The sequence below is a fragment of the Pteronotus mesoamericanus genome, unplaced genomic scaffold, assembly GCF_021234165.1.
Source record: "Pteronotus mesoamericanus isolate MK-2021 breed Mesoamerican mustached bat unplaced genomic scaffold, CSHL_Meso_final scaffold_167, whole genome shotgun sequence".
NCBI lineage: Eukaryota > Metazoa > Chordata > Mammalia > Chiroptera > Mormoopidae > Pteronotus > Pteronotus mesoamericanus.
The window spans coordinates 1,134,653-1,256,548 of NW_026555308.1; the positions used below are offsets into that span (position 1 = coordinate 1,134,653).

The 121,896-nt window shown below is 55.0% G+C and overlaps 4 protein-coding genes and 1 pseudogene across 13 annotated transcripts; 3 read left to right on the forward strand and 2 right to left on the reverse strand.

Moving 5' to 3' along the window:
• The first annotated feature begins 15,811 nt into the window (after positions 1-15,811).
• Positions 15,812-26,267, forward strand: NHERF2 (NHERF family PDZ scaffold protein 2). 3 transcript variants are annotated; one of them, XM_054589402.1, is made up of 7 exons: positions 15,812-16,131; positions 18,402-18,602; positions 24,005-24,184; positions 24,480-24,633; positions 24,712-24,755; positions 25,331-25,393; positions 25,638-26,267. In XM_054589402.1, exons 1-7 carry the CDS (start codon positions 15,919-15,921, stop codon positions 25,794-25,796), a joined length of 1,014 nt encoding a protein of 337 aa, XP_054445377.1. In that variant the 5' UTR covers positions 15,812-15,918; the 3' UTR covers positions 25,797-26,267. The 3 variants fall into 3 exon arrangements, with proteins under 3 accessions (XP_054445377.1, XP_054445378.1, XP_054445379.1); XM_054589403.1 differs by lacking the exon at positions 25,331-25,393; XM_054589404.1 differs by lacking the exons at positions 15,812-16,131; positions 18,402-18,602 and adding an exon at positions 21,296-21,428.
• A 1,271-nt stretch (positions 26,268-27,538) lies between these two features.
• Positions 27,539-33,565, reverse strand: NTHL1 (nth like DNA glycosylase 1). 2 transcript variants are annotated; one of them, XM_054589197.1, is made up of 6 exons: positions 33,430-33,565; positions 31,842-32,080; positions 30,955-31,125; positions 29,868-30,027; positions 27,798-27,903; positions 27,539-27,717 (listed from the first exon to the last, which is right to left on the reverse strand). In XM_054589197.1, the coding sequence occupies exons 1-6, from the start codon at positions 33,563-33,565 to the stop codon at positions 27,594-27,596; spliced, it is 936 nt and encodes a 311-aa protein (XP_054445172.1). In that variant the 3' UTR covers positions 27,539-27,593. The 2 variants fall into 2 exon arrangements, with proteins under 2 accessions (XP_054445172.1, XP_054445171.1); XM_054589196.1 differs by having other exon boundaries at positions 31,842-32,104; positions 33,430-33,555.
• A 128-nt stretch (positions 33,566-33,693) lies between these two features.
• On the forward strand, positions 33,694-70,402 carry TSC2 (TSC complex subunit 2). 6 transcript variants are annotated; one of them, XM_054589410.1, is made up of 41 exons: positions 33,694-33,776; positions 34,325-34,491; positions 36,273-36,359; positions 38,402-38,512; positions 39,430-39,574; positions 40,603-40,720; positions 41,394-41,442; positions 41,842-41,967; positions 42,348-42,421; positions 43,553-43,679; positions 44,498-44,641; positions 45,608-45,745; positions 46,578-46,681; positions 47,157-47,238; positions 48,373-48,528; positions 49,217-49,333; positions 50,143-50,265; positions 51,148-51,254; positions 51,463-51,613; positions 52,930-53,052; positions 53,562-53,696; positions 55,039-55,228; positions 56,135-56,228; positions 56,332-56,434; positions 56,731-56,825; positions 58,050-58,178; positions 59,610-59,774; positions 60,022-60,174; positions 60,316-60,428; positions 60,962-61,177; positions 62,467-62,670; positions 64,649-64,779; positions 65,391-65,884; positions 66,145-66,220; positions 66,481-66,567; positions 67,562-67,748; positions 68,070-68,209; positions 69,499-69,577; positions 69,647-69,738; positions 69,825-69,923; positions 70,068-70,402. In XM_054589410.1, the coding sequence occupies exons 2-41, from the start codon at positions 34,354-34,356 to the stop codon at positions 70,236-70,238; spliced, it is 5,373 nt and encodes a 1,790-aa protein (XP_054445385.1). In that variant the 5' UTR covers positions 33,694-33,776; positions 34,325-34,353; the 3' UTR covers positions 70,239-70,402. The 6 variants fall into 6 exon arrangements, with proteins under 6 accessions (XP_054445385.1, XP_054445381.1, XP_054445382.1 ...); XM_054589406.1 differs by having other exon boundaries at positions 33,696-33,776; positions 61,001-61,177; XM_054589407.1 differs by having other exon boundaries at positions 33,696-33,776; positions 61,016-61,177.
• Positions 70,403-70,503: 101 nt separating this feature from the next.
• PKD1 (polycystin 1, transient receptor potential channel interacting) lies at positions 70,504-116,839 on the reverse strand. 2 transcript variants are annotated; one of them, XM_054589412.1, is made up of 46 exons: positions 116,431-116,839; positions 102,223-102,294; positions 102,031-102,102; positions 101,595-101,764; positions 100,652-101,323; positions 100,347-100,530; positions 99,342-99,562; positions 98,898-99,013; positions 98,330-98,456; positions 97,738-97,985; positions 96,392-97,147; positions 95,398-95,529; positions 95,037-95,212; positions 94,630-94,763; positions 90,433-94,049; positions 90,070-90,219; positions 88,795-88,938; positions 88,384-88,663; positions 88,089-88,302; positions 87,838-88,009; positions 86,889-87,041; positions 86,056-86,200; positions 85,260-85,883; positions 84,938-85,094; positions 84,396-84,648; positions 84,097-84,292; positions 82,418-82,588; positions 82,192-82,335; positions 81,892-82,102; positions 81,665-81,791; positions 80,593-80,709; positions 80,450-80,499; positions 80,028-80,212; positions 79,833-79,926; positions 75,952-76,070; positions 75,666-75,868; positions 75,396-75,590; positions 74,820-74,959; positions 74,292-74,404; positions 73,881-74,016; positions 73,642-73,767; positions 73,167-73,341; positions 72,735-73,025; positions 72,517-72,651; positions 72,141-72,443; positions 70,504-72,045 (listed from the first exon to the last, which is right to left on the reverse strand). In XM_054589412.1, exons 1-46 carry the CDS (start codon positions 116,634-116,636, stop codon positions 71,578-71,580), a joined length of 12,894 nt encoding a protein of 4,297 aa, XP_054445387.1. In that variant the 5' UTR covers positions 116,637-116,839; the 3' UTR covers positions 70,504-71,577. The 2 variants fall into 2 exon arrangements, with proteins under 2 accessions (XP_054445387.1, XP_054445386.1); XM_054589411.1 differs by having other exon boundaries at positions 73,881-74,028.
• LOC129083771 (synaptonemal complex central element protein 2-like) lies at positions 76,564-77,609 on the forward strand (annotated as a pseudogene).
• Positions 116,840-121,896: the final 5,057 nt, after the last annotated feature.

Consider the following 121,896-nt stretch of genomic DNA (forward strand, 5'->3'; position numbering starts at 1 on the left):
AAAAGTGGACAGATGACGACTTTTTTGTTGAAGCAAATAGTGAGGCACTCTGCTTAATGTGTAGGGAATTTGTGCAAGTTTTTGAAGACTATAATTTGAAAAGGTATTATATGCAAAAACATGCTGCCAAATTCAATGCATGTGAAGGATTGTGTTGTAAGGACAAAATAGCGAAACTGAAAAAAAGTCAGTTTTTTCAAAAAGTTACAATTAGTGCAGATTCCATTGTAAGAGCTAGTTATGTGGTAGGTAGCATATTTATTTTTCTCTTTTTAAAAAGATTTTACATATTTATTTTTAGAGAGAAAGAGGGAGAGAAACATTGATGTACAAGAGATATATCGATCAGTTGCCTCTCACACCCTTCCCAGCTGGAATCGAACCAGCAACCTTTTGGTTCCTCAGCCACACTCAGTCCACTGAGCCACACCAGCCAGGGCTGTAGTAGCATATTTAATAGCAAAAAAATCAAAACCGTTTACTGATGGTGAGTTTATTAAGCAACATGAAGAAAGTGTGGCAGATATAATTTGCCCTGGAAAAAAAGGAGAGGGGGAATATTTCTAAAATCAGTTTGTCTCACCAGACTATAGCCAGGCAAATTGAAGAAACTGGAAAATTTATCAAATGAAGTTTGGAGATTAAAGCTGCTAATTTTAAATTTTATGCTTTGGTGATGGATGATAGCACTGATGCTTACAGATACAGCTCAACTTGCCATTTTTATTGGAGGTATTGATGACAAATATAATGTAACTGACTTTGTAAAATTAATATCAAACAATGTAATTGCTGCCTAAAACTCATGTTTGATGGAGTATTATTGCATAGTACATCAAGAAATGAGTTTCTCAAATACAATGTCATACATCCCACTAGTTTTATGTTGCCCTCTTTTCTTTTACAATAAAGAAAATTTTAAAAAAATCAAGGACGTTTTATTACCTAGATATGTACATTTTCTATATTAGTGATCACAAACTTGGGACCTGCTCAACAATTTTAGAAGATAATCAAAAGGTCTGCTGTGTGATTAGGCTTATTATGTAAGGACTTTTTTGCTTATCTGTGGTGGCAGATACCACAAAAATTATGCATGGACCTTTTTTTTGCTCATCAGTTTTCGTTAGTGTTTGTGTATTAATGTGTGGCCCAAGACGACAACTCTTCGTCCAGTGTGGCCCAGAGATGCCAAAAGGTTGGACACTCCTGTTTTAACTCTATATGTTTGTTAATGGGCTGAACAGAGACCTTCCCCTTTTAGTTGAAAGGACCAGGATGGAGTGGGAAACCAAGTCTGCTTTAGATTTGGTCAATTTAGCAAATAAGCTTGCTTGCTTCGTAGATGAGCCACCTAGCAGTAAGACTGCTAGGAATTTTGATTTTCAGCTTCGACTAATGAAGGCCCTGGTACAAAAGCAAAAGCCTCTTAGATTCTGCTGTTGCAAAGAACCAGGACATTGCAAAAGGATTGTTGCAGATTTTGATGCTTCTGCCTTCGCAAAGTCATAATCACCAGTGATGGGGCTCTGAGAAGCTATAGGTGTTCTTCCCAATCATCCCACTTTATCAGCTTGGATTGGCCATGAATCTGTTCTGAGCTCAACCCGCTGCTATAAAGCAGCCCTACTTCAGAGTAATAAAACAGTTCTAATTATTGGATCTTAAACCTCAGTAGGTTTCTGAACCTATTCCTTTTGTTAGGTCCTTTTAGAGATACACACCCTTTTCTCCTTTGTATCTCTGTCCTTATTCATTTATTATTCTGAGACTAATTAGGGACATATCCTACCAGAATTTCTCCCAGAAGGGAAAAGTAATCCTAGAATTTGACAGTAGCTATCAAAATAGTCAATTAGGTGAACTAAATGACCCTTAACATAGTTGATTTCTTCCATTTCTGACCATACTATACCTGAAAAGAACTCTGATCACTTGTTCCTATCGGATTGGCTGCCATCCTCTTCATGGGTAAAATTTTCTGTTGATATTGGTAGAATCCACACCTGTTAAGATTCAAATAGGTTAATCAAACACCCCTCCCAGAATTAATACCCAATAAGTAATAAAGCCCTTCAAGGTATAAAGCCCATAATAGAAGATTGCAAGACTTGGGGCCTCATTGTCATTTGAACTAGTCCCCAACATTGTTTTCCCTCAGTACCCTATTTCTAATTCCCCATACACTACATTTATTTATTTACTTTTAGAGAGAGAGAAAGGAGGGAGAAAGGGAGAGAAACATCAATGTGTGAGAGAAACATCGACTGGTTGCCTCTTGCACATCCCCAATTGGAGACCTGACCTGCAACTTTCCTGGGCATGGGCTCTGACTGAGAATTGAACCAGCCACCTTCTGGTTAACAGTCTGATGCCCAATCCACTGAGTGACACCAGCCAGGGCTGGAAGTAAATTCTTGAGGATAACTTATTTATATGGTGCATTTTTTAGTTGATGAAGCTAGCCAATGTCTTTCTGCTTTCATTTGGGAAGGAAAACAATTTACCTGGAAAGGAATGCCTCTGGTTTTACTGAAAACCCTTCTCTTTCTCACAAATCCTGAAGGCTGATTTGGGTACTAAAACTTTCCCTAAAGGTTCTACCTTGTTGCAATATATGGATGACTGACTGCTTTGCTCTTCCTCCAAGGTCTACTCACAGGAAGATAGCATCCACCTGTTAGAACTTTTGGGCTTAAAGGGACACAAAGTCTAAATAAAAATTAGAATTTGTCCAAACTCAAGTTTGATATTTGGGGCATCTGGTATCAGAATAAGGACTATGCCTGGATCCAGGTAGGTTTTATGGTGCCCTAAGTTTTCCAAGACCCAAAAGTAAGCATCAGTTGTGAGGTTTTCTTGGGCAAGTCAGCAGTTGTTGAAACTGGATCCCAAATCTCTTACGAAAAAACCTCCCTATGTTTTACTAAATAATGACAGTCCTGACCAATTTTATGGAAAGAATGAGACAATATAGCCTTTAAAGCCTTAAAAGAGAATTTAATGAATCCACCAGCTCTTGGGCATCCCAACAATCAGATTCCCTTTTTCCTTTCTGTACATGAAAAGGAAAGGAATGCTCTTGCGGTACTCACCCCAAAACACGGAGCTACTGTAGATACCCGTGGATGCTATGGTCAGCAGTTGGATCCTGTGACTAAGGGATAGCCCCCTTGCCTTAGGGCCTTTTCTACTAGTACTCTCCTCTTGGTTAAGGCCACAGAGGAAATTGTGGGATCCCCTTTAACCATATTTGTATCCTATGCAGTAGAAGCTCTCCTGAATTCTCATTGCACTCAGCATGTTTTATTTAGTTACCTCACATGACTTTCATGTAATAACTTTAATCCAGCTACTCTTCCCTCCAGTACTGGTGAAGCTCCTTATGACTGCCTGGTACTGACGGATCACCAGAGGCTTCTCTGGGTAATGCCGATTTTTCATGGTTTACAGACAGCTTATATTTAAAGAATGAAAATTGTTAAGTACTGTACTGGGTATGTTTTGAAGTTGTCAAGGCAGTATTTTTACCTAGGCTATTTCATGGCAGGCTGAATTATATGATCGTACTCGGGCTTGTATTCCAGCCAAGGGTAAAGCTGCCAACATTTATATTGACAGTGGATATGTCTTCAGAGTAGCTAATGATTTTGGAATGTTATGGAAGCAACATGGCTTCCTTACTTCCAGAGGAAGTAAAATTAGAAGTGGCCCTATGTTCAGAAATTATTGGATCTTTTACTTCCTGCTTTACCTATTAAGATCCCAGGGCATTCTAAACGACTCTCTGGAAGCTAAATGAAATCCCCTTGCTGACCTTTCCACAGCCCTTAGGGAACCAGCAGCAGTCAAACCTCTGTCATGGTCCAAAAGGATATTTCCCCAGCTGATAATGTAGAAAAAGTGGCCAGAGACACCCAAGAGATAGCTCCAGAAAAGGAAAAACAAGTTTGGAAATCTAACAGTTGTTGGTTTGAAAAAGAGAAGGCTATAGTTTGGACCCAGTTCTACCAGATACTCTGGCAGGGGTGTCCAACCTGTGACCTGTGGGCCACATGCAACCCAGGATGGCTATGAATGTGGCCCAACATAAAATCGTAAATTTACTTAAAACAGTATGAGGGTTTTTTTGTGATTACATGTTGCAATGTATTTAATGTGTGGCCCAAGGCAACTCTTCCACTGTGGCCCAGGGACACCAAAAGGTTGGACACCCATGCTCTAAAGTTTCCGCTCCTAGCTATTAGACATGCATTAATACCATTGGTCTGTTGATAAAGTGATACTATTTATGAATCAATATTGGTGGGGAAATACTAAGGTCATGAAAAGTTCCTTTTTCTGCCTGCCCAAAATATAATCCAGGAAAGCCTGTTCACACTGCTCCTGGACATTTTAAACTGCCTAATGGATCATTCAAGTTTTGGCATATAGATTTCTTTTTCTTTTTTAAGATTATATTTATTTTTATTTTTAGAGAGAGAGGACAGGAGGGAAAAAGAGGGAGAGAAACATGATGTGTGAGCAAAACAACGACTGATTACCCTTCTCACACCCCCAACTGGGGGCCTGGTCTGAAACCCAGGCATGTGCCCTGACTGAGAATGAAACCAGCGACCTGTTGGTCCACAGACCAGCGCTCAATGCACTGAGCCACACCGGCCAGGGCAGCATATAGATTTCATATAGCTTCCCGTCTCATGGGTGTGAATGTTTAAGTCATGACCTGTATGTTTTCTCACTAAACTGAAGCTTTCCCTTCTAGACAAGCTACTGCCTCTTCTGCAGCTAAAGTTCTGGTGGAGTAGGACACTTCCAGATACAATCTATTTTGGGAGTACTGAGTCAAACTGGGCATTTCAAGCCCAGCTGTGTGGCTCACCCCACTCTATCCCCTACCCCCCGACCCCCTCACCCCCTGTTACTGAGACTGTTACTTTTCATCTGCTGAGTGGAGATAGTACTCAGACCTGCTCATGAGAGGGGAAGGCAGAACCACTGAGGTCTCCTCAGAGTGCATGGTGGGTGGGGATAAAAAGGCCCTCCTTACCAGTTCCAACTGGGGGGCTCACTCAGCTCCCTAGTGAAAGGGGGAAATTCTGACTCTGTCCAGACCTGGAAGCCCTGGAGGGGTCAGAGGGCACCAGTGAGCTTTGCCAGCTCCGTAGCTACAATGCCAGCTGCTGGCTGGGAGCACCTAGCTGGGCTCCCCTGATTTGCTGCGCTTTGAGATCCATTTGCTTCCAGCGTTGTGAAATTTCCCTGGTTGGTTCATGGAAAGCTTGGGCCGGTGACATCTGCCAGGGAATGTGACTTTTCTCTTCCTAGAAGATGTTGAGGAATAGGTTTCTTCTTTTTTCTTTTTTAAAGTAGACATTGATGTGAAAGGAGCCAAGTGGATTCTGTGACCCATGAGCGCTCTGTGGGCACCTACTTTGTGCCCCATCAGAAAGACACTTGGGTGCCATGGCTGGTGTGGCTCAGTGGTTTGAGTGCCGGCCTGTGAACCAAAAGGTCCCAGTTCAATTCCCAGTTAGGGCACATGCCTGGGTTGCCGGCCAGGCCCCTGGTTGGGGGTGTGTGAGAGGCAACCAACTGATGTTTTTCTCACACATCGATGTTTCTGTCCCTCTCTTCCTCCCTCCCTTCCCCTCTCCTTGAAAATAAATAAATAAAATCTTTTTAAAAAATAGTTTATCATCTAAGTCAGTGGTTCTCAGTTGGCGGGAATTTTGTCTCCAAGGAGACATTTTTAGTTGTTATAGTGGGGAGGGAGTGTTACTGGTGTCTACTGGTACTTTAGTGTGCTGTGGCTGCTGTAAAATACCACACACTTAGTAGCCTAAAACAATACAAATTTATACAGTTTGGGACTTTAGAAGTTCAAAGTGGATCTCTGGTAAAAATCAAGGAGCAGGTGGACCGCCTTCCTTCTGAAGGCTTGGGGGAGAATCCAGAACTTGCCTTTTCCAGCTCCTAGAGGTTTCTGCATTTTGTGGTTCATGGCCCCTCCATCTGCAAGGTGCTTTCCTCTAACCTTTGGTTCCCTTGTCACCTCTCTGACTGCCTCCCTCCAAACTGAAGAACCCTTGTGATTACATTGGGCCCTCCTGGATAATTGAGGATTAATCTGCTTATGTGAAGGTCAGCTAACTAGCATCCTTAATTTCATCTGCAATTTTAATTCCCCCTTACCATGTAAAGTGAATATTCACAGGTTAGGGTGTAGACATCTTTGGGGGAGGGGTTATTCTACTTACACAAATGAGTGAAGGCCAGGGATGCTGCTCTACATCCTACAGTGCACAGGACAGCCCCACAAATGTCAACTGTGCTAAGATGATAGATGGGGCTTCTGGCTAGGAGAGGGCAACAGGAATGCCCACTGGGGAGCTGAAATCTACCTTGATCTAGGCTGTAGACACAAGTGTACACATATGTAACAAACATTGAAATGCACACACTTTACTCCAGGTATACGAGTGTTGAAACTCCTTTAAAAGACCACCAATGTTTACAGTAACAGGTAAGTTTATAGTTTCAAAGTGAGAAGTACCAAGAAGTGCTAAATAAGTACTAAAAGAAACAGCCAAAGGAGTTGGAAGCAGTTGCCCCTGGAGAGCAGGACTGCCATGTGAAAGGGTGGCACGGGCACAACTTTATTTGTTTTTCTCTTATGTTAGAATCTGATGTAAACTTTTAGAAATGACAAAAGAGAGACTCATTCACTGTGTCATTAGGATGGAGTTCATGTTGGGAACCGGGCTCTGTGCCTGTAGTTGGGGCCATGAGTACATAGCAGACGTGGTCTCAGCCAGTGGAGGGCTTGGTGGGGTGTGGGGGCATAAAGCAGTGTGCAAATAGTCTGAAACCATGATCAGTTGCTGTCCAGAAGGGGCTGTTGTGTGCCTGCAAGGAGAGGTGATCCCTAGGAAGGAGAGTTCGCTTTCATGGGCTATTAGGATCATTGCCTCCTACCATGGAGGTTTGGCTCCAGACCTCTGGTGGTGGGAAAGATGGCAGAGGCCTTGTCATTGGGCCCGCGGGCTCAGGGTTGGATAGGTCACTGAGCCCTTCCTTTGCACCCTAGATTAGGAGTCCCCAGGAACCATCAATTTTTCTGCCCTTTCCCCCCAACCCAGTCCTGGGCTCCCTCTCCCACATGACTTCTGCACACCTCCACCTGACAGGCACCTCCCAATCCTCTGTCCCAATGTGCCCTTTATCCTTCTGCACCTTGACATTTTCATTTTTTTAAGAAAAATAGGTGTTCTCTTTATTTTTTAAAAAATTTTATTTATTTTTAGAGAGAGGGAAAGGGAGAGAGACATCAATATGTGGTTGCCTCTCACACGCCCCCTACTGGGGACCTGGCCTGCAACCCAGGCATGTGCCCTGGACTGGGACTCTAACCCGCAACCCTTTTGTTCGCAGACTGGCACTCAATCCACTGAGCCACACCAGCCAAAGTGGTATTCTCTTTATTTTTAAAATCCTTGCCTGAGGATATCCTTATTGATTTTAGAGAGAGAGAAAGGGGGAGAGAGAGACAGAAACATCAATGTGAGGGAGTCACATTGATGTGAGAAACATTGATCCGTTGCCTCCCGTGTGCACCTTGACCAGGGTTTGAACCCTCAACCTAAGTATGTGCCTTGATGGAGGATCGAACCCACAACTTTTTGTTGCACAGGACAACACTCCAACCAACTGAACCACCTGGCCACACCTGCACCCTGACATTTTTGACTCCCTTGGGTCCACAGCCATAAACAAGCTAGAGAGATTGCTGGTATTTAAACTTCAGACACTGAACATAGCCTTGTGCAGGCTATTTCTTTGATCAATATTGCATTTTTGAGATTTATCCCTGCTGCTAGCTCTCTTAAATTTTGTGACTGCCACAGAGACCGTAACAGCATAGACCACAATAGATCACTTTTCATGTTGATGACTTTCTCCCTGCAGAAGCTCCCCAGACTGGGCTGCAGCCTCCTCAGGTTCCACAAGTCTTCATGGCCCCTTAAGAGGGAGTGGCAGCGCCAGGGGACCCTGGGCATCCCATAGTGCGCAGCCTGCCCACCCACCCGCAGTGCACTCTAGGCCAAGGGGCTTCAGGGGAGCATTGCAGGGACAGATTTCTATCCTCCAAGTATGCAGGCAGCTCCCTCTGCACCCTCTACCCCACTCCCATTCATGCACCTTCACTCCTCCATCACAGTGTTTTCACTCTCCGGTTAGAGGGGATGGGCAGCCTTTAGAACAGGAACAGCAGTAGATGGTAGCCATAACCATTTATTGAGCTCCTATAATATGCCAGGCATGGGTACGGAAACCCATGCCTACAGTATTCATGATCACAGCAATCTGATGAGGTGGCTACTACCATTATCCACAGTTTACAAATGAGGGAACTGAGACAAGAGGGGTTGAGGCACTTACCCCTCCCCCCACACCCACCGCCAAGTTTAGGGAGCTGGGCTCCAAGGCTCCTGAAGGAAGGGCTGCTGCTGCTGCTGTTTCTAAACCTCCCAGGTGATCGCCAGAACCTAGCAGGGCCCTTCATGCCTCAGAAGCAGATAGCATCCTTTACACATGAGCATGCGCACACACACATACCTTCTTAACATAGAAACCTGAGGACAGGTGCAGACTATTCCCCCTAGTCCCAGAATCACCTTCCTTTTTACTGAAGAAACAGGCAGAGAGCAAGGGGAAGTTTCCCTGGAGAATTGCAGATGGGGTCCCCAAATTGGAACTCTTGCGCTGGGAGTCTAGGTTGGATCCCACTCCCCACACTGCTTACCCAGTAGGGGATCCAGAAAAAGTCAATTTCCTCATTGGTAAATAGAATCAATCATTTTCCCACTTTGTGGCATTGTTTAGAGGTCAAAATAAGGTGTTTCAAGATCCCTGGTATTTGAGATCTAGAAGGTACTCCAGGAGTGGTGTTGCCAGGAGATCCAATTGTTTTGAGGGCTGCAGCCTCATCTTCCATGGTCTGGGGTTCAGGCAAGAATGGGTCAGGCTCTGGCCCTTTTGAAGAAGGCTGTTAAGCCCAGACAGGCACAGAGGAATACTCTGGGAAACTATTTACATGAGGGTTATTTAAGCAGAATCTTGTAGGATTAGTAGGAGTTTGCCAGGTTGAAAAGGGAGGCAAGGATGTTCCAGGCACAGAAACACAGAAGATGGTACAATCATGGGTTACTGGATAAGGCAAAAAAAAAAAAAAAAATTGAGAGTGGCTCAAGAAATGGTCTTAGGAGGAACACGACCAGAGAGAATGCTGGAGGTTGCCAAGGCATTATTCTGCCCAGGCCAGGGCTGAGGTATGAGGAGGGGCTGATTCTTTATTCTGGAAGACTTGGGGAACCACTGGTCACTTAGGAAGGGTTTGATGTGGCCAAACTTGTGGTTTCAAGCATCTATTTCGCTGCAGCTAGGAAATGGGTTTGTGGGGAGAAGCTAGGGGTGGGAGAGGAGAAGAAAGTGTGTGGGAATAGATTTGAGAGCTGTGTTAGGTAAAGACAAGGGATAGCCACTGGAGAGGAGATACACAGAAGATTCCTAAATGGTGTGGAGGGCCCTCACCAATCCAGCTCTGCTTTACCCACCCTGGGCTCTAGCAGCCTCCCTGTCTTTGTTCTGCCGGTGTCCCACCTACAAGAGCTCTATCAGGGGTGTCCAATCTGTGGCCTGCGGGCTGCATGTGGCCCAGGATGGCTATGAATACGGCCCAACACAAAATCATAAATTTACTGAAAACCTTTTTTTTTTACTCATCAGTTTTCGTTAGTGTTTGCGTATTTAATATGTGGCCCAAGACAACTCTTCTTCCAGTGTGGCCCAGAGAAGCCAAAAGGTTGGACGCCCCTGCCTCTAGCTAAAGGGCATCTCTTTGCTCCTGTCCCCCCTTCCCTGTGCCCTGGCGGTTAGTTACTCTCCTTGGAGGGGAGGAGGGGCACCCTCAAGGGAGCATCAAGATGAGTTCTAGCTAAAGGTGTACTCAGCTAGGGTGCTCCCGTGACCCACGTCCCTCATGCAGCAGCCTGGGCTCCTTTTCTCCCTGCATCCCTCACACTACCCTCAGCAGGGGCGTGGCCACAGATGGTCCACATCCTGCTGAGGGTAGGTGGACCACCTCCTGACCTATAGCTTCCTGCACTCAGGCTGCCAGAAGCCCTAATTGCACTGCTCCCAGATCCCGCTGAGCCAGCTCCTGGTCTACCCTACCTGGCGGATAACCATGTGAACACCCTGGTGAGGGGCATGGGAGTGCAAAGCCCTGGGCTGGGGAACCCTGTTAGCAGGCTGCTGTTCGAATTGCTGCCGCTGCTGCCGCTGCCCTCAGGTACCTGATGTAAGCACCTGGTGAATCCTGGCTACCACATGGCAGGCCATGCTCCTCACATTGCGTGTGGCACAGCGTGACACTGCCGGGCCCTTTGCTTGGACACCTTCGGCCTGAACTTGTACACCCAGCGACCATCTCCCAGAGATACCCAGTACACCAGGCTGCAGCCACCCAAGCTCTCCTGCCTCCCTCCAGGGTTCAGGAACCATGGGATGCCTGACTCATAGCCCTGTCTTCAATCCAGGGCTGTCCTGAGGCTCAGCCCCTATCCTTGGCACCCTGGAGTCTGACTCAGGCATAGTAGCTTTGGCCAATAAAACCTGCCTGATTCCTGCACCTCATGTGACCCTTTTCCTCTGCAACATGTAAATACAGCGCAAACAGCTGCGCCCAGATCCTGCAAATACCAGGAGCTGTCTAGCTGTCCAACACCTCTCCTCCCTTATGCCTTCATCTGTCCAAAAACAGCAGAAGAGGACAGAGGCAGAAACACTGCCTGAGCCTTGGTTCCCTTCTCCTTTCTCTGCCAATGTTACCCTTCCTGTTTTGGGGGTGGGGGTCATCAGACCAGGTCCCAGGGTCCCCCAGGAGGGAAGGATTCTCCTCCAGAGGAGGGGTAAGTCAGACCCTGGGTCCTGCTGTCATCCACCAAGGTGTAGAGGAAAGCAGGAACTCATACCTTACCAACTGAGCCAAAGTGTCCACATCAACCTCCTGGAAGCCCTGCAGGGTGCCCCTTCACTACACCCCCTGGCCGGATTGGGGAGATTATCATCCTCAAGCGGGTGGAACCTGCAGACCTGGCAGCCCACCCAACATTTCCCTCATCTCCCAGGGATCTCCTAGGAACCCCTTTCTCCCCTAAGCTTCTGGAGAATAAGGGGGAACCCTTGCCCCCTTCTTCACAGCCATGCTCTCCCCCTGGGTATGAAGAGCCCCTCCATCTGAGTCCCCTTGCCTCCTTGTCTGGGAGACCCTGTAAGCAGATCACTGCTCAAATTACTGCTGCTGCTGTTGCTGCCCACAGGCACCTGGTATAAGCACCTGGTGAATCCCGGCTACCGCACAGTGGGCCACGCTGCTCACACTGCATGTGGCGCAGTGCAACACTGCCAGGCCCCTTGCTTGGACACCCTCCACCTCTTGTCCCCCTCTGCACTTCCAGTTACTGGCTCCAGTGCTGACTCCCACCCCCATGTAATGTGCTGTGCCCACCTTGCACCTGGGCCCCTGTGCAGCTCCTGTCTTACAAGTATTTGGGCCCTTCCACCCTCCTGCTTCCTCTTCAACTCTTTTCAGTATGGGCTCAGACTCCCACAACTGTCCTGGACCCTCCTAGTGCCTGGGTACTGTGCTCTGATGCTGTCTGCTCTTGTAGTCTTTCCTTGGTTATGTGGCAAGGTTTCCCCTAAGGACACCCAGCAAGGACTGGAGGAGGGGTGGTCCCATGTCTGTCTGCTTTGGGATGTCCATGTGGAACCAGTCCTTACACTGCCCCCATACACTGCTCTAGAAGCCCTCATCTCTCCTCACTGGCAATTGCTTCTCCTGGATTCATCCTCTGCACATGGTCCCCTAATGTGGGTGCTCATTTTTACTCTGCTCTCTCAGTTCTTACCCTGAATTTATTTACCCTGATTCCACCCAGCTTTTTTCCCCCCCAGGATCTGCACTCGCAGAAGGGGTGGTCCCAGACCCTTTGGGTCCTCTTTCTAACCCCCCGAGCTCACTCCTACCCTCATGCCTCCTCAAACTTGACCTTTCAAATCATAGGTTTCCTGACTTTGTTTCACCCAATACATATTAAAATGGCTCCTGACCATTGGTGGGACGAATCCCATCTCTGGGTCTGGCCACAGGGCTGGACCTGTCTCTCACTCTCAGTGCTTCTTTCCCTCCTCACACAGCTTGCATACTCTGGGCAGGTTCCAGCACTATGGCCCACCCTGAAGGACCCATGGGCTCCAGGTGGGATTAAATGTCCTTCCTTGAGGCTGCCCAAACCTGGGCTTGCCAAGTTACAGAAATCCTTGTTTCCATGGGTCTCAGAGATGTTTCCCCGGTCCTCACCAGCATTTCACACCAAGTGGCTAGCAAATATTTGGTCACAAGTCCTGTGAGCAAATATTTGGAACACTTGATGAAGGGCCAGATTTCATGTTGCCTAAGGTACCCCAGTCCAGGGAGGTTGGTGCTAGATCCAAGCTGAGAAAGCATAGCTGATTAGGGGCTCGGCTTCTTTGCCTACCGCCCTCATAACACCCTTATCTCCTGTATTGCAAGCGGCCCTAGTGCGCCGACCTCACTCCTATCCTCGCTTGGTAGGGCTGGACAGAGCCAGAGCCAGAGCCAGAGCCAGAACCAGAGCCAGAGGGGTGGGACCTAGGGCTGCCCTTCGGGCGATGCAATCCCACCCAGAGCCAGCAGGTGGCACTGCGGCGCCGCGCCTCCGGGCTGCCGCCCCGCTCCGCGCCTCCGGCAATGGGAGGGACTGGGGTGGGTCGTGGGCGGGGCCAGAGCAGGGTGGGCGGAGCACGGGCGCCCTCGGGGGGTTTCCTGAATCTTCTCTCTCTTTGGCACTCAGAGGTCCTCCTCTCTCCCTCTCTCCCCTGGGTCTCGTTCCGATGTCTTCCCGTCACCGGGGTCCCGCCTGCTCCAATTTCGGGCTCAGAAGAGAGGCCTGGTGTCGTCGGAGGAAGGAGTCGTAAGCCTGAGGTCCTGGTTATCCCACGGGGCCATTAGAGCCTATTAGGGAGGGAGGCGGCGCCGGCCGAGGAAGCTCTCTGCCATTACCCGGGCGTCGGACAAATGGCTTCACCCCACACACGGGCAAGAACCCATCCTCAGAATCCAGGCTTCTGCCCACTGCTACTCCCTAAGTCTCCTCCCAGGCCCAGGCTCCGCCCATCGCTCGGATATTGCAGCAGGGAGCTGGGCTCAGAGCTCAGAGGAAAGCCCCCCCTTACCCAAGGTGAACCCTCTGCCCAGGTTAGGAGAGCCCGAAAGGTCTCCACGCCCTCTGTCGCAAGACCTGCCTAGCTAGATGGCAGGAGTGGGTGAGGGCGTGGGGTTGGGGATCGCCCAGACCACCTCCGACAATACTTCCTGCCTGCTGCCGGCCTCAGCGCCCACCTCCTCTACCCCTTCGCCAGCGACCACAAACAGTTCACAGTCCCTGGACGCCTTTCAGTCCACATTTCTGGCCCTCAACCTTTGCCTCTTTTTCTGCGTCTCACCTCCATTACAGCTCTGGAGCCCGGAGGCTGGAGGAAGCGCGAGGGAGAGTTTGCCCAGGAAAGCTGCTGGTCGCTCTTCCTCACGGCTGTTACTTCAGGCTCTACACACTGACCCTGCTCCCACTCACTCATGCCTGTTCCCCCTTTGGAATTTTTACCTGCAGTTCTTTCCTGGGCCTTTATTTATTTGTTGTTGTTACCCACCCCATTTTGTTATTCTGTTACCTTCCCTAGTATTTCCCGGACTTTGTGGCCTCCTTTGTTATTCTGAGATGCAGTGTTTGTGCTTGGTTCTTGGCTGTGACCACAAGCCCTGTTACCCCTCCCTCCAACTGTGTTGTTCCCATCAGTCTTTGCTCACAGGCTGAGTCCTTTGCTGTGGAAGGCAAAAGGGCCCAAGGCAGATAGGGAGGGTCGGGGAGGGAGTCTGCAAGCATTCTGACCCAGGGAACCCGGGGCTGCTACTTTGTCTGGTGGTCTCCCATTCGGCCACCTCCCTCAACTCTGGGTGACGCCAAAACTACAGACTGGCAGGCCTTGGGTGGTCCTTGTTGCTCTGGGGTTACCCCTTGGGGTGGTATATGGTGGATCTCACTGCCCACGCCCATTCTCGCAGCCCTGTTGAGTCCAGGGAAGCCAGTCACACGCCAGGCAGGCAGCCTCTGGACAGGCAAACAGACAGATGGAGGTGGTCATCCAGATGGCAGCCTATGGCAGCATCAGCCAGGAACTCAGAAGTGGGGGTGGTGACTAGCTGTGCAGCTTTGGCCTAAGTGGTTTTTAGGGGCAGCAGCTGGGGTGTGGACACCCAAGGGGCTTCTGCCCTGGGCGGGGCCTGAGCTTGGGTGAGGGCTGGGAGTCCAGGCTGAGTGCACTGGAGAGAGAAGTAGCAGCAAGGACTGGGCCTGAACAGAGCCTGCCCCTGCCCTCATGGGGAATTGTTTGGGTTGGCTGTGCCTGACTCCTGGGGACCAGGTATGTGCTGGGTGGGGATGGGTACATTGAGGGGGAGCCTGCAACCAGCTCTTTTTTTGTATCTGAGGCTGTGACAAGTGTGGACTTGGAATCTCACAGTCCTGGGCCCAATAGGAGCCGGAGAGCCTGGCCTGGGTCCCTTCCTTCTCCACACTAAGTGTCCTGATCAGTAAAATGGCCTGAGTCTCAAGGGTATACTACAAGGGTCTCAAGGGTATATTATAAAGGTATAATGCAGTCGGAGGCACGACAAAGCATAAATGATTCTCCATTGTGATTATTATTGTTTGGTTAGGGGAAGGGGACACTCTTGCTTCCAGGAGGTAGAGGAGAGGGGAGTGGGGAGGGAGGGGAGGGCTGAAGGCAGAGGAGGGTAGATACCCTGGTTCCTGCTCATGGAAACAGGTCCTGTGAGTGCTGACCACAGGCCAGCACTCAGAGGCCAAAGACCACAGCACATTTCATCCCAAGTCAGGATTGTTGGGAGGGAGGACCAAGACCTTCTCATCCCAGCCAGAGAAGCATATTTTCTTACTTCACCCTTCCATCATTTCAGTCTCTGACAACGGGTCGGGTCATGAGTGAGGGGCCCTGGCACAGGGAAGGGATGATGGGGGAATGTTTAATGGACACAGAGCGCAGATTAGGGCAAACACTCCTGGGGAGGGCCAGGGAGTCACTTGGTCACTGGCCTTCAGTAGATGGGGAGGGGCTGCTGTCATGTCACTTTCAAACCCCTCTTTTTTGCCCCCTGGACTATTCTGGGACTCTGAGCTGGGCCAGGGCACCTGTTTGTGCAGGAGAGATCCAGACACATGAACAGTGGTGCTGGTGGTGCTTCCCAAGGAGGGTGGCAGAGCTCGCGGCCCTTGTTACCCTCTGATCCTTGAATGGGACTCCTCAGCCCTAGGACCCTTCCTCCATTCCTCCCTCCCACCTCAAGAACCTGTCTTTGTGCAGTACCCTGCTTGCAATAGGTGCTCAATAAATGTGCCTGGAACAGGAAGCAAAGGCGTTGACGCCGAGGAGGCTGCCCAAAGTGGCGGCAAACACGGGGTCCCAGTGATTCTGAACCCTCCGTTCCTGCTGCCTTCCCCCAGGCTCCCGTGAGCTGGCGGGGTGCCGACACAGGGGCGAGGCCGGGAGGGCTTGGACACAGCGCGGGGCGGAGGGGGCGGGGAAGGGGCGGTGCGGGGGCGGTGTCGCAGCCGGAGCTCCAGCCCAAGCCCGAGGCGACGGGAGCCGAGCCAGAGCCGCGGAAGCCGCCGCTGGGTCTCCAGCGTCACCCCGCGCCCCTGCTTGCTGGCGGCGGCTGTGAGTGCCGTGGCCGGCCAGTGGGTAGCCGGCGCCATGGCCACTCCAGAGCCGCTGCGGCCGCGCCTATGCTGCCTGGTGCGTGGCGAGCACGGCTACGGCTTCCACCTGCACGGCGAGAAGGGCCGTCGCGGGCAGTTCATTCGCCGCGTGGAGCCAGGCTCCCCGGCCGAGGCGGCCGAGCTGCGCGCTGGAGACCGCCTGGTCGAGGTCAACGGCGTCAACGTGGAGGGCGAAACGCATCACCAGGTGGGTGCCTGCGCCCCGGCCCAGTGCTGCCTGTGCCCAGGCCTCAGCTCTTTGCTGCGGGCCAGGAGGGGGTCTCACCAGGGCCTGCGTGCCCCCCGCTCCGGGAGATGGGGGACGTAGCCACGGAGGCAGCGGCCGCTGGCCTCCTTCCTAGTACCCTCCCACCTAGCTCGATCCTGCACGGCGGAGGGAAATCCTGGCAGGGAGGAGCCCGCACTGCGGCTCCTCGGCTAATCTCTCTTTAGGCTTACTCTGGCCCCAGTGTACCAAGTATAGAGATGTGGGGCACGCTGGGGAGGTCTCCGTGCAAAGGAGTGCCCTGGGTGCTTTTCTATGTGTGTATACATGCACGTGTACACAACCGCGTATGTATGTGAGTGTCCAGGTCCCTCTGAGGGTCACCCATGTGCGCACTATGTGTCACTGTAAGGGCACATTTTTGTGTGCCTGCATCAGTAAGTGTGGGCTGGACTGTGCATGTGAATATACAAGTCTGCACCCTAGGTGTGTGTGTATGTGTGTGGACAGATCTGTACTCCTGGATGTGAGTGAGAGCTGCACTGTGTGTGTGTGTCGAGGCTTGTGTGTTGACCCGCCTGTTTGTGTGTAGTTGTCCATGTGTGTTGGCAGCCAGTGTTGTTGTGGGACTCCTGGCTGATGGTGTCTGGGCCCCAGTGGGAATCACTGGTGGTGGCAGTATCTTCCTCTCCTTGGAGGCTGCCTGGCCCTGCAGGGGTCACCAGGCCGAAGTCCCTGCCTCCTGCAGCTGGAGATAAAGGCCAGAGGGAGGGCAGAGTGTCTGGTCTCTGCAGGTTCTGACCCCCGGGGGGCTGTCCATCTCTCACTGGCTGGTGATTCACCTGGTTTGGGTACAGCCACTCCTGCTCAGGTTCCCCTGTGTCTCCACAGCATCCGCGTGTCCATGACCCGTTCGGGTGTTCAGTCCAGGGGCCTAGAGATTAATATATTGGTCCTTGGCTGGCCCGTGAACAGAGCTGCTTGGCCCTTGTCGATCCACCTGTCTGCTGTCCAGTCGTCCACCCAGAATGTCAACCTGATAAGGCTGTTTACTGGTGGGCGTCAGGGCCAGAGGGCTTGACCTCACAGGGCACAGGAAGGGGCTCGCAAACCTGGCACCTAGCCACTGTTTAACAGTCACTGCCACTTTTTCCCCTGCTTGTCCCAGGCCTCTGGGTGCTGGTCTAAGAACTCCATACTCAGGACCCCATGGGACCCTCCCACTGCCCCAGAGGGGAGGATGTACAGTTACAGCTCCCATCTTACAGATGAAAAAACTGATGCTTGGAGATATTGAGTGACTCCTTTGGGTACCACAGTTGGGAAGCAGTAGGGTGCTGGGGTCCTGCTGCACAGGGAGTAAAGAGGGGCAGAGGAGGGCCGAGGAAAACGCGGGTCTGGTTTCTCCCTTCTGTTGACAAATTCTGCCAGGCAGCTGATGGGGGCCTCTTGTTTGCCTTCCCCAAGGCCTTGGAATGGGAATGAGGATGTTACCCTTCCTACCCCAGTGCCAAGTGGGCAGTTGCTCCTCCTCTCTGGAAGGCACACCACCCTGGCATGCATGCCCCATGGCCACCCATTTGCTCTAGGCACTTCATAGGCACCTGCATAAACGTGCAGGTGGTCACATGCCACACTTGTCCCGCAGATGATCCTGCCCCTCCCCGCCTCCGCCTTCTGGGTTTAAATCCTGTTCCTGTTCCATGTATGATTCTTGAGTAGGTGCCTTGCCAAGAACCCAGGCTTTCTCCTTCTGCAGGTCCAGCAGGAATGGGTCTGTGATCATGGTTTGGAACAAACGGACAGCCTAGATGCAGGGTTTTAGACTTCCATGCTGTCCCACTGAGAAAGACAGAAATGGGCATAGGCACACCCAGACTGACACCCAGGAGACACTCTCTCTCTCAAACCCAGACTGAGAGACAGACCCTGGAACAGAGAGGTGCATACCTGCACAGCTGCCTCACCCAGCTTCCTGTCTCTTCTTGGAGAAGAGCCTGGGCTGAGGCAAGGCCCTGGGACCACACTGCAGCACTTGCAGCCTGGGCCCTAGTGTCAGGAGCACCAGCAGAGGAGGGAGGGACTGCTGGAGCCTGGGAGTAGGGGGTGGAGCTGACAGGCTTCTTGGTCCAGCCACCCACCCCTAGTAGGCCAGCCGCCTGCCCACGAGACGTGCCAGCCTTAAGCGGCGCCACCATCCGTGTACTGCCCAGAGAGCTGGCTGCTGACCCACTCCCACCTGCGTGTCCCAGGTGGTGCAGAGGATCAAGGCTGTGGAAGGGCAGACCCGGCTGCTGGTGGTAGACAAGGAGACGGATGAGGAGCTGCGCCGACGACAGCTGACCTGCACTGAGGAGATGGCCCAGCAAGGTCTTCCGCCTGCCCACGACTTCTGGGAGCCAAAGCTGGTCTGGACACATGCAGGCAGCCTTGGCTCCAAGGATGGCCAGAAGGTATTGCAGATTCTGCCCACAGGGACCACCCTGGCTTCTTCCGGAACCACCTTGGCCTCTTGATAACAGTCTCTGTTTCTGGTCACCTCCAGAAGTCTCTGTCTCAGACTCTTCCACCGCTCAGGGCCCTTCTTTGCCCCTGGTGACTACCCGCTTGGCTACACTCTTTCTGCCCTCAGACTGTTTTAAGCTGGTTAGGATCAGGGCAGCCTGGTCCTTGGCCCCTGGCCCTCTTCCAGAATGCTTGGAGACACCTGATCTAGGGAGGGGCCGCTCTGACAAGGCCCCCTCCCTGGTCTAGGGGGTAAGGAACTCAACCCAGGGAGGGGCCGCTGGGATGTCCAGCTCTTTGCCTGTGTCTGGTGTCTGTCTGTGGCTCTGCCCTTGTGTCTGCTTGTTCTGTGAAGGCCTTGAGGGATAGGGGCTGGCCATTCTCTGTGGGTATTGTATGGTTGGGGGCAGCTGAGGAGGCTCTCTAAGCTGAGTCCTCATCTGATGGTCTGGTGGCACGTCCCCTATCTCATCCCCAAGACTGGAGAGCTGGAAAAGAATTCATGGGGTAGGAGGCTGTTCCAGGGCTGTGGTCCCCAACCTTTTTGGCACCAGGGATGAATTTCGTGTAAGACAATTTTTCTCTGGGGGGTGGAGCGGACAGGAAGTGGAGCTAAGGTAATGAAAGCGAACTTTGCTTGCTTGCCCACCGCTCACCTCCTGCCGTTCGGTAGGTTCCTAACAGGCCACGGACCAGGACAGGTATGAGGCCCGGGGCTTGGGGACCACTGGCTTAAGGGATATCCCTTGGGGGAGGTGACCCTACCTGGGAAGCTCCTGGAGGCCGGGAGGAAGAGCCTGGGGCTGCTTGTTCCTCCCTCCTGAAAATCCCATGTTATTGTCTCTCCTGTCCTTTTTCACTTTTTTATTTTTAAAAGATTTTATTTATTTTTAGAGAGAGGGGAATGCGGGGAGAAAGAGAGGGAGAGAAGTGTCAATGCATGAGAGAAACGATTGGTTGCCTCTCGCACATAGGGGACAGAACCTGCAACCCAGGCATGCGCCCTGACCAGGGATCGAACCTGGACCCTTCATTTTATGGGATGACACCCAAGCACGCCTGAGCCACATCTGTCTTGGCTCTCTTTTTTATTTTTAAAGAAAAATAAATCCCTTCAGGGGGTTCAAGCCCAGGGGTTCCCCAGATCCCACTTTAAAAACCCAGTGGAGGTGTGAGATCTGATGTTTCTGGATGTGCAGGGGATCACAACATCTGCCTTGTCCTATGCCTGTGACCTGGAGCACAGGCCTGAGCTGTTTGTTCTAAAAGGAGGAGGGGGCATTGTCTCAGGACCTTGGTGCTAGGCCTGGTAGTTTGCATTTTGCCCTGGGGCCACTGAAGGCTGGAATAGAGGGTCTGAGGTTCAGATTCATGATCTCAGGAGGGTCCTGGGATGTTGTACTGGCTGGGCCCCTCCCAGGCCTGAGCGTTGGGGTCTCCCTCCTTCCTGGGCATCCCACACCCCTCCCAGGATGCGCCCCTCCCCCCAGGCGTTTATCCATTGATTTAGACACAAATGGTATGTTCACCTTCCTGTGGAAAACTTCACCCTCAGGCCTTATCTTCAGGATGGGGTGACCCACCTTGTCCTTGGGTGGAGCCTTCCCCCTCTGCTATTTCAGGCTCTGGGGCCGCAGGAAGACCTGGGAGGGGGCTTCCTGTGGGTGTATTTTTAGAGAAACAGAGGGAGGCCTGACTGGCAGGTTCTTCTGTGGTTGGGGCTGGCCTGGGACCCCAGAAGGTCAGGGGGGGCCCAGAGGAGAGAAACCCCCAGTTTTGTTTGAGTTCAGAGCATCAGAAGGAGGCACTGGGCCTCGATGGGGGACGAGGCTCGCATGGCTGTGCTCTAAGGGGATAGGAGAAACCAGGCAGGATGTGTGTGCTTTGCTTTCTTGCAGGGTGAAGGGCCCATCCCTGGTGCCACTGGGAGGCAGGGGCTGAGGTGGGCCACTTATGCCCTCTGAGACTCAGTTACGTCCTGTCCTGGGGCCAAGAGTAGAGAGGTAGGGCAGGGAAGGACATTGATGTGGCCGGACCCTCTCTTTGAGGACTGTCAGGGCCTCATAGGTGTGACTCAGCCCCTGGTCAGACAGGGGCTGATAGTGATGATAGGGGACAACCCCCAAATAGAGCCAGGGCAGCTAGCAACTAGCAGTGCCAGATGGGGGCGCTGATAGGCCCTGGGCCCTTTTTTTTTTCCTCACAAGAATCCTGTGCTTCCATCCTCTGGTTCTGGGGATCCTTGGGGGTTGAGAGTGAGTGAGGTAACAGAGTCCTGCAGGGGGTGACAACTTGGCATAGGACCTTGCTCTCCAAGGCGGCTTCCAGGGCTCTTCGCTCCTGCCTCCACCCTGTGATCTCCAGCAGAACTATCTTCCCTTGCTTCCATGTTTCCCCAGCCCTGAGTCCTGGGAGCAGGGCAGGGCCTTGCAGCAATTTCCTTCCCTTCTTGGGACGGAAACCTCGCCAGTGGGAAGGGGGGGGTGGGGCGCCGGGCTGGAGCCTCCGTAAGGGGGGGGGTTGCTCAGCCACCACCCTGTTCCCCAGAGTGACTCAGCCCCATGTCCCCACCTGTCCCTGGGGAGCCTGAGTCTCAGTGGGAGGTGGATAAATGGAGTGGCAGCCTGGGCCGGGCAGAGAGCTCAGGCCACTCCAGGTGGATGCTCACTGTCTGCCACTTCTGTCCTGCCTCCATGGCCCACTCCTGGAATTCCACACCACCTGCCCGGGTCCCAGGAGCCCCTCCACGGAGCCCATCCCTAGGGCTTGCGCAGGTTAGGTGGGGTGGGGGCAGGGTGGGCAGTGAGAACCCTAGCAGTCAGGTTAGCCTGTGTACCCCAAGGTTAGGAGAGGGGACCCTGGTGTGAGCAAGCTGGACCCTGAATGACAATGGGGCCTTTCTCTGACAAGGCTGGTGAGTCACCATCGTGGGGGGGTGCAGCCTGGCTCCTGGGGTACCCCCATGCCAGCCTCTTTGTCTGGTTAAAGGCACAGCTGGGAGGACAGGGCTTGTCCCGTCCTGGGGCGGCCCTGCCGGGAGCCGTGGGAGCCTGAGGGCCTGGCTGGGAGATGGCAGGAAGTGCGCTGAGCCAGGGCAGGGAGTGAGGAATGCGAGCAATGCGCTGGCCTGCCTGCGCCCCCTCCAAACCCACTGTTGCTTGCTCTCCCTCAGGGCCGCCCTGCTGGGTCACTGCATTGCAGCCCCTCAACTTGAGGGTCTAGTGCGAGGGTTGGTGCTCCACAGAACCTGGGCTCTTGTAAGAAGAGGGATTTAGGCTAAACATTAGGAGAAACATCATGGCTTGTGTAATGAGAGGCAGCTGTGCTGGGTTGCGGCCAGTGTGGTCCGGATGTGACTTCAGCCTGGCCTCACGGCCCTGGATGCCCCCTAAGTCGCTGTCCCCCCAAATCCTTTTCCCGTTTGGGACCTTGACAGACCCTGCCCTGGAGGTTACCGTGGAGAGCGTGGGAAGAGGCCACAGGGCCGGTACCATGGGGCTGTCCTCTCACAGGTGTGGGCTACCTTGTGTGTCCTGTAGCATGTTTGTGAGCCTATGTTCAGATGTCTGGTCTCTTTGGCTGTAGGTCGTGCCTCTGTTACCTGGGCCTGTGTCCACATTGCAGGTGTGGTCATGTCACACTTCCAAGTTCCATGCATGGCCCTGGCCCTGGATCTGCTCTGTCCCAGAGTCAGCTTTAGGGGCCCACACTCTGACAGCCTGTGCCCGAGGTGCCTCTGGGGGGGTGTAGGTCCTCCTCAAAGCTGTGCACCGGTACCTCCAGGTTTGTCTGGGAGAGGACATGAATCTGTGTAGTGGGGCTGTGGAGAATTTGGAGTCTCACACCTCCGCCAGTGAGGACCATGTTGCTCAGCCCAGCCCCCAGGGAACTGAAGAGCAGCAGCTCTGTCCCTGGAGTTTTGGGGATTATGGGGCCAGATGGTAGCCTGCAGTGGGGGTCTCCAGGGAGTTCTGAGCAGGCTTTGGGGGTTAGAGAAAAGGTCTTGGAGGAGGGGCACAGGCTGGACAGGAAGAGGGTTTTCCCAACAGGTAGGAAAGCCCCGACCCTGGAGCAAGGAACCCACCCTGTGAGGAAAGACGCTCTTGGTCCCACAGCTGGGTGGCCACCAACTGGCAGGCCAGAACATTGACAGTCAGATTTGGGGTTTGGAAGCAGTTTGCAGGTCTGGAGGCTGGAGTGGTCCAGGGGGTAGCTTGGGTCACACTGGGGGGCAAGTGCCCGGGGCCTGGAGACCTTCTCTGAGGGCTGAGAGGCCCTTCCTTCAGTGCCACCCCCAGTCTGGCCTAAGGTCCCTCTATCACCGTGAGGGAGGGACCTGGTGAGCACTCCCACCCCGAACACTCACCTGCACATGCACCTGAGCCCCGAGCGTCCCGGGAAACCTGAGCTGCTGCCTGCCTGCTCACTCCGGCCACCGCCATGTTTAATTGAGCACCGGTAGCCGCTGGCCACTCAGTACCGCGGTCACTGACTGCCCCAGGCCCCTGCTGGGTGGGGGTCCTGGGGCCTAGCGCCTGCTGGCACAGCTCCCTGGCCCAGAACCCTACTGCAGGATGCCAGAGGTAAAGCGTGGCAGGGCCCTGGGATGTTGATGGGGGACCTTCAGAACACCATAGGCCTCTGTGTCCTAAAGGGGAGGGCAGGCCCCACCCTCAGCCCTCTGGGTTCCTGCCGCAGCCCCAAGCAGCCCCAGCCCGCAGCCCCAGCCCGGCATCCCTCTGTCTCTGGTGGGGGTTGGGGTGGAGATGGGGGTGGCTCCAGCTTGCTCTGGAATGTGAAAGCAAACACAGTAGCACTGCTTCCAGCCCTATGGGAGAGAAAACAAAGCTGCCCAAGCCTAGGACTCTGCGAGCCCCACACTCACAGAGGGAGGGGGGCGGCCGGGGCTTGCAGGCAGGGCCCATGAGAACAGCCATCCAGGGCATCAAGATGAGCGGCAGCTGCTGGTCTCGCCTGGCCTCTCTTAGGACCCTGGCCTGTGCTAAGCACTGTTGATCCTTGAGCCTGTTGATTCTCCCAACATCCCTAACGCCCCTGGCCCCATCAAAAGTCATTTTGGGGATTAGAAACTAAGGCTTTGCCCAAGATATCACAGCTGGAACTCAGCCACAGGCAGCTTAATGGGGCCCCCGGGCGTGGGTGCAGAGTGTTTGTCCCAGCCCCTGGGCAGGGGCTGATGCCCAGTGAGGGGTTGTGCTCAGTGGTAGCCCCTGCCCACAGCCACTGCTGTGCCCACACACTGGGGGCCAGAGGCCTTGGGGTGGTGTCGGTGGCCTCTGGGGGTGAGAGATCAGAGCTGGAGCCTGACGCTTAGTCCCATGTTCTGCAGGATGTCAATGGGCCTGCAAGGGAGCTTCGCCCCAGGCTCTGCCACCTGCTAAAAGGACCCCAGGGCTATGGGTTCAACTTGCACAGTGACAAGTCCCGGCCAGGACAGTACATTCGCTCGGTGGACCCGGGCTCGCCCGCCGCCCACTCTGGCCTCCGTGCTCAGGATCGACTCATCGAGGTACCCATCACCGAGGCTCCGGGGTGTCAGGTGCCCCATGTGCATTGCCCCCTGTGTACATATCTGTGCTTGTGTCCCCCATATGCATGTCTGTGCCTGTGTCCCCCGTTTGTGTCTGGGCCCCAGGTCCTCCCTGGGAGGAGGGGAGTTTCTGGGAACTTGAGCTGGCATTCCTCTTGCTGCCGCGGCTGGTGACAACATTGATGAATATTTGATGCCACACCTGGCCAGGCAGCTTGGGGGGCTGGTGGGGGCCTGCCCTCAGGCAGTGCTGTCCCCATGCTGCTGGTGGCAGGTGAATGGGCAGAATGTGGAGGGGCTGCGCCACGCAGAGGTGGTCGCCAGCATCAAGGCACGGGAGGATGAGGCCCGGCTACTGGTAGTGGACCCTGAAACAGACGAACACTTCAAGAGGCTGCGGGTCACACCCACCGAGGAGCATGTGGAAGGTGGGCTGCTGCCCTGGGGGCCTGGGGTGGGGTGGAATGAGGGGGCGCCGGGCAGCCATTGACACACTGTCTCCACAGGTCCACTGCCGTCACCAGTCACCAATGGGACCAGCCCTGCCCAGGTGAGAGGGTGGGTGGAGGTGGACAGGGTGGGTTCAGGAGACCACAGGAGCACCTTCGGGGGTCCCAGGCCTGACAGAGCCCTCCATCTCTCTGTATTTTCGAGGTTGTGACATGTAATCTGGCCCCGACACTCCCAGCTTTAATGCACCCTGTGGTTCCTGTCCTGAGTCAGCCACACCCCGGCCCCACATGGCAGGGAGGCACCTCCAGCCAAAGGGCTGCCGCCCTTGCTGTTCTCTCTGTTCAGCACTGCCTGGCTACCTGGAGTCTCAGTCTCTCCTCAGGAAGCTTTCCCTGGCTTTGCCCCAGGGGATGCTCATGTGGGTGATTTGGGCATTAAAACTGTCCCTCCCTGAGTGAGTCGGCCAGGGCCGGGCCACCTGCCTATTCACTGTTTAGTGTCCAGAGTCCTGCCTACCATGGGCCTGGAGCATAGTAGAGGCTTAGTACCCACTGCCGAATGGAGGAATAAATGCCACTCTAATGTGTGCATGTGTATGTGCATGTACGTGTGTGTATACCAGTGACTCCTGGGCAGGGCCCCTGAAGCTACACCTTGCCCTTGGTTTCCCAGCTCAATGGTGGCTCAGCGTGTTCATCCCGAAGCGATCTACCTGGCTTAGACAAGGATAATGAGGTAGCGAATGTCCACCCACCTCCTCTGCTGTGCTTACACTCTTGGGGGCGGGCCAGAAAGGCCTTTAGGGTGGGTACTTGTGGAACTTTCAGCTTGGGCAGTGGGGTCACTGCCTCCAGGAAGCCCTCCTGGGCCTGCTACCTCAGCCCCACCAGGTGGTCTTTTTGGTGTGAGCTCCCTGGGAAGGATCACAAGTTTGGGGGCTTGGGTTCAGGGCTCACTCTAGCCATCTGCCTGCCCCCAGGACGGCAGCACCTGGAAGCACGACCCTTTTCAGGAGAGTGGCCTTCACCTGAGCCCCACGGCAGCTGAGGCCAAAGAGAAGGCGAGAGCCACCCGGGTCAACAAACGGGCGCCACAGATGGACTGGAATCGGAAGCGAGAGATCTTCAGCAACTTCTGAGCCCCTCCCTTCCCACTTGCTGGACCTGGGCCTCCTCCCTGCATGGACTTTGGGTCTCGCCCCTTGGGTCCAGACCAGAGCTCCCCAAGCCTCAGTGGACTGGAAGAGGCGCGTCCTCACCCGCAGAAGCCATGGTGGTACCACCACCACCCAAGAACCAACCCATGTCTCAGTGAGTCCCTGTCTGAGCCCTCTGCCGTGGGGGCTGAGGGAATGTGGCAGCAAGATTGGGGAGAGGGAGCCCCCAGTATATGAGAGAGACATTGAGAAAGGCAGGGCCAGCGGTGTGACCCTAGGGGCCAGGCCCTTGCTGCTCTGCCCGGGCCCGCTGACTTAGAGGAATTTGTGGTTTTGCTTTTTTTCCAAAAAGAGCTCCAGCTCCACATATGTTTCCACTTAATACCAGAGCCCCCACCCCCACCAGGACGTGCTCTCTAAATAATTGCAATAAAACAAACCTTTCTCTACAAATCATTTCCTCCCCCACCTCCTCCTTGGCAGCAACCGTCCTGGGTGGGAACACCTGGGACCAAGAGGGGGTAAGCAAGCTGTTTGAAGGAGCTTCAGGTGAGGCTGGGATGGCCCGATGTGGCTGTAAGAGCTTTTCTTCAGCTCCATCTTTGCCTTCTGTGGCGTGGAGGTTCACTAGTTGAGGCCCTCTATGTCCCCACACCAGGGGTCTGGGGCACAGGGCCTGCGTTCTCCATGGGGCCCAAGGATGGAGGCCTCCTGCCCCTAAGAGGGCAGCTTCTGGATAGGCCCCTTGTTCCTGCGCCACAGCCCCCACGCTTGGGGAGTGTGGCTGTGCTAGAGGCTACCCCAGGAATGACTCCCAGCTGAGCTCAGCCCCTGCCTGAAGCCTTCCCCCAGGACCTGCCATGACTGCCCTGAAACCCAGCATTGCTGTCTGCCCTGTAAGCCATAGCGCATCTGCGCCCTTAGAATAAACAGGCCTTCCTCGGACCCTTGGCTGCCTCTGTCCTTCCTGAGCCCTCGGGGTGGGGGATGGTGGTCCAGGCAGGAAGACAGCAGCCTGGCCTCCCCCTCTCCAAGTCTCAGCTGCTGGAAACTGGGTCTTGTTCTTAAACCTCCCCTCTCTGAATCCATCCACCTGGTAGCCAAGCCTCAACTCCTTTCTGTTCCTCCTCCCTCTTCCCTCTGCCCCGGCCCGCGTGGGAGTCCTGCCCTCCTCTCACCCTCTGGGGCCCTGAGGCCTTTGCCCACCTCCTCTGCCCGCTGAGGCCTCGCTCCCTTGCGGGCACCTCCCGTGAAGCTTTCTGGGCCCCTGACACCCCTGGTACAGCACCCCTCTCCCAGCAGGTTCACAAAGGTCAGGCCTCTTGCCCTGTGGCACACAGCCTGGGCCTCCCAATATTCTTCTGGAGACCAGGTGGCTCTGTAAGCACTGGGGGTGGGGCCTCCTGGTGGAGGCCAGGCTTTCAGGGGGTACAAGTTCAGGAGAGGGGGTGTTTCTGGGCCCCCAGCCAGCTGCCGAGAAAGGGAGGAAGCCTAGGCCTCCGGCGTCCCCAGCAGGCTTCTCAGCAGCAGGCTACAGCTGGCTCCCATGATCTGTCTCTTCAGTTTGGGCCCCTGCACCCTCCACCCCCAATGTACACAGCCCAGATTGTCACGTCCACATCCTGGCCCCCCAGGCAACCCCATTCCAGACATGTAACGGAACATGAAGCTCACATACCCGACCAAAGGCAGGAGTCGGATCCCAACTGTTGCAAACCCCCAAACTTTATTTTGAATAGGCGACAGCTCCCCAGTGAAGTCACAGAACAGACACGGCCTTCAGAGTCCCCGTGCAGCTGGGCACAGGGCCTGGTTGAGGCAACCTTGGCATCGTGGTCGGACAGGCAGGCAGATCTGCTGGCCAAAGCCCACCAACAGTCCGTTAATCTCTCTCCACAGGTCCCTGTGGGGGTGGGAATGAGTTAATGCAGAGGGAGGGAGGGATGGAAGGAGGGGAGCCCCCTCCTGCCCCTGCCATAGCACCTGGGCAGCCACTCCTCCAGGGCGGCACGGGTCTCCTCTGGGGACTTGGTTGCCTTCTTAGTCCACCCAAGTCGGTTGGCGATTCTGTGCACGTGTGTGTCCACTGCTGCTTGGAGACAGGACGGGGTGAACATGGGACACGCTAGGAGACCAGCTCATTCCTGCCCGTGGCCCTACCCTCAACCCAGGCTGGTGGGCAGCCCGGAGTCTCCCTGGCCTTCCACATGGAGCTTCTAAGGAGGGTCGAGAACTGCACAGTACTGGCCACAGACATGAGAGCGGGTCATCAGGCCACCCCCACTACTGGGCAGGGCCTGTAGCCAGAACCCACAGGGCTTGGGCCCGCATTTGGGGCACAGAGGGCAGTGCCTCTTGGCCCAGCTACTGGCTGTGGGTGCCAGCATGAGGCCATTGCCTACAGAGGCAGCACCTGTAAAGGGCAAAGCGCGAAGTGCAGCCAGGCCTGCTGGGGCTCTCATCTCCCTGGACCGCAGCCCCTGCTCCCCTTCGCAGGTCACCCCAGGGCTCGGCCCGGGCCCCTGATCGCCCAGCTCCTGTAGTCCCTGCCTCCCCCTCCGCCTGTTTGTCAAAGAGAAAGCCAGTCCTGCGTCAGCATCCGCCCCTGCTGCTAACAAGCCGTGGTTCCCCCAGGTTCAGTTTCCTCTTCCCCAACATGCTCCCTGTCGCCCAGAGGCCCAGCCTAGGGCCACGCCACACACCTCCTGTGGGCCGGTCCAGGTCAACTGCTTTCCCTGCTTTTTGGCCATAAGTTAGAGAGGCCAAGTGTCTTGCCCAAGGTCACCCAGGTGGGGTGGCAGAGCTGGGATCCGCTTTTTTATTGAGGGGGCTTCTGGGGAAGCCCCTGGGAGGCAAGTCCTACACTCCCTAGGGTCTCCCTACAGGTGACAGGGCCCATAGACAACCAGGAAGGATGACATTCTGATGCTCCTGCCTGCTGTGTGCTATTCCAAGCCCTGTCCTGTCAGGGTAGTAGGCAGGGGGCCCTTCACCACAGACCTGCCAGACCACTCCTGGAAAAGAGCAGCTAAGGACAGCCACCCAGATAAGCTCAAGTATCTGCTGAGAGGCTGGCATATTCAGGAGCCCTGGTCGGGGGAGGCTCTGCCCTAGCCCCTCCTTGACCTGGTTCTGGCTTTCTGGGGCTGCCATCCCTAGCTGCCTTCCTATTCATGGGCAGTGCTAGAAACAGGCCCCCACCCCAGGGGGCAGGCTTCACAAGCTGCAGAAGCTGGGGGCATACCCACCCCCTCCCAGCTTCCCCTGCACGAAACCCTGAGAGGCAAAGGGCTGGGGAGCACAGAGGTCATAGGTCACGCCTTGGTTTCTGGGTTGGCTGGGCCTGCTGCTAGGGCCTCAGAAGCCCCAACTCTCTGGACAAAGCCTTAGAAAACAGCCAGTGCACCTGACCCAGGGTCTGTCTCCGCACAGCAATCCTCTGAAGACAGGATGTCAGGCCTGGACCCAGGAAAAGGATTCCAGGAAGGGGCTCCTCCCCTCGACCCCATTCCCCTAGCCTATCCCTCCTCTCCCTGGGCCCCCTGCCTTCACAGCGCCACCCCAATCTCCCCACGTTCATTCCAGAGCCTCCTGCTTCTGGCCTTCTCCCACCTGGTGACTTTGCAGATGCTGCTCTTCTGCCTGGAACACATTTCATCCTCTTGCCCCACCCCTCACCCTTCAGTTCTTGGCTGAGTTATCACTTCCTCAGGAAGTCTTTCCAGATGTACACCCGCATCATGGTTCTACTCTGCCAGTAAGGACTGTGCAATGTCTCTCTCCCTTAGGTAGCACATACCCTGAGTCCATCCCCGAGTCCATCACCAGAGCCCAGCACAAAATAGCTCAGCAAATGGGAGCTCCTCCTGCTGGTACCCATTTCTGGGTGAGACAGGCCTTGCTCAGTGCTGGGAACATCTTTCTGACCCTTTGGGCTGAGCTGTGGATGAGGAGACCTGAGTTGGGATCACAGGTCACAGGATGTGGGGAACCCTGACAGTGGTCAGCAAGCTCAGAGCTGGCCCCGCCCTCCTCAGGGGGCATGCCACTCACCGATGCCTGACACAGTACCCCAGGCCACAGCCATGGCCAAGTGTGCCATTTTGGGCCCAACACCTGGCAGTGCCACCAGCTCTGCCACAGAGGCTGGGATGTCCCCACCATAGTGCTGCTGCAGGATGGCACTGGTCTGCTTGATGTATTTGACCTTGTTCTGTAAGATGGGGAGAAGGGGGGGGGTCAGTCCTGGAGGTAGGACATAGGGTCCAACCTGGAAGGACAAGGCCCAAGGGAGAACCACAGGTGCCCAAAGCTGCTTGTCACCTGCCCAGGACATACTCAGAAGCAACCTGCTTGCTCCTGTCTCCCCACGAAGTAAGAATGAACCAAGGGCAGCAGGCAGCCTGAAGACGGCTCAATGCAGGCATGGACCCCTCTCTCCCACCTGTCTGGGCCAATGACATGTCTGTGGGGTCCAGCTTGGGTTCCTCCCGACCCCATTATTACCCCTAGAGGACGGGCAGGCTAAGCAAGGCCAGCCATGCCAGGAGCTGGGTTCAGCAGCACCTGGGCTTTCAGGAAGGAAGGCTGGAGCCTGGGGTTCCCTGCTAGCCGCCAGGCCAGCTGGGTGGTTCCCATCCTGTGCCTGAGCAGACAGGGCTATTTAAAACCCATCTGACACACTGCAACCCACACCACTGCCTAAGGGAAGCAGCCACGCCCGCCTGGCTACTTTCACCAGATCTGCCCACCCAAAATCCTGTGCTGTGGCCTCTTGAGATTCTGTAAGGGAAGGGGTGACACACTCCGGGGAGGCTTAGAGTAAACAAAGGGAAAGGTGGGTGGGCAGCCTCAGTGAGGAAGGGAAGGGCCAGGCAGCAGGGCGGGGAGGTGGAGGAAGGAAGGGGTGGGCTGCAAACAGGAAAAGCCAAGGAGCTCCAGGGCCTACTCTCACCCGCCTGCCTGGCCCACTGAGGACTGCTCAGAGGGGCGGGGGGCTCCAGTGAGAACTCACATCCAGGCGCCTGCGGCCACAAACGTCCTATCTGGTCTCCTGCACCCCCAGAGCCCCCCTTAGGCACCTGATGTCTCCTCCAGACCAGTAGCAGCCCCGGCCATGGTCACCTCAGGGTGGGCTCACCCTCCAGAAGCCCACAGGGTAGATGAGTCTGCCCAGCGTGATGTCGTCTGTCTGCAGGATGCTGTCCACTGTTAGGCCCCGGGCCTGCAGCCGCTTCATGGCACCCGCTGTCACCTGATCTTTGGTCTGGCTGGAGAGCATCAGTGACAGAAGCACCTGGTATCTCTGCACCTGCTCTTAGTGACAGGGACCAGAATGGTGGTGGGTCCTGGGTGCTTACTATGGGCCAGGCCCTAGCCAAGCCCTTTACCCACCTGGGAACATATGGGATGTCAGCCTCCTACGCACCCCGGCCAATGCGGGGAGGTGTGTGGAGTCTGACCTGGGCCTGTTTTTCATCTATAACATGGGGAAAATAATAGCACCTGCTTCTCAGAATCACTGTGAGGCTTAAATGAATTGTTACTGCACTTAGACTTGTATCTAGCACAATGTCAGTACAGCAACCACTGGCTGTTATTGTTATTACTATGTAAATGAGGCTACCACCCATTTTACAAACAAGCAAACTGAGGCCCAAAGAGGCATGTACCCAATCAGCTGGTGGCAGAGCTGGGATTAGAATCATGTTGGTCAAAGGACCAGGCTCTGGGCGAGGGAAGTGCAAAAAATTCTTTCTCTATCAGCAAACTTACTGAATGTCCCTTATAATCTAGCAGAGTGCTGGCAGAAGACAGAGCATGAGACCCCAAGCCACAGGTGACCTACTGAGTGGCCATGATAAAGCAAATGATACTGGCCAGTGCTCTGGGCCTCAGGTGTGCATCTTCTCAGGGTGGTGCCAGCCAAGAGCTGTCAGATGTCAGGCTGTGCCCTGCCACAGGCCTGAAAGGAAACAAGCATCTTATTCAGAAGGGGGTCACCAGGCAGATGGGCCCCCTGCCTACCTTTGGGGGCACTCTGGGATCATAGCAGTGCTCAACTCCCAGCTGGTCCACAGGTGCATCCTTCCCACTCCTCATGGTGCGGATGTTTGCCAGCTGCTGCTGCCAGTCTTGAGGCTCCCAGCTTGGCACCTTGAGTGGTTTGGTCCCCTCTGCTTTCTCACCATCTGAGGCCTCGTAGGCCACATTCAGGCTTTGTGCTTTCCGCTGACGCTTAACAGGGTGGTAGCTTTTCCTTCCTTCTGCAAGATAATGCCACTTGGTCCCTTCAGTGGAGGCACAGATAAGGATAAAATGTTGCGCTACCTGCTCTCTCAGCTCTCACTATTCTTTCCTTCAATAAGCGTCCATCACCTGCTACACCTAGGGGTGCTCTGTCCTCTGTAGCGTACACTCCAGGGCAGGTCAGCCTTCCTTGAGCCACTTCCCCGGCCACTCCAGGGCCAAGTTAACACACAAAAACTCTGGTAACAGCCTCCACCATTATGTCCCCTAATCTACTCTCCACATTGTCAGAGAACTTTGTAAGATCAAAATCGGATTGCGTCACCTCCTGTTTAAAAGTCTGCATTGGGCCCTGGCTGGTGTGGCTCAGTGGATTGAGTGCCAGCCTACAAACCAAAGGGTTGCCAGTTCAATTCCCAGTCAGGGCACTTGCCTGGGTTGCAGGACAGGTCCCTGGTTGGGGTGTGTGAGAGGCAACCACACATTGATGTTTCTCTTCCTCTCTTTCTCCTTCCCTTTCCCTCCCTCTAAAAGTAAATAAATAAAATCTTTCAAAAAAAAAAGTCTTCATTGGTTTTTCCTTGTACTTATAATGAACTCCAAACTCTAACCTGGTATCAAAGCTCCTGCCTACCTGGCTGGACTTGTCACCTGCCTATTCCCTCCAGCCCCAGTTCCTCTCATCCCGCTTCTGTCCTAGAGGCTCTTCTTTTCTGTACTATGCCTGGAGTCCTTGGGTGCCTACGGGAATCCTCCTCTGGCCATTCTTGCAGAAATCACGGTAGGACAAGTTGCTGAGACCCTGTCAGTCTCCTTCCCGCTCAGGCCCTGGTAGGTAAGGTACCTAGTAAGTCCTTAATGACTACAGGATAGACATAATGAAGGTCATACTGCTTCCTCTTTTCTCTCAGAGGTACCCTCTAGCAAGAGGACTTCTGGCTAGGGGTATCCTTGGCACCCGTCTTCTCTGAGAGGTAAGCAGCAATGAGAACAGGGCCAGTCTGCCCCACAGATAGCTTGGCACAAGTGGAACATCCCAGGGCAGGCTAGTGGGACGGGGAAACTGTCCTTGTTCAGAAGCAGTGTGGGAGGAGGTGTGAGTGCCTGGGACCAACCCCTGTGGTCACCTGCTCCTGCCTCTTGGGAACAGGGCGCTAGGTGGGAACCCAACTGCACGTGGGGACGAAGGATTGACTCGCTGCTGCCGGGTCCGCTGCATTTGCCTCCGGGTCCCAGCACCAGCGGCGCGGAGCCCTCGTGGGCACCCGGGACCCCGGCCCCCAGCCCCCAGCCCCCAGCTCCCAGCCCCCAGCCCCTTGCCGTCCCTCCCTGCTCTTTCCTTTCCCCAGCCCGGTCGTGGCGCTACCTGCAGACGCCTCTCCCCTTTGGATCGGCGCGGCCGCCTCCCCACTCCCTAGCGGCCCAGACCCCGGTCCCCGGCTCTGGCTGCGGGTCATCATCCTCATGCCCGCGTAGTTCATGCTGAACTGCGGACTACACATCCCGGCGGCTTTCGCGGCCCTGTCATGTGACTCGACACTCAATGGGTCTTTCTGCTGAGGGAAGCTCAGAACTACGACTTCCAGCAGTCCGTGCGGTGGCCCTGGGTCATCTGCGACGGAAGTGCGTGCTTCCGGCGGCAGCTCGTAGCCCGGGGGGTGTGCTCCCTGCTCTGCGCCTGGACGGCCCGGCGCGCAGTAGCCGCCGTTCGAAGTGAGTGGCCTGAGGAGCCCTGACCGCTGGTGCTGGCCCACACCGCGGCGGGTGCGACCCCTGCAGGGCTGAGGGGAGGCAGCTACGCCGGGCCTACTCGGTGATGAGGCGGCGGGGGCGAACCCCACAGTGGCCCGGGTCCGGGTCTAGGCCGCGCCCACCTTAGCCTGGCCCTGGAGCTCCAAGCCCTCCTTGGTTATAAGTCACGGCGGGTGAAAGGGGGTCCCTGCTTCCGGCGCCCCTCCGAGAGTCCTCATTCATAAATGTAGGAGAAAAATGGCTAATGTCAAGGCTTCCTGGGCCCCGCCGCTACTCTATACTTCGCCCCCAATTCCCCTCCCTCATCCCATGCACTTAGTCAGGGGCGGCGGCCAGGCGTTTCCCAGCTTTATTTTTGGCCTGGACAACGTGGCTGCGGTTGAGTTTTCCCCAAGGGTCGTGGGAGGAAAGGTGCTCATCAGAGAGCTAGGGTTCCCTGATGGCTATAGGTTCACAGGGGCAGGTGTGTGGAGTTCTTTCTGAGACCTCTGTGCCTCTTCTCCGCGCAGAGGAGTCCCCGGGTGCGCCTCTGCCCACCATGGCCAAGCCAACAAGCAAAGATTCAGGCTTGAAGGAGAAGTTCAAGATTCTTCTGGGACTGGGAACTCCAAGACCAAATCCCAAGTCTGCAGAGGGCAAACAGACGGAGTTTGTCATCACAGCGGAGATCCTGAAAGTGAGTGAGCTGCCTGTGTTTTCCCTGCTGGCCTCAGGGGAAGTGCAAGGAAGGTTGGGTTTCATTTGTCAACAGGTTCTGTGGGAGATGCGTTGCTGGAACAGTCTGCATGGAGCTGCTGTCCCCAGTACCACAGAAGCTTACATATATTTTGTGGAGATTCAGGAAGTCCGGATCTTGGTGACTTGGTTTTGCACATGAATTAGTATTCAGATGCTGATGCAAGAAAACCTATTTTAGGTATGGGACCTGAATTCCATGGTCTCCACAGGTGATGATTAGGTTTATGGCCAGGTTTTTACCAATAACTTGTGAGTCCCTATGAGAAGCCTTTATGTTTTTGTCTTTGTTTGAATTTCCTTACCCCGTTCCTGACACCATGCTTTGCCTATAAATAAATGCTGAATTTTTGCACTTTTAAAGTGTCCCATTCAGAAACACCCAAAATACACGTTCATCAGCTCGTGGGTTCCCCCTTGAGTAACACAGATTTGAACTGCACAGGTCCACTTAAACTCAGTTTATTTTTATTTTTATTTTTTAATTGAATTCATTGGGGTGACATTGGATAATAACATATAGGTTTCAGGTGTACAATTCTGTAATACATTATCTGTATATTGTTTTGTGCGTTCACCAAGTCAAGTGTCCTTAAATGCAGGTTTTTAACATCCCTTTGTAAGTGGATCCTCAGTTCAAATCTGCGTTATTCAAGGGTCAGCTATAAACAAAATGTGATGCATCAATATAAAAGACTATTACTTGTCAAGAAAAGAAATGAAGCACTGATACATGTTGCAACATGTATCATTACTTAGCATGAAAACATGCTAGGAGCCCTGGCTGGTGTGGCTCTGTGGATTGAGCACTGACCCGAGAACCAAAGGGTTGCTGGTTCGATTTCTAGTCAGGGCACATGGCTAGGTTGCGGGCCAGGTCCCCAGTTGGGGGCATGCGAGAAGCAACCACACATTAGTGTTTCTCCATCTCTTTCTTCCTCCTTTCCCCTTTCTCTAAAAATAAATAAAATCTTAAGAGAAAAAAAACCCTCGATAGAAAACATGCTAAGAGAAAGAAACCAATCACAAAGGCCTACATAATGCATGATTTCATTTATATGAAACATTAAGAATAGGAAAACCCATAGAGACAGAAAGCATTTGCCAGGACCTGGGTGGAGAAAGGAATGAGGAGTGACTGCTACAGGGTGTGAGGTTTCCTCTTTTTTTTTTTTTTTTTTTTTAAAGATTTTACTTATTTACTTTTAGAGAGAGGTGAAGGGAGGGAGAAAGTGAGAGAGTGAAACATCAGTCGGTTGCCTTTTGTATACCCCCAACCAGGAGACCTGGCCTGCAACCCAGGCATGTGCCCTGACTGGAAATCAAACTGGCGACCTTTTGGTTTGCAGGTCGGTGCTCAATCCACTGAGCCACACCTGCTAGGGTGAGGCTTCCTTCTGAGGTAATGAAAATGTGCTGTAATTATGGAGGTGGTTACTAGCGTTGTAAATATACTAAAAAATGAATTATATGGTTTAAAGTGGTGAGTTTCATGTGATGTGAATGTTATCGCAAAAATAAAGTGTAGTGATGGAAAAGAAAAGTCTGTTCTCACTCAGTGGAGATGGGGTAGTAAACTGGTAATGCCCGGTTTCAGAAAGGTCTGCTGCAAGTCTCCAGAGTAGGAAATACAAGTACATTTCTTAGGGTGGTCAGTGATTGGCAGTTAAGGAGACCTGTTGTCTGAGCACAGGCCCCTTTTCCTTCTTTTACTTTCTCCAGGAACTGAGTGTTGAATGTGGCCTCAACAATCGCATTCGGGTGATAGGGCAGATCTCTGAAGTTGCAAAAACGAAGAAATTTGAAGAGGTAAGCCTGTGTTGGTTGGGCTACTGGAGGAATGCACGTGAGCTGTTCAGAAGCCTGATTTAGCTCTTTCTAGGAGGAGGGTTGATAGCTAACTTTGCTAATGAACTAAAACACCACTTTAGGGATTTAATTTTTATCTTAGCTATGGAGAAACTTCTTAAAATGCCCTGAACACAACCCTGAGGAACTAATCACATGTGGAGGTAGGGAACAGAGATTAAGCCTTTTCTAGGAGATCTGAGAAAAGGTTTATAGTGGTTTACAGGAACGCATGCTTAAAAAAACAAAGAGAAATGCATTCTTACTTGTCCTTTTATTACAGATTCAGGGGAAGAAAAAAATAGAGGAGTGTCGGGGAAAAGTATGGTTTCACAGAGAACAATTCCAGGCACACCTGTCTGTCTCAGTGTCGTTTTGGGAGAGGTGGTCAGTGGTTTCAAGTGGCCTTACAGATATAGGCATATTTGTTTCAGCCAAGTGTTTCCGGGCTCTCTCCTGACGTCCTGTGGACAGAGTGGGAAGTTATCATTAGCGCACTTCTCTGCTCCAGCCTCTCACAGCATTTGTGTGAATGACTGGGGGTGGCGGGGGAGATACGGACCTCACACGTAACAGATTCAGATCTGCTAACAGGGAGAGTGACCGCTGCATCCTCAGCAGCTCATCTGAAGCATGCAAGCTGCACATCACCAAGGAGGAATGTGAACATAGGCATCTCTGTGTTCATAAAGTTGCCTCTGTAGGTACAGAAAGGTGAGATGGGGCTGAGCTGCTGGTCATGTGAATAGATAGATGGGCCTTAGAGGCTGGGATAGCCTACAAGTTTGGTATCTGTTTTGTTGTGGCTTTGGTTGCATCAATATGAGTATTGTAAATAGGACAAAGGAAGTGCAAGTTTTAGCGTATCTTGAGTTGGTCAGAATATTGGTCAGACATCTGAAAGACATTTTAATCCTGCTCCTAAGAGTGAGCGAGCTCAGAAAGGGTGAGTAGTCTGAAAACGCTGGTTGAAGGGAGTCTGGGATGGTTAATGTGGAGAAGGGAAGGTGATAAGAGAGACTGATTTTGAGTAGCTGTAGGGGACAGGAGCCAGGTCTCCCATGGGCTAGGTAGACTTAGAGGAGGCAAATTCCAGAAGCTTACATAGAGTTCTTGGCAGGTCATGCAGGGCAGCAGAGGTGGGGCAGGGGTGTGGTACTGAGTGGCCCGTGGCTGGGCTGGTGTGTTTAATATATATTTTTATTTTTTATTATATTTTATTTTCAAAAATATTTATTTATTTTTTAGAGAGAGGAGAAGGGGGAGAGAAACATTGATGTGAGCAAGAAACATCGATTGGTTGCCTCTCAAATGCACCCTGACCAGGGACCGAACCCGCAACCTAGGCATGTGCCTTGACTGGGAATTGAACTGGCAACCTTTCACTCTGCAGGATGATGCTGGTTACACCGGTCAGGGCTACTATATATATTTTTTAATTTTGAGAGAAAGAGAGAAAGAAACATCAATTTGTTGTTCTACTTATTTATGCATTTATTGGTTCCTTCTTGTATGTGTTCTGACTGGGGTTTGAACTTGCAGCCTTGGCATATCAGGATGATTCTCTAACCAGCTGAGCTACCCAGCCAGGGCTGGGCCAGTGTCTTTATGAGAGGGAAGCCAGACGATGGATTTCTGAGTCACTCTGCAGGCCAAGGGACCACTGCGGTGCTTCTGGTTGTGAGACTCTTCTAGTGATTTTTCCCACCAGAGTGAGGAAGCTGTGAGGGGGACTCCATGTGATTTCTTGAGGCATCCAGGACAGCTGCTCTCTCCTGCATGCCTTCCTCCCTCCTCTAGCCTGTGGCCTGGTGAGGGTTTTGAAGTAGCTTGGAGCTATTTTATCAGGTTCATGGTCACTGTGGGCTGTGACAGGTACTCGGGATGTGGGCTTTAGTGGCACAAGATCTAAGTCAAAAGACCCTGTTGCTCTGCCCTGCCCTTTGCTCTGGAGTTGAGGGGTCAACACACCGTGATCGCTCTCCCCTCTTTGCTGGTGGCAGCATGCAGTGGAAGCACTCTGGAAGGCTGTCGCAGACCTGCTGCAGCCGGAACGGCCACCAGAGGCCCGGCATGCAGTGCTAGCTCTCCTGAAGGCCATCGTGCAAGGACAGGTAAGAGGTGTTGGGCCTCTGCCCAGGCGGAGCTGGGATGGGTGCGTGGGACGATGTTGAGCCACTCACTGACTACTACTGGTCCCACTTGGACTGTTGTCTTTGGTGAGGGCACCAGGCACGGGTCTGTGGTTCTCAGGGGCTCTGCAACTAGATGGCCCGAGAGGGCTTCCTGGAATCGTCTCTTGTATCAGTGTGGCCCCTGGCAAGTCACTGGAACTCCCTGAGCCTCCACCTCCTCGCCTATAAAGGGATGCTCATGGCTCCTTCCTTCTCCGGGATGTTTTGGGGAGTAAATGAGGCAATTTATGCAAAATGATGAGAACAGTGCCTGGCATGAGTGAGCCACTGACTGTGCCGTTGTTAATGCTGACCTCGTTCCCCTCTCTCTGGGCCACTGCCTGTGCTCAGTGTGCTGTGGCCACACTGGTTTCTGCTGTTCCCAGGCTGCTTAGGCCATCTCTTGCCATTCCTGCCCGGAGGGCACTACTCCCCCCCCGCCCCCCCATTTACTCTACTCCTTCACACCCAGCTGCCCAAGAAGTCTCGTCACCCTCAGTGCCGTTAGACCATTGTCATTGTTCTGCACAAATGTGTCCATCCTGGGCTGTGAGTGTGGTGGGGGCGGAACTGCACTGTCCCTACTGTGTGTCCACACTCGTGCGTAGAACTGGATATGTAGTGGGTGCTCCACACACACTAGTCAGCTGATGACCGATGCATCTGTTTACCTTCCCTGAGTTGCTTGGATGTTCCCCGTTTGTCCCTCACAGCCAGTTCCTGTGGGAAGGAGAAAGGGCATCAGAGTTGGGAGTCTTGTAGCCTGTTGCCCTTCCTGGACTTCCTACAGCTGGTCGGAAAGCCCAGGAAGCCAGGGGGTTCTGGTTGGACTGCTGACCTCATGGTTTTGTCTTCAGGGAGACCGTTTAGGTGTTCTCAGGGCCCTCTTCTTCAAGGTCATCAAGGATTACCCCTCCAACGAAGACCTCCATGAAAGACTGGAAGTTTTCAAGGCCCTTACGGACAATGGGAGACACATTACCTACTTGGAAGAAGAACTGGGTGGGTGCCACACTGGGTGTGAGGTTTCTCTGGCCTTGGTGATCAAATTTAATCTGGATGTGGAAGGCCACTGGGTCCCTGAGGGAGTACTGCAGTTTGCAGGAATGGCCTGCAGAGGGCGCTGCACTGTGCAGCTCTGCTTACCTGTGTGCTACCTGGATCAACCACCAGAATCTCCTGGGGATCTTGTTAAAAATGCATAGTCCTGGGTTTCACTCCAGACCTGCTGGCTCAGAACTCCTGTGGAGTGGGGCTTAGATGTGCATTTTAGGCGGGTAGGAGGTAGTCTGAGCTTTGCCGTAGGAAGAGTAGGCTGCTGACCCGGGCATCGAGCTTAACCTACAGGTAAGATTACCCAGAGTGCCCTGAGGTTTCTGCAGGGCCGGGCCTCCTCACCCTCCTTGTGCCCCGGGCCTGACCTCCAGCTCTCCTTTCCTGGTTTTCCTCGTTGTTACGACCGTGTGAGGTTTCTGTGAGTCAAGATTTCATGTCACTGATGAGGGGAGGAGGGGAAGGAGGAGGAAGAAGTAAATCTAATGCCTTGTTGTTCTGTTGCCCAGAGATGGGCCTCGGCTGTCGGTTTGCCTCCAGGACAGGTGCTGACAGGGAGCCATAGTCAGGTTTTCTGAGTTTACTTGGCTGACACCCAAGTGTTGCTTGTGTCTTCTTCAAGAGATTCTTTCTGGGGATAGGGGGCCAGGAATCTGCCTCCTAAATATGTGTCCTGGTGATGCTGGCACCTCTAGTATTGTGGTCAGTGCTCTGAGCACCAGATGCACGTGCACTGCTACCACCTCTCAGCCCAGATCTCCCTCAGTGCATGAGGGGGGTTGGTGAATTTGAATTCCAGAGTCAGTGACACAGTTACTTGCTCAGGCTCCAGCTGAGCCACCCCCGACCCCATGAATGCGTGGCCTGCCTATCATTGCATGGGGACTGATGATGGGGTTTCCAGCAGTGAGTGGGAGGGGACACGTTTTCCTAGGGAGGAGGTGGTAGGAAGTACATTGTTCCCCTCTTCTCCCCAGCTGAGTTTGTCCTGCAGTGGATGGACATCGGTCTGACCTCAGAATTCCTTCTGGTGCTTGTGAACTTGGTCAAATTCAACAGCTGTTACCTCGATGAATATATTGCATCAATGGTCCAGTAAGAAAAGAATTCTAATAACGTTGTTCTGATTGTAGCCCCACTGTCTTGGGTCACCACTTCAGCTCCGTAGGGTGAATAAAGCTGTCAAAACCATCAGATAAATGGAGAAGTTGGAAATGGCCACAGCCACCTTCCACTTAAGTTGATATTTTGAGGCTTGACCTAGTATTTTATTTTTTTAAACCTTTTTACATTTATTCTTATTTATTTTAAAGATTTTATTTATTTACTTTTAGAGAGAGGAAGGGAAAGAGAGAGGGAGAGAAACATCAATGTGTGATTGCCTCTCATACGCCCCCTACAGGGGACGTGGCCTGCAACCCAAGTATGTGCCCTGACTGCGAATCGAACCGGCAACCCTTTGGTTCGCAGGCCAGCACTCAATCCCCTTAGCAACACCAGCCAGGGCATAATATTTATTTTTAATGGATGTAATATTACCTGATTTTTTAAAAAAATATTTTTGTTGTCATTTTTTCAAAACACTCCATGTTTTGAAATCCATGAGGGCAGGGGCAGCACTGAGCACTTGCCTGTTCATGGATAAGTGGGGCTGTGGGGAAGATGAGTCCCTCGTGTAACTGACTCTGTAGAGTAACCAGAAAGTAAATTGGAGACATGCAGCCTCTAGGAGGTGTCCTTCCAATTGACTTTGCACTTCCTCCAACAGCATGATCTGCCTGCTCTGTGTCCAGACTGTGTCTTCCGTGGACATAGAGGTTAGTAGCTGCCCCACTCGGAGGCTGTTTCTTTTGTCCTCCTCCCGGGTAGGCTGGGTGGGCTTGGGTTAAGCCCTGTGCTTCCCCTCACTGGCTGTGTGGCCCCAGGCAAGCTGCTCGGCCTCTCTGAGCCTCAGAATTCTCTCCTGTAAGTAACGATGGTTGGATAACCTCTGTTGTAGGGTCATAGTTCAGGATGAGGTAACCCACAACGTGTGGGATATAGAAGTGCCTCCAATTCACTCACTTGCTCTTGTAGTTCCAAGGAAAGCTGCTTTGGCATTGAGGAGGGATGACAGTTATTGACCAAAGGAGGGTGGGAAGGAGGCTAGGGGTGTTACCTCCCTACGGGCAGGAGTTGGGGCAGGGCCGGCGTGACCCTTCCTTCCACCCCACCAGGTGTCTCTGCAGGTGCTGGACGCTGTGGTCTGCTACAACTGCCTGCCAGCTGAGAGCCTCCCGCTCTTTATTGTCACTCTGTGCCGCACCATCAATGTGAAGGAGCTCTGTGAGCCTTGCTGGAAGGTGGGGGTCTGAACTGTTGTCCTAGAAAGTCCTTCCTGGGATGAAGTTACAAGCCATGCACATGGACAGGACAAGGGCCATTTTATCTTTACAGGACAAGGGCCATCTTGTCTTTAATGAATGGCCATCTGATTCTCAGGGTGGCCACACAATGGCCTACTTAGGGGCATCCAGTGACATTTTCCCAGGCGGCTGAGCTGAGGTCAGGGTTTTGGTGGCATTTTGAGAGCTCTGCAGCCTCTGTTTGGGAGAAGATAGTTGAGAGTTGGCTGAACACGTAGGGTGTTGGAGCAGTAGCTGTGCAGGGTTGGCACACAGGGCTGGATTTTGAAGCCCTGGGACTCATATATGCCAATCTAATGGTATATTTTGTTTCCCAGCTGATGCGTAACCTTCTGGGCACCCACCTGGGCCACAGTGCCATCTATAACATGTGCCGCATCATGGAGGACAGGTGAGTGTGGTCAGGGCCTGGGGTGGAAGGTGAGGGTGAAGTGGCTGGATCAGCTGCCGCAGAGCTTTCAATGAGGAGTTGTCTTTTTTGACTCTTGCCTGGCATAGGCCAACAGGGAGGCTCCCTGTTCCTTTGCGATGACTGTTCCGGAATCATACATCTTAGGCTCTTGATTTTCTGTCCTCTCCCACTTCTGTCAGTAAAATAGAACGTTCAAAACTGAACTCATAATCTCCCTCCCATATTTGGATCTTGTCCAGTGAGGTTGCTTCACCTTTGATCTGTTATGAGGCCCTCACCCTCACCTCCCACAGCCAAACCATCACAAGTCCTATCACTTTTGTCCTTTAGAGGTGGCTCAAATCTGCCCAGCTCGGGCCTCCACCCTACCCCCTCAGCGCTCACCTCCTCACTGGACTCCTGCACCCACTCTTGGCCCCTTGAAGTCCGTTCCTCTACACAGCAGCCCCATGCTGTTCTTCCCACACAGATCTGACTGTGTCACCCTTTGCTTGAAACTACAGTGGCTCCCAGGGCTCTCAAGATTAAAAACCAAACTCCTCAGTGCAGCAAGGCCTGGGTCTGGCACTGCCCCAGCCATGTCTTCCCACTCCCTCCGTCTTGCCACGGGCCTCTGCACGTGCCCTTTGCTCTCGCTGGAACGTCCTTTCACGTTGGTCAAGTTTCTCTGAATGCTCCTTGACATCTAGGCACCATCGTTGATTCCCTGACCACCCAAAGTGGGTTTTGCTCTGCTATCCCATAGCTTGCTTTCTTAGCTGTGATTTGAGGTAGCCATTTGGCATTTCCTTGTGTGGTTCTCTGGTTCATGTCTGTGTTTCCTGGACTGTAAGCACTTTTTCACATCCATGCCCTGGCATCTAGCATGGCTCCATGTTTAGCAATGACAACTATTGAGTGAATGCACAAATGAATCAATGGCTGCTGCCAGCCTCTGTGCTCCCTGACCAACACCCCTCCCCTAGCTTTGCTTCTGCCCCGTAAGTGCAGGGCCCTCCGGGGAGGCTGCCAGGAGCCTGGGCCCACCCTAGCCTATCTTTGGGCCCTGCAGTGGGCAGATGGCGGGACCGGTTTCTGCTCACACCCTGTCTCTCTGGGGACTGCTTTCAGAGCCTACATGGAAGACGCCCCGTTGCTGAGAGGAGCTGTGTTCTTCGTTGGCATGGCTCTCTGGGGAGCCCACCGACTCTATTCTCTCAAGAACTCCCCGACATCTGTGTTGCCATCGTTTTATGAGGTAACTCACTTTTTGTGACGCAGGAGCTGGTGTGAGCCAGAGAACTCACCTTAGGCTTGCCCACCCGAGCAGAACAGGCCCACCAGACGGGTTCTGCTGCAGGGCCTGCGGGGATGTTTCCAGTCACTTGCTTTGTAACTGGAGATGAGGTTTAGGGCCATTTGACAGACTTATTCTCAAGCAAATATTCTATCTTACGAATTTCACATTCTCAGACTTAGCGTTAGAACTAAACTACTTGAGATTCCTCTAGGTGTGGCAACACTCTTACTGGTGACAATTTCATTCGGTAATCTCCCCCTCACTCTAGAATTGAAGCTGGTGATAGGGCTTCTGTTTCCAAAGTTCCTGGTGGTGCACTTTTTTTGTGTGTGTTTCTCATGTAGCCATCACAGCAACCCTATGAGCTGTGCCATTGTACCAGCTTCATCTTACTACAAGGAAAGCAGCTCCCACAAGCTGTGTCGTGTCCAGGGTTACACAGAATCTCCTGATGGTCTGTTCTTTCTGCCCTGCCCCCACCTCATGGGACAGTGCAGCGTGCAGTCTTCGCCCATTGCTTGCGTCAGGGCAGCTTTCAGGTCCCTCTAGGCCAGTAAGCCAAGGGCCAGGAACGTAGCCGAGTCAGGCTTTTTGGAGCCATTGTAGAAAACATTTCTGGGTTCCTAGGATATTTGGGTGACCCATGAAATGTGTGCAGGGAGCGTGGCCCTCCCAGAGCATCTTATGTTGGGGTCCAAAGGTGATGTGAAGGGGGCTTCCTTTGCATGAGCAAGAAGTGGCTGACCATTGTCCGCTCTCTGGGCCTTGTTTTCCAGGCCATGACCTGTCCAAATGAGGTGGTGTCCTATGAGATTGTCCTCTCTATAACCAGACTCATTAAGAAGTACAAGAGGGAGCTGCAAGCTGTGACATGGGACATTCTGCTGAACATTATCGAACGCCTGCTTCAGCAGCTCCAGGTTAGGCTGGTGGGATGTGGGCATGGGGAGGACCAAGGTCATGGACAGACAGGACCAAGGGCCCTTCCTTCGGTGGCCTAGACCTGCAGGGCAGCCAAGCTCATCTCGCCTGGATGACAGCTCCCATGAGATCTTCCCTCCGACCCCGCGGGGAGTGTTTCCTGATGGTTCTCAGTGGTGTCAACTTGCCATCCACTAAAGGCGGCCAGGTTTTCTGAACTCGCTCTATCATTGGGAGCAGGAATATGTAGTAGGTTAACAAGGGGGCTGTGCTGGCGTTGGTCAAGATCGAGTCACACACCAGGTCACTTCTGTGGCCTGGAAGTGGACCCTGAAGAGTTTCCTTAGCATCGAGAAAGCTGGCCATAGCTTTGGCATAATTTTGGAGAACAGCGCTGACCACAGCAAGAAGGAGGACGTGCTGATGTGGGGGCTGCAGAGATGACAAGGTCATGTCTAGCAAGGGCTCAGAGCTGGGCCTTCTGGGGCACTGGGGTGAACCAGTGTTTAGGTGGCCATACCACCCTGAACGCACCCGATCTCATCTGATCTCGGAAGCTAAGCAGGGTCGGGCCTGGTTAGTACTTGGATGGGAGGTGGCCAGGCCAGGGGGAGGAAGGACTGGGCTCTTATCCCTCATTGTCACTGTCCAGTTGGTCAGGTGGTGCTTTATCTCAGTGGTGGGCTGGGAGGGCGTATCCTGAGGCCTCCAGAGGTGCTTGAGCCTGGGGGAAGCGTGAAGCGCCCGAAGCTGGTCCCTTTGAGGTTTACTGTATGGGCATAGCCAGGTCTCCTGGGAGTGGTGAGTGAGCAGAAACAGGCCGGCTGCCCCATATATCCCAGCACGGTGAGGGTCATGACCCCTACCCAGGGGAAGGTCTCGAGGGGGTGCCTGGATGCAGATGGTCTTGAGTCCTGGAGGGGAGCCAGAAGTCACTCCTGTGTCATTGTGCCTTTGTGTTGCAGAGTCTGGAGAGCCCAGAACTCAGGACCATTGTCCATGACCTGCTGACCACGGTGGAAGAGCTCTGTGATCAGAACGAGTTCCATGGCTCACAGGAGAGATACTTTGAGCTCATTGAGAGATGTGCGGACCAGAGGCCTGTAAGATCACCTCTCCTCACAACCACATGGGGCCTTTGGTGCTCAGGCAAAGAGGGTAGTTTCTGTCAGGCTTCTAAGGAGGGGTAGGACTGCTCAGCTCTGGGAACCCTGGCTGTGTAGATCAGAAACCGAGTTTTCAGTGCATTTGAAAAAAAGGCTTCTGCTCTTCTGGGATTTGTTCTCCAGCACAGAAGTCTGTCAGGGAGTCAGCGAACTGAGTGCACGTGGGTCTGTCAGAGCACAGCGCTAGGCTAACTGGCAGGTTCCGCCCACCTGTGTGGAGGAAGGTGCCAGCCAGCACTGTGGAGACTTGTTGCTTGGCATGTCTGCTTCCTGGGAGGTAGGCAGTCCTTGTGCCAGAAATGCTCAGCTTGATGCCAAGGCTTTTACATAGGTTTTTATTTTATTTTTATTTATTTTTTTAAAGATTTTATTTATTTACTTTTAGAGAAAGGGGAAGGGAGGGAGAAAGAGAGGGAAATATCAATGTGCAAGAGATACATCAATCAGTTGCTTCTCAGACGCCCCCTACTGGGGACCTGAACCACAACCCAGGCATGCGCCCTGCCTGGGAATCGAACTGGCGACCTTTCGGTTTGCGGGCCAGCGCTCAGTCCACTGAGCCACGCCAGCCAGGGCATACATAGGTTTTTAAATGAATTTTTACTGCTGCCAGTAAAGTTTTGTCCTGGCGGGCTCTACACCTGGGCCCTGAAGTGGCTGGTCTCATTGAGCAAACTGTTCTGGGCTAGCAGCATGGAGTGTTGTTTGTAACAAAACCTCTGGAAGGGCAGTGTGGCTCATCCACACCAGGTTTTTCTTCTTTTTACAGGAGTCCTCCCTCTTAAATTTAATAACCTACAGGGCTCAGTCAATCCATCCAGCAAAGGTTGGCTGGATTCACAACCTGCAGTTACTGATGGAGAAATTCTTCAGGTATGGAGGCTCTGGAGACATCTTGGGTCTTAGAACCTGACCCTGTGCCTGTGCCTTGGTCCAGGGTCTAGGACAGCAAGAGTGAGGTCTTTTCTTTCTGACTCCTGAAAATAGTGGTTCTAAGTAAGCAGGAAAAGGTTGTTTTCCTGTAGGGCGGAGTCCTTGAGGTCTCTATGTGTACTTCTTCCCATGGAGTAGTTGTATAGAAAGATGCTATCTCTGAGGGCTGAGCTCTATGCCCCTTTCCCAGTTCTTGGTCTGGATATTAACAAGCTGGGTCCCACAGGGAAAATTGGAATCAGTCTTTCCTGCTAGGGTGAGGGCAGGGGTGCTTTGTTTCCTGTGGTGGGCCTGGGGTCTGGGTCCCTAGTGGAGCCCTTGTAGCTTGGGAGGCAGTGTTAGCGGGGCCTGGTGCAGCAGGTGAGGCTGGCAGCGCTGCTTCCGCCCAGCCCTAGCAGGTGTGCCCTGCCCCCAGGAGCGAATCTCGCAGTGCTGTGCGTATCAAGGTGCTGGACGTCCTGTCTTTCGTGCTGCTCATCAACAGGCAGTTCTATGAGGTGCGTGTCCCGTGGCTGGTGGGGGAGCCCTGGGGCATCAGGGGTGAGGGTGAGGCTCCCCCTAGAGGCCCTGCATGGCCCTCACTGGGCACAGAGAGCCTCTGGGGTTTGCCTGGGCTTAAAGTCTGACACACCCTTGTGGCAGATTTTCTCAATAGGCTTTGTCTGTTTACTTCTTGGTTTGTTCAACCATCCATCCATCCACTTAACTCATTCCATGGTGTCCCCTGCCAGGCCTGTGCTGGGCACGGAGATGCTGCTAAGCGGCCAAGAGGGCACAGGTCCTGTCCTCAGGGAGTTTCAGCCTAATTGTCACCCCGAATACAGAAGAGTTCTGTACAGTCTTGCATAGGGATGTTTTCTTTTTGTCTTTGTAGTCACACTCACCCCTTAGACCCCTGCCCAACCACTAGCTGCCTGTCTTTATACTGCCAGTTTCTTCCCTCCAGTTCATCTTTCCCTGAGTTTGTGGCCAGAGTCCACCCTTCCTTCAGAAACACTAGTGTGAGCCCACCCGCCATGCCCTTCCCTCCAGGAGCTGCACCTCAGGCCCCGTGTTTCCTCTTGCTTTCCAGCTTGCCTCCCTGGCATTCCCAGTGTTCCTGGGATGTGCCTGTCCATCCATTTCCGCCACCCATTCCCCACCCCCTTCCCAGCCTTCCCTCTTCCTGTGTCTCTATCTCTTGGCATTCTACCCTTCTTCAGAGTCTAGCTTAGAGCTGCCTCTTCTAGGAAGCCCCTCTGGGTTTCCAGGTTCCTCAAGTCAGGGTTGGCCTTGCCCTGCCTCCATGAAAGCTCTCATCGTACTATCCCATTACAGTGGACTCCGTGATGTCAGGGACAAGGTCTTCCTACCCCCAGGCACACAGAGGGCCTTCCATGTAAGATTATTCTTAATTGTGATATTCAGTGACAAAGAGCAAGTGGGGACATTCACTATTGCATCATATCTGAGTCTGTCATCCTGTGCCTAGGCTGGGTCATCGAGTAGCCGTCGCCATTCTCCTGAATGGAAGGGCCCGGCCCCTCAGGCACTGATGTATCCCTGCCATGGGTTTCCTATTTCAATTAGCACCTTAGCTGCTTTCCAGCCTGTCACAGACAGCAACGCTCACTCCACTGTGCTTGCTGCAGGAGGAGCTGATCAACACGGTGGTCATCTCACAGCTCTCTCACATTCCCGAGGACAGAGACCACCAGGTCCGGAAGTTGGCCACCCAGTTGCTGGTGGACCTGGCTGAGGGCTGCCACACTCACCACTTCAACAGCCTGCTGGACATCATCGAGAAAGTGAGAGCTGCTGGGGCGTAGGGTGCCTGGGCTGTCAGAAGGACCCTTCCTCTTTTGGGCAAGCCCTGCAGCCAGTAGCATCCTCCGGCCTCTGTCCCCATTCTCTGCAGAATGACTGGCGGGGTCTCTCAGAGGCAGAGCTTCCCTCCTAGCAATGGTGGGCAGGTCTGAAGAGCCGGCCAGGCCTGCTGCTGCTCAACAGTGTCCTGCTACCTAGGGTCCTGGGATATAGCTGTGGTGGTGTTTCAAGTTGGGCTGGATTGGGGCTTGGCCCTTTGTTTTCCTGCACAACTAGCATATTTTTCTTTAAAAAAAATTTTTTTTAAAGATTTTATTTATTTTTAGAGAGGGGAAAGGAGGGAGAAAGAGAGGGAGCGAAACATCAATGTGTGGTTGCCTCTCGCGCACCCCATGCTGGGGACCTGGCCTGCAACCCATGCATGTGCCCTGACTGGGATTTGAACTGGCAACCTTTAGGTTTGCAGGCCAGCGCTGATTCCACTGAGCCACACCAGCCAGGGCTTTTCTTTTAATTCTGAAATGCATCACAGTATCTAAATGGTCCCTCACATACCAAAAGTGCATCTCCTTTTGAGAAGTAAAGGAGAAAGTATCTGCTGGTGGAAAGTACTGAAACAGGTTCTGGGAACCTGAAACTGGGATCTAAATACAGATCTTCTCTCCAAAGGTGATCGCCCGCTCCCTCTCTCCACCCCCAGAGCTGGAGGAAAGAGACATGGAGGCATACTCTGCCTCCTTGGAGGATGTGAAGACTGCTGTCCTGGGGCTCTTGGTCATCCTTCAGGTGGGCCCCCACTCTTCTGGGAGGGGTGCGATGGCCCGCTGTGTGCGTTAGAATGCTGATCTTCAGGGACACATCTGGGAGACCCGGGCACTCCTTGGGGCTCAAAGAGAGCAGCCTGGGTGTGATCCTGACTTGTCACAGCGTGATGGGGGAGGGGGACTCAGCCTGGTAAGAGCCATTCCATACAGAGCCACTGCTCGGTCATTGCCCACACCATCTCCAGGGACAGGCTGCCACCCATTTGACCCCAGGGTTGTTTGATTTTATTAACAGCTTTATTGAAATATAATTTACGTATCATAATTTATCTGTTTAAAGTGTATGGATCAGTGGTTTTCAGAGTATTCACAGAGTTCTGCAGCTAACACTACAGTCTTAGAACTTCTTCATTACTTCAAAAGACACGCTGTAGTCCTCACAGAGCGCACCGTGTGCTTGTCCTGCCCTGGTTTATCCTCTTTTGCTGTGCGGTATTGAGAGTGCTCTTTCAGCCCACAGGGTCTCGTCTCACACATGGCTGCATGGCGCTCTACTGGATGGACTCTCCCAATTTAGTAATTTGTTCCTTGTAAATGACAGGGACATTAGGCTGATTTTTGCTGTTACGGGTGCCTGTTTGTGGGTGTGGGCGGGGGTATCTGTGGGGCAAAGCCCTGGAGAGGAATTGCTAACTTGAAGGGTTTGTGCATTTTGAAGGATGGCAGACACTACCCAGTTCCCTCCAAAGCTAGTCTGGTCTCTCCTCCTGTGTGCCAGCCCCGTGGCTGCATTGTAGCCTCTTGCCCTCATGGTAACCACTTTCTCTGCAGACCAAGCTATATGCCTTGCCTGCCAGTCATGCTATGCGTGTGTACGAGATGCTCGTCAACCACATCCAGCTCCACTACAAGCACAGCTATACCCTGCCCATTGCCAGCAGCATCAGGCTGCAGGTATGACAAGCCTGCTTGGGAGGTCAGGGGCTGTGGTGGAGGCCATCCGCACCTCAGGGCAAGCTAAAGGTAGATTTACCCAGGGGCCCCAGCAGCTGCCTCAGTCTTGGTGGCATGGTGATCTCAAACAGGAGAGGTGGCAGATGTCCCTGGGAGGGGCCTCCAGCAGATTGTGTTCTCCATTAGCACCAGCTGTGGTACCTGCTGCCCTTCCCTTTGCCTGCAGCACTACAAGCCTCTGTGGCATGTCAGTCTGAGTGACACAGTGGCCTGGGATGGGGGCGGAGAAAGAGTGTCACATTGATTTGCAGGGTGGCATGTGTTCCACTCCTGGTGCTTCAGAGTCAGTCTGTCAGCAACCTATAGCAGAGAGTGTGAGCTGTGTGGGATAGGGCTGGACCAAGCAGGACCCACTGTGGGTGCTGGCACCAGGCTGAGCAGAGGTCACTGGGACAGAGGCCTTGGTCCTTCCCAGAGCATCTTCCTGATCAGGCAGCCCCTTGTCATTTAGGGAACCCATTTAAGTGACCCTTCATTCATTGGAGGAAGTGACAGTGTTCTGAGCAGAGGTCTCCTCTTCGGCACCTGGGGCCGGGCCACGCATTGCTGCCCAGCCAGCATGCAAGGCATCCATCCCTTTGTCCTGGGCGCGGGACCAGCTGTCTATGGTGTGAGAAGCAACAGCATTACCAGATGCTATGGGACTGTCATGGAGCCCTTGGGGTCTGAGGGAGAAGACCAAGAATGGTATATCTTACCACCTAGCACCACTGTCTGTGTAGAGAAGTTGGGGTGTGTTTACTATTAGTGAAAGCATTTTCTGAGAGATGTGTGGATCAGGCGTGGTCCTGCTCTGTGGATGGTGCTTTCTGTTCCCTGCAGGCCTTTGACTTCCTGCTGCTGCTACGGGCCGACTCGCTGCATCGCCTTGGCCTGCCCACTAAGGATGGGGTTGTGCGGTTTAGTCCCTACTGCCTCTGTGACTACATGTACGTGTGGACCACTGTCTTTCCCTACTGTCGCTGTCATCCCTATTTCCCCCAATTCCAGGGCATTAGGGTTTTGGGGCAGGTGGGTGAAGCTAGCTGCTCTTCACCCCAAGGATTGCCATGTGTCTGAGGGACAGACACATGCAAGTTGTTCTTACGCTGCAGGTAGGTGTTTCAGCCTCAGTGCTTCTCCTACTTACTTCCACAGGGAGCTGGAGAGAGGCTCTGAGAAGAAGACCAGTGGCCCGCTATCACCTCCCACTGGGCTGCCTGGCCCAGCGTCTGCAGGCCCCACCGTGCGGCTTGGCTCTTTGCCCTACTCCCTGGTGTTCCGTGTCCTGCTGCAGTGTTTGAAGCAGGTGAGGTGGCTGGTCTCTTGAGTTGCATTTGTTCACACTGAGCAAGGACTGGTGCCTCCCAGAGAGTACATACAGTTCCTTTTCTTGTATTAGTGACCTTGGGAGGTTCATTACTGCTTTTCAGGTGTTACCCCAAGGTTCCACAGCGGTTCTGTAACCATGTGTTGAGCACCTACTGTGTGCAAACCGTTACATGGAACTGGGTGTGGAGCTGAGATGTTCCTGCCTCTAAAAGATGGTTTTGGTGCAAGACTAAGGTGTATAGGCAGATAACTGGAATCGTGGAGCAGGGCTGGCCTCAGAAGGAGGCACAGACAGGCTGTGTGGGACTGCAAATAGATGCAGTCACATCTGGTTGGAGGCACCGGGAGTGCAGGTAAGTTCAGTCTTGAAAGGTGGGGAAGGTTCCAGTGGCAGGAGTTAAGCAAAGCTTGGAAGTAGAGTAGAGGCAGGTTTGGTTTTTTTGGGGGGTGGAGGGGTGGCGGTTGAGGTAGGTGCAGTTTTGTTAGTGGAGACTTAGCTGGGTGGACATGGGTAGGCAGGAGAGTATAAGCATGTTCCCTGATAGGAGCCAGCAAGGGAAGAGGAGTGGTCAGCAGTGTGCCATGGTGGGGCGGAGGGCAGGACAGCCTGTCATAGGTTAGGGGAGCTCCTGAGGGCCATAGCAGGGGCCAAGGCCAAGTTCCTTGGGGTACCTGATGTTGGCACTAAAGGGGACCATCAGGGATTTCATGTGAGTGTCAAGGCTTTCAGGACTTGTGACTGTTGGTATAACTTATGGACAGTGGTCACTGCTAATGGAGGTTGGAAGGGCCACTGGCTCGGTCTGGTGGTGCCACAACTGTCCTGCCCATTACTGGGGCCATGGTTTGGTTTCAGTCCTGCAGCAGTTACCTGGGCTCATGGATTGTAGCTGGATGTTTGCTGCTGCTCCCTTTGAGCTGGTGTAATAACATTCCTGCTGTACCTCATCGTGCTCTGGGTGGGCGTCAGTCAGGGCTCCTTAGCATCGGTGCAGTAGGCAGGCAGTCCCGGGGTCCCCATTGGGCAAATGGGGAGGATGGGACCAGGTGTGTGGAAGTTCTAGGTCCAGCTAAAAAAGCAGTGTTGTCTCTGCACTTTGCCTCTGCTCAGCCTGGGAAGGGCAGCTGCTGTCCTCCCCTGCTCTACCCAGCCCTCCCTACCAAGCTCAGGAGTGTGGAAACAGAAGAAGAGGGTCCATCAACTCTTCTGCTTCAAAGAGAGCTTCAAACTTGGAAATTCCATCTCCCTGCTTCAGGGTGCAGATGTCCCCTGACCGACCCATCTTCCTGCAGGAGACCGACTGGAAGGTGCTGAAGCTTGTGCTCAGCAAGCTGCCTGAGTCGCTGCGCTACAAGGTCCTCATTTTCACCTCTCCGTGCAGTGTTGACCAGCTGTCTTCTGCTCTCTGCTCCATGGTAACTGCTTTCTGTGCCATTCACTGGGGAGGGTGCTGCAGCGTAGTTCCTCCCTCTCCAAAAGGCTTAGAGGCCCTGGGAGGCATGGTGAAACACATGACAGCATATCCGTCAAAGATGTGGTCCCTGTCTAGAGTACAGATCATGCTTCCAGGACCTGTCCTTCCTTTCTCAGCTTATGGGGCAGGAAATCCGAGGTCCCCAAATGTAGAGCTGGAACTTGAGAGACTGAGTGTGATGTCTCCTCTCCTTTCCTGTCTCTTCCTCATGAGGGCTTCTGTGACAGACACATCAATCACATTTCCTCTCACTTCCAAGCATCAGGATGGTTGTGCTTCTACTTCTTTGAAAAGGCAGACCTTTGTCCAGAAAAGGAAGTAGGAGGTCCCCTGGGCTCGTGACTCCCCCTCCCGCCAGGCCTATGTTCACAGGGGCCTCCCTGCAGCCTCTGGCCACCCAACAGTTGACAGCCCCTAGGCATGGCTTCACATCTGGCACTTGGTTTTTAGCTTTCAGGTCCCAAGACCCTCGAGCGGCTTCGTGGCACCCCCGAAGGGTTCTCCAGAACTGACCTGCATCTGGCTGTGGTTCCTGTGCTGACGGCATTGATCTCTTACCATAACTACTTGGATAAAGCCAGACAGGTACCGCATGGGAGAATAACAAACTCTGATGCTTCGTCCTCAGGATTTTTGATTAAGCCAAACAGGCCCAATATTTTCCTCCTACCCCATTGTGGCTGCTAGGCCAGGGCAAGGAAACCTGGCTCTGCTTCCCCATGTGCCTGCTGGACCCCTACTGCCTGGCCCAGCCGGAGCTGCAGACATCCAGGTCCACTGGCATTCCTGAGCACTCCTCTGGGGTGTGTGGGTTTCATGCAGTGCTTGATTGCAACCCCCCCCCCCCCCCCCCCCCACCAACATACACACAATAGCATCTTTTCTTTGGGGAGCATTGCCTGGCTTGTCCTTGCTGCAGCTTTAGGACAGGTATCCAAGCCTCTTGGCAGAGCCCGCCCTGTTTTGAGAAGTGGTATGGCTGGGCCAAGGTCCCCCTGACTTCCGTCTGAGCCTCCACTTCTGTCACAGGTGCAGCAGACACGAAGAGTTAATGCTTATTCCCTTCATTCATTGCTGCTGGGAGTGAAGCCCACACTGAGCCATTACATTTACTGTCATTTAAATTCCTAAGAATTTTCTTGTCGCTCTGCCTTAGGAAGGTCAGGTAGCATGCTCAAGGTCATGGCCAGCAAGGAGAGGGGCCTGCACTCATTCTGGGCTTTCTGAGCCCTGAGCCTGCACTCCTGATCACAGCACTGTCAGAAATTCACACTCACTTCGCATCCCACTCCCACCCCAAACCCCCAAAGGGGCAACTGGTCATGCTGGGCTGAAGGTTTCCTGAGTACGTTTAAGGCCTGAAACATTTCTGAGGGTGGGGCAGCTGCAGGAAATCAAAATCATCCATGGGACCTTGAGCCACTAGGTGGTTTGCCTTGAGCCTGTGGCCCAAGCCTTCACTTGGCATTGGTTTCCTACAGGCACAGCCTCGCTGTCTCCATGGAGGATACCGCCCAGGGTCAGTGTGGGCCTAGCGGCCTCACTGTATCAAGCAGAGCCCTTCCCTTGCAATAAGGACAACTGGTTGGGGTGCCAGAGCCAAGGGAGTAATGGGCCCAGCATGTCCTGGCTCCAAGATGTTGGCTGGTGGGGAGCTGTCAGGAAGTACCAGACTGGAGCAGCCCCAATATCCAGTCTGCTTGGGTGGGGTCAGTTGCTAATGGCTCTGCCGCGTAGACACTCAGAGACCTGGAACAAGGCACTTAACCTTCATAAGCTTTGGCCTCCTTCTGTGTCGAACATTCGCGAGTTGGGTGAGGGGTAGACAATGCCCCGGCTCACCAGAATAGCTGTCAGGAGACAGGCAGGGGTGCAGAGGGCCAGCCTGTAGGGGACTGGGTCTGAGATAGCCTGTGCTGCCCTATAGCGGGAGATGGTGTACTGCCTGGAGCAAGGCCTCATCTACCGCTGCGCCAGCCAGTGTGTGGTGGCTCTGGCCATCTGCAGTGTGGAGATGCCTGACATCATGATCAAGGCTCTGCCCATCCTGGTTGTGAAGCTCACACACATCTCAGCCACGGCCAGTATGGCCATTCCACTTCTTGAGTTCCTGTCAAGTGAGTATCTGTAGCTCCATGTGTGTAAAGTGTGTGCATGCGTACACATGTGTGTAAGTGTGGGCGGACCCTAAGGTTTGGGGCTGTGCCCTATCCTGCCTGAAATAACCTGTGCTGCGTTGTCTGACCTCACTTCATAACCTCTCTGTGGCTGCATGTAGGTGCACCATCCTCTTGGGAATCTGGGAGATGCCACCCTCTGCTGCGTCAGGACCTTTGCACCTCCTGCCCCTGTGCCTTGAATGCTTTCCTCCTTCTTGGCCTTTGAATAGTTGGCTCCTTTCTTCCCCTCAGTGTCAGTTTAAATTGCATAGAAGCCTCCTATTACTTGATATTGGTCCCTGTACTCAGCTTGACTCTCACAGCTTCCTCTTTGTCCGCCTCAAAGCTCACAGCACAGCTTGGAGAGGGCTTTGCCGACTCACCTCTCAGATTATGACTTCTCAGAGCTCAAAGGTGCCTCGCTCACCCCGTCATTCCCAGTATCCTAGTATGTGTTTGGGCCTCAGCAAGCCCTCAGGTGTGTGGACACCATGAGCCAAGCAGGGCCAGAACTTCTGCAAAGGGCCACATACAGCCTCTGCTGCACATTTGTTTTGTCTACAACCCTTTAAACATGTAAAAATGAGTCTTAGCTCCTGAGTCATACAAATGCAGGCCACTGGCCAGATTTGGCCTGGGGACCATAGTTTGCCAACCCTTGGAACAGAGAGCCAAGGTCAGGGGAGAGTCATGTTTGGGTGGGCTGTGACATTTATTCCTTTGCAGCCCTCTTGGGTCAGAGTGGCTGCACTGGCTTTCAGAAACAACATAGGACCCTGGTGACCTCAGCCCCCGTGGAAGCCTGGGGCGTGTCTCTGCTGGGCTAGCTGGGGCTCCCTTACTGGCTGCCTCTTCGTTCCACAGCTCTGGCCAGGCTGCCTCACCTCTACAGAAACTTTGCAGCAGAGCAGTACGCGAGCGTGTTTGCCATCTCCCTGCCGTATACCAACCCTTCCAAGTAAGTGCTGGCATGCGTCCCCTAGGAGCCCAGGCCAGGGGCCTCTGTGCCCTAGAATTGGTCTGTGCTTCCAGCTCCTGGAGTGTTTCTTTTCTCCTCACAGGTTCAATCAGTACATTGTGTGCCTGGCCCATCATGTCATAGCTATGTGGTTCATTAGGTGCCGCCTTCCCTTCCGGAAAGACTTTGTTCCTTTTATCACTAAGGTAAGCCAGTGAGTGTAGGACTGGGATCAGCTTTGCCTTTGGCTGGCTGTGGCCGGAGCAGGGTGATAGGTGGGGAGAGAAGTCCAGCATGATTTGGTACTGTTTCTACGGTACCTGGGGGCTCTGCTGAGCCTGGCTTCCTGGGGCAGGAACTGCCACCTCTGTCCTAGATCTGCAGCTCGTCCCTGGCTGGCAGCATACCTGGGTGGGACTGATAGGTGCACAGGGAACAAGCCAGTGGGTGCCCTGAGGACCAGTTCCCCCAACCTCCAGCTCAGGTCTGCTCCCCCTGCCAGGGCCTGCGCTCCAATGTCCTCCGGTCTTTCGATGATACCCCTGAGAAGGACAGCTTCCGAGCACGGAGCACCAGTCTCAACGAGAGACCCAAGAGGTGTGGGGCCAGTCATGGGTGTGCCTGGTGTCTGGGCGGGGTGGGGCAGGTCTGCAAGTTGTGACCTGTGACCAGCATGGTGCATGCAGGGCCTGGGGCTGACCGGCTGCCCCCAGGCCAGTGAATGGAAATAGGATGCGTGGCTGAGGGTGTGCCCATGTGCAGGCCATGCTGGGCACCAAGATGCCCTCGGGTTGTGAGGCAGGGCAGGGCCTGTGAAGGCCACTAGTGCTCCACATTCAGCTGGAGAGTCCAGAGACCTTTGCACCAAGCCTGTGGCATCATGGAGTCTGTTTACTGGGTCGTGGCCTTGCCTGGGTGGCTAGTGTAAGAGGTACTGAGTTGGGGATTGCGATGCCAGCTGTAGGGCCTCTGGGTTGGGTCCGACTCCATTGAATAAGCCCAGTGTTGCATTAGGGTAGCTCTGACTCCTGAGAAGCCAAATGCTGGGATGGGGAGGAGCCCCCGGGCCTGAAGACCCTCCCCTGGGGACCCAGAGTCCTGTGGTCAGCCCCACCTTGGGCCAGGGTACCCCTTCTCCATAGCTCACTTTCCAGCCCCTGGCTAATCAGGGGGCATGTTCTTCTCTACCATCACAGCCGCTTCTGCCAAATCTGACAAAGAGCTGTGCTAGGCCTTGTGTTCTTGTTTGCATTTCATTTGAATGGCTACCCCCTTCCAGTCGTCCACCTTCCCACCTAAGCTTTTTTGGCTCTTCCTAAGTGGGAATACGGCATTTTCCAGAATGACCAGGTCAGTGCCTAAAGTCACAAGCTTTTCTCTGAAGCTGGTGGCTTAGGGCCACTAGCTAAGAACTGGCCTCCTTTGAACAGTTACCTGCTGGGCTTCAGCTCTTCCCTGTCCCCTAGCTGGGCAGCGCTGGCCTTCCTCAGGGTGTGCAGGACACCTGGTCAGCACAGCCTGGAATCTGCCGTGCGGCAAGATCCACACATGTTTAGTTTGCACTAGTGTTCTTTGTTTTGGTATCATGCGTGAAACCTGACTTTTCCTGTCATGTTTACAGATGTATTTTCATGCATTTTTGTTTTCTGTTTCTTCCCCCTGCTAACTGGCTTCTGGCATGGTTTTTTGTTCGTCTCACCCACGGGCTCTCCATCTGACCCTGTGGCCTGTGACCTTTCCTCCTCATTCCTTCAATGGCTTGCTCTCCCTTCCCGGGAGCTGGGCTCCCTGGGGTTTGGGCCTTCCTTCCTCACCTGGTAGTTTGAGGATAGCCAGACCCCCCAAACAAGGCTTGAATAACTCTCCACCCGTCAAAGAATTCAAGGAGAGCTCTGCAGCCGATGCCTTCCGGTGCCGCAGCATCAGTGTGTCTGAACATGTGGTCCGCAGGTAGTGGGCTTTGTCGGGTGGGGGGCTCAGACTCTGGAGCTTGGCCCGTGAAGTGGTGCTGCCAGGCGGGAGTACCCGGGTGGCGGTGCATGGGGCTGCTTGCATGACTTCGTTGTCTGCCCCCGCCCTCCCTGGCTGGAGCAGGAAGAGAGCCCGAGTGGCAGCCCTCGGCCACAGGGGCCTACCCCGGTGAGCCAGCCCTTGGTCCAGGGAGCGGGCAGTGAGGGGTGGGAAGGTTGCATTCTGTCCCCAAGCCTCGCACAAGCACAGGCTGGCTACATGGCATCCTCAGGCCAGCCCGGGAGCCCAAAGCAGGGTGGTTTCTCAGAGAAGATGCCCAGCGGCAGCTTCCTGCAGGCCTGTCCCCAGTGGTCAGGGGCCTTTGCAAATTAAAGCAGCGCCCATGCAGGTCAGGTGGGAACACACCCTACGGGGTTTGGCTTTTCATACCGTCTCTAGTGGACTTTCTTCTGGAGCTTTCTTGTAGAAAAGGTCTGCTTTCTGTGATAGCTGAAAGGGAATGGGGGCTTTGTTGTAGGGCAGCGGGGATAGTGGCCAAGCTGGGAGGGGCAGGGGAGGCCTGGATTCCCAAGGGGTGAAGTCTTGGTCACTCCTCCCTGCTGCGTCCAGGCGTGGGTGTAGGCTCTTAGGGGTCACTGCTTCATGCTGACCGGGCCAGGCTGCACTGAGCAGGGGACGCCCTTTTCCTCACTTGGAAGCCTCTTCATACCTTAGTGTCCTGCTGCTCGGAGGCCCACCTCCTCATTGCTGCCTGGCTTGGGTTCCAGCCTCAGGCTGGCCTCCGCCAAGTGGGATTTGGCTGGGGAGGGGGCAGTGGAGGTGGTCAGGGAGGCTCCCTCTTAGCTTTTTCCCAGAAAATTCTTATTGAGCAAAACATGGCAAAGGGACTGTGGAATTTGTATCAGAATCAAACTTGCACAAGCCCCTTCTGGTCACTGGGGTGCACGTGGAGCACAGGGTGACCTGAGTGTGAGGTTGAAGAGCCGCACACGAAGCCCAGACTCTCCCTGTCCTCGATGGGAGAGGGCCCTGTGGGCAGAATGCAATCTTTGTGCGTGTGTCCCATGGTCTCGCAATCTCTGCATGACTAAACTGTTCTGCCACGAAGCCATCATCTAACTCTCCTGTGCTTTGGTGAGGGAACATCCTATCTTTCCTGCCTCCTAAGCCTCTGCTCCCAGGAGCAGGCCTGGGTCTCCCGCGGGCCTGGGTCTCCCATGAGCTCCTGCGCTTCCTCTCTGGGGTGACATGTCCACTGTTTGCCAAGCTGTGGCTCAAGTAGCCACATGCACTGGTGGGGTCTTTCTGAGCTTGGCCTTCTCAGCACATGCATGCCTCCATCTCTGGTCCCCGGTGGTAGATGATATGGCCTTCCCAGTGCCCTGACCTTGCTGTGGTCCCTCCCTTCAGCAGGATCCAGACGTCCCTCACGAGCGCCAGCTTGGGGTCTGCAGATGAGAACTCAATGGCCCAGGCTGATGACAACTTGAAAAATCTCCACTTGGAGCTCACAGAAACATGTCTGGATATGATGGCCAGATATGTGTTCTCCAACTTCACAGCAGTCCCCAAAAGGTGTGGGCCAGGCTCCAGGGCTGGGACAGGGTGGGCAGAGGGCCCAGCTTTTCTTCTGCAACTTACCTGGTCAAAGCGGTGGCAGCCGGCGTGGCCCGCGGGGCTCCTTTCTTTGGGCCGCCCTGGGCAGGGCACTTTTAAGGCTCCTCCTCCTCTAGTCAAGAGATCTCTGGAAGCCAGGATGCCCGTCCAGAGCTCCCGCCAGGTGAGGGGTCCAGCAGCAGGGCCTATGCTCCTATGCTTTCAGGTCCCCTGTGGGGGAGTTCCTCCTGGCTGGCGGTAGAACCAAAACCTGGCTGGTTGGGAATAAGCTTATCACCGTGACAACGAGCGTGGGGACTGGAACCCGGTCACTGCTGGGCCTGGACTCAGGAGAACTGCAGGGCGGCCCAGAGTTGAGGTGACTATACCTTTCACCCCCCTGCCCGCTAAGCCTTGACAGTGGCTGTCCTGAGCCAAGACCTACGTGGGACGGTGCTATGCCAGCCTGGAGCCCATGGGGCACCCTGGTCACACTCTGTATGGACCCTTCTGTCCTCAGTTCTGACCTCAGCATGCACATGAGACAGACAAAGGAGGCGCCAGCCAAGCTGGAGTCCCAGACTGGGCAGCAGGTGTGCCTTGGGGCTCGGGACCGGGTCCGCTCCATGTCTGGTGAGCCTCCACCCCTCTCCCTCACGGATGTGTCTCTAGATCCTTTGCTCAGGAAGGCCCCTGGGAGCCAGGGGACAAGGTGGCTGTCATCAGGCCTGGCCCAGTTCCTGAATAACTGGGGTGCTATCTCTGTGAGCCCTCCTCATGGGTGTGCGGGGAGGGGTGCACCTTGTACACAGCCATGGCCCAAGGCCCCCTTGCTGCTGAGGGTCTGTTCTCATGGCCAGTGTTTCCTAGAAGCTCTCAGCAGTCCTGGCCCTGAGCTTAGCTCACCCCTGGGGCTTTTCTCTGATGCAGCTGGAATAAGCCATGATCTGACTATGGGGAAGGTGCTGGGGCCCCTTCCTGTGGCTTTGGGTCCCCTGAAGCTGACATCTTAAACAGGACTGTGCCCAGGCAGGGCTGAGCTGTGCTGGGCACTGCCCTGGGGCTTCTTGGCCAGATGGGCCTTGGGTGGAGCAGCCAGGTCTGTGCTGGTGGCTCTGCACTGAGCAGGAGGTGGTCACCAGCCCTCCTGCCCTCATCCCCCTCAGGGGGCCATGGCCTTCGCATTGGTGCCCTGGACACTCCAGCCTCCCACTTTCCAGGCGGCCCAGCTTTCCCGGGCCCACAGACTACCCCGGTCAGTAAGCCTGAGAAGGCCTCAGCCAGCACCCAGCTCCCGGTGCAGAAGGAGAAGACGAACCTGGCGGCCTATGTACCCCTGCTCACCCAGGGCTGGGCGGAGATCTTGGTCCGGAGGCCCACAGGTACTGAGGGGGTGGCCTTGCACTCAGCCAGCGTGGGTCTCTGTTATGCATAGTGTGGAACAGTTTCCCATAAGAGGGACACACAGGCACCTGGGCCACAGGGACATTTTAGAGCTGACTTTTGAATTAAGTCCCCAGAGGTGACCAGTAAGGGAGATGCAAGGGACATAATAGTTTGCTCAGGTACCATACGTAACAAGGAGCCATGGACTAGGTAACAAGCTTATGTAACAAATGTATCTCCTCCCAGTCTGGAGGCTGGAAGTCTAAGATCAAGATGTCAGCACGGTTGGTTCCTCCTGAGGCCTTGGCTTGTAGATGGTTATCTTCTCCCTGTGTCCCCATACTCGTGTTCCTCTGGGTTTATGTCGGGATCTCTTCTTACAAAGACACCAGTCAGATTGGATAGGACCTACCCATGTGACTTCATATTACCTTAATCACTTATTTGAAGACTTTATTTCCAAATATAGTCACATTCTGAGACCCTGGGGGTTAAGAATTTAGCATGAAATTTGGGGACACAATCAGCCCATAATGTGCATTTCAGGCTAAAGGAAGGACTTACAAGCCAAAGCCCAGGGGTCAGGAGGCACCTTGGTCGCAGTATAGGCCATATGGTGACCACGTGGTGGGAGGGATGGGGTGTTGGGCCCCAGGAGGTCTCAAGTGCTGGTCCACGAGGCTGTGGGGATGAAGGCCAGGAGAGGCTCCTCGCTCATGTTTTAACTCAGTCCCCCTAGTTCTGGTCGGGGAGTGGGCAAGCCGGAGGCGGGAGACCAGGTGAGAAGGGCCAGATGAGGATGTGGGTCAGGGTCAGGTGAGACACTAGGGATGTGAGGATGCTCAGTAAGGAAGGTCTAGTCAAAGTGTGGGCCATGGGCCTTGTTGGAAGGAGGGCCTTCCCAGCTGGGCCCTCCCTGCCCAGCCCACTGGGGAGGAGTCTGCTGCTTTGAAGTGCCTCCTAAGCCTGGCCTGGGTGCAGGAGCTGACCTGGGGCAGCGGAGTGCTCGTCACTGAGGCAGGTGTCCACCAGACAGGTGTTGGCCTGATCTTGGGGCCTTGGGGGACCTGGGCGCGGGAACATCAGAGCGAAGTCAGGGACATGCCTTGAGTAGGGCCTGGTCCTTCTTGCTCTCACTCTGCTTTGAGCACCAAGAGTCCTGCAGGCCCCAGGTGCATGCCCTGGAGGGTCGAGGCACCAGGGGCTACCCAGGGAGGGCTGGAAGAGGGTGGCTGGCTAGACACATGAGGCTTGCCGCCTGAGGGGTTCTGCTTTCCCTCCCCAGGGAACACCAGCTGGCTGATGAGCCTGGAGAACCCACTCAGCCCCTTTTCCTCGGACATCAACAATATGCCACTACAGGAGCTGTCCAATGCCCTAATGGCTGCTGAGCGCTTCAAGGAACGTCGAGACACAGCCCTGTACAAGTCACTGTCGGTGCCAGCAGCTAGCTCAGCCAAGCCCCCTCCACCCCCACGTTCTAACACAGGTGAGTGCTGGTTCACCTCCCATCTGGTGTGCACCATCTGGTGATGGTGGCGTGGTACGCTGCACTGCGGGGACATGCCCATGATGGGGTCTCCGAATCTTTCTTGGTGCTGCCAGCCTTGGGCAGTGGGAGGAGGCCGGCTAGTGGGAGGGTGCTTGTGCTCCCGACCCCGATGTTTAGGAGCAGGGTCTGCTCCAGAGGAAGCAACTCTCTTTGGAGACTGGGTACTGGTAGAGGTCAGGCTTGATGTTCCCTTGGCTGGCCTCACAGGATGGATGTGGGCAGGACTCTGGGAAGTCTTTGCCCTGTACCTCCCTCGGGATGTCCAGTGTGTGGGGCTACAGGGGTGGCCCCCATTTTTGCTGGGGTGTGGGTTTGGATGCACCAAGCATACAGCCTGAGCCTGCCTACAGGCCCTAACCTCCCTGCCCGGCTGGGCTAGGGCCGTCTTTCTAGGTCACCCTCTGGTCACAGATAGCATTTAGAGGCTGAGCTCTGTTCCTGAGTAGGGACGCACTCCCTCCCCAAAGTCCGCTCAGGCAGCCTGGAGAGCTGAGACCCCGTGTGTGCCCCGCCCACCTGCCTCCCTGGATGCTGCTGGCCCTCCCCTCTCTCTCTCCAGGCTCTGGGTCTGTGCAGGACTAGCGCTGCCTGTCCTTTCTGCTCAACCTGTGTGTAGTATCTCCTCTGCTGACTGGCCGCTCACGGCTTCCCTTGCAGTGGCCTCTTTCTCCTCCCTGTACCAGTCCAGTTGCCAAGGAAAGTTGCACAGGAGCATTTCCTGGGCAGGTATTCATGCATCTCCTTAGGAAAGCGGTGTTTGCTACAGAGCCCTGCTCTGCCTCATAGGTGCTGTTTTCACTGTCCTTCATCTGCTCATCCCTCCATGATCCCGTCAGCCTCTCATCGCCCTCCGGGAGCAGGGCCCCGACTCGCATGAAGACATCTGTGCAGAATGTCTTTGCTTTGCTGGCAGGAACCCCTCTGCCTTGTGCCTTTGTGGTTGATCTTTGTTCCTGGGCTGGATGGGCCCTCCCTGGGGCTCAGCCATGCTGACCTTGCCCTGGCCTCTGAGGTCTGGGCGGTTTTGGGAACTGACAAATTGGGCTGTGTCTGCCTTTCATCATGGGCTGGCTCAGGGCCTGCAGACTGGCCTCTGGTCTGTCGCCCCCAGGCCCTGGCAAGGGAGGGTTTGACTAACGCAGCACTCCGGCCCGCCTGCGTCCCCGCGTGTGGGCAGGCACCAGGTAGGAAAGGGCAGTGTGCAGAGGGTCTCTGGCAGGCAGCTAATGGACGACACGTGTACAGGACTGTGTGCAGGTGGCCTCAGGCTGTGCTAACCCTCAGTGGCTTCTTCTCACCCTGCCCCTGGCCTGGACACTGGCACAGGATATGCTGCTTTGGGTCATCATGCCTTCTCCTGAGCACACCTGGCCCCGGGTTTGGCTTGGACTTGGAAAGCAGGCCTCTGCTCTCCAGAACAAGCTCCCCAGTCTGTGTCCACACAGGGACTTCTCCTGCATCACTGCTTCCTCCAGTCCAGCCTGGGAGGAGTTCGGGCCTCTTTCCCAGTTCCTGGGGCTGATCCAGCCACTCCTCCTGAGCTGAGGCCTTATCTCAGGTGTTGTTCCGTCCTCTCGGGGTCCATATGCTCTCACCTACCTGTCTTGCTGGAGGAGCAGGGGCAGCCAGGCCGGGTTGATGGGGATCAGAGGAACCAGACGACCCCTTGTCCTAACCCCCAGGAGCCTGTATTAGGAGACACCCTGTGTCAGGGCTCACGGCCATGCCCCTCAGAATGCCCTCCTCCAGCTGGCTTGGCGGGTGGGGGTGGCTTAGAGCCACAGGCAAGGAAAGCCTTGGGTGACTCTGCTGGGGGCAGCTATGCCCTCTCGTCGGGGAAAGGCTGGTGCCTTTGAGGCCACGTGAGCTCCCTGGGCCAGGCCAGCACCCAGCAGCCCTGTCTGTGTCCTCCCAGACTCTGCTGTGGTTCTGGAGGAGGGAGGTCCAAGTGAGGCTAATTTGCTGATGGAGCCCCCAGAGTTGGAGGACTTTGAGGCAACACTAGGCGCAGACCGGCACTGTCGGCATGCTGAAGCTTACAGCAGGGTGAGTACAGCTGGGCACCAGCGCCGCTGGCCTGTCAGGCCCTATGGCTGCTCTCCACCTGGGCCTTGAGGGCCAGGCTTGCTTTTAGTCCTCAACCTGAGCCACTCGGTGTGGCAGGAGGGGTCAGGCTGAGGTGGGGTCTGAAGTGAAAGGGATGGGGTCGAGGCAGGAGTGGGGTCAAGGCAAAGGGGTAGAGTTTCAGGCAGATGGATGGTGGGAACCCTCCACTCCAGGCTTTGTGGCTCTGAACTTGGTGAGTCTTCTACCCCCTCTTCCTCATATAAGAAATGGCTGGCTGTTTTTCCCAGTCCCTCCTGCTCAGACAATGAGTTTCCCAGAGCTCCATCTAGGGGTACCTTCTCAGGTGGCATCCTCTGTTTTGTGGGGCTCTTGGCCCTGCTCAGCATGGGGCACAGGCAGGGGCTGTCCTGGGGCAGGGGGCAGGGGGCAGGACTGGGACCATGAGCTTGGTGCTGGGTGACTCTGTGGTCCTGGGCTCAGGGACATGTGGGGCCTCATTGCCTCCCAGTAAACCCCAGGTGGGCTCAGCGGGCCGGGCTCGCTTTTAGACCTCAACCAATGAAGGCTCTCTTGGGATATATTCTTTCCAGTCATCTTCAACCTCTAGCCAGGAGGAGAAGTCGTTCCGCGCAGAGGAGCTGTCTGCTGGGGGGATCCCCATTGAGCGGGCTGTCTCTTCCGAGGCAGCCAGGCCCTCTGTGGACCTCTCTTTCCAGCCCTCACAGCCCCTGAGCAAGTCCAGCTCCTCACCTGAACTGCAGACCCTGCAGGACATCCTCGGGGACCCTGGGGACAAGGCTGATGTTGGCCGGCTAAGCCCTGAGGCCAAGGCCCGGTCACAGTCAGGGATCCTAGATGGGGGAAGCGCTGCCTGGTCAGCCACAGGCGAAGCAAGCCAGGGCTCTGCCCACCCTGAGGGTCCCATGCCTTCCAGCTGTCCCCGCTCCCCCAGTGGCCTGCGGCCCCGAGGCTACACCATCTCTGACTCGGCCCCGTCACGCAGGGGCAAGAGGGTGGAGAGGGACTCCTTCAAGAGCAGAGCTGGAGCCTCCAATGCTGACAAGGTGCCAGGCATCAACCCCAGGTGAGCCCTACCCTCTTCCCTGAGCTCCTGGACGTTCCCTGTGGGACTGTAACATCTAAGCGGCCCTGGGCAGAAAGGGCTGGGGTACAGGCCTGCATGTCCTCTGTCCTTTGGCTGGCCAGAGCCACAGGAGAGGGCAGTCCCTCGGTGAGGGGGTGCAGGCCCTGCTACTTTTTGTGTGTGCTGTGACCGCACTGGCCGTGACCTCAGTCTGGGATCTACAGCTCTAAGCTCAGTCCTCGTCATCTCTCCCTCTGCAGCTTTGTGTTCCTACAGCTCTACCATTCGCCTTTTTTTGGTGATGAGTCCAACAAGCCAATCCTTTTGCCCAATGAGGTGGGCATGCCTTTTCTCTCCTTCAGGGGCCTCATGGATCCTGGGGGTAGGGCTCAGTGGGATGCCCAGCTCTGGGTAGTGGGAGCAGTAGCCCAGGCTTGCAGTGGGCTATGGCCTCGGCTCCCTGTGGCAGCCTGTGGTAATCTGCCTGGGTGGGGAGAGCCCTCCCTTGGGCAGGCATCTGGCTGAGGCTGGCCGGGCAGGGCTGGTGGCAGGGGACAGCCACTGCCCCAGACTCAGGCTGGGCTCTGTGGCTACAGTCCTTCGAGCGGTCAGTGCAGCTCCTCGACCAGATCCCATCATATGACACGCACAAGATTGCCGTCCTGTACGTGGGAGAAGGCCAGGTGAGGCTTCTGGGATGGCAGGGGCTGCCTAGGTGCCAGGGAAGAGCTGGGCAGCCTTCCTGCCTGGGGTGGGAAATAGGGGCATGGACCATTGTCCTCCACAGAGCTCAGTCCCTGCATAAGCTGCTAGAGCACCAAGTGGTTATTGAGCTTAGTGCCAGGTACTATTCTGGTGCCAGCACACAGGAGTGAGAATGACGGGTCAGCGTGTGAGCGCATGGTACACCGGGGAGTGCTAAGGACTTTGGAGGGGGAAGGTGGCAGGTCACAGGAGACTGCAGGTGTGAGCAAGATGCTGTTCACAGCACTAATCCAAGGGAGGTGACACTTAGCAGAGATGTGAGGGAGGTGAGAGTGTGTGCGGGGAGCGTCCTGTGCAGTAACAGCCCGTGCAAAGGCCCTGGAGAGGGGCACGCCTTGTGTAATCGAGGGCTGGCACCGAGTGGGCAGGAGGTGGGGTGGGGAGGTAATGGGAGGGGACCAATCATTGACATCCTCACGGGCCGCTGTATTTTTGTTCCCAGTGACTTGGATGGTTTTGAGCCAAGGGTTTGCTACGACTCAGACGGAGTCTCGGAAGCATCCCTCTGGCTGCTGGGTGGAGAGCTAGTGGAAGTGGGGTGGTCACAGTCTGAGCGAGAGAGGGGCAGGGCTGAGGAGGCTGTCAGTGGGGCGCTGGGGAATGCTAGGGTTCTGGGTGTATTTTGAGGTGTGAATAGACCAAATTTGCTGGCAGACGAATTATGAGAGAGGGGAAATCAAGGATGTGTGTCACCTGTGCTACTGCTGAAACAGTTACCTTGCACTGAGTCGTGTTGACGACAGAAGTGGGGCTCTTTGCCGAGCCACAGCAGCTACTACCCCCGCCCCACCCCCTGGTCCCCAGCAGCAGTAAGCCCTCGGAGCTGTTGGGAGCTATGCTCAGGGAGGGGCAGGGTATGGATGGCGGTCCACTTGGGAGAGGTGCCGTCATGCATCTCCTCTCTCCCTGCAGAGCAACAGTGAGCTCGCCATCCTGTCCAATGAGCATGGCTCCTACAGATACACAGAGTTCCTGACAGGCCTGGGCAAGCTCATCGAACTCAAAGACTGCCAGCCAGATAAGGTGTACCTGGGTGGCCTGGATGTGTGTGGCGAGGACGGCCAGTTCACCTACTGCTGGCATGATGACATCATGCAAGGTTCGAGCCTTCCTGGGGCGTGGGTCCTCTCCAGCCCCATTCCTACTGGCCTGCCCTCAGGGGAGCAGTGGAGGTATCCAAGGGGCTGAGGTCACCGGCCTGAGCACTGAGGCAGCAGTTGGGCTGGCATCTGTGCTTCCAGAAGCTCTGCTCTCAGGGAGAGGAGCCAAGGGCTGGTGGCCAAGCACCAGAGACATGGCTCCTGCAGGTGCTCAGAGCATCTGCTCCTGGTGAGAGGCACAGAGGGCCTGCTGCCTGCTTGCCAGCACCCTGCCTGGGCTGTGCCGGGCCCACTCAGCTTGGCCCCATTCCACCACACAGCTGTCTTCCACATTGCCACCTTGATGCCCACCAAGGACGTGGACAAGCACCGCTGTGACAAGAAGCGCCACCTGGGCAACGACTTTGTGTCCATTGTCTACAATGACTCTGGCGAGGACTTCAAGCTGGGTACCATCAAAGTGAGCAAGGTTGCCTTCGGGGTGGGTGGGCATGGATCTGGGCCCCTGGCCACCCTGGCTGGAGGCCGCATCTCTCTGGGAAAGTGTCCACGGGCATATGTTGAGTGGGGGCAGTGAGTGCCATTAGGGATGGTGCAGTGACAAGCAGGAGCACTGACCTGCTTTAGTGGCTCCTACCACCAGCTGGGGTAGGCCGGTCCCCCCTCTGAGCCTGGGTCCTTCTCTGTAATGAGAATGATGGCAGCCCTGTCAGTTTCTTCATGGAGCCTGTGGCACCTGCTGCTGTGGTTTTGAGAAGTAACTGAATGTGCATGTGCTTATCAGGGTGCGTGTCGTTTAGTAGGTGCTTAGTGTGCTCATAATGCTGTTAGGCTGTGAGCCCTTTCCCTCTGGTACCTCCTCATTTCATTGCAGAGTTGGGGGTGGGGCAGGGTGATAGGCCCTGATATTCCTGCCTCCCCCACCCTTTTCTAGGCAAGGACGCTTGGGGTTGAGGTCCTGAGGGGAGGAGGTGGGCACAGTCCTGGCAGCTTGTCACAGAGCAGGGATGTGGAAGACAGCTGCAAGGCCAAGTGGGTTGGGGAGCCTAGCGCAGCCCAAGTCTCAGGTGCTGGTCTTCAGAGGGGTTTCAGATTTATTCTAGATGCAACTGGAAGCCTTGGAGGTTACTGAACATGGTCCCCCCTGCCTCCCACCAAGGCTGCTGGGCAGAAAGTCTGGTAGAGAGGTATGCCTGTAGGGAGGCCCACTCTTTCTCCTTTGCTGCAAAGCTGGGAAACAACGGAGGGGCCTGATGCGTGGGTGGTGAAGCTGCTCCTTGAGGTGAGGCGCTCAGGTGTACTGTTGCTGGTGGGTGAACAGGTACTTGGACACGCAGGCTGGAGAGGCTCTTGGGACCTGTGGGCCTGTGGAGGGCATCTGAGCCAGGGGCTGGGAGCCTGCAGAGCTACACATGCTTTCAGCTGACCATGAGGCCCGTGGTAGCAAGTGCCCTGAGCAGTGTGTTGTGTGTATGTTGGGGGAGGGGGATGGCTCTGTGACTGTCTGGACTGTGAACTTAAACTTGACAAATTTGTATGCTAGGACTCAAGTGTGGAGAGGTTGGGCTTTAGAATGCAAAGCATTTGAGGGGAGATATGATGGCAGCCCCAGCCCGCAGGCTGGATAGCAGGAAGTGTGTAAAGGCGGTAATTAACACTCATGCTTGTGTCTAGCACTGATGAGCCAGTGCCTGAGAAGTAGCAAAAAGTGGCCTTTGGTGTTGGGCTAACCCTGCTTTTGTCTGGCAGGGCCAGTTCAACTTTGTACATGTGATTATCACCCCCCTGGACTATGAGTGCAACCTGGTGTCGCTGCAGTGCAGGAAAGGTGAGGCCTGGGGCTTGGTGGGGAGGCCCTCGGGGCCCTGAGCCCCATGTGAGTGCAGTGTCTCCCCAGACATGGAGGGCCTTGTGGACACCAGCGTGGCCAAGATTGTGTCTGACCATAACCTGCCCTTCGTGGCCCGCCAGATGGCCCTGCATGCGAACGTGAGCAGAGGTGGCATCCTGGGCAGGTGGGATGGGCTATAGGCGCCGCCCGTAGAGGGCTCACCACTCTGTCTACCCTGCCCCAGATGGCTTCGCAGGTACACCACAGCCGTTCTAATCCCACTGACATCTATCCCTCCAAGTGGATCGCCAGGCTCCGCCACATCAAGCGGCTCCGCCACCGGGTAAGGAGAATGGGCCATGGGTGCCTGGGTGCAGCGGCTCTCCCAGAGACAACACTGGCTAGCCAGGGTGGGTGCCAGCATCCACCTGGGAGAGAACATGTGCTGCCATTCTGGGCTTGCTGCCAAGGTCCCCTCTCCTTTCAGATCCGTGAGGAAACCCACTACTCAAACCCCAGCCTGCCCCTGATGCAGACGCACCCCCCAGGCCATGGCAAAGCCCCGGTACAGGCCCCAGCTGAGCCCGTGCCCACCTATGAGACAGGTCAGCGGAAGCGCCTCATCTCCTCAGTGGATGACTTCACAGAGTTCGTGTGAAGCTACAACTGGGGCAGTACCTGGCCTTGTTGGAGCTCACTAAGATGCTAAGGACGCGCCCAGGGTTCTTCGTGGCTGCTACCTGAGCAGCCACACTGCTAGATCCTCCCTGCTGCATACAAGGCACTGGGCAGTATTTATTTGTGCATATGAATAAAGTCATGAAGCCTAGGTTTGCTGCTGTGCCCACTGGCCCTCCATGCTGAGACACAAGACACAAGTAGCAGTCAGCCAACTCATTTATTTGGCTTTGTCAGGTGGGGGTGGGGGTAGGGGTCGGGGCAGGATCAAGGCTGAAGCTTCAGCCATGCCCACAGAAGCATTATGGGGGGCCTGTCAGGCTGTTATCCAGGCTTTACCCCTTCAGGAAAGCATCATACAAGTGTTCTCATATTCACCTTCCCCAGCCCTGGGAGCCAGCCCCAGGGAGGGGGTCTTCCCCCCCAACCGCCCTGGGGTCCTTGGCCATACACCAGTCCTGTTCCTTACTCAGACCTGACCCAGCAGGCCTGGGCCCTGCCTCTGGCTGCCTGGCCTTGGGCAGGGCAGGAAAACAAGGCTACGGTGTAGACAAGAACTGCCTAGGGAGTAGTAGTGCCCTCAAACAAACATCCTGTCCCAGTACCTGCCCAAGGCCAGACTCTGACCCAAGAAGTAGCTATCACTTCCTTGGCCCTGGCCACATGGACAGGTGTCTAGGGAAGGAGGCCAGCTATGCAGTCCCAGCTCCCCCACCTCAAGGCAAACAGTGGGTACGAGGCCATTGCAGCCAACAGGCCCCTTGGCCATAGTGAAAAACAGCAACGTACAAAAATATATACATTTTAACCCCGTATAAATTACTGACAATAGACACACAGACGGCAGCTGGAAGTGAGTGCACTCAGCAGGGGACAGGAGAGGTAATAATTTAGGGGGGGGATAACAAGGGGTGCAGGTTCCCTCCCCGCAGCCTGGATCCTTAGCAAAGGGAAAATGTCTGCCCAGGAGGTGGGGCTGGGCACAGCCCGCTGTACCTGAGGACTCAAAATAAATTAGTGTCTCAGAGGCTGGGCACTTGGTCCAATACTGCTGTGTCCTCCCACAGGGAGCTGGGGAGGGGACCCTGGGTCCTGACTGGCCACTCGGCCTCTTTAAAGTGCTGAAGCCCACAGAGAGATTAAGACAAGTGCCGCCAGCTCTCTGAGGGACTTGCATGCAGCTGTTCTGCCTGGCCCAAGACTTTGAGGGTGGCAGAAGGTAATACTGAGTGTTGTCTCCCTGGCCCCTTGGGCCAGAGGGTAGCCACAGACCCACGCCAGGGAAAGGGCATGAGGACATGAGCTCAGGGCCCTTGGGGCTAAGTGCTGCTGGGGTGGACCTTGTTTTTGGCCCGTAGGGAAGCCCTGCTGGGGCCTGAGGCCAGGCCGATGCCTCGACTGGCCCGAGCAAGGCGGCTTGGCAGGGCTGGCTGTAGGCCTGGGGAGGGGCCAGGGGGAGGCGAGGCTGGGGGCTGGCTGGTCCTATGGCCTCGAAGGCTCTGCAGCTTTCGTTCCAGCTGGTAGACGTCCTCTGTGGCCTGGTTGAGTCGGTCAAACTGGGCAAGTAGGGCTTCAAACACAGCTTGGAGGCGGGAGGGCTCGGGCTCCCCCCGTGGCCCTGGCCGGCCCAGGCCCACACTCAGCCCATCCAGCTGGCTAGAGGAGGTGGAGAGACGGGAGGCATCGGAGTCCCCAGTAGCGGGGGGCACATCTGGAGATGACTTGGAGCCCCTGGATGAGCGGGACGGTAGTGGCTCCATCCCTTCAAAGCGGACTTTGTGTCGGAACTGGGGGCGGCACAGGGGTTCGGTCACTCCGACTGCGCCCTGGGCTCACCTGGGCCCAGGGCACGTCCCTCTCCCCCCCACTGGGCCGTACCCACCTCCTTGACCTTGCTGAAGCCCATCCACAGGCGCAGTCTGCGCAGTAACAGTTCTACCATCTCGTAGTCTTGTGGCTCCCAAGCTGGGCGGTAGAGCTCCCCGCGCAGAGTATGGTACCGCCACCGGAGAAGGACTGCCCCCAGCCTCAGGGCACCCCATAGCCGCAGGGCCCAGAGCCCCGTGCACAGCAGGGGCGACAGGCGCCAGGACTCAGGGCAGAGGACGGGCCAACCAGCCCCGGGGCACAGCACCAAGAGGGCCTGGGCCGCCCTCATAAGTGAGTCCACGCAAGAGGATACCAGCTAAGGGAAAGGTGACATGAGTAAGGGGTGTGCCCTGGGCTAAGCCTCCCCCCAGAGCCCCACTGTCACGTACCAGAACAGCCAGCTGAGCATAGGCCACGGCGAGCGCCATCAGGCCTAAGGCTGCTCCCAGAAGCTCGGGCAGGGCCCGGCACAGCGTCTTGCCAAAAACTGACCACTGGCGTACAAAGCGCAGCTGCTGGGCGGCCTGTGGGCCAGAGGCGTCAACTGACAAGCCTGCCCCAGCCCGCCCAGCCCGCCCAGCCCCGGGCCTGCTGACCCAGACCTCACCTTGACCAAGAGCAGGAAAAGCAGCGATGCAGCCAGGCCACGGGCCGCGGCGCTCAGTTGTGCCACCTGCTCAAAGCTGGTAAAGCGGCGAGGGCGTCGGCGCACGAAGCGCGTCCACTGGCGGTCGGCGGCACCCAGCTGGGCCAGGCGCAGGAGTGCCGCAGCAGCAGTAAGCGCCACCAGCAGCCACTTCGCCCACGCCCCAGGCCGCGAGGTGCGCGCACACCCCTCCCGGCGCCAGGCACGTGCCTCAGCCACTGAGAAATACAGTGCGAACAGCAGCAGGCTCACCTGCGGGAGCAGGGCCGGGGCAGGGTCAGGACCAGTATGGACGAATCAGGATGCATTGGGGGAGGGGCTGGGGAAAACGGGGTGTAAGGGTGTGGGCGGGGTTGGGTACGCTGGAGGCGGGGCCAGGAAGGCAGAGCCTACCGTAGTGAGCAGTGGCAATGAAAGGCCAGCGCTCAGGCGCTGCAGTGCGAAGGGGCGGACACTGAGGGCAGCCACTGCGTGTCCCGCAGACAGGAACTCGAGGCGCAGTGTGACGGCAGCGTGCAGCCCCACGGCCGGGCTGTAGCGTGTGAGCTCCACGAACACTGCGCGGCTCCTACGCAGAGGGAAAGGATGAAGAATGGGAAGCAGGAGGGGTGAAAGGGCAGAAACCTCTGCTCCCTGAACCTGGGAGGCAGGGCCTCTGGTATCAGGGGTTGCATGGACTGGGGAGTTCACTTGGAACTTCCAGGACTGATCTGAAGCGGCAAAGCGGGGGTGGGGGGATGGGGGGTTGAGGGGCAGGCAGGGTGTAAAGTGGGTCACTGTTGATGGGAGGCCACTGTTGAGGGACACAACCAAGGGCCCAGAGAACACTGGCAGAGCAATGCAGCCTGCCTCCCCAGTGCCTGCCTACCTGTTGTCAATCCAGTTGTGCAGCTGCAGGAAGCCCAGCTGCGCTCTGCTCTCCTCGAGGCTCAGCCCAAGCTCCTGCACGTAGCCCCCGCTGTCATACACGGCACAGTAACCCCAGTACCAGACACTGCAATTAGGAGGCAGTGTTAGACCCAGCCTAGCCTTCCAGCTACCAGGGAGCCATGCTGGCTGGGGCAAACAGGCTCCTTTGGAGAATGCCCCAAGCCCTTCCGTGCTCACCCCAGCAGGTCTGGCGCAGAATAGGCCCACATCTCAGAGCCATTGTGGGCAGCACTTCCCCAGCCAATGCCATAATCGCTGGTGCTGAAGCCACCTGAAGCTGCTGAGCACATGTGCACCCCTGAGCCAGGAGGGTCTAGGCAGAGTGCTGAAATCAGAGGCCTGGGGATTGAGCATGACCCAACCAAAGGAGCTTACTGTTTACCAGCTGTCTGAGCTGAGCTCCACATGATCTCCCCTGAAACCCTCCCAGCAATCCTGAAGGTAGATGTCCTGGTCTCACTGACCCATAAGGAAAATGAGGCAGGGAGAGGGTAAAGGTCAAACAGCTGGGGAGCTGAGCCAGAACCCAGCCAAAGGAGTCTCTTTGGAAAAGAGCAGGGACAAGTACCAAAGTGGCCGCCAGCTTACCTTCCTTCAGCCGCACCTGCCGCAAGCGTGGGGGCCCCAGCTCTGGGCTGGACTGGTTCCCATGGACGTAGGGGAGCAGCACGTGGGACATCCACGGCCAGAACTCATCAGACCTGCTCGCACCAGACACAGTCATATGCTCCACCCCTCAGCTCCCCATACTGCCAGGGGTCAGAGGCCCAGGGAGTACAGCGACTGCAACCCCAGCCCAGCCCGCAGGAGGCTGCCAGTGCCGCCGGCAGGAATAAGGCATGGCCCAGTTCCTCAGCCTTGGCCTACTGACATTTAAGGACAGATAACTCTGTGAGATGCTGTCCTGGGTGCCACAGGATGTTCAGCAGTATCTCTGGTCTCTACCCACTGCCAGCAGCACCCACTCCAGTCCTGATAACTAAAAATGTTATCAAGACCCTTCTGATGTCCCCTGGGGGCTGAGCTAGATCAAGGGCAGGATCAAGGTGCACCTGGTTGGCATCAGCATTGCCCTGGCCCAACGGACAGGTGTGTACATGCATAGGGTGTTCATACCGGGTGATAGCCAGGAAGGCCTGGCTATCTAGCTCCTGCCTGATGGCACTTTGCAGGCGGTAAGCGTGGCTGTGGCATGAGGCATCCCCGTAGTTGGCCAGCAGTGTCACCAGCAGGAAAAGCATGTACACCAGGAGGCTCTAGGAGGCAGGGATGGCCCTGGTGTCAGCCAGTCCTAGCCCCACCACCGTTACAGGACAAGGCTTCTGGACAGCACACTGCCCACAGCTAGGGTGCCTGGCATAGAAATGGGCGGCACAGATGCCTTGCCAGTGCCCCACCAGGGGGCAGACATGCAGCTCACTGAAGGCCGAGGAAACCATACCTAGGGCCTTGCCAGTCCAGGCAGAAGTAGGCACTGGAGCTGTGTACACGAAGGGGCAAGGCAAGGACTAGGGGCGGCAGGAGTCAGAGTGACGGGAGGGAGCTACACCAGGGCTGCAGAGCCCCAGGGCCTTCTTTGGAGAGGACAGGGTGCAAGTGAGGTTTCTGAGAAAGGCGGGGCCTCTAAGAAGAGGCTGTACTGACCAAGAGGTAAAGAGGGTAGGAGGCACTGGCCTCAGCAGCCTGACTCACCCTCAGCATCCTGTGTAGCCTCTTGACTTTTCGGGCTTCCTCCTTTGCCAGAAAAAGGGCGAAGCCATGGGGAGGGCGCACACGGGGCACACGCTCGCTCACAGGTGTCACAGCTGGGCTCTCCACCAGGGTGTCATCCTCATCAGGGTGCAGCCGCTTGGCCACCAGTGAGAAGTATAGGGCTTCCAGCAGGACCTAGGCAGGGGGTGGCATCAGAGGGGCCCACGAGTGCCAGAGGCTGGCAACCTGGCCCCCCGGCCTCCCACTCACCTTGAGAGGCTCCCAGCCAAGGAACGAGGCCAGGAAGCTGGAGGTGCTTGAGAGGAGCCACATGACACTCACTCCAGGAGGGAAGCTGGCACCAACCCACCCCGAGACCCCCACGGCCACAGCCACCAGTAGCAGACTGAGCCCGTGGGCCAGGGGCGCACACCAGGCCGGCAGCAGTCGCTTCCGCAGGCCCTCAACCAGCCCTGAGGAGACAGAGACAGACAGGTGACTGGGGAACCAGAAGAAGGGGGCAGGGAGGGGCGTCTTGGGGGACACACGAGCGCACCTGTCCTGGAGAGCTTTGCTGACTGGGGCTGCTCCCAGGTCAGGCCCGAGCTGGGGAGCCCGCTCTCCCCTAGCCTTTGCAGCATCAGCATCTCAGTCCTTTCCCCAGGAGCGCTGGACCTGAAGCACAGGAAGATGGGAACGGCCGGCACTCAACCGTCAGCCCCACACACTGTCCATCTCCTCTGTGGTGCAGCTCCTTGGGCCTCTCTGGGCTTTGCCCCTCACCGCCCCCCACCCAAGGCCAGGAAGTCGTATCAGCCTGTCTCTCTCCCCCTCATTTCCTGCCTACTCCGTCGACCTTGCCCTGTATCTCTGTGACCTGTTCCGCCTTTCTCCAGTCCTGCCACTATTCCAGCAGCCATCACCTTTACAGCATGACCGTAGTGGCATCCCTCTACCTCCCCTTCACAGCAGCAAACTATGACTAGCTTCCGGTGAGCACTCCCCATGCCTCGGGCCTTCCCCCTTGGACTCCTCACTGTACACAGTACGCAAAGGAGCCCTGTGCTGATGCACCTTTGTAACCTAAAACTAACTTTTGGACAAGGGCACGTGCGTATGTATTTCAAATTCCAACAGTACAGAGCACTCCACGTGACCCCGACACCGCATGTCTCTCACAGTACCTACCACCTGCCCTTTCCGGCTCCAGAGCTGGTACCCCGGAGAGAGGGTAGGAGGAAATGGGGAGGAAAAAAAAAGAAGCGGGGGAGAAAGGGAAGCAGGAGCTGGACAGGCACTTACTGAGAAGATACATTTAGGAGAAGACACACTCAGGAGATGGGAGATCACAGAGAGAAGGGCAATGAAAAACATACTTTCCTTGAAATTGACTTTTCCGACTATAAAAGTCGCATATTTGTAGAAAGTAGAGGCTGTAGAAAGTAGGGTAATAATAAATAGAGAACGGAAGAGACAAGGTGGAGCGACAGGAGTGCACAAGCCCCACAACGAATGCAAGGACCAACAGCCACAGCCGTTGGCGGAAGGCAAGGAGCAGCAGCAGGGCGAGGAGAGCCGCAAGGAGAGGCAGCTGGTCAGGGGCCAGCCAGAAGTCAGGTTTCTAGCCCCTCTCTTGCCACCTCCAGTGCCAATCGCCAACTGACGATGCTGGAAGGGAAGTCTGGACCCTACTTTTCCACTCTGGGCTCGAGCATCAAGATCCTGAAGAAGAGCCCCGGCTGGTGTGGCTCAGTGGACTGGACATCGGCCTGTGAACCGAAAGGCCACCTGTACGATTTCCCGGTGGGAGCATGTGAGAGGCAACTGACCGATGTTTCCCACATCAATGTTTCCTTCCCTCTCTTTCGCCCTCCCTTCCCTTCTATTTAAAAATAAAATCTTTAAAAAAAATTCCTGAAGAAGAGGGCCCAGGAGCTGATCAAAAACGTTAACGAGAGCAAGAGAGAAAGACCGTGTGCTCGTGACCAACTTCAGAGACAGCCTCAAGGTCAAGGTTCAGACCTGACAGAGAAGCTAGAGGAAAGGCTCTATCAGTTTTATAGTCACCACCACAAGGTCATCCAGGGAAAGCTCCAACAGTTCACCCAGAAAATGGCAAAGATCAGCCATTTGGAAACAGAGCTCAAACAAGTGTGCCACACTGTGGAGACCGTGTACGAAAACCTGTGTGTCCAGCCAGAGACTACTACTTAGAAGAAGAACAAACCATAAAGATGGTGAATGCTGATAGCTTCTGAGAATTGCCAATTAGTGACAGACACCAAGAGGAGGCTCAGAGGCCACCATTCTGGCCACACTGAGAAAACTGTTTTTCACAGTTCTGTAATGAATCTTGCCACACACACCCCCAAAGGGCAGGGAGTCCATCCACCACTATGGGCCCGCCCCAACGTGTGGCGAATTTACCCCACCTCAGCTCTACACAGTTCGTTAAATGTTCGAATTAAAAAAAAGAAAAAGAACAGATACTTTAATACTGGCATTTCCATCATGCAGGAACATCAGTGTTAATAGTTATTTCTAGTCCCTTTTCTATATGTACATATGTTTATATTTTATATGTGGGTATGAACCTATTGTATCAGGTCATATCGTGGATACAACATAGAATATACATAGAATTTTACATTAGACTCTAAGCTGCATGGCAGCAAAGACTATGTCTGTTACTGGATAGCACTCACTGGTTCCTTCAGTCATTTGACAAGTATGTTGATCCCTTACTAAATGCCAAGCACTGTTCTAGGCACTGAGTAAAAAGAACAGAGACCATACACTTAACATGTGCATACTAGTGGGGGAAGCACATAATAAGCATGAACATTGCTTAATGTACAGGAAGCAGGGAAGGAGACGGAGGCCTACATCAGTATGTGCACGCACACGTGTATGCCTTACTACATTTGCATAAGGCAGGAAGGAAGGTTCTGATTAAGTAGCTTTGAGTGAAGACCTGAAGAAAGTAGACCAGGAGGCTTTTGTCTTGGGGAGGAGCAGCCTAGGCAGAGGGAGCAGCACATACAAAAGATGGAGGCAGAAAAACGAGGGTGCTGTAGCTGAAGGGAAGTGGCTGACAGAGGGAAGGTGGCAGGGGAGGACTTGCGGCCGTGTGGCGCCAAACTGGGCACGCGTGCTGGAGCATGTAAGGAGCGTACCCAGTCCTGGAGGGTCGCCTCCAAGATGCCCCAATGACACTTCCCTCCTGGCATCATACCTCTGCAGTCTCCTCCCATGGAGAAACCAAGCGGATACTGTGGAATGATAATGTGCGACTAACTGGGCTGGACCATCAAAGAAACTGGCTCCTGCCTTGCCCTCTTGGACGGCCCATTCTGGGGACACTGGCTGCCACCCTGTGAGGACACTTGAGCAGCTCAGTGGTGAGGTCCAGACAGGGAGAAGGGGAGAAGCTGAGGCCTTCCGCCAACAGGCTGCACCAAGGTGCCTGCAATCTGAGTTGTTTCAAGCCCTGAATTTGGTGGCATACAGCTACAGCTACAGTGCTCCGGGGGCGCCGTGACGGGGCCTGCCTCAGGCAGCAGGCTCTCTCTGTTGCAGATGGAGCAGACGACGTTTGGATGGAACGTGCAAGGGCAGATGAGGAGGCGGCTTGTGTGAGGAAGGATGCAGAGAGGTAAAGAATGAAAACCACATTTTTGGCTGGGGCATGGAAATGTCTCAGTGGGGAAAACAAGTGCCCTGTGTAGGTGTTAAGTCTGCATTGCGCACTAACTATCCATAAGGAGAGGAGAAGCTGTGAGGCAGACGGTCAATGTCTGAACCAAGATCAGGAAGGGTGTGGCCTGGAGGTATTTGGGATGGTCAGCTTATAATTACTACCCCAGGATCTCACTATGCTATAGTTTTTAATCAATTGGCAATTTCTTAATAACAATGCCATCATAGCAGGGGTAGCTATCTTCTTCATAAAATTATTGGAGACTTTCCCTTTTTCTCTGTGTTCTGGAACACTTTGTGCATCTCAGTAATTTTTGGTTGCTTGAAAATTAGAAGAGTTAAAAGTAATGGAAACGTGGATATTAAAATAAATATACATCAGGAAAGAAGGTAACTCCTAACGAATCTTGTTACTAATGAGAAATTCTAAATAACATAATATCAAAATAGTCTCAAAAGAAAAAAAATGGGATATTTAAAAACCTGCCAATGATTCCTTATTACAGCCGCCCTTCCTGTCCCTCAGATGTCCTTCACTCAGGAAACGTTTGCCAGGCCATGGCCAACCCCATGAAGTCCCTTCAACAGGTGAGGGGCTCAGAGGACAAATAACATCACTCCAGCTCCACCCTGGGGACATAGGTCTGGACAACATGAGGTCAGTCCCATGCAGGAAGCCGGGCTTCTTGGCCTGGGTCCCCCACACATGCCTCCACGCCCCGTGAGCTGGGCACTCACAGGCCAGTGGGCAGCTCTGTTTCTACTTGAGTGTCCTGGGTTGGAGCCAGGCTGCCGACCCCTTCGGCCAGGATCTGCCGGATCAGGTCTTCATCTAGAGAAAGCAGAATGTGTCGGTGAGGGTGTGTGCTCCTCCCATGCCGGGCCTTTAAGCCTCTTGGGGAGAATGTATAGAACCTCCCTACCCCTGCTCACCTGAAGCTGAGAAGTATTTGGCAGGCGAGGAGGGGCTGGCCAGGGAGAGACCGTCCTCCTCCGGGCCCAGAATGTGGCCCATTCGACCCTGTGCCAGCCGCTGCAGGGTGCTGCCCATGATGGATGGGTCACTTAGCAAGTCTGGCCAACTGAGTGTGCCTTCACTGGATGGCCAGCACACCAGGCTACAAATGACACAGGTCAGCAAGGGGAGCCCAAGGGAACACATCAGCCTACCAGTCACACACAGATACGTGGGACTTCTGAGCAAACGCACCCCCAAGACGGTGTGTGACAACACACATGGCTAACAGACACTGGACGAGGACACGTGACACAGCACATGCAGCCCAGATACCCATTACATGGCACACACGCAGCTGACCTACACGAAGGCTCGCATTTTCTCTAGGGACCCCCACCTTTTGGAATCATCCAGAAACAAGTCACTTTTCATTTGTCCAGTAAAGGCCTGTTAAGAAGTACAGACAGAGCCTCAGACTCTGGGCTGCCCAGAGGCAGTGGGACCCATCCAACCCAGGCACGGGCCTTCCAGAGTCCTCACCTCAGCTCGGAGTCCAGGCAAGGTGAGGAAGGAGCTGTCCAGCACAGAAGAGTCCAGGTAGCTCTCCATGTCCAGGACCTGCTGCCCTGTGGGGGTGGGCTTCGGGGGCCCAGCCACCTGCAGGGAGAGGCAGGTAGTCAGCAGGAGGCAGTTCTGGGCCCTGTTCCATGGAGGCATACAACCTTCTGAGCAGGCAGAGTCTAGGCAGGTGTTTTCTTAGAGAATGTTCTGGAATGATGTACACATTCTCTATCTACACTGTCTGCAACGGTAGCCACCAGCCACGTACTGCTATGGAGCACTTCAAAGGTGGCTGGTGCAACTGAGGAACTCAAGTATTGATTTTTATTTAACTTTAATTAATTTAAATATAAATATAAACAGCTGCATATGGCTAATATCACTGTACTGGATTCCCGGGGGCCCTCTTGGTCACATGTATAGTACTGTCTTATGAGTTGCTGGATCTGATTTGCTATATCGTTGAGGACTTTTGCCCACATATTTTTAAGGGAGAGTGGTCCGAGTTTCTCTCTTCTTGTGACGTCCTTGTCTAGCTGTGGCGTCGGGGCAGCGCTGGCCTTGTGGGATGGGTTAGGAAGTGCTTCCTCCCCCTGCATGTTTTCGGAGTCTGGGAAAGATTGGTGACTCTTCTCTAACTGCTTGGTATAGTCACCAGTGAGGCCATCTGGGCTTTTGTTCATGGGAGGTTTTATATTACTAATTCAACTTCCTTACTTGCTACAGGTCTGCTCAGGTTTTCTATTTCTCCTTGAGTCAGTTTTGGTAGTTTGTTTTTTTAGGAACTTGTTTGTTTCTTCCCAGGTATCCAATGGGCTGGCCTACAGCAGTTCATGGAACTCCCTGATCAGTCCTGTTCATTTCTGTACTGTTGGTTGGCAGAGCCCCTCATTCATTCAGGATTTCAACAATCTGTACTTCTCTTTTTTCTCTATCTAAAGGCCATGCTGATTTTCCCTCTGTAGCTGCCATACTAGACAGAATGGGCACCACAGCCCTTCATAGAGGCAATGAGGATCTACCGTTAGGAGCACCGAGGTCCCCAGCCCACCTTGCTCCGGGACATCCGGAAGAGGAACAGGATAACCAGGTAGATAGGGTAGACAACCACACTGGACACCAGGCCAACGGCGACTGTGTCAACACTCAGCGGGATCAGACTGGACACAGGCCCCGAGCTATGTAACAGGAGAGGAGAGACCTAACTGGGTCAGGCTGGGAGGGGGAACACGAGGGATTGGACATAGGGAGTATATATGAACCCCGACGGGCACCCACCTATAGGCAGTGTCTCCCACGACCCCATACCACACCGCATTGGCACCAAGGAAGAGGCAGATGAGGAGAACACAGCAGGTGGCCCGCTGGACTCGAGTGAAGCGGCTTCGAGGTGGCCGGTCCCATATGGAGAGCCAGATGTGCTTGTCAAAAAAGCCACGCTGGAGCTCAGCCACCAGGAGGCGTTGGAACCGCCGGAGGGCCGCGTCACCTACCGAAAGGGCACAGGAGGGGCTTCAGGAGGCCAGAGGCACTGGCACCTCCTCCAGCCTCGGGGGGCGAAAGGGGGCAGGGCCTTACTCGCCGCCAGCACCTCCTTCTCCACCAGCCCCCCGTTAGCCTCAGTCTCCACCGACAGCCAGTCATTGACCAAGAAGAAGGTGCTGCGAGCGGTCTGCAGGTCCCTGACGATGACGTGCTGCAGGAACCAGGCGGGGCTGAGCCCTACAGAGGGGGCAGGAGCTGGGTCAGCGGCAGGGCTCCCGATGGGGAGGACAGGGGGGTAGCCACAGGGGTCCGCCCAGACCTTTGTTGTCGTGCCACACTCGGATCTTCCACACACTGCCCAGGCTGTGAGGGGTGGCAATCTGGAAGATGTCCAGACTATTGCGGTGGAAGACCCTATCCCCATCCAGGTGCCGGTGGCCACTCCGGCTGTCTGCCCCATACAGCATGATGCCCACATGTGCTGTGGTACCTGGGGAATGAAAGGAGAGGGAGCAGGACTCTGGGTTTGCTGCCCACCAGGCATGTGGCCCCCCGTAATTTTTTTGCTGTGTCTTCCTTCCTTCAACTACAGGCAGTCCTCACTCTGCTCAGCTCATATACACACAAACCTCAGCTACCTACATTTGTTAAATAAACACAGCCCCCAACGATATGAGTCCTATGTCGGTTACGATGGCATGTTAACTGTAACTGTGTAAAATATAAACTTGCAAATAGGGATGCACAGCCTCATCAGTGACCAATCATGTCACTTCTTCCAAAGCCTGCTGATGACAGGTCACTGTGTATCTTTCGGTTCCCAAAGACCACCAAGTGTGTATTGGTACTGATTTGTCTTCCGAAGGTAAACCCACATGGTGTTTTACAAGAATGGGTCATCAAAAGAGGGTACTGGCCGGCAAAGATAAAAGCGCATCAAAGAAATGAAAAATGGTAATGCTGGACGTGAAATCTGAATCAAAGGTAAACAAACTACAGTCCTGGCTGGTGTGGCTCAGGGGACTGAGTCCTGGCCTGGGGACTGAAAGATCGCTGGTTCGACTCCCAGCCAGGGCACGCGCCTGGGGTGCAGGCCAGGTCCCCTGACTGGGATCATGTGAGAGGCAACCGATAAGATGTTTCTCTCGCGCATCAATGTTTCCCTCCCTCTTTTTCTCCTTTCTTTTCCCTCTCTCTAAAAGTAAATAAATATTTTTTTAAAAAGGTAAGCAAACTACTGAAGGAGCAGCTAAAGAAACTCTCAAAAGGCCATTGGGTACAAACTTACCAGCATAAATAAGGACAGTGGCTGTGACAAAATGGATAAAGATGTCACAGAGCAACTGATGCCATAAAAAATTTCATATTAAAAGAACTCTCCAAGGTATTTCACAATATGGAGAGGACAAACAAAAAATGTTGGAATATGGCAATTTGCCAAGACACAGAAGCTATTCACCCCATTACATGAGTTACCCAAGAGAACACTGTTCAAGCTATTCTTGCAAGGTTTTTCATGAACAAATAACAGCACTTTAATCCCCAGTGTGTCTAATGTTTTAAGTATGCTGCACTAACTAAATGATCCCAGTTACATTGTACTAACTTTATGTTTATAACCAATGGTTTTTTGATGTCTTAGAAATAATCTTTGTTTTCACAATGATTTGTTACCATCTAATAATCATTTCCCCCATTGATGATTAAGCTCGCTTTCACACAGCCTGCACACACTAGGAGATCCGGCATGACTGTGTCAAGTGAGATCATCCAGGTTCATGCAGGAAATGTTCTCATTCTCAGGAAGGATGACAACCTGTCCACAGGTCACTGCAAGGATTACCAAGCTACCATTTCACATGGCATTTGGTAAAGTGAGTTTCTTTCTTTTTTTTTTTTTTAACGTCATCTATTATGATGATCACTATTAGGGAAGGTGGCCAGACAGACCAAAGGAAAGTGGCCTGGGAGCCTGGCAAAGGGGGGCCCTCCCCTCACCTGAACCTCGGCCCCAGCCAGTCTTGACCAGGATCTCGTACTTGAAGCGGCCCCCCTTCCCGCAGAAAGGGATGACACGGACCCGGCTAATGTCCAGCTGGTCCAGCTTACGCAGGATCACAGCCATTACCACATAAGTCACCAGGCACATGGCACACGTCAGCAGGACGATGTAGTTCATGTCCAAGGCCGGCTCCTGGGGAGACAGACCCATCAGGCCCAGGAAGCATGGCCCTTGCCTCACTGTCTCAGGATGGAGCTGGGGCCTCCACACTGCTCAGGAACATGGTGCCACTCACAGGGAAGATGAAGTGGACCTGGCTGGTGGGCACAAAGAGGCTGGCTCCAAAGGCAGTGAGGTGGCGGGTGAGGCAGACAGCCTGGCTGGGCGAGGTCTCCTCCAGGGGCACAAGCCCCTCTGTCCGCCACATCATCTCCTTCTCACTGAAGTACTGGCACAGGGACGTGTACAGGCCCACAGACACTTCCAAAGCAGACCAGTGGAAGTGGCTGGTCAGGTTCAGGTAGTAACTTCCGCCCAGGTCTCTGGTCCTGGGAGAAGCAGTGGGTAGTGTCACAGCCACACCCTGCCCAGCCCCCGGTCCCAAGTCAGGGCAGTACTCTCAGCTACAGCCACGCTCACCATGAGTGGCCAGGCCTGGCCACCCCCCAATCTCTCGACTGCGCACCTGCTCCCACAGGGAGCCCATGTGACCTCGGCACTTACAGATGTGATCACGGCCAGCTCGCCCGCAGAGACCAGCCCCACCCATGCCAACGAGCCCTGGCCTGGTTTGTCAGACCCGGCAACCCAGCACACAGGCCACCCCCAGCTCCTCACCCAGGGGCGATGAAAAAGGTGTAGGGCTTGTGGTCCTCGCCTGCCAGTGCCTCCAGGCTGATCTTCCTGCTGGCCGAGCAGTTGTGCTCGTTGGGCCAGTGTGCCGAGTGCAGGTAGACCGCCAGATAGGGCTCCGGCTCCTCGGACAGGTAGTGCTCTAGGGGGCGGCATGTACAGGGTCGGATGACTGCCCACCTGGAGGCAGCCGTAAGAATCCTCAAGCCCTCCCTGCCGCAGGGGCCGGAGGAATCTCCATGCTGGAAAACGGCCCCTGCTCCTCCCTGGTTCACCCACAGTACAGTGCCCAGCCCACGGCACCCACCGTTGAGCACCGTGTAGACGAGCTGCAGGTGCAGTCCAGCCTCAGGTTTGCTGTGGTCGGGGGTAACCACAGTGCGGACTGAGGCCCTGGGCGGGACGATGGTGGTGGACATAGCAGGGATGCGATGGCCCCAAGCAGCATGGTCAGAGCTGTTGGGCACCTTCACGGTGATGGCACGCTCCGAGGCCAGCCGCCCAATGGGGATCTGGGCACCGGCCTGCGTCTGGAAGGCCATGGACGCCACCTTGGTAGAGACAGTGTAGTTGCTTATGTAGCCAAAGGGAAAGGGGTTGGAGTCAACAAGAAAAATGAGCTGCACTACGTCACTGAGGTTAGACAGGGCCCCGCTGAAGGCGGCAGGGATGGAGAAGTGGCAGTCAGGGGCCGAGGCATTGCCCTGGCACAGCAGGCTCAGTGGGTCTGAGCGCTTGCCCTGCGCCACAATCTCCTCGCCGGCCAAGGTCAGGGGCTCTTCATTGAGCACACGGGAGCGCATGAGGATGAACATGAGGGCCGACGACAGGTGATAGGCCCTGGATGCCACCAACAGTGAAGGCGGCTCAGCCCCCGGCTCTGAGGGCTGCAGGTCCCGCACGTGTGAGCTGGCCAGGTGGATGAGGTCACCTGCGGATGGGGGGAGACATGAGAGGAGAGGTGGGGGGATTGGAGAGGTTGGTAGGGGAGAAATGGGGGCAGGAAAGAAAGGAGGGGTTGGGGGAGAGAAGTGCACAGAGGTGGGGGGCAAAGAAACGGAAGGTGCGAGAAGCACCATGTGCCCCCAGGGCCCAGCCCACACCTGTAATGTTGAGGATACTGTCGGCAATGGCGGTGGGTGTCCCAGTGCCTGCAGTGGTCTCGTCCTGCAGGACGCGCATCATGGCCTCCAGCTTGTGCAGTGTCTTCTTCAGGCATGAATGGCACACAGGCTCCCTGCTGGACACCTGCGGTGGGGGGAGTCCAGGCACTGTGTCCAGCCTCACTCCAGCCTGGAGCTCCCCCTTCGGCCCCCTGGTTCAGCTTGGCTCCATTAAATCACCGTGACTCTGGGGTGGCCTCTATGATCATGGCCTCTCTGCCTCCACTCTGTCCCTCTGAACCACCCCAAACAGAGCTTGCCCCTCGTGCCTCTCTACTGGACTCCTTTGGGGGCTCCTTCCTACCTACAAGCAAAGTTCGAAGTAACATGGATCTATCTGGCCAACCCCAGCCACACACGTAGCCATAGACGCTACGTGGCAGACAAGGCAACCCCTATCCAGAAGGCTCTTTGCTCCTTTCTCTTCAGCTGAGGCTTCTGAAGCCATCCCCTGCCGCCCGGGACCCAGCGCACCCAACCTCATCAATACTGTGCCCCGCATTTCCTGGTTCCTGGGTGAAGTGGCAGGCAGCCTCTCAGGCCTAGAGGTGCCGGTCAGGTATGACCGCAGGCTGGAGATAAAGGGCACAGGAGGGCCTCTTCTTGTCACCCCTCTCCACACCTGGACTGCTCCTTAAGCCCTGGGTCACCCTGCAGGGTTGTCCTGGGGGCACCCGTGGCTCATGCAGGAAGGGCACGTGGCTGGCCAGACTCTCAGGGCAGGGAGGCCCAGGGAGGCCCAGGGAGGCCCAGGAAGCTGGGTCCCACCCTACCATGCACTGGGCCAGCACTGCCGTGATCTGTTGGATGTCATCCACGGTGTTGACCCTCAGGGAAACCAGGGTCTCTGTGATGTTCTTGCGTATCTGGGCTTGCAGCTGCCACCTGGAGTCCAGCTCTTCCACCATGGCCACACCCTGCTCATACTGTGGGTGGTGAGCACAAGGTAGCCATCAGTGAGCAACAGGCAGCCCCACCAGCAAAGCAGGTGGGCACAGCGCAGACTCTCAGGTGCTGCATAATGTGGGCAGTGACTCAAACAAACCCTGTTTCTTCAAGGGCAAAAGGAGGCTTTCCCAGACCCTTGTTAAAGTCTGGGGTGCAGCGAGAGGCAAGGCAGGGAATGTCTGGCACTGGGGAGGGATCATGAAAGGGTCTTCTGAGAGTAGAAGTCATTTCTCTCTTTTTTTTAATTCTCACCTGAGGACAGTTAATTGGTTGGAGAGAGAGAAACGTCAATGAGAGACAGAAACATCGATTGCCTTCCATATGCGCCCTGACCGGGGACTGGACATGCAATCTAGATATGTGCTCTGACAGGGGATCAAAACTGCAACCTTTTTGGTGTGTGGGATGACACTCCAACCAACCGAGCCGCCCGGCCAGAGCTATTTGTTTATTTACTTGTTTATTTTTATTTATCAATTTTAGACAGAAAGGAAGAAAGAAACATCAATTTGTTGTTTCACGCATTTAAATGTTCATCGGTTGCTTCTTATGTGTGCTCTGAGCAGGGAATCGAACCCGCAACCTTGGCCTATTGGGACGACGCTCTAACCAAATGAGCTACCTGGCTAGGTTCAAAAGCAGAAGTCACTTCAAGTGACTTCTGTCTGTCAGGAGCCAGCAGACAAGCCCTTTGCAAGAATGCAAGGATCCCACAGAAGTACTGCTCTGGGTCAGTGCCCACCCACTGAGGGCAGATCCCCCCCGGGAACTGACCTCGTTGAGCACAGTGATGAGGGCCAGCGAGTACTCAATGACATGCTGTGGGTCAGCCTGTCTCAGCAGCCCGGGCAGCATACTCTCCGTGAGGCTGTGCAGCCATAGGGTAAGGTCTGGGGGGCCACCCAGGGCATCACCTGGGGGCTCTGGCAGGGTGATGGCTAGAGACCTACACAGAGAGGCCACAGGTAAACAGGCCGCAGCCCCGCTCCCACCCTCCAGGACCTACTACCAGGGGCCCTGCTCACCTGTTGAGGGCAACCACAGCAGCACCCAACTGGTCCTGCACCACCACGGCCAAGCCCACCTCAAAGTGGGGTGCGAAGCCAGGTGGAAGCACAGCCCCGTAGGTGGAGAGGCTGCCCTTGTAGACACAGAACTCCTCACAGTGGCCCTGGCGACAGCGCTGCAGCAGCAGGGCGTACACCAGCGGGGCGCCCGCATCCTCTGCGTCCCGCCAGCCTGCGAGCCACAACACAGTCACCTCAGCCCCTCCATGAGCGTCGCCGTGGCCTCCTGCCTCCCCCATCTGGCCACACTCACCTGCGCACTTGAAGTGCACCTTGGTGGTGAGGGCGTGTACGGCATCCAGTGGGAAGAGCTGGCAGGAACCCCCCAGCGGAGGGCGGTTGGGGGAAAGGTGGATGGAGGCACAGCCCTCCTCCTCGCCAGAGCCGCCCAGCACCGTGAGCGTGAATGTGTAGCCCTCGCCATCCCGCAGCACTCCGCGCCGCACCACCAGCTGCATGCCAGTGCTGCCTGTGGATGTGGTTGTCTCATCCAGCACCAGTGTCTTGTTGCTGAAGGTGCGAGCAGCCCAGAGCTGTGGGGCACAGGAGGGCACTCAGGGGCAGGATTGGTGCCGCTGTCACCTCCAGGGCTTGGACAAGTCCCACCTACCCAAGCCCTGCCCCCACACCCAGCCCTGCCCCCGCCCAGGCCCACCCAGCTCACCCCTCGCTTGGAGCCCCCACGGCAGTTATCACAGCGGCCCTCCAAGTACACGTAGGAGCTGCGGCTCACTGCGTACACCCCCTGTGCCTTGCAGGACACGCACTCCAAGGACACTATGGGCACTTGGCCACTCCGGATCAGCACCTGGGGATGGGGTGGGGTTATAGGGAGGCCATGCCCTGAGATAGGATCTCTGTTTCTGAGGCCGACCCCAAACCTGCCCAGAGTGGTGGGGCGGTCAGACCCAGGAGGCAGCTCTCTCCCTCTCCTTATGCTTCTGCCCCGGGTGAGAAAGCTCCCCTCTAAGCCCTGCCAACGACACAGCCCAAAGTCCAAGTTCCTAAGGGACAATAAGTTTGGCTCTCACTCAGTGCATTCATCTGGCTTTGCGTCTCCCAACCTGGGGGCAGGGATCATCTAAAGATGCAGAGACCACGATGGACTTATTTTTCTGAAGCATCTGGTGCCGAGCTTGGGCCTGGCGCACAGGAGGGACTTCAGGTGTGCTCACATACCAACGCGTACTTGGAGGACAGCCGTGTTCTACACAGCCCCTCTGAGGTTCCTGCTGCCCTGGGCTGGAGGGGGGTCCACCTCAGACAGCTGGTCAGGATGGACCCTGCTCCAAGCTGCTGCCTCCCCGATGCTCCCTCTGGGCTTGCTGCCCCCGCCTCCCCAGCAGGCCTTCCAGGGGAGGGCTGGCACTGGGGACAGACACCCCACTGCAGGCACCAGCACAGCTCGGGACACCTGCTCCCATCAGCAGGCTCTACCCAGCAGCAGCTGGAGTGGCTGACATGGGGGTCACTGCGCAGCGGTCCTGATGTGCCTGGCTGGTCCAGGGAAGGGGAGCGGAGAATATGCCCACAGAAAGCGAAGAACAGGCCCTTCCTGTTAGGAAACTAGGACTGCCACTCTCAGAAAGAAGTGTTTCCTCACTGTTTGCCTTTGTGCTGTTGGGACAGAAATAAACCGTCTCACAAATCACAAGAGCTGCGCTGCTCCTCTAAGGATTGGAATGCAGCGTACCCTGTTTAAAAGAAGTAATGTTAAAACAGGATGTCTTATTAAGCAGAATCTGTGTCAAAAGCAGTAACTCAGAGGAGAACCCATAGCCCCTAGAAGTACTAAATCATAGAAAACCTTAGAAAAGGGAGTTTGATGCTATTTCCAGGAGGCAGCCCTGTGCACTCAGCCCTTCCTGGCAGCACCCCACCCGCTGCAGGCCTATGGAGCCACTTCCCGGGGCTAAGGCCAAGGGCAGGCGGCACCCACCGTCTGGTTGGTGGCTTCCTCCTTCCGGCCAGCCTTCCACACGGTCAGGTTGAAGGTGTACTCCACGCCGGCTTGCAGGCGCTCCCGAGGGATTGTGACTATGCTGTTTCCACGGGGCCCGAAGTTCAGCACACAGTTGCCAGTCTCGCTCTGCGGCCCACAACAGGAGTGGTGAGACCTCAGACCCACCTTGAAGCAGAGCCTGGCCTGGAGGACAGCTGGGGACACCCCTCCCCATGCTGGGATCAAGCCCGCCAGGACTCTGCTGGTAAATGGGCCCCCTCCCCCTGCTGGACTCAGTAGTACAAACATCTGAGGGGACTGGAAGGACACCCCTTCCCTCCGGCTCCCCATGCAGCTGACCTGTGTTGAGGCCACGCAGGCCCAGTGGAAGTTGAGCGGCGTCTGGTCGCCATCCTCCAGGTTGGGGTCATAGGACTTGCTCCCATCCAGCACTAAGTCCTGCACGTCTGACCACACACGGTATGAGCCTCCCTTGACAATGGGTACTAGGCGCTCGGGGGCTACTGTCACGTTGGCCTGGATGCTCTGAGACAGAGGTGTGTCCCCAAATGACACCACAAACACAAAGCAGTAGTGGCCCACAGGCAGCACCAAGCGAGGCACCACCAGCTGGGGCCGACTCACATCCACACCAGGCAGGGCCACAGGGGTTGAGTGCCCAGGCCGCTGGCAGCTGGCGGCACGGTACACCTCCCAGCGGTACTCGGTCTGGTAGGTGACACAATCACGCAGATCAACATGGGCCTCCAGGTAGTTGCGCTGGGAGCGCCGCATCAGCACCTGCGGGGGCAGGGCCACATCCACCTTGGGCTCCCTGCATGCCAGCACGTGGACAGTGACTGTGGCCTGTGCCACGAAGAAGCTCACCAGGTTGGAGGCATTCACTTCCACACTGTAGTCCCCAGGCTGCAGGTAGGAGTGGTCAGCCCAGGGATCTTTCGTGACCTCTGCTGGGGCCCCGTCCCCAAAGTCCCAGTGGTAGAACACACGTCGGGGGCTGGGGCTTGTGTCAGCCCTGAACTGGGCTGAGCGGTTGGTGAAGCAGCGATCACTGCGCAGTACCACGTGCTGGATGACATCCTGGACCTCAACCACAAGAGTGTGGTTCACACCACCCAGCTCATTAAAGGCGCGCACATGGATCTCCAGGAGCCCCGCAGCCACAGGGGTGTAGGTGACATCGCGGCCTGACAGGATGACCAGCGAGTCCCCCTGAACCTTCTGTAAGGAGAAGTACCACGCATAGGCGACACGAGACCCCCGCTGTACCCGGGCTGTGAAGTTCCTCTCAGTGCCAGTGGCGATACCTGCTTCGCAACAGTTGGGCACCTGAAGCCCACCCACAGCCTCCAGTACCAGGATGCGCACCTGCGCCTGCGCCCGGCTCACGTGGTTCTCAGCCTGAATGCTCACTATGTAATCCCCAACTCGCGGGAAGCTGCGGGAAAAGTGAGGCCCTGGGAGAACCTCAAAGCTGGCCCCGCCAACTTGCAAGTAGAAGCTGACAGCTGAACCAGCAGTTAGCAAGATCTGAAAGTGGACCAGCTGCCCAGGCTCCACCACCTTGCTGCTGGCCCACAGTACCAGGCCCCCAATAGGTTCTTCCACTGTGAGGTTGTAGGTGGCTGTGACCCAGCTGACTGCATTGGAGGCATTGAGCTGAAGAGAGAAGGTGCCGGCATCAGGGAAGACCACGGCAACGTGCTGGCCGTGCCTGCTGCCACCTGGAACAGCCCAGCACCAGCTGACGTTGGTACCTGAGGCCAGCTGCCCCCAGAAGGGCACAGTCGATCCGGTCACCACAAAACTGCCATCCACCTCCCCAGTCCTGATGCTGAGGCCATTCACAGGCACTTGCACAGCCAACTCAATGGTGGTGTTGGTCAAGCCGAGTTGGTTCTTGGCTGTGACTGTGACTAGGTATAGGCCAGGGGTGGGAAAGGTATGAGTCACAGATGGCTCTGGGGTCTCCCAGCTCAGACCTTCCCCCAGGGACCAGGTGTAAACAACACCACTGCCACCAGCCAGCTCAGCACAAAAGGTGACACTCACATTGGCAGGGGCTGGGTTTGGGGAGGCAGCCAAGGCCAGCCACCCTATGGGCTCCACAAAGTCCACAGTGCGGTTGGCCGAGGCACTGCCCAGCATGTTTGTGGCCCGCAGCTGGACATGGTAGGTGCCAGCCTCGAGCACAGTGAGAGAGAAGGTTTTGCCACTGCCGACCAGGGCCGCGCCACCGTCCGGCTGAGCAGTCCAGGCATAGGAGATGTTGGTACCATCCCTTACCGCAGCCTGTAGCTGAAGCGTGCTGTTGGTGGGGAAGCAGCAGCCACCGCCACCACCAGCCACCTGCAGCCCCTCGATGCGCTGCAGGACGTAAATAAAGATGTTATCCTGGGCGGCGCCCACCTCATTCTCGGCCGTGACAATGATGTTGAAGGTGCCCACAGAGCGGAAGGTGTAGGAGATGGTGGGGCCCCCGGGAATGGGTGTGCAGCGGTCACAGAGCACCCAAGAGTAGTGTACGTCACTGCCGGCCTCCAGCGAGGTGCTGAAGCTCACACTGCCATTCAGGGGCACCACTGTGCGGCTGGCATTCACACTAAGCCCCTGTACATGCCGCTGTACTGAGACATTCAGCCAGGCCTCACTGCGGCTCACCTCATTCCAGCCAGTCACCCTGATGGTGAAGTGGCCTGTGGTGGTGTAGATGTGGGTGACTGCAGGGCCCTCAAGACGCCCACCGTCCCCCAGCTCCCATAAGTAGGTGGCAGGGCGCCCACGGCCCACGGTGGAGAACAAGTAGGGCTGCTGCAGCTCCAGCACACGGGATCCATTGACCCTGATGCCTGTGAGCTCCACGGGCTCTTGCACCTCCACAAGCGCTGAGTCGTTGGCAGCCGAGATGTTATTGGACACAGTGACCGTTACTAGGTAGGAGCCTGTGTCCCAGTAGGTGAATGTGGCCTCAGAGGCCCCAATGCTGGGCACATTCTCGGTGCCAAAGTCCCAGGTGTAGCGATAGGGAAACGGGGGCCAGGTGTGGGCCACCAGACGGACCTCATCTCCAAGCCGTACAAACTGCCTCTCGGGTAGCAGGGTGACGTTGCCCACTTCAGGCTCCACGCAGACACTGGTGAAGTAATGCGCCTTGTTAACACGGCTTGACAGGATGAGTGCCAGGGGAAACGTGCCACTCTGTGTGAAGTTGTGCAACACGGTTGGGTCTCCCCAGACGGTCGTGTTGGATGAGCCGTCCCCAAATGTCCAGTCGAAGGAATAGTGGGCAGGGTCTCCAGTGACATAGGCCACGAGCCGGGCTTGGGGTTGCACAGGTATGCAGGTTGCAGGGTCGATCCGCAACACCTCCAGGACAAAAACCTGCACGGGCAGGCTCTGGGCTAGGTGGCCGGCGGGGCTAGACACGCCCACGGTCACTGTGTAGTTCTGAGCCCGCAAGTACACGTGCTGTACTGTGGCCTCAGGTCCTGTGAGCACTGTGCCATCCCCCATATCGAATGTCCATGTGACGTTGTTGCCTGACTCCAGGGTGGCACTGACCACGACAGGCGCACCCTGCTCCACAGCTGGGCTCAGGCTCACATTCAGGCCACGGAGCTCCTCAAAGACGTGGACATCAGTGCACGCCACTGTGCTGCTCACTGTGTTGTTGACCTCCAGGCAGATGTGGTACGTGCCCCTCAAGGTGTATGTGTGGTTGACCATTGGCTGGTAATGTGCCATGGCTGGGGAGCCGTCCCCAAAGTCCCACGTATAAAGGATGCCCCTAGTCAAGGGCAATGGGTGAGGGGAGAAGGAAACAGGCTGGCCAGCCACCAGGACAGGGCTGCCCACAGCCACAGCCACGGCAGGTAGAGTGGCACGCACACTCACAGGCACCAGCTGCGTCAAGTTCTCGAAGGCGTTGGACACGAGCAGGGTCAAGTTGTACTCACCTGGGGGACAGGCCCAGAGTGGGAATGGCACCATGGCCACTACACTGCCCGCTCAGCACAATCCCTCCCTAACCCCATGGGGGCTGCTGTATGCAGGAGCCTCTCTGGAGGACAGAGCAGGAGGGCCACAGTCCTAATAAAGAAGGCCCTCGCAGCAAGGCATATATCGAGTGCATCAGCACAGGGCGCGCGCAGGGCTACAGCAGAAGCAGGATGAGGAGCAAACCGCCTCTAAGTATGACCTCTCTCGAGTGAGCGCGTGCTAGTGCAGAGCAAGAGCCGTGGGGCCATGCTGTTTACTTTTCATTCTGTGTGTGAGGCTCCCAAGATTTTAAAAGTAACTAAACAATAATGCCCCTTCTCTCCCAAAAAAGGCTCAGGAGGAGACACGAGGGTCCAGTTTGTGATCAGTAGTTTCAAATCACAGGGTTCTGTGACCTGGTCCACCCCTCACCGCTAGCCACCCCTCCTTCACCCTAGGAAGGCCAGGGCCATCGACCCAAGCTGGCTCGGGGTGAGGCTGCCTCTAGGGCAGGGCTTACCCAGCGCGGGGCCAGGAGGGCGCCAGGCCTGTCCTTACCTGGGATGGCGTAGGTGTGTGTGGTGTTGTGCGCCACTAGCACCTGGGCCACCATGGGGTCTGGAACCTGGAAGGACTCGTTATATGGAGGCTTAAACTGGCCGATGACCTGTTCCCCATCCCCAAAGGTCCACCTGCCAGGGCAACAGGCAGGCAGTGAGTAGCAGGGGGGATGAGTGGGAGGGGCTGGCCACTCCCATGGGGGTACAGGGAGGGTGCCCGCTGGCCCGGCTATAATCACTCTTTTCTTGTACCTTGTTCAGGGTACCACCCACCCCTGCTGCAGCTCCCACCCCCGTCCCACATCCTATGTACCCAGCACCTACTGATAGATGAGGTGGGAACTGGGGAAGGGCACTGGGTAAGAACCTGGTGCCCCTGCTACCTGTTGGGCCCAGTGCACTCACAGAAAGGCCACCTCCACGGCCGAGTCCACCAGCACGTCAGCCGCCAGCACCAGCGTGGCATTGGGGGGCAGCACAGGTGGCACCGCAGACACCCGCAGGTCCTGCATCCTATGCATCCGCTCCACGGTGACATTGTAGTTCACAGTGACATTGCTCACATGGTTGGTGGCTGTCAGCTGTGGAAACAGTTGGCAGTAATCAAGCCACCAACGGCCCTCAAGGCAGAGCGGGCAGAGCCCCACCCTGCACTCCCCCCTAGCCACCATGGAGTCACAGGGACCAAAGCAGAACTGAAACAGAGGAGCCAGCACTGGACATCCACCCATCCCCTGCCCCTGCCTGTGCCCTTTCCTTTGCCCACCGAGAGCTTGAAGATGGCAGCGCTCTGGTAGATGACGTTGAAGACAACATTGTGGAAAGTCAATGACTGCTTGTCATCAATGGTCCAGCGGAAGACCACATCTGAGCCGGCCTCCACCATGGGGCTGTACCTCTGAGGGAAGGACACAGCGTCAGCGCATAGTGACCCTGCCCCAGCACAGGGTCTTTAGAGGACCAACTGTGCCTTTCAGTCTACTGGCCTGGACACACCTCCCTGTGGTGCTTCACAGGACAGGACTTGCAGATACTGTGGAAGAGAGGGAAGGCAAGAAGGCAGGGAGAAAGGCCCTAGGGCCCACCCTCAACTAGGGAGCCACATGGTGTGGAGCTGAGCTTGGGCTTAGTCACACCCTGATCTCTCTGTACCTGTTTCCCCACCTGTCATCTCTCAGTCTGCACACCCCTTCCAGGACCCCTTTGCTGTCCTCTTAGTTGGATAGCACAATGCCATCTGGGAAGGCATGTGAGTCTCAATGGGCCTCATGGGTGGATAGTTACCTGCATCACCTGATAGTACAGGTGTGACTGGGCAAGCTGGGGGACACAACTATGCAGTGGCAGGGCTGACAGAAACAGCCCCTCCAAAGGCCCCTGTGCAAAGATGCAGACCTGATGGCTGCCTTGTCCAGGATGGGCAATCCAGGCCAGGGACAGCCCCTTCCCAAAAGGCACTGGTGTGGCCAGGTGGTGTCAGAATCCCCTCAAAAAGTGCTTGGGGCCTTGTGAACACACCCTGGCTTGATGAGGTCAGAGGTGGACAAAGAGTTCCACAATTTGTTTCTTCAAACGTAAGAGCAGAAACATTTTCAGAGCCACTGTTCTAGTGGTAATTTTTTAGTAATTTTGGAATGAAGGACCACCTAACAGGACCTGCCCATTAACCAACCAAACTCTTTCCTCAGTGGGGAGGAGCCACTCTGTGCAAGGGCACTTTGTCTTGAGAGAGGTAGGGCAGCCCCGCTAGCCACACTCACCACCAGGACGCCCTGCAGCACCCGGGCCTCGGGGCTGGGCATGGCTCGAAGGCCGCAGATGGGCTCCTCCGCTTTCACCCATAGGCTGAGGTTGGCCCGGCTGGCACTGTTCTCCACCACGACCTCCACTGCATGCTCGCCCTCACTGAGCCTGGGCAGTGCCAACACTGAGAACAAGGTGCTGTTGGCCTCGTGGGCGCAGCCGGGCACCAGGGCAGCCACCGAATCAGGGCAGTAAGCCTCAAAGGGTGCACTGATGTTGCCCCCGGGCCAGCGCACTGTGGCTGTGGCATTGTCACCAGAATCCACCTGGAGCACCAAGGCTGAGCCATTGGTGGATATGTAGAGGAGACCATCGTGGGGGACAGGGTGGATAACCCGCAGCCCAGCCACCGGGGAGAGCACATCGAAGCTGCAGGACAGGTTGTACCTCGACACACTGTTGCCCACCGAGGCCCGGACCTCATAGCGTCCTGGCCGCCCCAGCCCTGGGTTGGGCCTCAGGCCCAGTAGCGGAGTGAGCCGCTCTGTGGCAGTGAGCAGTCGCAGGGCACAGGCCTGGCCAGCCCGGCTGGCCTCCAGCTGGGTGGGCAGGCAGGCCAGCCAGGCCGAGGCAGTAGTAGAGAGGTACGGGGCCTCGGGGGCAGGGTGGCCCAGTGCTGGAGTGCAGCGCAGGAGGGCACCCGGGCCGGCATCATGCTGCAAGCCTATGAGGTCACCAGGGAGCAGGGGGCCATCCTGGCCACGGAAGGTGACCTACAGGAGAGAAAGGCGGAGCTGTGTCAGGTCCTCACAGTGGGCCACCTCTGGTCTGGGTCCCGCAGAGGAGCACTGAGCCAGGGGCTCCAACAGGCAGGCAAGACCCTCCCAGGGTAACTCAGAGTTGCCCCTCCACAAGGGTCTCAACACTCTTCAGTCACTCACACACCAACAGGCTTCACAGAGGCCCCCAGACACTCATGGTGGGGACAGATGGGACAGCCTCAGACAAACAGAACGTGCACAGAGCAGACAGAGAATCAGGCAGGGATGGGGCTTCCCCAGACAGGGGAGGGGCCTTTGAGGGACACTGCAGCCAAGACTTGTGACAGGAAGGATCTAGCCAAGACCAGAGACGTTTAGAGAATCCTCCTTAGAAAGCACAGAAAGTGTAAAGGTCCTGGGGCAGGAGCTTCTCATAATGGGAGATGGATAAGGGCTCAGACAAGGCCAGAGGTGGGCAGGCGCCTGAGCAGGGGGACCCAGTGGGCTATGCAAAAGAATATGCACTTTCTCTGTTTAAGGGGGGACCCAGACCTCGGGTGGCTGAGGGGGAGGCAGATGGCACCCAGGCCAGTGACACACACCGAGTACTGAGCAGGGGGTCCCGCAGGCACAGAGAAGAGGAACTCCCTCCACAGTGTGTAGGAGGTCCCTGGGAGCCCTAGCCCTGACCCGGACCCATTGGCACAGGCCCGAGCGCAGCAGGGGCTGTCCAGGGGCAGACAGATGTTGGATCTAGGGCACCAGAGACCCTCTGGCATGCAGTCAGGAGCTGGCTCAGTCCCATTCTCCAGGGACCTACTCTCAGGCTTGCTGCTGTTTTCTGGGGCCCCTGCAAGGAGAGGAAAGGTGTCACAGGTCCCATTTGCTAACATGCCGCAGTCAGGAATGCCCACTACTACATGAGGTCCTGCCAGACAGTGCCCCTGGCCTCTATCACCACTCCCCTCCCCCTCCCACCCCCAGGCCAGCTGACTGACTCGGGAGGAAACCCCACTTGGGCAAACCCTATCCAATCTGTCCTTGGGATCCCAAGCATGAGTCAGTGTCTCTGTGGACCCCACTCTGTCCATCTTCAGGCTGGTGACCAGCCTAGGGGCCAAGGGACAAACAGACATGACAGCACAGAGAGGCTACCCAAGCCCTCCAACTCCTATCACCAGGACAGGGTCCCACCTGCTCCCTCGACAGGTCGGTACACCTGTAGCCTCATCTGGGCGGGTTGGCCAAGCTCCTGGGTTCCAAACTCTGCGGTGGTGAGGAAGGCTTCATGGCCCAGGCCCAGGCCAGGGAACGCTATCACCTGATGAGGTGGGAGGGGGGACGAAGACAGGGGCGTGGTGCTGGTGTTGGTACGAACGGCTCCACAGATCCTGGATCTCCACCCGCACCGGCCAAGAGGGTAAGGAGCCACCACAGATGGGGCTTTAACACAAATGTTTCACTAGGGAGGAAAACTCAGGTGGAAACCATCTGTGAGCAGTAGGACCTTGTTTTTTTCTAAAAATCCAGAGAGAAAAGGCTCCTTCAGGAGATCAGAGCGTTCCCAGATACCAGGACAGAGACTTTGCCTCCCTGCACAACAGCAGGTTTTCCAAAACATCTTTACTGGGCACACAGGACATTAAAAAGGCCCGGGGGGTGGGGGGCAGGGAAGGCAGCTTGTTTTTCAAAGAGACACACAGCAGCCAGAGTAAGGGTGACTTCCAGACTATGTCAGGGAGCTAGATCTTGGCTGGCCTACCTCGACGGGCTCCCGGGGGGCCGAGAGGGTCTCCTGCTGTGCCAGGGGACTCAGGGGCCGCTGCAGGTCTCTGCTGGATGCCCCCACAAGGAAGTTCTCCGCATCCCACACAGGGCCTGGGGTGGCAAATGTGCAATGAGGTTCTGGTCTCAGGCCAAAGAGGAGAGCGTCAGGGGCCAGGGCAGGACTGAGCCACTTGGTGGAAGCCCCCGCTTCCATCTTTGTCTATTTCCTTCAGTGCAGGCCCACCCCAGGAGGACAGTAGGTGCTCAGCAAACACCTAAACACTGACCAGCTAAGAAAGGAGCCTGAGGGGAGGAGGAGGGAGCACTGTCCTGGCCAAGGGTAGGGGGAGCTCTGGAGTGGCCAGGAGACTGTTTTGGGGGTAGCTGCCCCGGTTCAGGGCAGACGGCACTCCCCAGCCCCCCAGCTGCCCCAGCACACCTCCAGGACGCAGCTCACAGACGTAGCTGTGTGGTGCCGAGCACAGGTCCGTGTTGCACTGCCCAGCAGGCCCAAGCCGCACACAGCGCTCTGCCGTGGCGGGATGTGGCTCCCCAGGCAGCCAGTTCTGGCAGCTCTCCAGGCTAAAGGCCTCACCCCGAGGCAATGGGCCCGCCTCAGTGCTCTCCACAGCCGAGAAGCCGATCCATACATCCAGGCTCCTGCAGATGGGGAGAGTGAGGACCCAGGGGGCTCCCCAAAGAAAAGTACCCCTCCGTTCATCCCCTCTCTGGGGGCAGGTTTCTCACAGTAGCCCCTCAGGTGGACCCTGCTCCTGCTTTCCAGATGAGGAAACTAAGGCTTAGAGATATGACCTGGAGAGCAAGGCCCACAGTAGTGCTCATCCAGCCACCCATGCCATCGGGCTAGGAGCCCAGCCAAGGGAGCTCCGCTTCAGTCAGGCCTGCACTGCATCCTGCGGGGAGGCCCAGGGTACGGCATTCGGGGACCAAGACACCCACAGTTCAGTCCCCAAAGGGCTATTCCCCACAGCTCTGCCAAGGTAGGAAGACCCTATTAGAAAAAGGGATTATAGATATGTGGGCAGGGATGGACATAGCGTGAGACAGACACAGGGACAGGCAGAAGGACAGGGACAGGTGGAGAGAGGGAAATGAGGTTCTGTAGTCAGAGCTAGGCACTGGGGTCAAGCACGTTAACTGGGTGACAGTGGGCAAGAGCCTTGACCACTTTGGGCCTCAATTCCCCTTCTGCACACTGAGGATGTCTGGGGTGTGACTTCACAGTCCAACTGGGCTCTTCCCACACAGGGACCCAGGAGGTAAGGATCTGGCCTCCGTCCCCCGTCCCTTCCCCCATTGCCAGCCAGCTAGGGCCTCGCCAGCCACTCCCACCCCTCCCCTTGACTGCCTCAGGCTCTACCCACACTCGCAGGGTCTGCCCCTCCCCCCACCCTCCCAGCCTCTCAGGGGTGGGGGCAGGCACCTGGTGACCCGGGAAACTAGGAAGTGCTGGACAGCGGGACTGTCCACCATGGCCAGGGCAGCCCCAGCCCAGGCCCGGCACTGCTCCTGCGCCTGAACCCAGGGCGCCTTCTCCGCTACCAGGCGGTAGCAGTGCCCATTCTCAGGGAAGATCTCGGTGTCGGAGGGGCATAGCGGATGCACCACTGGTGGCAGGCAGGGAGAAAGACAGGCCATTAATATGTGCCCACCTGGGACTCTGTCCCACCCGCCCCGACCCTGGGGGCAGGAACAGGAATAGTGACCTGGGCCCAGGGAGGCACTCACCTTGGGCTGGCTCCTCACCCAGGGCCACAATACTATAGGTGGCCTCAAGGCCTGAGCCACCAAGATTTCGGATGCCAAGCTCGAGGGTCTCATCACTGTGCACTGAGACTGGACACATGAGCTCCAGGGCAGCAGGGGCCGCCTCCACCTGCACCTCTGTTTCCAGCCGGACTGAACCAACCCCCAGGGACAGCACTGCTGTCACGTGATAGCGCCCAGGCAGCAGATAGTGGTGAGTGCTGGCAGAACCAGCAATGTCCGCCTCGGGGGAGCTGTCGCCGAAGTCCCAGTGTGTGGAGCTGATGGGCAGCAAGGCAGTGACATGGAAGGCTGCTGGCTGGCCAGAGGCCAGGGGTCTTTGGGGTCCCACCAGGGAAGCCCCTGGGGAGGCAGGGAAAACATTCTGGAGGAGGGTGGGGCCCCCGCAGACAGGGGCAGGGGGTAGCGGAGGGCTGGAACAGAAGGGTAGGCAGGCAGAGGAGATGTTGGGGGAATGGGCAGCTCCGCACAGGCAGTGACCCTGCTCTGAGAGAGCCGCGAGGTCCTGGCCGGTTGAGAAGCAGAAGGCACTGCAGGCCTCGGGCGCCAGCGGACCTTCACGGGCAGCTGAGAAGGCCACCAGCACCACAGCACCTGAGCTGTTGTCAGGGAGGCAGGCGACGTACTTCTCACCTGGAAAGGGCATATGGCTGCCTCTCGGCCCCCGTTCCAGATCCCAGATCACCCCACCCGGACCCACGGCTGGTCTTCCGCCATCCCGCCGGCACTGACTCCCTGGTCCAAAGGGCCTTCCTGACCCAGTCAGTCTGTCTCGGCCCTTTTCCCCAGGTCCCCATCTACTGCTCCCACCAGGCTCACGATCCCTGAGCACCTTTGGGGTCCCTGTTTGGCAGGGCTGCCCCGCAGGGAAGGACCAAGCGGGCCCTGCCCCACCCACACTCACCACAGCCGCTGTCAGACATAGGGACTTGGAGGAGGGGTAGGCCAGCCAGGGGGCCAGGCCCCGCACAAGTGGCCGCTTCTGGCTGCACTACACGAACCTGCTGCTCCTCTGCCCAGCGTGGCAGCCAAGCTAGACCACAGTCACACTCCAACGGGTTCCCACTCAGGTTTCTGTAGGAGGGGCAGGGCCAAGTGCTCAGTGTGCAGTGGGGCAGGTGTAGGCAACCAGGCCTGGCCTTGAGGAAGGGTCTGGGCCCTCCTTGCTCCAGGGAGGTCAGGGCCCCCCGACAAGTACAGCCTCCCACTACCCCTGGGAAAGCCTTCAGGGTCTGGTCTCAAACTGGGAAGCAGGCATGAAGGCCAGGTCAGGAGGGCAGGGTGTTGTTGGGAGACCATGGGCCCAGCCACTGAAACCCATCAAAAACAGTGCAACTTACATTTCACTTAAATTAAATAAATTAGCAAATGTTCCTTCTTCTAATGTAGAAATCTTGTTGTTGCTTATATCCCTGAGAGAAAGGGGGGATTCAGCAGTGTTTGAGGGATGTCTCCATAACCACAATGGTGACAAGCTGCCGCCGCCTGCCCACCCTGTGGAATCCCACAGCCAAGCCAAAGGGGACACTCACAACTCTGTCAGCGCTGAGAGATTTGCCAGGAGCCTGACATCTAGCACCCGGAGCAGGTTGTGGGAGATGTCTCTGGGGAACAAAGAGGCCACAAGTCAACAATGGATTCCTAGGTAAGGCGCAAAGCCAACCCCAAGCCCATCCCTGGAAGCTCCCTAGTACCCCCAAGCTGTGGCCTCTCACCCTCTGAGCTCCCTGTTCCCATGGCCAGAAGAGATAATCAGAATGAACTCTCATCCGGAAAAACCAAGGCAGGAGAGGGCTGGGGCCCCTCAGCACCGCACCATGCCCTGCCCCATTTCCCTCCCTGTAGATCCTAGGCCCTGCCCAGTCCCCTGCCCCCTGGCCCAGCAAGGCCATCCCACACCCCAAAGGGCAGACTTCATCCCCCCTCCACCAGGGTTTAGAACACACCAGGGCAGTCCAGGGGTCTCCAGGGCCAGAGGCCCAGCTGCTGCCAGCCGGAGAGGCCTCTGAATGTCCCTGAGATATAGTGGGGCACAAAGACCAGATGAACAGGGAGGGGCCCTAGTGGTGGCAAAGGACCATAGTGATGGCAACAACCCATATTCAACCTCGAGGTTAACACGTCCTCAATAAAAACCCCACTCGGTCAACAAGATAACACACAGGCTCAGTGAGAAGCATAATTGGGCAAGAACTGTCAAGAAAAGTTGTAACATGGACTGACACTATGTGAGACTGTGCTACATGTGTAGGAGTGGACAAACTGAGGGATGAAAGCAAGAGAACCTCCTCAAACAGACTGTGGTCCCAAAAGAATCTGTGCAAAGAAAGTCAAGACTGACACAACAAGGACATGTTCTTTAGCCAATAATCCCACTTTCCCTCCCAGCTCACAGGCAGAGGTCACAGTCACCCCTGCCTACCCACCTCCTGAGTCGGGGACCTGTGGACCACCCAGACTCAGTGGACACCTCCAGCCACAGACTCCAAATGAATGAGGCCTAGGCCTCCCACCCCTCAGCCTCTGCCCTCTGATGTCTCGAAATGCCTCTCGCCAGCCCTGGCTTCCCACCAGTGACCAGACCATCTAGTCATGCAGAGACATGGATGTCCACCAATGCCGCCTCCAGGCCTGCCAACCCAGTCCCTAAAATACTCAGCCTTCCCCATCCTACTCCAGCTATAGCCTGGTCTAAACCCCCATCCTGGCACCTGCCCTGCTTCCATGACCCCTCCTATCTAAGGTCCCATGGCGGCCCGGGGAGGGGGGGGGCGGTGTCCTGAAGCCTAGCTTCTGTCAGCCACCCTCTGGGATGGGCCCTGCTCTCTCCAGCCTGCTCCGCACACAGCAGGGGCTTAGCAAGGATGGTTGGCGTGAAACAAGGTCTTCCTGGGAGCCGAGGCACTGAGTGCCAGTCCAGGCACACAAAAGTGAGGGGGAGAAAGGGTCCCACGGCTTGGCAGGCCGGATACCTGGCACAGTCCCTCTGCCCAGCTCACAATGACAAGGACCACCTCTGGAACCAGGCTCAGGAAATGTCCCCCACCCCAACCACTGACCACTGCTCCTCCCTGAAGACCTACTGGCCACATGGTGCTTCAAGGCAACCAACACTTGAATACTGGCTACTTACCAAGGACAGGGGCTGGGGGCTGGGTCTTATCTAGGCTGTTCCTGCTATCCTAGCTCACAACATAGGCAGGGGGCTACCTAGGGCGCTTTTGGAGGGGCACCGCTGGCCTTTGAATGGCTAAGGTAGGGAGCCAGGCCCAGGGGGGTTCCTGTCCCCCTGTGGCTTCCACTAATGGAGTGTGGGGAGGTGGAATAGGGATTCCAGCAGCTAGCTCTGGGAACCTGGCCTCTCTTGCTCTCTGTAAAGTGCAGTAGCCACCCAGGGACTCCATGAGGAGATGGCACAAGGACATGAAAAGCTCAGCTGATGCTGTCTCAGCCTGCGGGTGGTGGGGGGCCAGGCCATGGGAGGCCTCAGTAGGAGGGTACAGGCAGCAGGTGAGGAAGACCATGGTCCTCCAGTGAATCAGAGGCTCCACAAAAAAAGCTGTGAGAGGAACCTCACACATGGACAGATGGGCCAGGCTGGCAGAAGAGAAGGCAGGTCCTCCGGGCAGTGGAACCTCTGCAGGACAGGACTGGGGTCCTATAGGGCAAGGGAGGCGCTGCTGGGTCAGAGTCCCTGCTGGGACCAGACAGGGACGGGGCGTCTGCCAGAGGACCCATCGCAGCCCTACCACTGCTCTGACCAAGTGGCAGCACGCCTGGACACCTAATTTGGCAAGGCTCTCCTCCCAGCAAGAAGGTCAAATGGCAACACAGGTACCAGCTGTCATGCCGCCACCACTGTGAGAGCCTGGCTGCTTTGGGAACCAGTGTGGCCACACATATGGAGAGGCACAGACATTCTTTCCCCCTCACCTATGACACGAGACATGATTTATGGTTTGAGAGCCCTAAGCCCATCGGCTGGTGTGGCTTGACACCCCCTCGCAGCGCACAGCGACAGGAGAAACGCAGGTGTGAAAGGCAGCCCCCTCTCCCTGCAACTGTTCAAACTGAGAACTAAAGAAAGCGCTGGTGGAAAAAAAAATACAATAAAGATTAAATTTAAAAAAAAAAAAGAAAAGAAAGAAAGTGCTGGAAGGAGGTGCAAAGAAACAAGCCCATTCTGAAGAGCAGACAGGTACCCTAGATTTTCCACATTCTCATTCTCTTGAAGTAGGAGAAACGGGGTGTGGGGGCTTCAGTGCAGAGGAGACAGACAGGCTGCCCAAGGGGGCCTGGAGCAGGGGCTGAGGGAGGACACAGGGCCAGGAGACAGGGCGTCAGAGGGGAGCAGATGGCAAGGGGGTGGGCAAGGGTGGTCAGGAGCCACTCCAGCCAAGGAGTTTAGGGCAGCGAGTCCTCCTCCACTCCAAGAGCTGGCACTGTGGGCTCAGGGTCAGATCCCTGCCCTGGCTCAGCTGAGCTAGGTGCCACACTGCTCTCACCGAGACTTGAGGTTCCCCCTCTGGAAACGGGGGGTGTATGCTTGCACATGCCAGTCTGCTTCCCCCAAGGGCTGTAGGACAGGAATCCATGCCCGGAGTGTGAACTTCAGGAGTGGCAGTCTCTGTGGGCCAGGAGACAGGTCACCTCTGCTCTCCCGACCTGAGCCTAGTTTCCCTGTCTGCTCTCGCGTGGGTCTGGCAGCTGGCATCAGGTAAGCCCAGACACTGGTTTAGAAGTGGGTCCGGGCCCTGGCTGGGTAGGTCAGTTGGTTAGAGTGTCATCCTGATATGCCAAAGTTGTGGGTTTGATCTCCGGTCAGGACGCATACAAGAAGCAACCAATGAATGCATAAATAAGTGGAACAAAAAACAGATGTTTCCTTCTCTCTCTCTCTCTCTCTCTCTCAAACCTATAAATTTTTTTAAACAGTGAGGCTGGGAGCCACGGAGCGGGCACATGCTTTCTTCTAGGGTGCACAGTGGGCAGCGCCGCCCATCTCTACACTCAGCATACAGTGGGAAGAATAGCAGCAGAGAGGATACTGGACTGGGGGTCCCTGGAGGGGTCATAGGGGAGGGTCACTTGGGGAGAATCACTGGAAGGGGACATGGGTAGAGTCCTCACCCGGCCCCACAGCCTTGAGGCCCTGAACAGCCACTTTCCACATCTCCATCTGTTTTTGCCATCGCTGTTATGGGAGAACACCAAGGCCACGGGCCAGCCCCATCCCCTCTCCAGCCCTTAGGCTTCCTCTGCACCCCCAGGTGATGTCATTGAAGTCTGACTCCCTGCCCCCACACAGTTCCCCCACAGTCCTGTAAAAGTTGCCGGGAGAACGACATGGTGGGGGCAGGGCTGACAAGACACAGCAGGCCCAAGGAGCCTGCTCACACAGTGGGCAGAAGCAGCAGAGGCTGGTCAAGCAGGGCAGTGGCCAGCCCCATGGGGGAAGAGCCAGCAGCCTGGCTGGACAGCACCCTGAGAGGGCCTAGGCCAAGCAGGGCCCACCCTCTAAGCCAGCTGGACCCTCCCAGATCCCTATAAACCCCAAGCCAGCAACCTCCAGGGATGCCGTAGCTGGAGAGATCAGGACAGTTAGTTGGAGGAAGAGGTGACCTGGGAACAGGCACATATCTATGAGAGCACAGGACATGTATCGCCTCCCTAGGCACCAGGGATAGGGCTGGGAGGGGTCCCCACTGCCTGCAGCACTGAACATAAACCCCATAGAGATGGGACTCTCACTTCCAGCCCATCCCTTTGGCTGTCCCCTCTTCTACTCCAAGAAAGGCAAGCATGTTGGAGGAGAAGGGAAGATTCCTGGTCTACCCTACACACCTGGCCCTCCTTCTCCTCCCCATCAGTGCCCCATCAATCACTGAGGAGCCCAGCCGGCCCCCACACAGGGGTGGTCCCAACTCCCCCTGCCTTCCAGGTCAGACGTTCTCAAGGGGCGGGCCACTAGCCTTCACTAGGCTTGCATCCTTGTCTTCAGGGTTTGGGTACCCAACGGCACATCTCTGTGCCTCTGGCTCTGGTCTTTCCTGTTCCAAGCAAGAGCTAGAGTAGGGTGTGGGAAGGCAGGGAGAGATCCCTGCTTCCACCGCCATGCTGGAGGTATCCAACAGAAGGTTCTGAGGGCCCCCCATGCGACGCACAAAGGCAGCTCCCCCCCGCCCTCCCCATACAGGACTCTGCCCCTGCTCACATCCGAGGCCTTGCAGGAGGCAGGGGAGGCGGGGGAGGGAAGGGAGAGAGGGGAGAAGAAAGGGAAGGGAAGGAGTCCCAAGGCCCCAGCAGGAAGAGATGGAAAGGGGCTTCAAGTGACAGCAGGTCTGGAGTGTTCCCTGGATGGCTCCAAGGGAAGTCCCTTTTAGAGCTAAGAAAACAAAGCCCCCGGACAAGCCAGGAAGCAGCCCAGAACTGCCTAAGTTTCTCCCTCTGCCAAGGAGGGGAGTGGCCTGGGTGCCTGCTCCCCAGTCTAGAGTTCCCCAGTCCAGATGCTGGGTGAGGTCTGGGGACCAGCCGGAGCCCCCAAGGAAACATCTGCACATTCCAGACACATGTGGTCAGTGGCGGGGGTAAGTGCCAGGCCCCAGCCCAGCACCCCCACCCCAGAGCTGGCCGGTGCACTGGATACTGGGCTTGAGGGGAATGGGCTCCAGAGGGGCCGCCTGCACATTATGTAACCTGCTCCTCCCAAGCCAGCAGCTGCCTCCTCCCTCTGGCAGGACAGAACAGCACAGTGGGCAGCAGAAGGCACCCTACTCCCCATCCAGGGCACAGGCCTAGGTTCCTCGCTCCAACCCAAGCCCTCAGGGCTCCTGGAACTAGAGCCTCAGTGGGCCCTGCTGAGCCAGCCTATCCTCTACCTGAAGGCCACACAGGCTCCGGGGAGAAATAGGTTCTTCTTAGCCCAGCAATGGAAACACCAAACAAGGTCCCTGGAAGCCAGGGCCAGGCAGAAGGGAAGAAAGGCTACAGTGCTGGTCCTGGGTCCCTCAGGGGATCCCTGCCCACCCCTCAGCCCTCAGGCCAGGCAGTGCCACCCACTTGCCGCCTTTATACCTCACTAATGGCTCCTTTCAGCACTGGGGTCAGGCATCCAGGAGCCCAACGCCTGCGCCAGTTTGAGTCTAATAACCTCATTCTGTTTTCATTCCCTTCTATTTATGGAGAGTAAGGCTAGCTTCCAGGGCCGGAAATGATGACGCTTAAATTAATGAATTCAAGTTTAGGAGAGAGAGCTGATTTGAAGAAAAACATTTGGAGAGGATGAAAAGGGGGGGTGGTGAGCCGGGGGCAGGCCCACGAGAGAAAAGGGGAAGCGGGGGCCCATCAGGCCCACCTCGGCTCTATGTCCAGGCTCCCATGCCCACCTGGGTCTAAACTAGGGTCCAGGGAATCAGCAGGGGGGATGGGGGAATGTCTCAGCCTTGAAGACTAGAGGGAAAGGCCTGTGTGAGAAAGCTCCAGAGCCTCCCAACCCCGTGGCACTGGAACAGCAGGCAGTGACCATTTCACAGGTCGTTTTCCAGAGTTCCCTCAAGGAGCTTTGCCATCCCATTACTAGACTGTCACTAGGATGAGCCATGGGCATCTGGTGCAGTGACACTGACTGCCCAGGATCCCCCTGGGACCACGGGCAGTGATAGGGAGGGAAGCCTCAGGCAGGAGATGAAGCTGTGGGGTATCCTCCACACAGCCCAGCCCCGAGGAGGTGCGTCTGGAAATCAGCCACTGTCGGGGCATTAACAGGCCAGGGTCGGGGGCCGGAGGCTGGGAAGGAAGGCGCCTGTCCAGGAGAGGGGCCCGGTTCACCCTTCCACCTGCAGCTGGGGAGTCGGGGCCTCCCTTCCAGGATAAGGGGAGAAAAAGAACCAGCACCTAGGCCCCCTGCCCAGGCACTGCAGTCACCTGGCGTGTCCCTGGGCACTCCTACACTATCTCCTTACAGATGGGAATGCTGAGGCTCAGGAAGGCCGCCTCCCTCACCCCACCATCACTTCCTCAGAATCCGAAGCATGAAGGAGAAACGCGGGCGGGGCTCTCCCCACGCGGGCCAGGGGGCCAGCACAGGGCCTCTGGTTTTCCAGCAATCCCACCATCCACTCGGCTGCTGGGCACAGCCAGTGGCATGACACAGCCGGATGCCCAGGCTACAGAGAAGTTGGGAGGCACAGAGCCCTGAGCCCCCAGTGGCATTGGCCTTGCCCTAAGCCCTGGCCCTCATACCCCACCTCGACTGGAAGGAAAAGCTGGCTCTGCTTTTCCTCGGACAAAGCCCTTTCCAGGGTAGCCCCACAGGATTACAGGAGCGGGCTCCATACATTCCGGGCACGGGGGCTGCTACAGTCGGGAGCGCCACACTCTGCCAGGCTGGGCCCACAGGCTCCTCAGGGAGAGAAAGAGCTCTGCCTACCTTGGCCCCCAAATGCAGCCCCTCCCTGGCATCAGCAGCTGGGCACCACGGGGCCCCCTGATGGAGATGGCTGCCAAGCAACAGAGAATGAGGTGTTCCAGGGGGAAAGGACATGAGCTGCATTTTCCAGCTGCCTTTCGCTCAGCAGTGCCCCTGCTGCCTCAGCCAGCTGGAGACGCAGACACCTAGCACAGAGGGCCAGGCCCCCAGTGTGCCCAAGCCCAGACACCGCACCACCCCAGACAGTGGCGGGAGAAACGGGATGTTTTCATTCCAGAGCGCTTGGCAGGCTGGACCCACTGGGTTCTCACTGCTGGCACTGGCCACCACACAATGTTCCAGAGAGGAAAATGTCCATCTCCATCCAAAATGGTTTCTTCACTGGAAACCAAACCATAGCCAGGGTCTCCGCACTCCTGGCCCACCTCGCATAGGGGCAGCTGGGAGCGGTTGAGGGTGGGACCCCATCCGGCAGTACCAACTAGCCCGGCCAGCTGTCACACGCTGGTGGTCCCAAGGCACAGCCTTGGAAGACAGAACAAGGAGGCCCCGCTAGGGAGGCTTCCACTAGGAAGTTTACCAGGAGATGCCGTGGCCTTGTTGGGGAGTCGGGGTGGGGGGGACTGCAGGCCGAAAACAAGCAAAGGAAAACTGAGTCTGGGGCAGGGGGGCGGCCAGAGGCACCTCCTCTGGAAGCACCTCATCAGTTAGCTGCCCCAGTGAAATCACAAGGATGTGGGTGTGGCAGCCGAGGTGGCAGCAGGGACAATGTGCCAGGGGGACATTGAGCAGCTTACAGGCAGGCAGGTTCTGAGGCCACCACATCATCAAAAACAAGGTGCACACGAGAGCTCATAGCACTCTGTTCACACTTCATAACTTCACTGTGTTACATATCCCCACCTGAGTACATCAAAAACAAAGGCTTAGCCCTGGCTGGTGGCTCAGTTAGTTGGAGCACCGTTCTGTACACCAAAAGGTTTTGGGGTAATTCCCAGTCAGGACACATACCTAGGTTGCGGGTTAGATCCCCAGACGGGGATCCTCTTGAGTTAAGAACACAAGAGGAACATGCCAGGCCTGGGTGTGACGAATCCCAGTAGCTGTGTGGCCCTGAGTTGAAGGCACTTCTGGGGTCAGATTGCGCTTCTGGACATGGGTCTCCCTGCCTGGGAGCTGCGGGGTGTATAGGAATCTACCTGCTCAGGCTCTTCCGTTGTTCTCCTGTCTGCTTTGGCATTTGGTTTGAGCAACAAAGTCATGGCACATGTACATCAGCTCAGGGGCACTTCAACTCATGCTTTTGGGTTCCGGCTGCTCCACAGCAGAACAGGTCCTAGGGGCCTATCTCTCGGTGGCCAGTGCTTGGGGACACAGTGATGGGCTGTGAACATGGAAAGGAGGGATGGAGGGGGCCACTTTGGTAACACAGCTACAATTGTTGGGACCACCAGCAACGGAGCCCTGTGGCTATATCACATGCTCTAATTTCTGAGGCCCCACAACCCTGTAAGGTGTATCCACTCATGGTGCCCATTTTGCAGGTGAGGAAAGTAAAGCTCAGAGATGCTGAGTGACTCGGACAAGGACACACAGGAAATGTAGGAGCAGCTGGGATGTGAACCAAGTCTGACCCAGGGCCTGAATGCCCTACTCCTGGGCTCCCATGTCGCCCTCCTAAAATCAAACAAGAAGTCAGGAGGAAGGACCAGAACAGAAACAGCAAAGGGAGGTCTGAGTGGGAAGGGCTAAACCAAGTGAGTAGGTGCGGCCTGAGCCCAGAGCCCACCTGGTCCCACTCAGGGACACCCCCACCGCCACCTCTCTATGGCTCATGAGCCAGGTTGCTGGTGCTGTACCCCAGGGCCCTGTATGAAGTTGCAGGGATGTGCCCCAAAGCGTGCTGATGAAATCACCTCTCTGCCACAATACTCCAGCCATATGACCCCAGGAAGTGACTCAGCCTCCAGGAGACTACCGTCTTGGTCTGTAAAATGGGACCAAGAACAGTTCTACCTCCACGGCACTGAGTGAGGCGCCGTGAGATAAAGGTCAGAAAGGACCTAGTATGGAGCCTGGGACTTGGTAACCTTAGTGGGAGAGGATAAGGCAGTAGTGGGGAGGGGGCCACCACCCTGGGCATTTTCTTCTGAGACTTGTTTAATTCAGACATAATTCGCGTACTATAAAGTTCACCCTTCTAAAGTATCCAATTCAGTATATTCTCAAGGTTGTGCCACCATCACCACTACCTAATTCCAGAACATTTTCATCACCCCAGACACATCGCTCTCCTTGTCCATCATCCCCACTCCCATCCCCCACCCTAGCTGTAAACAACATTAGTCTGCTTTCTGCTTCCATAGATTTGTCTGTTCTGGACATTTCATATCAGTGGAATCATTCAATGTGTGACCTTTTGTGTCATCAAGTTTTCAAGACTCATCCATGTAAAGCATGTGTCAGTATTCCATTCCTTTTTATGGCTGAGTAATATTCCACTGTATGAATGGACCGTGTTCTGTTTATCCATTCATCTACTGATGGATATTTGAGTTGTTTCCACCTTTGGCTACTATGAATAATGCTGCGAGAAACATTTGTATACAAGTTTTTTGTATGGACATATGTTTCATTCCTTTTGGGTAGACACCTGGAAGCAAAATTGCTAGGTCCTATGGTAGCTCTATGTTTATGCTCCTGAGCAACTGCTCACCTGTTTTCCGAAGGGCTGCCCCATTCTACCTCCCCACCAGCAGTGAAGGAAAGTCCCAATTTCTCCCCATCATCACCAATACTCATTATTGTCTGTCTTTTTGGTGTTAGCATCCCGCTGTGTATCTCACTGTGTATTTCCCTGAAAGCTAGACATTGTGCATCTATTCGTGTGCTGATTGATCATTTGTGTATCTTTTTTGGAGATAATCCTTTGCCTACTTTTAAATTGGGTCATTTGTCTTTTTTGCATTGAGGCATAAGGGTTTTCTATACAGAGTCTGGCACAAAATCTTTTGTTACAAAATCATATGCATGTAATTCTGTAACATAACAATATCACACTCAAGCACACCATATGATGTTTTAAGTGAAATGTTCAAATTAAAACTATAAATTATTGCTCCCATACTATTACCCTACCAACCACACTCAAGCAGGCGTTACTTCTGCTGGACCTTGTATATTCTGGCTACAAGTCCCTCATCAGACAGATGATTTGCACATGTTCTCCACTCTGCAGTCCCTGTTCAGGGGACCACATACAGAGGTGTATGTGCCCTCCTGTCCACAGTTCTGGCAAATCTGCATTGTGTCTCATCAGGAAACAAACATTACACACACATTTAGCATCTGATTTCCCAAGTGCCAGCTGTTGCTGCAGCTCAGGGAAGGTGAGTGTGAGGCCAGCAGAGTGTGCAGGACACGCAGGTCCTCCCAATACCTGCTATCTCCACACAGCATACAGTGTTCCTTCTAGAAGATGCCAACCATGCCACTTCCCTCTAGATCCTTCAATGCTACCCCTATCTGCTCTCTCAATAAAGGCCCCACCTCCCACCCCGCTATCTGAGACTCTCCCAAGCTGTCCCCTCTGCCTGGGATACTCTCGCCAATCCTTCGATGACTCCTGTGCAAGCACTGAATCTTGACTTCAATGTCACTTACACTGGGAGGGGACCTTCCTGGCAGCCCCTCCAAAGTGGACCCCTCCTCATCATCTGTGTCTTTGGTTCAACACTGGCTGCCACATAACTGACCCTCACAAGACCCTTGGCACAGGGCTGGCACATAGCAGTCAGGCCCTCCGTATGCCCGGGGCTCACAGAGGGGATCCTCTGTTGCCGGGCCAGCCCTTCAGGCAAGCAACACATGTGGCACCTGCAGTCTAACATGTTACACACACACTAGGCCCAGACCAAGTCCAGGGGTTTGCTCACCTTCCCTCACATGCATGTCCTGTGCAGACACCAGGGGCTGAGGCTCCCGCACACTCTCCTGTTATTTAGAGTTACAGGCAAGGAAGTGAGGCCCTGAGTGCTCCCAGCCAAGAGACTATCAGCAAACCAAGTCCCTACTGAATTCCTGTTTCTAGCCTAGTCCCAGACCTGAAACATGCACAAGGCAGTCCATAAAACCTAGTATGGGCCCCTGGTCAAAATTAGCCACACACAATACGTGAGAAATGCTTAGCCAAAGTCAACCACACCTGGAGCAGCAGTGCTGCCACATCTAGAAATTTCAGTGGTAATGAAATTTTGTCTTAGTGTTGTCCTTTCCAACACAGTAACTGCTGGCCACAAGTGGCTCCAGAGCACTTGAAATGTGACTTGCCACACAGTGCAGCTCTGGACCCAAATATCAATCAAGAGGAAGCAGAGGGCAGAGGGATACAGTGGATGAGGCGATGGAGACTGCACATAGACCAGGCACTGTTGAAGCCAGTCTCAAATCACACAAGGCAAAAAAGCAAGGAAGGCGAAGCCTATACATCAACAGATTGTACTGTGTGGACCTTATTTGAATCTTAATTCAAATTATTAAAACTAACTAAGACAGCCAAAAATTTGAACACACTGAACTTGTATTACTCACTGTTGTAGGTATGATCATGGTGCTGCCATACACTCCAAAATGCTTACAGATTACATGAGATGCTACAATATATTTTTTAAAAATGGCTCAGGGTGTGGAGGGGCAGGATAAGCCACAGAGCAGTGAGTCCATGAGGTTCACCAGGCTATTCTGCCTCTATATATCTTCAAATTCTCCATGATAAAGTTTTAAGAGCAGAGCAGCAGCATTTTGCTGACCTCGCCATTTTCAGGCTGCCACCTCCAGGTAGTATGGGTTAACCCAAGGAAGGCTGGGGGCTCGGAGCGCCGGTAGCCCAGAGTACCACATGGGCTAGACTTCCACCCAGGTCTTGACCTGGCTGTCCTGCCACATCTCAGGTTGGCCAAGGAGTCTCAAATAGAGGGGTGGCTGCAAGACACTGATAACAGAGGCACCAGGCCCCAGCCTGCAAGAGGAGGTTGCTGGGTCCCCCACACACGCGTACATTCGCCCAGAAGCCTCCCTGGCTACTCCAATCTCAGCCTTTCTCTCTTGGAGAAGAGAAAACTCACCTATCTCCCTCTCTTTGAGGAGGGCGGTCAGAGGGTTGATAGGCAGAATGGCTGGGGCAGTCCACAGAGTGCACATGGGGAACCAGTGGATGCCTTATTATCTGTACCCAAGGGCCCAATTTCCCCTGGGTTCTCGTCCCCAGCCTCTGGAAATCTCACAGAAACAGCTTGGGGATGTAAAGAAGAGCGTGAAGTTTCTATTCCCCATCCACCTACTTCCCAGGGTCCTGTCACACACTCAGAGGGGCCAACAACCCTGGGAATCCTGCCAGCGCAGGCTGGTCCAGGCTGCCAGCTCCCAACACCTCCAAAAACCAGAAGAAGAGTCTAAGGGGACACATGCCAAGGCACTAGCCCTGGACCCCATCATTGTCTCCTAGGGCCTCCTGAGTATGTGCCCTGATGCAGTTCAGACCCACCACCATCATTTATTCCCTGGATAGCTCCCAGAGGCCAGCTCCGATGAGTCAGCAGGAGCCAGCCGAGATCCCCAGCAGCTCCCAGCCCACCAGGGACAAAGGTAATTTCGCCCACAGCATCAAGAAACTAGGGGTAGGGTGGGTCTGATGCAACTATGGGAGCGCTGTGGCAGGCAGGGCGCTCATCTCGAAAGTGACAGCAAAGACAGCAAACGCTTTAGTGTTCATGGAGCAGGATGATGGCCCGGCACAGCCCCCGTGGCTCCCGGCTGGTCCTGGAGAACCTTCCCCCAAGTCCACCTGGCAAAGCCCCAAGAACAGCTAGAACATTCAGGAGAAGCACACACCCCTACTTCCCACCCACCCCCAAAATCCAAATACTGACCACCAGGCCCCCTGATTAAAAATGGCCACATGCTGCAGTCACCCACGGAACAATGTTACAACACTGAATGCCAGGGCCTACCCCCAGATTTAACAATCTGCAGCCAAGAAGAGATGGAGTCCTGTCTTATATGCCTGGAAGTGCCCAAGAAATCCAAACAGGACCATAGGGATGTGGATCAGCAGGCCCTGAGCCTTCCCCCCAGCGCCAGGAAAAACTGCAACTCTTGGTCTCTTGCAAATTTTTTATCCCAATTCTGGATCCTGGGCACCTCACAGTCCAACCCAGCTCTGCCATGTACTGGTTTTTACTTGATACTTGTGTTTGGACAAACTGCATCACCTTCATCTCAGTTTTCTCATCTGTAAAACAGTGATCTTCATTGTACCTTCACCTCAGAGGATTAGGGTGAGAGTTAAGCATGACAACCACAATAAGAACTTGGTATAGGACCTCACTCAAGGCAAGTAATCCATAAAGGCTGACTCATTACTACCTCCAAAATGCAAACCTGAAAACAGTTTTTTGAAATTTTAAACCCCAGGCGCTCGCTAGTCCCAGGATAACCTCAGAGCCCTAGGCAGGACACTCGAGGCCTTTCAGCATCCCTGCCCACCTCCTGTGGGGCCCCCACTCCCTCACACTTTCCCTGCAAGCTGCCACACTGGGGATGTACCCTACATCTACACACAACCAAGTTCAGCCTCCAGGTCTTGGCACACTAGGTTCCCTCCTCCCTTCCCCTAGACACACCTTCCTGCCCATCCTTAAGTTTCAGGTCAATTCTTATACATCCATCAAATCCCTGTCCATCACCTCTACGGGGAAGCCTTCCCTGCCTCTTCGCGTCCTTCTTGGCTTTCAGGTGCTGGGTACCCGCCAGGCACAATCCTATTAGTCTCTAATTAGCGTTTAAGTGTTTGCAGACTCCGTTCAGAGACCGCCCCACTCCGCCCCCGCATGCTGCCACAGGCCCCCCATCAGCTCGCGTTTGCAGAGCCCCACCGGGTGGGATGTCTCTGCTTTCACAGAAACCGGGATTGTTCTCTTTCCCTTTGGCCCACGCCAGGCGGGCTGACAGCCGGCCGCGATCCCAAGTTTTCCTTATTTAGTCGGGCCGACCTCACTACGCTGGAGCCTCGCCCTGGGAAAGGCCTGGCCCGCACTCCGTTTCCCCTTCTAGAGGCCGGGGACGCGCCCACGCCCTGCGAGGCCCGCCAGGCCGGCGGCGCGCCCGGCCGGGCCTCTCCCAGGAGGGTGCAGGCGCGCGGAGGCCTCCGGACGCCCTGCGCCCCGCTAGGCCCCCACCGCCCCACAAGGTCCTCACGCCCGCCTGGCTCCATGGCAACCGCCCGGCCAGTGTTGCGGGGCAGCGAGTTACTCACAGCGCGGTGGCGTCCGCTGGGATGCGCAGCGGGGGCCCGAGCGTCCGCAGTCCGCGGCCGGAGCAATTGACGCGGCAGGCGGCACCGGGCGCGGGGATGCAGAGGCAAGGGGGCGCGCAGGGCCCACAGCCGCGCCCGGGGTTCCCCGCCAGCGCCCCGAGCCACAGGCCCAGGCCCAGGGCGAGCGCCAGGCGGGCTGGCCGCATCGTCAGGGTAGCGAGCTCATGGCCCCGACCCCAAGCCCGCCCGGCGCTGGCGGCCGCGACTCAGGCGGGGCCTGCAGGACGGCATGGCGGGACGGGATCCAGGGGCGGCTGTGGCCTGTCTGCCTGCGCTACGCCCGCTCCTCGCTCGGGCCCGGCCGCGCGCTCTGTCCACCGCCACCCGCTCGCGCGTTCGCGCTGCAGTGCGGCCCGCCACCGGCTCCCCCTCCGCCCCGCACGACGAGGCGGGGCGTCTTGGGGTTCCGCCTCCTGAGCTAGGGGCGCGGCGTCTCAGGCTCCGCCCCCTGCGCCACCGTGTACGGAGAGGAGCGGGGCGCCTTGTGGCTCCGCCCTTTGCTTTTGCAGGGTGTTGCCTTACGAGGCGGGGCCTGATAGGCGGGGCGCTCCGAGGCTACGCCCCTCTTCCACGCAAACTTCTCTCCGCATTTGTCTCACCCTGCGCTCACCTCAGTTCCCCGTCGTGCCCGCGCCTCCCAGCGAGCCTCCGGCCCCCAACCCCCGCCCTCCCTGCGGCACCGACCCCGGGCCAGTCTCCACAGTCCCAACACTGAAAATACCAGCAATGACGACCACCGCGGACGGGGGTCTCGGAGCGCCCGCTACGCGAGCTCCTTCACTGCCAGCGCCTTCGTTCCTCTCTACGCCGTGTCCCGAGTACCTGGCGCACAGTAGATGCTCAATAAATATACATCGCGTCCTCCTCTGGAGTCCCGGGGAGCGCAGGTGAAGTGTGACTCCTGGTCCCCGCAGTCAGGACGGTGATACCCAAGGTGGGCCTCACCTGGGCCTGTGAAGTGGAGCACCCCGCAGCTGCCTGCCTGCCGGCGGAGGCCAGAACACAGCTTTCTGCTCACTGGGCACTCCGTCCTCCCTCTCCGGCCGCCTCTCGTTCACTCTTTCCTTTCATGGCCGCTAAGTACTCCGTGCTTGGTTCTGCAGAGGGAGCTTTTTCGTTCCTCTGTGTGTGCAGCATTTAAGTACGAAACTAACACTCGTGGAGGGAAGAATCCACACCTAACAACCTAGATGCACTCTGAAAACCAGCTAGAAGTTCCACACAAAAGACCACGTATTATTGAGATTCCGTTTACAGGAAATGTCCAAAATGGGCAAATCTATAAAGACAGGAAGTACATAAGTGGCTCCACGCGGAGGTGGGGGGCAGGGTACTGTTAATGAATATGGGGTTCCTCTCTTTTCTTTTAAATCCTCACCTGAGAAATTTTTTTTTTTTTCATTGCCTTTAGAGAGAGAGGAAGGGAGAGAAACATAGAAACATCATTGGTTGCCTCTGGTATGCGCCAAGACGTGGATCGAACCCACAACCCAAGTAAATGCCCTGACCGGGAATGGAATCTACAACCCTTAGTTTAGGTAGATGCTCCAACCAACTGAGCCACACCGGCCAGGGCCTGGGTGCAGGGTATTTTCTGGGATGATGATGCTCTAGAATTAGTGGTGACGGTCGCACAGCCTTGTAAATATATTTTTTAAAAAATCACTGAATTGTGCTCCTAAAAGGGTGGATTTTATGATATGTAAATTATATCTCAGTTTTTTTAATAATGAAGGAATAATAAAATTGTTCCACCACTGGGCACAGGGAGCAGGAGGATTAGTAGTGAGAGCTTCTTGAGAGGTAGGAGGAAGGAAACACATCCTTAACTTCCCCATTTATTCATTGCTTTATTCCATTTCCAGAGTCTTCACAATTCTAGGATGTGGGTACTATTATTAGTCCCTTTTTTAAATAATGTAACTAAGGCACAGAGAAGTTAAGAAATATGCCATGTCACACAGCAGGTAAGTGCCAAAACTTGGACTACCTTCCAGACCCACGCTTTTAAATCCAGTAGAATGACAAACTGATGAAAGTCAAGGACTTGGGGGGGAAAAAAAAGTCAGACTCTACATGGGAAGATACACCGATGAGAAAGAGCAGTGCAAAATGAGAAAAAGAGATTAATCAAGTTTAAAGCATTGTTTGAAGATGGTTGTGCAATAAATGCAATTGTTTGGAAAGGATTTCTGAAATAGAAAATATATATGTTTAAAATAGAAATTAATTATCTGGAAATGAAATTCTAGACTATTTCAACAGACTTTGTGGTAAAACAGGGAAAATAAAATTTACCAAAGATCTTTGTTTGATTTAGGGAGGGGGACATTGGAGAAATTCTTATTTCTTGATCAAATATAGTTTTTAAGGTTTTTATTAACAGTTAATGATAACTTTTAGCATAAAATAAAGGGGAAAACTACTGGGGAGAGGAGAAACAAGAAAACCTGATTGGCCCAGGAAAGGATTACAAAAGGAATGTATTTTAATCAGAACACACAAAATAAGACCAAGCACATGGATGATCATAATAAACATAAATGAGTTAAATTCCCCTATTAAAGAACAAGGATGTCATATAAGGAAGCACACAGTAAACCCTGGCTAATGTGGCTCAGTGGATGGAGTGCTGCCCTGAAAGGTCATTGGTTCAGTTCCTGGTCCAGGCACATGCCTGGGTTGTGGGCTGGGTTCCTGGTTGGGGGCATGCAAGAGGCGACCAACTGATGTTTCTTTTGCACATCGATGTTTCTCTCCCTCTTTTTCTCCCCCCCCTTCACCTCTCTCTAAAAATAAATAAAATTTTTAAAATCTAAAAATGTTTTCAAAATAAATAAAAATTTAAAGGTACAATCTGTGTAGAATACATAATAAACCATTGTGTTCTCAAAAATAGAATGTCAGCATGCAAAGCTAAACTATTAGAAATTCACAAAATCATTGTGGGAGACTTCATTACACCTTCCTTTGAATCATAATAATGAAGCAATTTTTAAAGTCATTTCAGATATGGAGCTGTGATTTTTCAACCTTTTTCATCTCATGGCACATGCAAACCAATTACTAAAATTATGCAGCACACCAAAATAATATAATATAAATTTATAATTTATAATTATAAATTATATTTATATTTATATTATATTTATATTAATTTATATTTATAAATTTATAAATATATTTAAATTATTTATATTAATTTATATTATATTTATATAATATAAATATATATTATATTATATTTATATTAATTTATAATATAAATTTATAATAAATTATTATAATGTTATAATAATATAATATTATTTATATTATATAAATAATATAATATATATTATATTATATATAATATGCATTATATATATTATATGTACACACATATATATGTATATGTATTTGCTGATCTGACTCCCAAAGAGGTATACTTTTGATTCATTCACAGTGGACAGCTATCGTTGTGTTCGCAGTTATCATTTTTGCATAGTTTAAAAATTCTTGCAATACACCAGTGTGCCTCTTGAGGCACACCGCTTGAAATCCGCTTGAGCAATTTGTTAACAGTGTGGGTAACAAGTTCTATTTTATGTAACAATATGTTGGTTAGATGCGGGGGTGGGGGGGGGCAGTGTTTAGGCAAGAAAGTGGCCTTAGGCAACACCTCCCCCTAGAGGTGCTTTGGGTCCATTCACCTGCTCACTGCACCACAGGTTGAGTCCAGCCCACAGCTGACCCCACCCTAGCTCAGGGATGCGTACCACAGTAGAAAGATGTCTGCAGAGGACCTTGGTACAAGGCTGCATAGCCTGACAATCTAAGTAACTGAAAGGTAAATGTGCAAGCAATGGATATCTTCATTATCTTGTTTACAGTGATTGTTTCATGGGTATATACATATTTCAAAACTTATATTGTACAATTTAAATATGTGCATTTACTGGATATCAATCAGACCTCAATAAAACTGTTTCTTAAATATCTGTTTATAACAACAAAACAAAACAAAAAAGCAGGTCAGTGGTAGCCAGAGACTAGAGATAGGTGGAGAGAATTACTGCAAAGGGACAGGAGGGAATTTTGGGGGTGAACCAAATGTTTTATATAATTAGTATTGTGAAGTTTAAATGACTATATACTTGTCAAATCTCATCAAATTGCATATTTAAAATTGGTAAATGTTATTTTACATAAACGATGCCTCAATAAAGCTAATTTGCAAAAACCTAACCAAGTGAAAACTAAAACACCTTCTTTTAAATAATTCTTGGGCCAAAAAAATCAGAATTAAAGTCATATTATATAGAAATGAATAGTAATGAGCATGCCTTTTACTAATTCGGGGAGGCAATCGATATACATGGAAAGAAACTGATAACATCACTTTTGTATTATTAAGCATGAAAAATCAAACTAGTATATAAACTTTCATGTCAACATTCTAGGTATACAACTACAAAATAAACCAAAGCAAAGTAGAAGGGAGGAAATTAAAAAACTAACCATAAATTAGTCATTTTATAAGAAAGGATAGAAATGATTAATAAAATCAAGAGCTATTTTTAATATAAAAGGCTATTAAGATTTTTTTTAAAAACCTGCTGGCAATTGTGACTGAAAGAGAGAGGTAAAAATAAAGTACAGAATGTTAAGATCAAGATCAAAGCTTTGTTCACAGAAATAGTTGAAAATTATGTGCGTCTAAATTTTGAAATCTAGATAAGATCATTATATGTTAGAATATAAACTATAAAAACACACTTACGAAGAAATTTTTAAAACCAAAATAGATCAATAATAAAGGAAGAAACTGAAAACATATCAGAACTATGCCAGGAAAAGATACTGAATTTATATTTTTTTATGGACAAATCCTATCAAATGTGGAAAGATCAAATAGTTGTAATTTTATTTATACTCTTAAAGAACAGTCACATCTCAGTGTATTTTACATATATTTATGCATAAATATGCATTGTACTTAATGGATACCTAAACAAACTGGACAAAGATAGTACATAAAAAAGCACAGTCTAGCCCTGCCTGGGTAGCTCAGTTGGTTAGAGTGTCATCCAATATGCCAAGGTTGCAGGTTTGATGCCTGTTCAGGGCACTTGCAATAATCAACCAATGAATGAATGAATGAATAAGTGGAACAACAAATCTTGTTTCTCTTTCTCTCTCTTTCTCTCCCTCTCTCCCTCTAAAATCAATTAAAAAAAGAAACAACATAGCCAAGTGATTTTTTAGGTCTATCTCAGTCATAGAATCCTCATTTCAAACAAAATCCCAAAATAGAAACTCAAATGTCACTTCATAAGCTGAATAAGGGATCCCAAAGATATCTGGATCCAATTCTCCATAACCTTTGAATTCTATCTTATATGGCAAATGGGTTCTTACAGGTGT

Excerpts from the sequence above, each read along its gene's own strand:
- NTHL1 (XM_054589196.1), bottom strand. The coding sequence starts at position 33,544 with ATGAACTACGCGGGCATGAGGATGATGACCCGCAGCCAGAGCCGGGGA. Across the intron at positions 31,126-31,841 it reads ATCCCAGAGTGCCCCCAAAG|GTGCAGAGATACCAGGTGCT; the intron begins GTAGGCAGGGGG and ends CACTAAGAGCAG. Across the intron at positions 30,028-30,954 it reads ACCCTGTGGGCTTCTGGAGG|AACAAGGTCAAATACATCAA; the intron begins GTGAGCCCACCC and ends CCCATCTTACAG.
- NHERF2 (XM_054589402.1), top strand. The coding sequence starts at position 15,919 with ATGGCCACTCCAGAGCCGCTGCGGCCGCGCCTATGCTGCCTGGTGCGT. Across the intron at positions 24,634-24,711 it reads CACCGAGGAGCATGTGGAAG|GTCCACTGCCGTCACCAGTC; the intron begins GTGGGCTGCTGC and ends CTGTCTCCACAG. Across the intron at positions 25,394-25,637 it reads GCTTAGACAAGGATAATGAG|GACGGCAGCACCTGGAAGCA; the intron begins GTAGCGAATGTC and ends GCCTGCCCCCAG.
- TSC2 (XM_054589410.1), top strand. The coding sequence starts at position 34,354 with ATGGCCAAGCCAACAAGCAAAGATTCAGGCTTGAAGGAGAAGTTCAAG. Across the intron at positions 39,575-40,602 it reads CTACTTGGAAGAAGAACTGG|CTGAGTTTGTCCTGCAGTGG; the intron begins GTGGGTGCCACA and ends TCTTCTCCCCAG. Across the intron at positions 55,229-56,134 it reads ACTTCTTGAGTTCCTGTCAA|CTCTGGCCAGGCTGCCTCAC; the intron begins GTGAGTATCTGT and ends TTCGTTCCACAG.
- PKD1 (XM_054589411.1), bottom strand. The coding sequence starts at position 116,636 with ATGCGGCCAGCCCGCCTGGCGCTCGCCCTGGGCCTGGGCCTGTGGCTC. Across the intron at positions 81,792-81,891 it reads GTGGGAGACACTGCCTATAG|CTCGGGGCCTGTGTCCAGTC; the intron begins GTGGGTGCCCGT and ends CCTGTTACATAG. Across the intron at positions 74,029-74,291 it reads GCAGGTGCGGCTGAAGGAAG|CACTCTGCCTAGACCCTCCT; the intron begins GTAAGCTGGCGG and ends CTCTGATTTCAG.